Source organism: Zophobas morio, unplaced genomic scaffold, assembly GCF_036711695.1.
Source record: "Zophobas morio isolate AGI-343-1 ecotype UQ-CSIRO unplaced genomic scaffold, CSIRO_AGI_Zmor_V1 ptg000006l, whole genome shotgun sequence".
In the NCBI taxonomy this organism is placed as follows: domain Eukaryota; kingdom Metazoa; phylum Arthropoda; class Insecta; order Coleoptera; family Tenebrionidae; genus Zophobas; species Zophobas morio.
Window position 1 is genome coordinate 6011789 of NW_026972111.1, and position 122199 is coordinate 6133987.

A 122199-nucleotide genomic window follows, 5' to 3' on the forward strand; every position below is an offset into this window, starting at 1 on the left:
TAATTCACAAATGTAAAAAAAAGAAATTATCGTTTGGCATATATAATTTACCAAATCACTCGCAATTCTTCGTTTGGTAGGCTCTGAAATGTGAATATATGCTTGTGTTGTCTAAACTTTTATGTTCATTTGCATATTTTTCACATTCACTACAACTATGTACTAATAAACATTTCCGAATTAGGTACCCACAGATATATCTAATTGCGTTTTGTTCAGCTGTGTGAAAGTGATAATCACAATCTTTTAAGGTGGTCTTCTGCATCGTGGTGACTGATTCTTCTTCATCAAAACGACGACTTACATTTAACTTTAAAATTTCTTCCATATCAGGCTCGCAGTTTTGATTACCTGTGTTCGTTTCATCAAAATAATCTTGTATGATTGATTTTCTAAAAGCCATTTGAAATTGATTAGATGTGGGGTTAATAGAATTTCCATATTGTTTCCTACTCCATCAAAAACAGTTTTCTAGTGCGTCTTGGAAAATGCGTGTTGTTAATATATAGTCAAACCCATTTTACCTAACAACTTAACCCGTAAGCGTAATATCATATAAAGTAAAATTTTTATTTAAAAAAAATTATTCCAAAAAAAAATGCATATTTGTCGGTTCACATAAAGTGCAGGTAATTGGTATGGGTCGACGCAGGTAAGAATAATTAAGGAATTCATGAAACCGGAAGTCCATAGGGATTAAGCGAAAAAGGATATTTGACAAAATGTACGGCTTGGGTCATTTTTACCTAGGCGTGACTGCTTATGGGTTAAGCAACGTCTCAAAATAAAACTCAAGATTGTGTAGGTCAAAAAAAAATATATATATACATGATGAATAAAAAAAAAATGTTTATTGAGAGAAGGTCTGCTTATATAATTTTTTGTTACGTGTAGTTTGTTTCTTATTATTTTTATACACAACAACGGACTCATATATAATAAATTTTTATTATTTATTTCATAACCACCGTTGTTGTCCATTTGCGATGACTTTTTAAACAAAAAGTGTGTTATGTTTACTATCTTTTCCAAGAATTCCAAACACGATGGAGAGAATAAGGCGCACAATAGGGATCCTGTATGAAAATTCATGGGATAAAGATTTTACCTTTTATAGTGAAAATTACATTTTTATACTATTTGTACAATTTTACCGGAAAAGCAGTCTTAAACAAGCAAAACCGGCAAAAATATTGTAACAAAACTGCCAAATTTCAAATATTTTAGACGTCAGTTGGGCGCCCTCATTCGGTTATAATGCGAACTACCACCCACGAAAACGGGTCACGAAAAACGGCGAGCTGTCTCTACTGATTGATATCTATACTGTGGCACTGTCACAGGCACTGTAAAGTTTGAAAAGAAAAAGCTGTAAGTTTTGTGATCTCGAATCGCGTGTTTAGACTTGGAACCACGTATTTGACTTTACTTACAACATATATGCAGTTGATCTTATTATTCAACAGTTTGTGTAGGAAGGATCAGAGGCGGATCTAGACTGTTAGGGGCCTGATGGTATTATTTAATTGGGGCCCCATTTATGAATAGAAGTTTGTCAGAACCATTTAATTTACACATTTTCAATACTTTAATACAAAAAAACAATAACAAAAAATACAAAAATAAAATATAATAAACAAACAGAAACAAATTATATAACAATTTTCTTTCTGCACTTGATGTCAGCATACGTTCGTATGGCGTTGTCATACGTAATTGACCGTGTGATGTCATTCTCAATTGCAAGAATCGACAAAGAACTTAGTCTTCCGTTTTTCATTGTCGATCTATATTTATTTTTAATAAAATTCAATTTAGAAAAAGCTCTTTCAGCTTCACAACTGGTCACTGGCAGTGTTAACTACTGTGTACAGATTCGGGAAACTGTCAATGAGGTTTTTTTTTTACATGCAGTCGAGTATATCTGAACATGTTACAATACGTTTCTGAGCTAAGTCAGCAGAAATTTTTAGATATTTCTAATTCGATGTCCTCATTGTAACACTGTAAAACACAGTCAACGCTGTCTTCGTCAATATGTGCTACATGTTTGTTTGTAAGGTCCGTTAAGAATTTGAATTTTTTCCCTAATTCATTATATACATGTTTTCTTCTGGTGAGTTCGGTGATTAAAGTGTCCAACAATCGATTAAGAACTTCCACGAGAAATTTCTCACGACCTTGTAGTGGACTAGTCCCTGCTGTGCCGTCCGAATATTTATAAATTTTAATCCTATTCTTCGCATTACTATAATTTTCTTCCACTTTACTGCTAAACCCCTTCGCTCGCAATTCATAGTTAATTAATTCCTCATTAGATTTTTCTCTAAGAGATTTGATAAATATTTCTAAATATGTTATTAGCGCAAGGCCTTCGCACAAATCTAACCCAGGTTCTTGTAACTTTTTACTGACTTTGTTAATTCTTTCAAGAAGTTTTTCCCAGACGATAGTCAATATAGCGATTTCGAGTTTGTATAGCTTACCTAATATTTTTTTCGCTTCCATCTTGCAGTCATTTTTTTCTAAATTATCATTAATAATAATAGTTTCTAATATGGTCACAATTAAGCTATAACTTGTTTTTAACGCGTGAACAGCGTCGTTTCGACTAGACCATCTAGTTTGACTCAAACCTTTAAGTGAAAGTGGCAGTTTTGCATGTTGATTTAACAAATTCCACCGGTGAGGTGAAGCCGAAAAAAACACGTACAGTTGTTGTACAACCCCAAAGTAGCTGATTACATCGGGTACGACACTTGCAGCTTCGACTCCTTCCAAATTTAAAGAGTGAGCTGCACATGGTACATAATCCGTGAACTTGTTAATTTCCTTAACACGTCCATTATATTTTCCACTCATATTCGCAGCATTGTCATAAGACTGCCTTCGACAATTTTTCATTGAAAGACCATTTTCTTCTAAAAATAAATGTATTGTATTAAATAAATTCTTTCCTGTGTGACTGTCAATTGGTATAAATGATAAAAATGTTTCAAGAATTTTCCTGGGAAGTGTATCTCAAAATAATTGCCAGTTGGTCCGTATGTGACAAATCTGGAGTACAATCCACAATAATTGAATAATATTTTGTATCTGCATCGTTTATGTCCTCAATATTTTTTTTTTTTTTACTTGAGTTGCCACGAGGGGTAAACCGCAGAGGAAATCAATTGTACACGCTAGAGGAAATCAAAGGAAATCACAGGAAATCAAAAAGGGAATCAGAGGAAATCACAGGAAATCAAAGGAAATCAAAGGAAATCAAAAGGAAATAAAGAGGAAATCAACGAGAAATCAAGAGGAAATCAATGAGAAATTAACGAGAAACGAGAAATCAACAAGAAAACGCGACTTCTCAAAGCGATGCGTTTAAATTCTCGCCTACCTATTTCATCCGACGAAAATCATTTGAATAATTGGGAATGGTACCAAATGGGTTTCAGTGACAGCGATCTGACATCGTATGTCCAAGACACTGTACATATTATCAGATCACCATATGCTAACAATAACGGATTTAAAAGCAGAAGACAAAATGAACTATGTAGCGGCAGAAAAAATGTGTAGCCCGGAAGTAAGAAAAATGATAGCCGATAACATTGACAATAGTGCAGGAACAACAGCTTATTTGAAACTAATGTATCTTATACCGGCAGCATTCCTGGACAAAACGTTATCTATTGTAGAAAGGATATATAACACTTGGTATTGCATATTTTTCCTACGAATATGGAAAAAATGGATTAAGGACCAAAGACAGTATACAGTAAAAGATAACTTTTTATCTTCCAATTGCTACACATGCGTTGAACTCAATGGACACGCATTAATAAAAATACTTAAAATTTTTCAAAAAAGTAATCTTACTGATGATATGTTCTTGCCTTGGAAGTTTAGCTCTCAAACTTGTGAGAGTATGTTTAGAAGCCTTAGACCAATGACCCCAACTTTTAGCACAATTGTTAATTTTAGTATAAGAGATATGTTGCATCGAAGTGACAGACTGCAAACTATAAACAACATTAAAAACGATTTGGATAAAAAATTCGTTTTTCCTAGAGAAAGCAGGAAAAAAAGTTCAATCATGAAGAGAGATTTTGTGAAAAATGATGACTTAGGAAACATTTCAGATAAAGATATACAAAGCACCGTAGAATCAGCTTTACGGGATTGTCTGCGTGACACTGAAGATTTAGGAATGAACGTGATAGATTTCAACTATGTATTTTTGCCTCCGTGTAAAGAAAATGAATGCAATGACGAAGTTGGAGATGAAATGTTTAGTGAAGAACAGTGCGATCACATTGAAAATTACAACAATTCTGAAATATCCATGAAACGCAACTGATTTCAAAGTTTGGAAAACGATCCAGTTGTCCAAGATGAAGATTTACTGAATGATCTTTGCATAATTTCGTACTAATCTAAGAAATTTGACAGAGACATACACCTTAGAAGTTTTGATAGTGACGATAATTTTGTTTAGAAAGGTGATCTAGTCAGAATAGGCTTAGATAGTACAACAAAAGTTATAAAAAAGTCTTCACTTTGCTGGCTGTTAGACAACGAAAAGGATCGCGTCAGTGTGGATCGTCTCAAAAGATTTATTCAAAATAAGAAATGTAATAGTAGTAGAGTTAACTCAGAAACAGATACCTGCCTTCAACATAAAGATGCATCTCAAATTCAAAAACCAACCCAAATTGGAAAACAAAAAAGACGCTATAATATATCAAGTGACTCATTTGATTTAGACAACCCAAGTAGTATCGAATATGATGACATCACGGACACCGAAAGTTTGAATTCTTCCAATTATTCTGATGGTTTGAATCCTCGTTTGAATCTCAAGGCTGAAAATAGTAAGACTGATCGTTCTAAACCAGACTTAAATATAGACGATTATACAGGGTGTCTCAGAAATAAGTACATTAATTTTAACCAGTAACAGAACTTGCGAAACGGAACAACTTTTTTATCTAGCATTTTTTCGAAAACTCAAGTCGAATTTCGAATTTTCCCAGCCATATATTCACGAGCCGTCTATGTTCACCTTAAATAATAACTTAAATAACAGCAACACTACAACAATGAAGAAGGTACCGTAGCAACCGTTTTGACACTGACAATCATTTTTATGTCAATGTTTTTATTAAACGTTGTCTCTTTAAAGTTTGTTTGGCACAGATTTCTAATTTATAGACGAAATGTGTTGAAATGGCTTTGTTTTCAAATCTGGAATGCACCGATATCGTTTTAACTAACGTATGGTGAAGCTCGGGGAAACGGCACTCGCGCCCAACGAATTTTTTCAGAAAACCTCCCAAATCGTCTGCCAAATGTGCGCAGTTTTAAGAACGTTGCAGCATTTTCGAGAGTACGGATCTTTTAAACCTGCACCTCAGGATCGGGGTAAGGTACGTAGTAATAGAATTGCTAATATTGAAGAGGCTGTTTTGAAGAGTGTCGAAGCTCGACCGGGCACTAGCACGCATCACTGTCTAGTGTGATGTATCAGAGAGTAGTATTTGGAGGATACTCAGAGAACAAATGTACCCCTTTCAGGACCAGAAAGTTCAGTTATTGAAACTAACACACTTACCACGTAGGCAAAACTTTTGTGAGAGGGTTAATAGAAAAATAAACGAACAAGCAAATTTTGAATCTCTTATACCATCAACTGATGAGGTCGGTTACACGAGGGAAGGTGTTCAACACCCACATTTGGGCCGATGAAATTCCGTACGCCATTAGGGAGCAGGAGTTTCAATTTCTCTCTAAATGTTTGTCACATTGACAAGATTAGGAAAATACGTATCCTAGTAACTGTTTTTGACCATAATAGTATATTATTAGCCAAGGTTGCAGAGCCAAGCATTCTAGACCGAGCGCAAATTAGAACCCGAGACGCGCAGCGTCGAGGGCTCTAAGTGCGAGGTCTAGAAGTGGCTTTGCAACCGTGGTTAATATACTATTTTTTTCACTAGTAGAAACCATAAGACAATAAACTGAAAAATAAACGTTCAATTTTTTGACGCAACGTGATTTTGTTTTGATTTCTAATCAAACTTGGTCTAAATCTTCAACACAAAGAAAACCGTTTATACTTGTCGCTGAGTTAATCATTTTATCTTCTACCGTCTACCAACTACCATGCGTATACTCAAGTAATGTTTGTAGCACACATTTGTTCATTTTTTAAGAAATAATCACATCAAACATTGCGTACATAACCTCAATTTTTCTTTTTGAACCCGTGGTAGCAAAAGTTGAATTTGCTACCACTAAATGAGTCGACATTTGCATGCGTCCAGGCTGCTAGTGAAAAAATTATTAATTACAATAATTATTAGTGTCCATGGGTGACTGAGGATCCATGGGCGGGTAACCTTAATTCGGGTATAACTTCAACAATTTTTAACTTGATAATTAAAAAGTTCTTGACAAAACTCTACTAAAAAAAGTTATTGAGTTCAATGAGCTCTATAACTGATTAAAATTAATGTACTTATTTCTGAGACACCCTGTATTATAGTACAATTAACAATTCAAAAACAAAACAAAAAATGTTACATTGGTAAAGTGTTATCACTTAACCCTATTTTTTGTGATTTTTTGAAAAGGAATCCAAAAATTCCGGATGCTTTTATGTTTCCGGACATTAAAGATCAGGGGGAGATCCAAGAAAATGAATATATGTACAGAGTCATCAAAATTGATTGAGAGAGTTGGTAAACCTGAACTTGAATAATTTGGTTTATTAAGTTGTATAAAAATATTAGCTGTCAGATTTGAAGTTTCAAGTTTCAAATTTCAAAACTCAGTGGCGTCTTTTTTCGATTTTTTTTTTGGTAAAAACATTAGTTGTCAGATTTGAAGTTTCTAATTTTTGTCACGCCACTGAATTCATTGCCATATAACCTTAAACAAATCTGTCATAAGGTTGACAAACTTCACGACAAAAACAGGGGGTACCAACTCTCTCAATCAATTTTGATGACCCTGTATAATGAAACTACCTCCACCTCAGGTACTCAGAAGAGGCAGTATAGTTTTTGAAAAAAAATTATTGAAACAATATTTGATTAATTCTAGTTTTTTTTTAAGTAATGTGATTAAAATTTGTGATAATGTAACCTCAACCTGGGTCGAGATTTGTACAAGTATATATCGTAGAGAATACTAAAATGAGAAACTGTGCAAAATACCTCTGAAAATTTATCCACTCCTTTATTGTGCAAAAAAAAAATTCTTACGTGTTAAATTTTGCATTTCAAAAGTTTTTTTCTAATATGCTTCATTTGAAAGTTGTGAACAAAAAATTAAAAGTGTTATCATCTGTAGCTATGGGTAGCTAGGATTTAGCACAGTTTTTTACTTTAACATCATCTACAATATATACACAAATCTCGATCCAGGTTATGGGGTAAGTATTTTTTAAGAAGTTGTTTTATTTTGTGATATTTTGTTATCATCCAACAGAAATGCTTTACTTTTATGTTTAGAGTTACCGTTTTTTTTAACATTTAATAAAATAAATGAAACTACTTGTTTTTTCTGTTTATGCTACCATAATAAATGAATAAACCCAACTTTTAAAAAGTAATGACTTAAGTTATTATTATAAATTTGATTTAATAGGTCAAACTTTAACATGATCTTGTATGCACAACACAGAGATGAACCTAATAGAATGATTTTGGACTATTTGGTATTCATTAATTAGGTACCTCTGTGAACGTATGAGCCAGTCGTTGTTGCCTTATGAGTCACTGATAAGTAAAAACTGCTGACGTAACTAAAAATATCCTTGGCCTTATGTACTTTTAATTTCGTAAAGTCAAAAGCAAAATTTCATAATATAATTTATTAAAAAATTAGTAATAGGTAATGATATATAATATAATTTATTAAATCTTTGAGTGATTTAAACGAACTAATTTGTACACACCAGACATTTTTAATTTCAAAATTAAAATAGACCATAAGGTTTTCTGACTGAATGTGCAAAAAATTTAGAATATTGCATATGTCCACTTTTAGAACAAACATTTCACCCAAGATAGTGTAAAATTCGAACGTATACTTACTCTATTGATTTAGACATCTGAAACCTCGATTTTAGAGTAGCGTTCTTTTTGTAAGTAAAATCAGATTTTTTTTCATAAACATTTCAGTTTGTTGCTTAGCAGCACAATACATTTTATATTTATTTATTTTTTTCGTCTAAAGGGAAAGCACTTCAGCTTACCTAGTCACCGTACGTTAGTAAACACTTGGTAAAAAAAGATTTAAATTCAACATCATTATCGGCAGAACAAAAAAGTCAAGTTAAAAAAAAGTTAACAATCGCCCTGTAGTACATTATGTAAACAAATTTTGAGAAAATCAAAAAGAAATCATAGGTAATCAAGAGGAAATCACAGGAAATCATAGGAAATCAAGAGGAAATCACAGGAAATCAAAGGAAATCAGAGGAAATCAAAAGAAATCGGGGGAAATCAACAGGAAATCATTGTCAAAAGGAAATCAATTGTACACTTGATGGTCGGCGGTTTACCCCTCGGATAAAGCGATACTTGCTGTCAGCAGGTTAAAACAGATCGATTCTATTTTGCTAATAATTATGTTAGTTCATTAGTGGCACTTAATGTTATAATAAGTGATAATTTCTGCACTACATTCCGTTTGATCTGATAAATATAAATTTCCAGTTAATACATTAATTTAGACTTGAACGTTTTACATGTTGTGGTTTTTAAACAGGTACATTCGAAAAGTTTGGCGTTTTGGATAGGCAGGGTCGAGTTATCACCCGAATATCTGAAGAGCAAAAAAGTTAGGGTCGAACTGTTTTCCGGTACCCTTAGTTCGGCTTATAAAATTAATTCTGAAACAACATTTTTCTTACCAAAATTTCGACAATAAAATTTTTATAATTTTCTATTGTGTAAATTAATGTAAGCCATTTCTTTTTACCAATTTACGTCAAATGTAAATTAAAAATATATCTTAACATGGAAAAGAACGTGCATCATTTTAATACCATAAGTAAGTTAAAAATAGATAAAATTTAAAACAATTTCGTTTAACATCTAGAACAACAATTTACTTCACTTTAGATTTGCTATTCTGAAAAACTTCACTAAGTAGACGTTTTACTTATTTGTAACATTTATTTTGCACGTAAGTAGTTATAAAATTTGGATGTACGTAATCCCCTCTACTTCCACCAGCCAGAAGCGTTAAACGAGGACTGCACCAATATATTTCCAGCGTTAAAGTGCATTTTAAGAAATCTACCTGCTTGACATTAACTTTGTTTTGATAGTCATGCGTAATAAATTGCGGACCTACCTGAGGAGGCACAAAGTGGGTAAGAGCGCATTTCAATAGTTTGCTATCCCTTCTCAAAACATCCACCTTTCTGGATTCAGCGTGTCATTCTGTCAGTGTTCTAATACGATAACCACTACTGATAGCGCTCTGTGTTAACCATACTTTCATGTTCGTATCTGATATCTTAATTTAAACTCCGTGAAAGTCGAAATTGCACGAAAATGAAATTTATTTTGCTGTATATTTTGTTAACAACTGTGTATGGACGGAATTCTAGAAATGTCGAATTTAATGAGTTGCCCGAGGAAAAGTTATTGGACGCAGTTTGCCAAAGTTTTCACAAGGTGAGTACCTAGTTGTTATCATTTTACCTAGTTCTAGTTTTTTAACAGCAAAAGGTTAATTTTGTTGGGCTTGAAATCATTGTTTTCTGCTCTTGAAGTGGCATTTTGAGTTACACACGTGTTGTCCCAAAAGTAAGAGCAATAACAATAAATTTAAATCAACATAATTTTAACATATTTTCTGGTTATTTCTTATTATGTGTTATATAAGTATAATTTATTTCATGTTTTAAAATACAAGTGTCAACAGACAAATGTCATGCATCAATGGCAATGAGACGAATTAAGAAAAAGTTCTTGTAAAAACAATAAAGAAACTACGCTTCAGTAAAAGTTTAATCAAATAGTAATTTATTTTTGATTGTATTATTGTCAGGGCTGTGGAATAAATCTTTTCTTTTAGTTTATGATGTCATTTTGTTTTTTATGTAGCATTTTCCATAACGTTATTTAATGTTCGTAAAATTTGAAATAAACTGTGTGAAAATTCAACCATAGCAAGAAAAGAACAACACAATTTTTTTCCACGTTTTCATTTTATTTCCAAATATATACAGCTAGATTAAGTGTACAAAAAAATTAGAGAGGACCGTACACAAATTTAATGTTTTTCCTCAAAATAGCTTCATTTTAATATTTATTTTATTCAAGAGTTATAAAGCTTCGAATTTTGTTATCAAAATATATCTATGGGTAAGAAATTAATTTTTTTGTGGTCTACATATACCGTAACTAGTATTTTAATTTGGTCGTAATTACAGACCGAATTTATAAGCAGGAACTTTTGGTGAACCATGCACATAATATTTATGTATGAATAAAAATTAGTCTAAAGAGTTTACACAGTGCTTCCCTCGCTGTCGGAAACGTGACGTGGCATTTTTTCTCATTACATTTTTATAGCGGTTATGAGTGCAAACAATTTATTTACAGCACATTATCAACGGGAATACGTTACATCGGAAGAATGTCACGTAGACATTTGTTTGATTTGAATGAGTTTATCGCCCCAAAACAGATGACCAAAATTATTCATAAGCCTCCATTGAACAAAATACTCTGAATGTTATTATTATAATTCTTACCTTATCATTATTTTATTGTTATAAATACGAGCGTAATGTCACATTTTCCAGAAAATGGGGTGGCTCGTTCTTAATTTGATCAATAATAAATTGACTGATTCATTAATTTTTTTGTCACCTGTTTAAGCAAATCTAAAAAATATGATTACTGCTGGCCTTTGGCGGCATTTAAAAATCCCACTCTCTTCTATTTTCTGAATAAGCAAATTTCAAGAAGCCTATCATAATAAAAGCGGTAGGTGAAGGTAGGATTATTTAAGGAAAATCCCATCCTTAGGGTTGTAAACCACTCAGGTAAAACTTTACAATTCAGTTGAAGTATAAATCTTTCACAACCTTCATTTTGAAATCATAAAATTCTCAGTCTAGAAAATAAATACCTACCAAAATTGGAATAGACTAGACCCGAACAGGTAATAAACGCTCAACAAGGTGTTTAGTTTGTTTCCTGCTTGCCGTAGCCCTAAATGGGTCTTTTAATCCTTTTCGCATATCTTTTACCTGCGAAGACACCCATAAATTGAGGACCGACTTATGATCACCTGACCATATTTCAATCGCTACTCGGAAATCATTTGCGTTTGTAATTGTACTTAAATAAATTTTTTAGATTTTTTTTTTCACTCTTCTTAAATACAAATTATGAGGTACAACGTGACAACGTCGTAAAAGTACAATGTGGTGAGTCCACCCAATATTTTGGAACCAATCAGAACTAGGGGCATGTAGGTATCTAATAATTTTTAAAATACACAAATAGCGCTACCATTGTCCACTATTTTTTACCTATGTTTGTTCCTGAGAAGATTGTATGTGAATTTCCATTTTTAAGAATTTTTTAGTTTTACCCACGCCAATTTTAATCATCCGGTCAACGTAATAACATTTTAGAATTTTACCGAGTAAATTTTATTTAATTTATATTATATATATTTAGGTTTTTAAGATTATCGTAAGCTTGGTAAATCGTTAATCAAAATTTTTCGTTTAAGGCCTTTCGAAAAAATTATGACGTCATCTTAGAATTCTGCCGAACGAATAAATGTTCTTTAAATTTTATAAAATAACATAGTTCCGCATGTGTGATTTATGCATCCGTGTTGATTTTTTACCCTTAGCATCCAGATTGTTGGGAAAAAATCAACATTGCATAACAATTTGATGACGTTCATCTCAAACTTTTACAAAGCAAATATTACTTAATTTTTATAAAATAGTATACTTCTTTAGGTGTGGTTTATGAATCCCCTTTGGTGATCTAGATAACTTTAGACCGTTTTTTAACGAGGGGAATAAATGACAATTTTTTTTATTGTAAACTTGAGAAAAAAAATCATAATAATTCAGAACCCAAAATCTGTTAAAATTTTACTTGAACTAGTTACAGATTCACCGATTATAAAGTTGTGGGTTCTCGAATACAAAATCTCTTGAATATATTCAGTCACGTCTGGGTTTCTGCGCGTTTGAATTTTCAATTGTTTACGATTATACTATAGACATAAATTAATTATTATTCAGACGGCACCTAAATGATTTGTAAATTTAAACCCTTAATGCATAAACGTTGAATAATTTTGTTTACATTTGAAATTATTGTCTACTGGGCTAATTCCTGTACCTGTCACTTTTTAAGATTAAAATCGAAATATGGTAAACAACTAAGTACTGAATTTCTGATCTGAATAAAAATTCGTTTTAATTCAAATTAAATTTAGATGTTTACAAAAGTGGCAAGTGTTAAGTGCAATGATTATAGTTTAGAGTTCATTTACTTTAATAAAATGAGGTTGGTAATTTTGAAATTCATAGTACAACAATAAACACTTAATTTTGGCATTTGGTTCATGCATGGTTTGGCATTTTGCAATAATCTTTGATTATGTACTGCCAGTGGTATTTCGTTTTTCTAGAATTTTCATTATGGCTTCGTATTGATAGGATGATGTAATATTCTTGACATCGTAGCCGGAATTAAAAGCAGCCAGGAAGTTGACAAGTTCAAAGGTCACTTTATTTTGACCGCAGAATTCAGATCGACGTATAAAGCACAAGTTTTTAGCATTTTAAAAAAATCGGCAGCTAAACAATCCAAGTTTTGAAGATTATTAATATGAAGCAAAAACAAAAGTTACGATAACAATATAAATAAAAAAAAATTAAGTCACATTAAGTTAATTTTATTTCCGGACTAAAACTGAACGTATGGTAAATTATAATTACAATGTACACAGTACTGTGGCATTATTGAAATTTCAAGATGTTGGCACAATATAACTGTCTAAAAATGTACCTTAGAGATACTCATGTTTCTTTTTTGCAGAAGATTGGAACTAACGAAACTGTTTGCCGCACTTCTCCTCCCTGTGACTGGAGTAACGAGACCCTGACTGGTAAGTATTAATCAAATGTTTGTACCCATAGTATTACATTTTTATAAAAAATTTAACAAATATGTGATTTTTCGATTTTTGTTTTTCCCATTTTGTGGTTTTTCGTTTTTTCTGTTTGTTTTAGTTTTTATGGTTCTGCAATTTTTTATTGTTTCATTTTTCGATTATTTTATTTTCCGATATTTTGATTTTTGAATTTTCGGTTTTTCCATTTTTCGTTTTGGGGTTTTTCAATTTTTCGGTTTTTTAATAAAGTTAAAAGTTTAGGTCCTAAAGCTCTGCAATATCTAGAGATCAACGAATACAACACTTTTAAAATTTCGTTGCATTTAAATTATTGTTAGCGTTTGGAAAATTCCAGTGTTTACTAAAATTGTGGCTGTAATTTGTTTCTACGGCTTAACTACAATTAACACTGATTAACTATTTATTTTTATTGGGGTTAACAATATCACTTGGATTTTCGATTTTTTAATTTTTCGTTTTTTTGATTTTTTGGTGTTTCGATTTTTTGATTTTCCATTCTTCCAATTTTCGATTTTTCGTCTTTCCATTTTTAGATTTTCTGATTTTTTTGTTCGTCAGTTTTTAGATTTTGCAGTTTTTTTGCATTTTTCGATTATATTTTACTTTCCGATTTTTTTGATTTCTGAATTTTCGATTTTCCGTTTTTAATTCTTCGATTTCCGATTTTTCAATTTTCCGGTTTTTTAATTTTTCTATTCTCGATTTTTCGATTTTTCAATTTTAGATTTTTCGATTTTCCATTTTCTGATTTTTCGATTTTCGATTTTTCGATTTTCGATTTTTCGATTTTCGATTTTTCGATTTTCTTTTTCCGATTTTGTAGTTTTTCGATTTTTCTGTTTGTTTCAGTTGTTAGGGTTCTGCAATTTTTTTATTTTTCCATTTTTCGATTATTTTACTTTCCGAAATTTTGATTTTTGAATTTTCGGTTTTTTAATTTTTCGATTCTTGATATTTCGATTTTCGTTTCAGATTTGTGGATTTCCGTTTTTTCGTTTTTTCGATTTTCATTTCTACAATTTTTAATTTTGCTCTTTTCGATTGTTGCTTTTTAGAATTTTTCCCTTGTTCAGCTTTCAGGTTTCAATTTTGTTACTTTCCGATTTTTCACTTTTCGATTTTCTGATTTTCAGAATTTTCAAGTTTCAATTTTCAGATTTTCGATTTTTCTATTTTTCAGTTTTCGATTTTAAACTTTTCGATTTTTCGATTTTCATTTTTCCGATTTTTTGAATTTTCAATTTTTAAGCTTTGCAATTTTTTTACTTTTCGCTTTTTCGATTTTTGATTTCCAATTTTCGATTATTTTAATTTCGGATTATTCGATTTTTGAATTTTCGTTTTTTTTTCATTTTTCGATTTCGGATTTTTTAATTTTTCGATTTTTCGGTTTTTTAATTTTTCGATTCTCGATATTTCGATTTTCGATTTTTCGGTTTTCCAATCTTCGATTTTTCAATTTCCGATTTTCGATTTTCCACTTTTTGATTTTACGATTTCTCGATTTTTCTGTTTGTCAGTTTTTAGAGTTTGCAATTCTTTTATTTCTCCATTTTTCGATTATTTTACTTTCCGCTATTTTGATTTTTGAATTTTCGATTATTTGGTTTTTCCATTTTTCGATTTGCGATTTTTCAATTTTTAATTTTGCGATTTTCGATTTTTCGATTGTTGATTTTTGGAATTCTAGATTTTTCTATTTTTCATTCTTCAGCTTTTATACTTCATTTTTATTGCTTTCCGACTTTTCAGAGAATTTTCAAGTTTCAGATGTAACGTAATATAATAATAATAACAATAATAATGTAATTTCGATTTTTCTATTTCAGTTTTTCGATTTTAGATATTCGGATTTTCGAGTTTTGGGTTTTTTTCGATTTTTCGATTATCGTTTTTTCTATTTTCCATTTTTCGATTTTACTTTCCAATTTTTTGATTTTTGAATTGTCGACTTTTAGAGTTTTCAATATTATGAATTTTCGGTTTTCCCATTTTTCGATTTTTCAATTTTTCGGTTTTTTGATTTTTCGATTCTCGGTTTTTCAGTCTTGCGAATTTTCCACCTATTTGATTCATTGAATTTTCGATTTTCTGTTTTTCCGTTTTTAGATTTTCGATTTTTCAGTTTTGTATTTTCAGATTTTGTTTTTCGCATATCTGATTCATCAAATTTTCGAATTTTCGGCTTTACAAATTTTTCGATACTTGATTTTCGAATTTTCGATTGTTCAGTTTTTCCATTCTTCAGCTTTTAGGCTTCAATTTTTTTACTTTTCGATTTTTCGAATTTTCTAGTTTCAATTTTTAGATTTTTGATTTTTCGATTTTCCATTTTAAATCTTTCAATTTTTCGGTTTTGATTTTTAATTTTTCCATTCTACGGTTTTTAGACTTCAATTTTCTTTCTTTTAAATTTTTCGATATTCTATTTCCGCTTTTCAGAATTTTCGATTTTCAGTTTTCAGTCTTTCGATCATTAGAATTTTGGATTTTTCAGTTTTATGATTTTTGGATTTTTAGAAAATTTGAGTAGTCGAATTTTCGATTTTTCAATTCATCGATTTTTCTATGTTCAATTTTTCAATTTTAATTTTGCGATTTTCAGTATGTTCATTGTCGATTTTTAGAATTTTCGGTTTTATAATTTTTTCATTCTTCAACTTTTAGACTTCAATTTTGTTACTTTCCGATTTTTTGCGTTTCGATTTTCCAATTTACAGAATTTTCAAGTTTATTATTCAGATTTTCGATTTTCCAGTTTTTGGATTTTCGTTTTTTCGATTTTTGCTTTTTGGATTTTTTTGTCCGTTTCAGTTTTTAGGCTTTGCAATTGTTTTACTTTTCGTTTTTCGATTATTTTAATTTCCGATTTTTTTGTTTTTGTTTTTTATTTTTTTCGTATGTTTCGTCCTTTTCGTCCTTTTTCGTCCTCTTTCGTCCTATTCGTCGTTTTGGAATTTTTGGTCCTTTTCGTCCTTTTTCGTCCTTTTCGTCCTATTTCCTCCTTTTCGTCCTTTTCGTTCTTTTTCGTCCTTTTCGTCCTTTTTCGTCCTTTCCCTCTTTTTACGTCCTTTTTCGTCCTATTCGTCATTTTTGTATTTTTCGTCCTTTTCGTCCTCTTTCGTCCTTCTCGTTTTTCGCATCCTTTTACGTCCGTTTTCGTCCTTTCTCATGATTTTCGTCCTTTTCATCCTTTATCATCCTTTTTCGTCCTTTTGGTCCTTCATCATCCTTTTTTCGTCCTTACTCATCCTTTTTAGTCATATTTCGTCCTATTTCATCCTATTTCGTCCTTTTCGTCCTTTTCGTTCTTTTTCGTCCTACTTCGTCCTTTTTCATCCTACTTCGTCCTTTTTCGTCCTACTTCGTCCTTTTTCGTCCTATTTCGTCCTATTCGTCATTTTCGCCATTTTCGCATTTTTCGTCCTTTTCGTCCTTTTTCGTCCTCTTTCGCCCTTCTCGTCCTTTCTCATCCTTTTTCGTCCTTACTCATCCTTTTTCGTCCTATTTCGTCCTATTTCGTCCTTTTAACGTCCTTTTTCGTTCTTAATCGTCCTTTTTCGTCTTTTCTCGTCCTTCCTCGTCCTCTTTCGTTCTTTTTCGTTTTTTTCGTCCTTTGTCCTTGTTCGTTCTTATTTCTTACTTACTTACTTACTTACTTACTTACTTACTTACTTACTTACTTACTTACTTACTTACTTACTTACTTACTTACTTACTTACTTACTTACTTACTTACTTACTTACTTACTTACTTACTTACTTACTTACTTACTTACTTACTTACTTACTTACTTACTTACTTACTTACTTACTTACTTACTTACTTACTTACTTACTTACTTACTTACTGTTCTCTTTCGCTTTTTTCACCCTTTGCCGTCCCTTTTCGTCTTTTCTCGTCCTGTTTCGTCCTTTTTCGTCCGTTTGCCGTTCTTTTTCGTCCTTTCTGTCCTTTTCCTCCTTTTTCGTGCTTTTTCGTCCTTCTCTTCCTTTTTTCGTCCGTCTTCGTTCTTTTTCGTCTTTCTTTGTCCTGTTTCGTCCTTTTCGTCTTTTTTCGTCCTTCTTTGACCTATTTCGTCCTTTTCGTCCTTTTTAGTCCTTCTTTGTCTTTTTTCGTTCTTTTCGTCCTTTTTCGTCCTTTTTCGTCCTCTTTCGTCCTTTTTCGTCCTTCTTCGCCCTTCATTGTCCTTTTTCGTCCTTTTCGTCCTTTTTTGTCTTTTTGTCCTTCATTTTTTCAAATTTCTGCCTTTTTGAATTTTCGATTTTTCAATTTTTCAGTTATTTGATTTTTCGATTCTCGATATTTCGAATTTTTGATTTTTCGATTTTTCAGGTTTGTGAATTTCCACTTTTTCGATCGCCCTAGGTATTTGATTAATTGAATTTTCGATTTTTTGGTTATCCATTTTTAGATTTTCGATTTTTACGATTTGTGTTTTTCGATTTTCGATTTTGCGCATATTTGATTAATCAAATTTTCGTTTTGTCGGCTTTCCCATTTTCTGATATTTGATTTTAGAATTTTGATCTTTTTTTCCATTTTTCAGCTTTAAGACTTCAATTTTGTTACTTTTCAATAGTCCGAATTTTCGAGTTTCAATTTTCAGATGTTTGATTTTTCGATTTTCCATTTTAGATTTTCCAATTATTCGATTGTGGATTTTTCGAATTTTTGAATTTTAATTTTTTCATTCTTCGGTTTTTAGACTTTAATTTTCTTTCTTTCTCTCCGATTCTTCGATATTCGACTTTCCGCTTTACAGAATTTTTCAGTATTGCGATTTTTTGATTTTCGATGTCTCAATTCATCTGTTTTCGATGTTCAATTTTTCAATTCAAGAGTTTTCGATTTTTCGGTTTTCCATTTTCAATTTTTCAGATTTGTGAATTTTCAATTTTTCGGTCGACCTAGCTATTTGATTCTTTGAATTTTTGATTTTCCGGTTTTTCTATTTTTAGGTTTTTGTAATTTTCTGTTTTTTCATTCTTCAGCGTTTAGACTTCAATTTTGTTACTTTTCGATTTTCTGAATTTTCGAGTTTTAATTTCAATTTTCAGATTTTTATTTTTCGAATTTTTGATTTTTAATTTTTCCCTTCTTCGGTTTTTAGACTTCAATTTTCGTTCTCTTCGATTTTTCGATTCTTCAATTTTTAAAATTTCGAAATTTCGATTTTTCGATGTTATTTTTCAATGCAAGAATTTTCGATTTTTCAATTTTCAATATTTTGATTTTTGGATTTTTCCATTTTCGTTTGTTCAATGTTTGATTTTAGGTATTAACAATGTTACTTATTTCTTGCAGGTTTTCAAATTAAGGCGAATTTAACCGTACCAAAACTGATATGTAAAGAAAATGACTTAATTCACGTTGCATGGAAAAGGAAAGATGATTTCGTATATTTTTTAGAAACCACCGGAGAAGAATTTACGAATTTCACTAATGCGGTAAGTATTTTAAAATGTGTGTTTATATCAGTAATATCTAGGACATCCAACAATGACCTTTTCCGAGTCAAAAATTAAAAAAACACCACCTGTTGAAGTAAGTTGGTACCAAACAAAACTCCTCTAGGGCTTATTTTACACTAGCAAGTTGGTAGTATAAGAGACTTCAAATTTGAAATTTCTTGACAAATAAAAACCATGATCATCCTAACCTCTTTTTTTTTGACAGAACGCCTTGGCACCAAAAATCTCCCTAGACAATGTTGTCAGTTGAGTTTTCGTACTATGTTGCCGGTTGAGCGGTATTTTAATTTTGACCAGATATTAGATAGTTATTGTTATTATTATATTTAGGAAAAATATTGTTTCTGATATACGATCTTCTTGTTTTAGACAACATGTGATCGGTACACGCTAACCGATCTCAATCAAGCTACTAACTACACAATTCGTTTGTGGGCTGCATCATTTTCCAAGAAACAAATTATGTATAGTGGTACTGTGAACATTAAAACGTCTGACAAAGATTTAATCCCGTCACCAGTGACGCGTTTTTCCGTTCAAAATATAACTTGCGAAGATCTTTCGTGTTTTGCTGTTGCTGAGTGGAGTCCAAATTTGGGTAAGTTTTTTTCGAAAAAATTGTCAAAATTGAAGCATTTACGAGTAGTTCCAACCTAATATTATCTGTACATTTATTTTTATTTTTTATTTTCAAGATTATTCGTGCCAATATGATCTTGTTTGGCACGAAAAAGATACGCTCGATCAGGACAGGATTAATGTTGTAAGTTTTTGAAATATTTATTACGTTGATCTACGTGTAGAACAGTCGGAGCTGATTCTTTGGTTATGCAATTGTACATATTTCTACGTTCACTGATACGAATTATAATGTAAACTGTCATTTAGGTAAACATGACATCTCATAATGTTCAGTTTGTTCTAATTTTTATATTTTCTACTTCACTCCGCTTACAATTTTTCATACTTTTAACTGCTAGGTATCATATATGCTACATAACGCAATGGGAAACTTTAGTAATTTTTGCTGTATAAACTAATATTCGTATGTAATAACAGATTTCAGGTGGTCACCGGTTAGTCTTAAAAGATTTAAAAGTTGACGCAGATTATCATGCCTTTATCGTCGCTAGAAATGGAGATTCATCAAATGAGAGTCCCAAGCAAACGATTGATTTCCGTACACCAACATGTTTGGAAACACACCGTAGTCTAGAAAAATGTCGTAAGTATTCCAGCATTTTTTACACTTGCAAAGTAGCCTCGATTGTAGGTAAACAATGAATTTGTAAATTAACTCAGTGTAATGACGAGAACAATTGATGTAAATTGGTTTGAGTTTCTGTGGACTTCAGTTTATGGGTTTCCTATTTATACGACAGATCGATAATTTGTCCCTACTTGCACATGATATCACTGCTTTTTAAAGCATTTCTTACGAAATGGGAGCAAGAATCTGAAAAGTCGTATATGTATCTGTCGAAATTATGTTCATTTGTTTATATATAACGTAATTATAGTAATTATCAATGTTTTATTACGATTTATGTTACTAACAAGTATCTAGTCATAGTTATTCCCGAAATGTACTTGAAATTCTTTTGTTTAGGTCCTGAAGCTCCGCAAGATCTAGTCATCAACGAAACTCCGGTCGAGTCGTCTGAGAAAATCTTAATATATGATGTTCACCTTAAGTGGCAAAAACCTCACTTAATACCTCAGTATTATATCGCCAATTTCAGCAATTTCGTGAATGAAAACAGAACTAATTTAGTGATTGAAAACGGAACTGAAACCTTAACTATTACTGGGGTGAGTATATTATTTTATTTTATTTTAGAATCATCTTGTTTATATGCATCAAATGCGGGCATAAATTGGCCTTTATGGCCCAGACCATTAAAAAATAAAATAAATAAACATGGGGTTTAATTTTTGGCTTGTTTTTTTCTTAATATACATATTTTTTGTATTCTTTTGAATAACACGGTACTCACAAACATGTTTTTTTATTTCTTGTAGAGAAATACGGTGTTTGCAATTAAGCTTCGCCCGTTTGACTCACGATGAATAAAAAAATCATCAGAATTGAGACAGGGCGGGTGGGCGGGGTTTTTATTTTGCCTTTTTTTTTCTTAATATACTTAGCCATCTTTTCACAACAAGAAACTTAGAACATAGTAAAAATGATTTTTTAAAATTGATATTTCCTTATACAAATTTATCATTTTAAACATGTTTTAAGTTTCATGCTGTGAAATGCATTCTACACATATTAAAACAAAAAGGCAAAACGTAATTACTTTACAAGAAATTAAAAACACGTTTTTGAGTATCGTGTTGTTCAAAGAATACTATGTATATCAAGAAAAAAAGACAAAATATAATTGAGATAGGGTGGGTGGGCCGGGCTACATTTTGCCTTTATTTCGTAATATGTGTAGAGTTATTTCGACAACAAGAAAGTTAAAACATGGTTAAAATGGTAAATTTTTTTAAGGAAATGTGAAAATCGTTATTTCTTTATACAAATTTAACAGTTTAAACATGTTTTAAGTTACATGTTGTGGAAAAAAGTCTGCACATATTAAAACAAAGAGGCAAAATATAAGCCCGCCCACCCACCCTATCTCAATTGTAAGGACATTTTTTATTCGGCGTGAACCAAGGGGGCAGAGCATAACTGCAAAATACTTATTTCTTTACAAGAAATTAAAAACATGCTTTGAGTATCGTGTTGTTCAAAGAATACTATGTATATTAAAAAAAAAGACAAAATATAAACCCCGCCCACCCACCCCATCTCAATTGTGATGATTTTTTTTTCCTATACTTAAACTTGAAACACGTTTAAAATGGTAAATTCCTGTAACGAAATATGGATTTTGCAATTAGGCTCCCCCCTAGGTCTGCCAACGAATGAAAACTTCATTGCTATTTAGATCAGGGCAAATATTGATAGCGTTTAATCTTTGGCTTTAATTTTTTATTAATATACATAGTCGTCTTTGAACAACACGAAACTCAGAAACATGTTTTTAATTTCTCGTAGAGAAACAAGGATTTTGCAGTTAAGCTCCTCCTTCTTGGCTCACGACGAATACAAAAAATCATCACAATTGAGATAGGGTGGGTGGGCGGGGCTACATTTTGCCTTTTTTTATCTTAACATGTGTAGATTTATTTCGACAACAAGAAACTTAAAACATAGTTAAAATGGTACATTTGTGCAAGGAAATACGGTTTTTGCAATTACGGGGCGCAGCCTAATTGCAAAATGGATATTTCTTAATACAAATTTAACATTTTAATCATGTTTTAAGTTACATGTTATGAAAATGTCTACAAATATTAAAACAAAAAGGTAAAATGCAGCCCCGCCCACCCGCCCTATCTCAATTGTAATGATTGTTTTTATTCGCCGTGAACCAAGGGGGCAGAGCTTAACTGCAAAATACTTATTTCTTTACGCGAAATTAAAAACATGTTTTTGGGTATCGTGTTGTTCAAAGAATATTATGTATATTAAAAAAAAAGAGACAAAATATAAACCCTGCCCACTCACCCCATCTCAATTGTGATGATTATTTTTATTCTTAGAAACTCGAAACACCTTAGAATGGTAAATTTTTGCAAGAAAATATAGATTTTGCAATTAGGCCCCGCCCCTATAGGTCTGCCAACGAATGAAAACTTTGCTATTAAGATCAAGGCAAATATGGATGGCGCTTAATCTTTCGCTTTAATTTTTTATTAATATACATATTATTCTTTTAACAATATGATACTCAAAAGCATGTTTTTAATTTCTCGTAGAGAAAGGATTTTGCAGTTAGCTTCGCCTTCTAGGCTCACGACGAATAAAAAAAAAATCATCACAATTGAGATAGGGCGGGTGGGCGGGGCTCCAATTTGCCTTTTTTTTTAACATATGTGTAGACTTATTTCGACAACAAGAAAGTTAAAACATGGTTAAAATGGTAAATTTTTGTAAGGAAATATGAAAATCGGTATTTCCTTATACAAATTTAACATTTTAAATATGTTTTAAGTTACATGTTGTGAAAAAATGTCTACACATAAATTAAACAAAAGGGTAAAATGTAGCCCCACCCACCCGCCCTATCTCAATTGTAATGATTTTTTTTATTCACTGTGAACCAAAGGGGCAGAGCTTAACTGCAAAATACTTATTTTTTTAGAAGAAATTAAAAACATGTTTTTGAGTATCGTGTTGATCAAAGAATACTATGCATATTAAGAAAAAAAGACAAAATATAGACCCCGCCCACCCTCCTCATCTCAACTGTGATGATTTTTTGTATTCTTAGAAATTTAAAACACATGGTAAAGTTTTGCAAGAAAATATGGATTTTCCGCCCCTAGGTGTGCCAAAGAATGAAAACTTCATTGCCATTTAGATGAGGGCAAATATGAGTGGCGCTTAATCTTTCGTTTTAATTTTTTCTTAATAGACATAGTATTCTTTTAACAACACGATACTCAAAAGCATGTTTTTAATTTCTCGTAGAGAAAGGATTTTGCAGTTAGCTTCGCCTTCTTGGCTCATGACGAATAAAAAAAAAATCATCACAATTGAGATAGGGTGGGTGGGCGGGGCTACATTTTGCCTTTATTTCTTAATATGTGTAGAGTTATTTCGACAACAAGAAAGTTAAAACATGGTTAAAATGGTAAATTTTTTTAAGGAAATGTGGAAATCGTTATTTCTTTATACAAATTTAACAGTTTAAACATGTTTTAAGTTACATGTTGTGGAAAAAAGTCTGCACATATTAAAACAAAAAGGCAAAATATAAGCCCGCCCACCCACCCTATCTCAATTGTAATGACATTTTTTATTCGGCGTGAACCAAGGGGGCAGAGCATAACTGCAAAATATTTACTTCTTTACAAGAATTTAAAAACATGCTTTGAGTATCGTGTTGTTCAAAGAATACTATGTATATTAAAAAAAAATTGGTCTAAAGAGTTTAGACAGTACTTCCCTCGCTGTCGGAAACTTGACGACTGCATGCCTATTGTGTTTTTTTTTCTCATTACATTTTTGTAGTGGGAATTTAAAAAAAAAATTGTGATGACGTCATCAACATTTTTGCAAGAACACGTATATCAGTTGGGATAGATGTAGTGTAATACTAAGAATAAAATTATTGTATTCCCAAATTTTCGGGAAAATGAATTGGGTCGTTTTGAATATTGATTTCTTATGATTAGAGCTGTGCGGTTGAAATTTATTTACCCCCACTATCGGCCCACAGTGCCGATCGCTACACAGCCTTGCCTTGCTCGCTTCTCGCTTTTCAGTTGTGGATTATTTTTGATAATTCACACAAATAGTTTTATTGTCAGCGAGACGGACACCTGAACATTATTAAAATTATGATTACTCTTATTTCGTGAATATGGATTTTAAAATCATCAACTGACATGCCGTTAGCATTATTTTTCGCCTAATTTTCTTCGCGATACATCACGTCGGTTGCAAGCCTATGGCCTGCCGGAGTGGGGGTCAATTCGCAGCGTTTAAATTTCAACCGCACAGCTCTACTTATAATCAATAAAATAACGAAACAATTTACTCACGTATACGGCGCCGGTGTGTAATATCTAGAGAGCGGATTTCTGTCGGGCTAGGTAAGGCCAAACTCGGTACGGCTCGTACGGGATGCGAATTCATTGCGGTTGCGGACTGCACTTCGTTTATTTAAGATTAGAATAACGCTGTTTCGTTGCACTCTGCTGTTAATTCCCGTTCTCATTTACTTAGCCGTTTGATTAATAAATCGTTAATTATATTTATGGAATTAGTACCGATTAAATTTAGTGATTATCTATCACCCGGCAATCCAGCACGTCCCCCCCTATAATCGTGACGTAGCCCGACACAAATCCGCTGTCTAGTAATATGAGGGGCAACTGAAAATCGTTTATGTATAAACATTCTTAATTTAAGATGACAAGCGTAACAGCATACGTGAGAGTCAAACAGAGAAACTGTAAACAAAACGACCATCGGTTTTATTGCTTCGACTTCCGCTTATTATATAAAACATTGCGTTTTATTTTAATTCTTGACGGTGAAATTCACAATTGGTTGATTATAAACATGTCTATTCTACATTCGCGGAACCAAGTGAGCGCATAAAACAAATGCAGGTCTGTAATGTTAAAATCGATGTAAATAAGCGTGCTACCCTTATGTTTCAACCGAGTTTTTCCTTTAACAAATTTTGTGTCTACCAAATTGGGTTGGTTGGGGTGTAATACTAATAATAAGTGTTGCCTTTAATTTAATCAATAAAATAAATTGACTTCATTAATTTTTTTGAACCACCTCTTAAGAAAATCTAAAAAATATGAATGGAATGATAAATCACAAGTACAAACTCATCATATTTTTTGCATTTTAGATAGGATTTATTCAGCAAAATTTAAGGGTGACGTCATCAATTTTTTTAGGAGGGATGAACAAATACATTTTGAACAAAAGTTTACCATGCTTATAATAACTTTAAAATATTCCCAAGATTTCAAAGCATTCGGTTTTGTAATTCCTGATTAAATCGATAAAATAAATTCACGCATTCATTAATTTTTTTGAGTCACCCTGTATATGCAAGTCCAAAAAATATGAATGGAGTAATAAATTACAAGTACAGACTCATCATATTTTTACAGTTTAGATAGGATTTATTCGGCAAACTTTCGAGCTGACGTCATCAATTTTTTGGAGGGGATAAGCAAATATATTTTGACTAAACATTTATTATGCTCTTTATAACCTTAAAACATCTGCAAGATTTCAAACCGAATGCTCTGAAATCTTGCAGATGTTTTAAGGTCATAAAGAGCATAATAAATGTTTAGTCAAAATATATTTGCTTATCCCCTCCAAAAACTTGATGACATCAGCTCGAAAGTTTGCCGAATAAATCATATCTAAAATGTACAAAATATGATGAGCCTGTACTTGTCATTTATCACTCCATTCATATTTTTTGGATTTGCATATACAGAGTGACTCAAAAAAATTAATGAATGCGTAAATATATTTTATTGATTTAATCAGAAACTACAAAACGGATTGCTCTGACATCTTGCACATGTTTTAAGGTTATAAAGAGCATAATAAATGTTTAGTCAAAATATATTTGCTTATCCCCTCCAAAAACTTGATGACGTCAGCTCGAAAATTTGCCGAATAAATCATATCTAAAATGTACAAAATATAATCAGTCTGTACTTGTGATCTATCACTCCATTCATATTTTTTGGATTTGCATGTACAGGATGATTCAAGAAAATAAATGAAAGCGTAAATTTATTTTACTGATTTACTCAGGAACTACAAAACCGAATGCTTCAAAATCTTGAAGATATTTTAAAATTATCATAAGCATGGTAAATTTTTGATCAAAACGTATTTGGTCGTCCCCCCTAAAAAATTTATGACGTCACCACAAAATTTTGCTGAATAAATCCTATCTAAAATGTACAAAATATGGTGAGTCTCTTCTTGTGATTTATCATTCCATTCAAATTTTTTCGATTTGCATATACAGGGTGACTCAAAAAAATTAATGAATGCGTAAATTTATTTTATTGATTTAATCAGGAACTACAAAACCGAATGCTTTGAAATCTTGCAGATGTTTTAAGGTCATAAAGAGCATAATAAATGTTTAGTCAAAATATATTTGCTTATCCCCTCCAAAAACTTGATGACGTCAGCTCGAAAGTTTGCCGAATAAATCATATCTAAAATGTACAAAATATGATGAGCCTGTACTTGTCATTTATCACTCCATTCATATTTTTTGGATTTGCATATACAGAGTGACTCAAAAAAATTAATGAATGCGTAAATATATTTTATTGATTTAATCAGGAACTACAAAACGGAATGCTCTGACATCTTGCACATGTTTTAAGGTTATAAAGAGCATAATAAATGTTTAGTCAAAATATATTTGCTTATCCCCTCCAAAAACTTGATGACGTCAGCTCGAAAATTTGCCGAATAAATCATATCTAAAATGTACAAAATATGATCAGTCTGTACTTGTGATCTATCACTCCATTCATATTTTTTGGATTTGCATATACAGAGTGACTCAAAAAAAAAATCGGTTGTCTGTAAAGTCGGTTTACTGACGATAGTTGAACGTGACAACGTCTTAAGAAAATACTGATGGAATGGTAGCATTTTTCAAAAGAAAATTTTAATTTCATTTGTTTAATAGATTTGTATGTATATAGAGAAGGAGGTAATTAGAAATCACAATGAAATTGATCAAGTTAGATTTATTTATACGCATAAATACAATTATGTCAATTTTTTTAGTTTAATGTGTCTTGAAAAAATTGACACTACATTCACTTTTCACTGCACTTGATACTCGACCAAAACATGTCAATGTACTATAATATAGCAGCTGTCCACGCAGACGCATCGCTCACTCAAGTAGGAGAGAGACGGATGGCGAACGCTGCCGAACGCGAAGGCCGATTGTGCCTCTTTGTCGCTCGTTCCGCGTTCTCGCTTGCACTTCAAGCCTTACACGGGACGCCTCAGAGCGAGGTAACGCCACATGAGTCATGCTTTTTCGTGCGTGCAGCCGGCTCCATCGATTTATAAGACGTTGTCACGTCAAAAATTAATGAATGCGTAAATTTATTTTATTGATTTAATCAGGAACTACAAAACCGAATGCTTTGAAATCTTGCAGATGTTTTAAGGTTATAAAGAGCATAATAAATTTTTAGTCAAAATATATTTGGTTATCTTCTACAAAAAACTGATAACGTCAGCTCAAAAGTTTGCCGAATAAATCGTATCTAAAATTTACAAAATATGATGAGTCTGTACTTGTGATTTATCATTCCATTCATATTTTTGGATTTGCATATGCAGGGTGACTCAAAAAAATTAATGAAGGCGTGAATTTATTTTATCCATTTAATCAGGAATTACAAAACCGAATGCTTTGAAATCTTGGGAATATTTTAAAGTTATTATAAGCATGGTAAACTTTTGTTCAAAATGTATTTGTTCATCCCTCCTAAAAAAAATGATGACGTCACCCTTAAATTTTGCTGAATAAATCCTATCTAAAATGCAAAAAATATGATGAGTTTGTACTTGTGATTTATCATTCCATTCATATTTTTTAGATTTTCTTAAGAGGTGGTTCAAAAAAATTAATGAAGTCAATTTATTTTATTGATTAAATTAAAGGCAACACTTATTATAAGTATTACACCCCAACCAACCCAATTTGGTAGACACAAAATTTGTTAAAGGAAAAACTCGGTTGAAACATAGGGTAGCACGCTTATTTACATCGACTTTAACATTACAGACCTGCATTTGTTTTATGCGCTCACTTGGTTCCGCGAATGTGAAATAGACATGTTTATAATCAACCAATTGTGAATTTCACCGTCAAGAATTAAAATAAAACCCAATGTTTTATATAATAAACGGAAGTTGAAGCAATAAAACCGATGGTCGTTTTGTTTACAGTTTCTCTGTTTGACTCTCACATATGCTGTTACGCCTGTCATCTTAAATTAAGAATGTTTATACATACACGATTTTCAGTTGCCTCTGATACGTATACGTGAGTAAATTGTTTCGTTATTTTATTGATTATTACAAATCAATATTCAAAACGACCCAATTCATTTTCCCGAAAATTTGAGAATATAATAATTTTATTCTTAGTATTACACTACATCTATCCCAACTGATATACGTGTCCTTGCAAAAATGTTGATGACGTCATCGCAATTTTTTTTTAAATTCCCACTACAAAAATGTAATGAGAAAAAAAACACAATAGGCATGCAGTTGTCAAGTTTCCGACAGCGAGGGAAGTACTGTCTAAACTCTTTAGACCAATTTTTTATTAATATACATAGTCGTCTTTGAACAACACGAAACTCAAAAACATGTTTTTAATTTCTCGTAAAGAAACAAGGATTATGCAGTTAAGCTCCTCCTTCTTGGCTCACGACGAATAAAAAAAATCGTTACAATGGAGATAGGGCGGGTGGGTGGGGCTACATTTTGCCTTTTTTTATCTTAACATGTGTAGATTTAATTCGACAACAAGAAACTTAAAACATGGTACATTTTTGCAAGGAAATGCGGTTTTTGCAATTATGGGGCGCAGCCTAATTGCAAAATCGATATTTCTTTATACAAATTTAACATTTTAATCATGTTTTAAGTTCATGTTATGAAAACATTTCTACAAATATTAAAACAAAAAGGTAAAATGTAGCCCCGCCCACCCGCCCTATCTCAATTGTAATGATTGTTTTTATTCGCCGTAAACCAAGGGGGCAGAGCTTAACTGCAAAATACTCATTTCTTTACGCGAAATTAAAAACGTGTTTTTGAGTATCGTGTTGTTCAAAGAATACTATGCATATTAAGAAAAAAAGACAAAATATGGACCCCGCCCACCCTCCTCATCTCAATTGTGATGATTTTTTGTATTCTTAGAAATTTGAAACACATGGTAAAGTTTTGCAAGAAAATATGGATTTTCCGCCCCTAGGTGTGCCAACTAATGAGAATTTCATTGCTATTTAGATGAGGGCAAATATGAGTGGCGCTTAATCTTTCGTTTCAATTTTTTTTTAATATACATAGTATTCTTTGAACAACACGATACTCAAAAACATGTTTTTAATTTCTTTTAGAGAAATTAGGATTTTGCAGTTAGCTCCGCCTTCTTGGCTTAGGACGAATAAAAAAAAAGCATCACAATTGAGATGGGGTGGGTGGGCGGGGCTCCATTTAGCCTTTTTTTTCTTAATATGTGTAGACTAATTTCGACAACAAGAAACTTAAAACATGTCTAAAATGGAAATTTTTTTGGTAATCAATTTAAATCCTCCACTTTTCTTCTACAACCGAGTTAAATTTATTTATTTACTTTACGAGATGCACCCTATAAACAAATAAAGTATTTATCTAATGAGTGTTAAGAAAGTATTACATTTAAATCTAAATCTAAATAAGAATTAATAAAAAAAATACATGAAAAGGGATTATTAAGAAAATTAAATAAAAATAAAAAAAATATAATATTACAACAGCTTAGAAGTCTTCAGTTGGCTTTTAAAACGATTTCTTGATGTCCCAAACAATTCCACTTCATCATTATGTGTATTTGCCAATCTTGACAATCTACCACTAGGCGAAAAAAAAACATAATTAGTTTGGTATTAGCGGAGTCTACCTTAATATTTAAAACAATATTTTCAACCCATCACTTGGTGTTAGCGCGGGCATAACATTCCACACCTCTGCCCGGTCGCTTCTTTAATAATAATAATAAAAACGTTATATGGACCGCGGGCATAATTAGGAGATTATGGCCCTCGGGAAATTAAACATTTGCTCGTCCTATAATCGTCTAATTATGCTCTTAATACATAAATAACTGTACTATTATCACTTTCACGCTTATTGCTACATTGTCATAAATTCTGTTTTCATTTTATATTCCAGAACGAAACCAAAGCCACTTTTCACAGCGTCCAACTGGGTGACTTCTATCAAATCTCACTAAGGGCATGCTCTCCGGCGGGCTGCAGCGATCAAGTCGTAGACGATCGCCACAAAATAATTTCAATTAATGTCTCGTCGCATAAGCAGTTGATGGTTGTGACTTTCGTTTTAGTTCCTCTTGTTAGTATCTTATTGGGAATAATAATAATTATGTACTACCGGAGCAGGCAAAAACAACAGGAAGAACGAGATAAATATTTTACGGTAAGACAGAAATAAAAATTTAAGGTTTTATCACAGGAGTTTGTTTTTAGGGACTAGATGAAGAGAAACTACCAGAATCCACTGATAACCTAGAAATAAATTTAATTAAACAAGACGTTCCTGATCAGTGGGAACTGGATCCGTGCAAATTGTGCTTTCAGAGTATCGTAGGGGAAGGAGCTTTTGGAATTGTACGGAAAGCTTACTTAGAGACCGAAAGTAATACAAAAATACAAGTTGCGATTAAGATGTTAAAAGGTTTCAATGCATATAAGTACCATAAAATTGTATAACTTACCTTAATTTTTTAGAATCTCCTACTGCGGATGAAATACGACAGTTTACACAAGAAATTAATATAATGAAGTCCGTTAGACAGCATCCGTATATCGTTTCTCTAATTGGGTGCATAACAGAAGGACGTCCTGAAGGGCCTTTACTTGTGGTGGAGTACTGTTCAAGAGGCGACTTACAAACTTATTTGAGAAAAGCCTGGGATAAATTCTGCAGCATGTTAGTATAAACGTCATCACACAAAAAATTGTATCTAAATGTGTAACAAATTGCAGACAACAAGAAATGATTAATCTTGAAGAAAACCTAAACAACCAAAAAAATTACTTTGAAAATAAAACATATGACATCAATTTGGGAGACAAATTTATAATTCAACCAAAACATTTATTATCAATTGCACGTCAGGTAGCACTGGGTATGGTAAGTACCGATTCTCCACTTCACTGTATAATTGGTGGTCTGTAAAAGTGAAGCAAATTGTTAATTTCAGGAACATCTAGCAAAAACGCGGGTAGTCCATAGAGATCTAGCTGCACGAAATGTTTTGGTTTGTGAAAATCATACCGTGAAAGTGTCCGATTTTGGTTTAAGTCGAGATGTGTACAGAGATAACGTCTACTGCAAAAGTGGGGGCGGTAAACTGCCGATCAGATGGATGGCCCTCGAATCCTTAACTCACCAGAGATACACAACGTATAGTGACGTATGGTCTTTTGGAATTTTGTTGTGGGAAATAGTTACATTAGGAGGTACCCCATATGTGGGGGTTCACTCTTCAGATTTATTGGAATTTCTTAAGAATGGAAATCGTTTGGGTCGTCCGTCTAATTGCAGCCAAGAATTGTAAGTATATTAATTTAATTTAATTTAACTTGATTTAATTGAAAACAATTTTAAGGTACGCAATAATGCAGAGTTGTTGGAAAGCCTCACCTAAGAACCGACCGACGTTTACAGATCTGCGTAAACTCTTAGAAGATTTATTGGAGAATGTTTCCCATTATCTACGAGTAGAAAACGCAGATTTGTTAGTGAGCTGTGGTGACAACACGAAATTGAATTCCAATAAATCAGACCAAAGATTATATTCTAGTGAAAGTTATATCCAACCTGTGAATACTTTGAGATGAAAAAATAGTTAGGAATTTTGTCTGTAGTGGACCATTAACAGTTCAGACGATTTTGTTTTGTTTTTAAACACTTGTGGTGCCTCATGTCGACTCATTTGTGCATATGTGTGGGATATTATGTGACAAATTATACATATATGAATAAGTTAACCAATTTAATAATGTACCTGTGACCAAAGTTCAACAATGTGTGATCAAATAACATAAACTAAATATGTATATGTAGTCTTACGTTAAAATTGAATTCTCATTGTGAAATGAAAGTTATGACTGATACAGCTGTGACTGTGGTAATGTTTTTATGCACAATATAATTATTTCTTGATATTATACGTTTTTTATTTATTTCTGCTTGAAAGGTGTCGACATATAAGGTAGGTACTGTATTAATAAAATTCAACTAATACAGATTTCCTGAAACCTTAGTGGTATAGATGGAGACTTAAGAACTGTTATGCATGTGCCGCTAATCACCAAAATGATTTGAACTCTTTTGAAATGTCAAAATACGCTAGAGCATTACGGGTTGCAGTGTTATCGAGCATCTGTGAACGCTACTACGGTACATTTGACATTCAAAAATTGTAAATTATCACAAAAGCGTTTAATTTTTAGTAAAGAGGCAAAAAAAAGGAAGAAAAGGAGGACAAATGGAACGAAACAAGGCAAAGGAAAAGAAATAAAGGATGCAGATAGGGAAATCGGAAAAAGGGAAGCTGGTACAAAATTAGGAGAACAAGGGGTGAAGGTACTGTTTTGGAATGTCCAAGGGTTGCGAAAAAAGGAAAAGGAATTTTGGGACTACGTGGGAAAATTTGATGCCCTAGGCCAGTGCCTAGTGTGCCTTATTATAAATCCAAAGCTGATGTGAAGAAATAGAGAGAATGAGAGAAATGAGAAGGAGTATGAAAGAAGAACTGAGTGTAAGAGATAAGGATATAGATAAGCAAGAACGCAGATCGAGAATATCGGAGTCTAGATATAATGTAGAGTATAGAAAAATAGTAAATGATGAAGTACCAAAAGTAAGCAGACAGAGAGAGTATAGAGGAGAAAAGAATGATGGGAGATTTACGTGTGGAAATGAAGAGAAAGAGAATAATTTTTGGATGGATGAAACTGACAGAAGCTGTAGGATATGTTGGAGAGAGGCAGAAACAATAGAGCATATGATGGTAGGATGTGAAAGATTGAGAGAATCGAAGGAAATTACGGAAGAAGTGCTAAACTAAAACTAAAAAAAGGAAAGATGGCGTCGGCGAGTCGCATACAGTGTTGTCTTCTAAAACAAATGATGATTGATAATTTTAAGCAATGCAGAAAATGTAAAAACAAAGTGTCTAATGCCTGGTCATGTGTTAAGTGTCATACGTACTTTCATAAAAGCTGTGCTTTAGTGGTACAAGAAAGGAATAACAATCTTATTTTTCTGTCGAATTGAGCTAGTATGTGATAAGTGCTGTGGTGATTCGAATGAATCTGTAAGTTCCAATAGTAGTGATGAATTTTCCAATCTGTTAAATAAAATGGTCGACAAGGCTGTCTCCTCTAATGATCGAAATTAAAAAAACTTAGAGATGAGGTTCAGATTCTAAAATCAAGTACCTATTATCGAGATGGCGAAGATGTCAACAAGAGAAACCCCGTATAGTTCTTTAAAACTGCCTTGTTGGGATGATGATCGTTTATCTGAAAAATCATCAGTTTTATCTAGTAATGAAATTGAAGGTAATGTCTTCACAATTAGTGGTAATAGTGACAAGAAAGGTCCTCAGAAAAACCTGGATAAAACATCGTTTAAAAGAAATGTAAACCTTCGCTCAGCTGTTGTGGAAGATAATTAAAACGTGTATGAACCCAATAAAAATGCTCCAGTTAAGTCCAATATTACCAATGCTACCAGTAAAACGAGGGTAATGAAGACCTTGATAATTGGTACTTCTCAAGTCAGCAATGAAAATGGAGATGCTCTTGAAGATCGTAGTAATGAGTTTGTTGCTGTCACTAGGCGACGAAAAAGGGACATTCATGTCACAAAAGTAAATCCTGGGGTTAATATTAGTAGGATTGAAGATTATATTAGGAATAAATTACAGTGTGTTTGTAGCGCAAATGACAATATGGACAATATTTAATCCTTTGAACTCAAACAATTACATTTTAAGTTCCCTGATAAATACAGTTCTTTTAAATTATCAATCGATTTCTCATTAATTGAAAAAGTTTTGGATCCATCTTTTTGGCCAATCGGTATTGCTGTTCGTAAATATTTTAGTCCTCGTAGTGTACGAAGACAATCAAATTTTCAAAAACGTCCAGATCATCAAACTCAGAGTTAACTATCTATTATCAGAATGTTAGAGGGTTGAGAACTAAAATCAGTGATTTATATTCTAGTGCATTGTGCGAAAACTATCCGATAATTTCATTAACAGAAACTTGGCTTAATGACACATTTTTTAATAGGGAAATTATAGATGATAGACATGTTGTTTACAGAAAGGATAGATCCTTTTTAGAGACGAATAAAGAACTTGGTGGTGGTGTAATGATAGCTGTTATAAAGAATATTCCTTCTATTTTACTGCAAATTGATACTCTTCAAAGAGAAGAAGTTTGGATACTAATCTCGTTTAATGGCATTCAAATTATAATTGGAACTGTGTATTTTCCTCGTAATTCACCCTTAGCTGTGTATTCTGACCATATATCTTTGGTTTGATTCTTTAATTGCTGATTATCCTGAAACTACAGTATGTATTGTTGGTGATTACAATTTGCCTGGATTGAGCTGGAAAAGTGATACAAATTGTAATTATTTAATACCTGTTAACGTTGTTTCAATGATTGAAGAATTAATTTGTGACAATTTCGCTGTGAGTGGTCTTTTTCAATACAACTTTATATTGAATGGAAATGATGTAATTTTGGATTTAAGCTTTAGTAATACTGCACTTATCATTGAAGAATGTTTATCCTTATTACCAAAAGATATAAATCATCCTGCCTTTATTATTAAAATTAGTGACATATCCTTGCCTCTTTACTAGATCGTACTATATACACATCTTATTTGGATTTTAAGAACTCGTCATTTGATGTAATTAATACCTACCTGGAACAAATTGATTGGTTTATAATGGATTTTTTTTTTATCTGATGATTGTATGTATTATTTTTATTCTCACATAAATTCTCTTATAACTCGTTTTGTTCCTATTCTTGTTAAAAAAACTCAGAACAATTTTCCTTATTGGGTTGATAACCATACAAGATCTCTTATTGTGAAAAAAAAAAGAAGTTCATAGGAATTTTAAGGTAACTGGATTATATTCAGATTACGTAAAGTTTTGTGATCTTAGACGTACATGTAAGTTGGCTATGAACTTGTGTAGGAAAAATCATATTCGAAGTGTTGAGCAGAATATTATTGTTAATAGTAATGGTTTTTGGTCATTTGTCAAGAAATCAAAATCTAATACAGTGGGGTTCCCCTGTTCTATGTTCTTAGGTGATATCATAGCTGATTCTTCTAAATCCATTGCAGATTTGTTTGCTACTTATTTTCAAACTGTATATACGGTAGCTGATACTGATGTTAATATGAGTTCATCAAATTGGAAAGACAATCTTGTTGATATTAATTCATTTGAAATATCCACCGGCCTTGTTTTGTCTAAATTACTTTCCTTAGATTCTTCTGTTAAAATAGGTCCAGATGGTATTCCATCACTATTTTTAAAACAATGTGCTCACAATTTACGTTTTCCCCTACAAATATTATATAAAAGATCTTTACAATTATCCAAAGTTCCTACGCTATGGAAAATTTCTTGTGTTACACCTATTTATAAGAAAGGTCATCGTAGTGATATTTCAAACTATAGACCTATTAGTATTGGTTCACCTATAGCCAAAATATTTGATTCAATTACATGTGACATTTTGTCTTTCCATGTAAAAATTATCATCCTAGATGAACAGCATGGTTTCTTTAAAGGGCGTTCGACAACTTCTAATTTAATGATATTTACTAATTATATAGTTAATAATATGGAAAATGGTTACGATACTGATTGTATTTACACTGATTTGGCAAAAGCTTTTGTTAGGGTGAATATTCGTATTCTACTATTAAAATTGGCTAAGATTGGAATTGGTGATCCTTTACTATCATGGATAGATTCATATCTAAGTAATCGAAGGCAATTTGTAATTATAAATGGGTTTAAATCAAAATGTATAATTCCATCTTCCGGTGTTCCGCAAGGTTCCCATTTAGGGCCCTTGCTTTTCTCTCTATTTATAAATGATATCAAAGATGTTATAAAATCTAGTCAGTTTTTACTATCTGCAGATGATTTAAAAATCTTTAAAAAAATTATTTGCCCCTCTGATTGTCATATGATACAATCTGATTTGAACTTTTTAGAATTTTGGTGTAAGAAAAATGGACTAGAATTTAAGATACCTAAGTGTAAGGTTTTAAGATTTAGTCGCAAATTATGTTCTGAACATTATAATTATACATTGTTTCTATTCTTCTTGAAAATGTGACCAGTTTTTGTGATTTAGGAATTACTATTGATAGTAAACTCTCTTTTACTTTTCACATAAATAATATTGTTTCTAAAGCAAATAAAATGTTAGGATTAGTAAAAAGAACCTGTAGTGAGTTCTCAAATCTTCAATCCTCGAATACGGTGTTACTATATGGTCTCCTTATTATAAGATGCACAGTCAAAGAATTGAAAAAATAAAAAAAAAAAATCGTCAAATTTCTGTGCTATAAGTTCAATATATTTTTCAATAACTATAATTATACTATGATAATAAGTTATTTTGGGCTTACGTTACTTTCTAAGACAAGAATAATGTTTGACTAGCTGACCCCGTGAACTCCGTTTCACCTACAACTTAATTTTGAATCTGCAAAATCGAATGCTTTGAAATCTTGCAGATGTTTTAAACATATGATAAGCATAATAAATTTTTATTCAAAATATATTTACTTATCCCCTCCAAAAAATTGATGACGTCAGCCCAAAATTTTGCCAAATGAATCCTATCTAAAATGTCCAAAATAGGATGAGACTATACTTGTGATTTATCATTCCATTCATATTTTTTAGTTTTGCTTATAGGGGGTGTCTCAAAAAAATTAATAACTGAGTCAATTTATTTTATTGATTGAATCAAGAATTGCAAAACTGAATTTTGAAATATTGAAGTTACTGTTTGACATGGTCGGTTTTCAATCAAAATATATCTGTTTATCAAGCCCAAAAACTTGAAGACGTCATCTCAAGATTTTGCAAAATAAATCCTATCTAAAATGTGGAAAATATCATCAGTATATTTTCCTAATTTATCACTGCATCCATATTTTTTAGATTTGCTTTTACAGTGACTCAAAAAAATATATGGATCAGTCAATTTATTTTAGTGAATAACTCAAGAGTTGCAAAAATGAATACTTTGAGATCTTGCAGACGTTTTAAAGTTATTGTAAGCATGGTAAATTGTTAAGAATATTTATTTATTCCCCCCAAAAAATTGATGGAATGGCTCACTCGATTTTCGCAGATAATTTTGGGAATACAATACAGTTATTTTTAGTATTACACTGCACCAATCCAAGGTGGTATATCTACGTGTTGATAGTAAATGTTGATTAGGTCATCACAAAATTGTGTGAAGAAAAGACTCAACTCGAAAATGCTGAATATGTTTCATTATACTTTTGGTGCGAAGGAAGTTCTGTCGAAACAACGTTCGATCAATTTTTTGACAATGGTTGATATAAATAAAACTCAGTAGATGCTCATACTCGAAATACGAAGTATCTACTCGAATATCAAATCAAAATATTTCTAGTTTTTCTAGATGATACTAATACTTCAGTAAGTAACAGTTGATGCTCAAGTAGCATCTCGATACAACAAAAAAAGACAACAGTGACAGTGTTCAACCATCAAGGCAAAAATCGAGTCACCAAAATATAAGTTAGTATGGGGTAGACACCTTGAGATGGGAATCTCTATGGCCAGTGTTAGAAAAAACGCACTGCACAATTTATGAATAAATAAAAGTTAATTACATGAAAAGTTTTCGATATTCCTGCTCCTAATGTGTTTTTCAAACTGAATGCACCTTTTGACGACGTTCCACATTCATGAAAGTCACCATGTTTAGTTAAAATTCACTCTTACAACAGCTCAGTTATTTGCCACGCCGATGCTCATTTCTAGATTAAATGCTCACAAAACGCGTAGATGTTCAGTTTGTGTTCGGGGAGATACAATGTTTCCCAGTAGGTACTCAGTACATAGAGTAGATGCTCAGGTATATAAGAGTAATAATGAAGTAGGTACTTCGTACTTCGAATATGAGTATCTACTCAGTTTTATTCATACCACTCAATGTCTCGCTTCAATGTTTGATTATGTTGATTATGAGCACAACGCTGATCAACTTCCATATCCGAATTACCCATGAAATAAATCATTGCGGTTTGCACCTGAGGTAGTTCGTCGCACATTTGATTGACTTCGTGGACCTATGTGAGGTTGTCGTCTTCTCGGCATTTTAATGAACTTCATAAAACGACACAGAATTATTTTCACAGTCAATCAAATCTGTAAATTTTGTCTTGAGAATTTTAAAATATTGAAAACTTCAAATTAAATCCTCGAATAACGGTATAGTTGAGGTTTTGTCGAAACCAACAAAGTGAATATAGGTAAATAGAATGGCAGATCAAAATTAATAACAAACTTTCGCAATGTGTAATTAAATTCACTTTAACCAAGACTTTTCTTAAAATAAACGACGTATTTTTTTACGAAAAACAAAGAACGATTTGAAATGCAATATACTTTTCACAATTGCACGGAAGAATTAGTTTTGTATGACACGTCAGTAAGACGACAGGTCCGTCAGAAACGCCAACTATTGAAATTAATTCGTGGCGATTCCCATACAAAATTTTTAGAATTTTTTTATTTTTTAACTGTTCTTTTAAGTTTTCCTTATTTTTTTTTATTTATAAACCATCTCCGTAATATAAAAAATTCTTCAAATCGGTCAAGCCGTTTTTGAGTCCTAGCGAGACTAACAGGAACAGCAATTGATTTTTATTATATAGACGATTAAAAAATGGGGGTTGGTGGTAGAAAGGTGAAAATTTCGGGTTACGTGTATTTTTTGATGCCAATTCTTAAAAAAATAAAAATAAAAAAATTTGTCCAAAAAATAGACAAAAATTTTTTAGGGTGGGCCACCCTTATCACTTAGGGGTTTAAAAAATAGTTTACAACCTATTGTCAGACCTACCGAATAGACACAAAAAATTTCATACAAATCGCTTTACCCATTTCGGAGAAGTTCGGTTACAAACATTGTGACGCCAGAATTTTATACATAATGCATTATTATTTTAGAACAAATTTCATTACCATAAAAAAGGTTATACTGACTCGACCTTAAAAGATAGACATATGCTGTCGCGGACTTTTCTTTAGAACTTTTAGAGGGGAACAATTTCGTCATACATGATTTTTACGTAACTTTAACCGTTTAAGCAGCGTAAGCAACGGAAGCTGTCAAAGGAGGAATAATTTTCCCGTTTTTCCGAATTTTTCATTGCTACTTCGCTCCTAATGATCGTAGCGTGATTTTATATAGCCTATATGTAGATATGATACATGGACTATCCAACACAAAAAGATTTTTTGAATTTGAACCAGTAGTTTCTGAGATTAGCGTGTTCAAATAAACAACAGCTTCAGCTTTATTATATAAGTATAGATATGTGTTTTGTTTATAAAATATTGTCTGGTATTGTTACTTGTTCAAATATTTTAATTTTATTTATGATATGATACATGTTCCATCTCGTCAAGTAAGAAATTCTCACTTACTTTTAATTCCATATCATCGTACTTTGTACGCGCTTCAATCGCCTGTCAGTCGTCTTGCTAGACTGACACTTATCTATAATGAAATTGAGTTTGTGGGAATTTCTTACACAAGGTTTAAATCATCGATCCACAGGAAGATTTTAATTTAGTGTTGTAACTTTTGTATGTTTTTATTATTGTAATCGGTTTTTTTTTCACCGTTAATAAACATCATCATCATCATAAACGAGGATGGAAGAGGACTGGACTGGATGAAAGATGTATGGAAGGCATTTTATTTATTTTTATTGATTTATTTGTATTATGTAGATAAAGTTAATTTGTACCCCTACTGGGAATCTTATTAATCCTGTAAGGTAAATAATAAATTAATAGTAGACTGCAATGGGGATTTTCGTTAACCATTTCTAGAATTGCCACTCCATTTTCAACACCGGTAGCTGTTCGTCTTCGGGGTTTTTTCGTAGATAGCCAGTTCTCCCTCAAGAAACTTCCTAGGCTTTCAAATATGGTATCTGTAGAGGCTCTTCTTTCAGGAAAACGTTGTGAATAAAGGCGGGCTGCCAAAGACACGTTCCAAAATTATTCAGGCTCTTTATTACTCATGGACCAGCCTGTATATAGACAAAATCAAATTTAAGCACAAAATATCTGTATCTAGATAAAAAATTAATACCACAGGTACAGATACATTTTTTTTATTTAACGTTTTTTTTAGTAGCTGGTGGTTTGGTGATTGTAATAGTAATTTTGGCATTTTATGTTGGTGATGGTGGTTCCATACACAAAAGTACAGGCATTTGATAAGAGTGTTTTGTGACTAATACTAAGCCATTTTTAATCATATGTTCACCGAAGCTGTCATATTTTAAATAGGTACCATCATTTTCTATATTGTAGTCTTCAGTATAGGTACTATCCATCTTTAAAGATAATCCTAATGGGTAATAAATCTGAGGTCCATTAATACTAAACAATGGTAAGATGGTATTTTAAATACCATAAACCATTATTATTACATTTCAAAAAAATTGAAAACAATCTATATCTGGATAACTTTATCCCTAATAATAATTAACTTGTTCAGTTATGTATTGCATTATAATTAACGACAGACTGAGTTTTCCTTATTACGAGGACAGTAGTAATTGCAGCTACTGGAACTATAGTTCAGCTTAAATCGACTGTGTTTACCTCATTATTTACACACTCTTATATTTTAATAATAATAGCAAAGTTGAACTGCAATTTGGCATAAACCTGTTGTTCAACTCCCAGTCCGTCACATAACACTAGGGTAGTGTGAATAAATAAATTTCGTCCGCCCAGTTCTGACATTCACATTATTAACTTATCAGTAGGAAACTTTTCCGTTTTTGGGGTTCTTGGAAGGTATTCGAAATCTTGGAAGGACCAAAATTATTATGAAGGGTGAACAAAAGACAGTTTTATGACATGCAGGTGGCGGAAGATAAAGGTTCATGCAGTGGTTATGAGTAAACAAATGAGAAATACATTTTTAACACAAAATAATGAAATACAGACTACATACAGTATGTAATTTTTTCAGTTTTAATTCAAAATACAGTTGCCTAAAATAAATTCATTCAAACGACTAGAAATTCTTCCAAACTCGGAAACACTATGCACTCCGGCTTACCATCAAAACCAGGTAAAGTTATGGCTCTAAGAAGAGATTAAATGCATTCGAAAACCTTTACTCAGAAAAACGGGAAAGTATGCAAATGAGGTGGCGGTCAAACAAAATGTTTACCTGAAGGATTTGAAGATGGTTTGGAATCGTAAAACTATGGTCACTGTCCGTGAAACGTTGAAATCAAATTTTAGACTAACAAGTAAATACAAAGTTTGGATTCTTTACGAAACTGCCTATCTTACTTCAACAGCTATAATAATTAATTACTGCTGATCCCAGAGAAGAGTAAGTTAGACATGTTGAAAAATTATAACCAATCGTAAAAAATAAACACCCGTTTTCACGTGGGATGAAACAAGACAAACTATTTCTCAACGTCATTATCGTGTTCTTGTGAATAAAAAATTGGTCGAAGTTTATTCTCTAAAAACTGTGGGTTTAATGTTGTATAAATCTCTCTGACGCGTTGTTTCAAGAGATTTTTGTTTCTCATTTTATCAAAGTAAACATTATCTTTTATGAAGCGTCAAAAGAAATAATCAGTCTTCACTTTTTTCCATATTCGTGAACAAATAAAACGCTAGGGTCGTTTTTTGCACGGATTTAATCTGATGAGACGAGGACATTTTTATTTGTTGAGTCTAAATAAACTGTTCATGACAAAATGTTAATATTATCAGATGCAGTGCGATTTGGTAGTGTCGTATTTACGTTACTTTGTATAGTAACATCCACAGTACATTTTTACGTACTATTCTAGTTCTGCATATGAAAATGACACTTTGACATTTCGATTTCGGTGGTAGAAGTGATTTCGAAATATCTTGGTTCGCGAGGTTTTCATAGGAGGGGCCTAATTAGGGTGGGAGACTAAAGACAAAGATCGTTTGCTTATTATATCTTTCCTCCACGGTCCAACCAGTTCGAAATGAGTTTTTATTGGTGGTCGGAGTTTTTCAAGCAATTTTTGCGTTCTGCGCAACTCAGTTCTTCTACCCTAATAGCAGTTCGTTCCTCACTCTATGCTCACTCTCATCCAGGCCATCTGATCTAGTACTGCGACTGCAGAGACATCAAGTAAGTTTTTTTTTTTTATTTCGATCCAACAGAATTTCATAAATTGGATTTCAAGAATATGGAGGAGGTGGAATACGAGATGGTACCTAAGGCTGTTGGCTGTGTCATTGTGTGCAAACTGGAGAACTTGGATACTTTGGAGGAAGAAAGTCGTCGCTGAGCAAATCCCTGATTCTAGTGAGTCAAAAAAAAAAAAGCAAGCGTCATCATCGGCGTACAGACCAGAAAGTTCTCGACGGCCCATCGGCGTCGTACCGAGGCGGCGTATGGGTTTATTTCGTAAAAAAATACATAAAACAATGGATAGAGCTCACAGAAGGTATTTACCATCTGAAGTATGGAGTGATTGTTGCACTAGTAGGGAAACACACGGTGTGGGAAGACTCGTATACTTCAATTACTAAAACGTTGCAGCATGCTGCAAACAAAATTATGTATAAAGAGAACATCAAGTTCATATGTTAACAGAAAACCCAGCAGCTTACCGTTATCCCTGCCATCAGGTTTGTCAATGCTTTTTTCTAGTGCATATTAAATAAATCAAGGGATGTTTTATGTTTTTTGCAGAGGGCGGAGTCGAAGCTATTCGCCCCACCATAGATCTAGATGCAGTAGATCCAGAAGAAGTAGATCGAGAAGAAGTTGGTCTCCACGTAATCGTTATGGGGAAGACAGGTCTAAAAGGCTGGAGGAGTACGAAACTCCGAGGATACCAAATTCACATTTTGAGGTAACACTTTTCATGCCTGATCGTGCTGGATTGGAGAAGACGATTAGGATACAGAGGTCGCTTAGTGTTAAAGCAGCTAATGTTATGGAAATTACAACCCAGCTAATTTTCAAGACCATGTGATCGAGGAGATTATATATGTGAATCCCCTAGTATTTTTATATTTACCAGAAATATTGCCTACTGCAAATTACAGTTTAATATTCTAATAATAAAGCTTACTACAATCAGAATTTCTTTAATTTCAGTTGCATGAGTTCAGAGTTGCGCAAATACAGTCCATCGGGCTAATTGTCAGTTAGACAAACTCGTTCAAATCAAACAACATAAACACTCGATGTTAAGCATGGTATTATTGCTGCGAGGACATTTTTTCCCGTTGGTTATCTGCTTTTACAGGCATTTTTTAAACCAGTTTTTCTTAACAACGCGGCATCGAGGGCATAAACGGACAAATTTTGATTAACGATTTACCTTATAATAACCTTAATGTGTTTGTAAGATTTCACAACATTTGGTAACGTTAAATAGAAACTACAGTTTCGTAGTTTTAAGTACTTTATTGGAGATTAGATTAAAAAAAATCAGTTAAAAATGTTTTCTTAGCTTTTACAGCTAACCATAATTTGCATAAGAACGAAAAAATCTGTTGTCGATAGTTTTTTATCAATATTGTAGATATATTTATAATGATATAAATGATGCAGAAATATTTGAATTGCATATTTGGCGGAAACGGCGTCCCAAGGTTACTGTCATACCGCAAATATTCCCAACGTTTTGATACTGATATGTGGTACAGCTGGTCTTTACTGTGATATTATATTCATTCGTTTCTAGAAGAGCAGAAGACGCGTCAAGTGTGTTTTCGTACTGTTCTGGTTGTTAAAATATCAACTGCAAATTTTTGGACTATTTGTGAGTAATACGTTTTATAATATATAATTATGCTGTGATAAAAGGGGTAGAATAATATGGTACTTCAATAAGAGTTAATTAATTTCGTGTTATGTATTTATTGTTGTTAATTACTGAACTTGATATTTGTTGTGGGACTGGTCAATAATCATAATCATGCTATTAATAGGATGCTTCAGCTTGACGCCAACTCCTTCATTTACAAAGACATCTATTTTAACTCTATAACAGTTATGCAACACATTATACCTTATAATTATAACACTATCTTATTTTGTGTTTATTTTTATCTTTGACGACGGTGTTGCACAGTTGCGTTTTGCTTACACGGTATGTATGCGATAAAAGTGTGTGTTCATTTAAAACCCTAATAATACTATTGGTCGAGGGATGTCGATAGTTGAAGTGGGAACGACAGGCGTTTCTAATTTGCAGACCACAGTTTATCTTGCAGACTGGGGGTTAAAAATGCTTCAATCAAGTTAAAACTCAATATTTGTTCATTTCTCAATACCAAGATTGTTGATTCAAAATTTCAATCCGTTCGGAAAAACCGTTAAAAACTACCCCCAGAACAAACTTGCAGACTGGAGCCTAAAAATACTCGAATCAAGTCAAAATTTGACATTCGCTAGTTTTTCAATACAGGGATTATTGATGCAAAATTTCCGCCTATTCGGAGAATAGGGGTTAAAAATACTCCAGTCAAGTCAAAACTGTAGGTACATTTGCTTATTTATCAAAACGAGGATTGTTGAAATAAAATTTTGATACATTCGGAGAAATCTTAAAAAAAAACAGGCTAGGGATTAAAACATCGTCGGACTGGCTCGTCCGGCTACCCGGCGATCGCCCTAAAAGCTCAGGGTCCCTAACGAATCACTTCAAAAAATTATTTTATTATTTTAATTTAATTTAGTTTTTTTTTAATTTATTTTTGTATTATTTTATTGTTAATTATTAATTAATTTATTAATATTTAAATTTAAAAAATATATAAATTACGAATATAGGAATATTTGTTATAGATACGTAAATCGCGATAATTTGAGTTCATGTTTATCATTGTTAGATAATAATCAGTTGGTACTATGTAAGAATGCGTAAGTTCGGCATTTTTTCGTTCAGTCTCTCATTTTAGGGTATGTTTTTACACGTCATTTTTGCTGTCAGCTTGGTTCATTCAGTACATACTATATGCAGGTTTTGAGTTGTTTTAGGTATAATTAAACTTTCATTATCAGTCAAAAAATACAAAGTGGTGTCCAGAAGAGAAAATTTAAAATTCATAGGAAACAAAATCTTAAAGATATTTTAAAGAAAATTAGAGACATTTTTAATTTCTGAGAAACCTAACGTAAAAAAAAAACTCAAACTTAATTTTATTTGAATTTCAAACAGAACCTAGTAAAGTGCTAATTTCTTAATTAATTATTAGTAATGGGAAAACAGATAAAGATCCGTTATATTCAATACGATGCAAAATTGTCTTCATATGTAGGTCTTACAGCCCTTGGATGGTCCATTTCTCTAATTTTCTGGTAATTTGTTCTTCTAATAAATTGGCTTATCAGCCGTTGTTGTAAACCTTTCTACTTAGTATTGCCCAAATTTCGTTTTCGATTGTTCGCACTGGGGGCACTATGGAGGGATTATCTTAGGTACAAAATTTATATTATTTCTTTCTAACCAATCCCTGGACATTGTTGTATAATGGCATCTTGCTAAATCTGACCAAAATATTACATCGTTGTTATTATGGTGTTCCCATATATTGTTATGTGTTGACCGCGTCACTTCTAATACGGCCAATGAATGGTGCTGAACCGCCAGCCGAAGATATAGCCCATCATACCAAAATTTTATCTTCAAACTTTGCCTTCGACTTAATTTTATTTGTAATTTGTTCTATATTGTTTGTATAAAATCCATCCTTCCATCTCTGAATAGGCAAACGTAAAATATTTTTCATCACCCAGTACAACCACACGATTGTCCAAAAAATGATGAATTCTCAATAGCCGGCAATATCTGAGAATTCTCTCTAACTGCGAAGCTGTATGTTTTGAACATTTAGCTCTTTTGCTGTCTCTCAAATTGTCGCCCTGTTTCTGTTATTTTGTTAAATTAAATTTAATTCTGTGTTTATTTATTTTCTTTTTTTGCTAATTTATATATCATGTGTCAATAGTGAATAGTTTTTTAATGAAATAACGATCACTAGTTAAATTAATAATTTTTAAAGTTTGATTTTGTGAAATTTTTCAGGGTGGCCGGTTTTTTGCCGGTCACTGTATATGCATTAAAATAAAGTTATAAAAGGTAACAAAACAATATTTTTCGTAATTAATAATGCATATTAAGATCATTAGGTGATGCCGCAGTTATAGGAATTAGCTCGGTTTTCGCGAAGGTGGAGATAACACGACGACCGTAGCAACGAATCTTAACCAATTAAAAACTCAAGTAAATTTGCTGCTGCTGCTTTTATATGCTTTCTTATGAAATTATTTTTGTTTTGTGTCTAGTATCCTACAAACGCTTTCGCGCACGCCACTGGAACAACCAGTTTCTCGGAGGACCTGGAAGAACCATTTATGACCCTAGTAGAAAGCGGGGTACCAGGCATTTTTTCAAATTATCTTCCCTCTTCAATTCAAATCATTCTTCCTCTATGGTGCGCACCTACTTTAGGAATATATACTGTCTCTTTATATGTGTCTAAAATTTTTCTATTAGGGGAAAGGTGCCTAAAATGATCCCCCTAAGGGAGAAATTCTTTAAAAAATACAAATTATTATTATTCATGTAAAACTGTAGCATTATTTGTAAGAACATTGATTTATCTAGGTAACAGTATAAGCCAATTGGTGATTCGATAATTATAAAAAAAGTTATTAACGTTTTTCCAGGACCTTACAAAAGGATCATTTTAGGCATCCCCATAGGTAAAATGATCCCTCGGCATGGGCATAATGATCCCTTTGAATTTTGACCATAAGGGGACAGCATCAACAAGAAAAATCAAATCATGACATAACTGATAAATATTTTATTTCAAAAATTAACAAAAAAATAAACAAAAAAAGTTTGAAAAGCACCGAAAATACGGGGTGTATAATTTCTGGAAGAGTTTGAGACAATACTTTAGTCATCAGTACGTGCTAAGATAAGGCTAATTTTGCCAAATGGGATACCCTTCAAGAAAAGAGAGGGCGGGTGGGCGGGCCTACTACCTGCTAAGATAAAACTGAATTTGGCAAATGATATACCCTCTAAGAAAAGAGAGGGTGGGTGGGTGGGGCAAGTAACTGCTAGGATAAGACTGAATTTGCCAAATGATATACCCTCTAAGCAAAGAGAGGGTGGGTGGGTGGTACTAGTAACTGCTAAGATAAAACTGATTTTGGCAAATGAGATACCCTTTAAGAAAAGTGATGGCGGGTGACTGGGATTAGTACCTCTTAAGACTGAGAATTTCCCAAAAATAGAACACGAAAATCCCTAAAATTCTTTTAAATTATTTAAATTTCCCCGTCTTAAGAGGTACTAGCTCCACCCACCCTCCCTCTCCTCTCTTAGAGGGTATTTCATTTGCGAAAATCAGTTTTGTTTTAGCAGGTAGTAGGTGGGTGGGGCTAGTAACTGTTAAGATAAAACTGGTATTGGCAAATGGTATTCCCTCGAAGAAACTAAAGGGTGGGTGGGCGGGGTTAGAGGATATGTCATCTGCAAAAATCAGTCTTATCTTAGCAGGTAGTAGCCCCGCCCACCCACCCTCTCTTTTCTTGGAGGATATGTCATTTGCGAAAATCAGTCTTATCTTATTAGGTACTAGCCCTCTAACAAGATAAAGGGCGGATGGGCCGAGCTAGTGCTTGGCAAGATAAGGCTGATATTGGCAAATAACATACATTCTAAGAAAATAACGGGCGGGCGGGTGGGGTTAGTACTTGCTAAGATAAAACTGATATTGGCAAATGGTATTCCTCAAAGAAAATAAAGAGTAGGTGGGCGGGGTTAGAGGATATGTTATCTGCAAAAATCAGTCTTATCTTAGCAGGTACTAGCCCCGCCCACCAACCCTCTCTTTTCTTAGAGGGTATATGATTTGCAAAAATCAGTCTTATCTTAGCAGGTACTAGCCCCGCCCAATGATCCGGGATCATTTTGCCTCAAGAAAAAGGGATCATTTCGCCTTAGGTAGCATATCCGCATTCAAAAATTGTACACTAACCTTCAATTTTTACATGCGGTAAAAAGATCATAACTAACCTACGACTGAAATGTATCTAATTCTGTCAAAACAACTACCACCGCTATAAGACCTTTCAAATGGAAGTAATGGACTTTTAAAATATATCTTACCTTAGATCAGAGATGCTTATTTTACATATTTTGGCACAAAACTGTGCAGAATACACAGAACGCCATAAAACTTTCAGAAGGTACTAATTACAGAGCGCTTAATCAAATGACTGTTATGTTTGGTAGATGGAGCCACAAATTTTCTTACAATTGATGGGGATCATTTGACCTGAGGGGATCATTTTAGGCACTTTTCCCCTACTTGTACTTTAAATGAATGTGAACTATCAATCATTTTTATAAGTTGCTTCAAGGTGACTAAAATTTAACATGATAATTTTTTGCGTAAAGAACTCAGCAAGTGGTAACTTTCGACTCAATTGGAGTATTTTTAAGCTCCATATGAAAGACTGCTTTGGGGTACTTGTTAAGAGCAGCTTAAAAAAGGCTGTTTTTTTTTTGCATTATCACTTCTCGTATAGATAAAAACGAAACACAAAGTTTCGATTTGGTAATAATATTTTTAAGGTCCAGTCTACAAGGTTGTTTTGGGGGTAGTTTTTGGGTTTTTTTTCAAATAGGCTGAAATTTTGTATCGATAATCCCCGTATTGAGAGACTAGCGAATGTCAAATTTTTACTTGGTTAGAGTATTTTTAAGCCCCAATCTGCAAGCTTGTTTTGGGGGTAGTTTTTAACGATTTCTCCGAACGGATTGAAATTTTGTATCAACAATCTTCGTATTGAGAAATTAGGAAATATCGAGTTTTGACTTGACTGAAGCATTTTTAACCCCCAGTCTGCAAGGTTGTTTTGGGGGTGATTTTTGAGGGTTTCTTCGAATAGGCTGAAATTTTGTATCGATAATCCTCGTATTGAGAAACTAGCGAATTTCAAATTTTGACTTGATTGGAGTATTTTTAAGCCCCAGTCTGCAAGCTTGTTTTGGGGGTAGTTTTTAACGATTTCTCCGAACGGGTTGAAATTTTGTATCAACAATCTTCGTATTGAAAAATTAAGGAATATCGAGTTTTGACTTCATTGGAGCATTTTTAACCCCCAGTCTGCAAGATAAACTGTGGCCTGCAAATTAGACAGGCCCGGGAACGACCGTTTTCATGCAGCTCAACAAATTATTATATTTACTTCACAGACTTTTTTTTATTTTTTATTTTTTTATTATGTTAGGCGATCGGGCAATGAGTAAGTGAGAAGTATCCAATATTTCTATTGCGAGCTGTAAGCGTCATATTTAATTTTGAAAGCCATTGTTGATTGTGAACTGACTATTTCTTCGGGCAAGGAATTCCATTGCTGAAAAACCCTATTACTCAGGAAGTGTCCTCTTTTTCTTTTAATCAATTTTAGAATGGAAGGCTTTTTGGAAGAACGTTTGATGAAAGAGGTGGTTGTGTGTTGTTCTACCTCAACAAGTTATTCCAGTCGACCTTAGTTAAACACCTGCATATAGCTTTATAATCTGTAATTGACCTCTTAAATGTGTCAATCCTCTTTTTAGAGGGTATAAAGCATATTTGCAAATCCACCTTTAATGTCACGTGGTCTGAGATGCCAATAGGAGGGAGATAATCTAAACTGGCTAGTGACGTGTTATCAGAAAATAAAATGAGGTCTAGCGTGGATGGACTTTGACCACTTCTGCATCTTGTAGGTTTGGTTATAAGCTGCCTCATTAAGTAAGTTTACAAGAAGTTGGGCAGAATCGCGGAATGAGAGACATTTTTGAGGCGGGAGTAAATCCAAATGTTTTAATTTGATTTTCAAAAACAGTGTGAGGAATGGATGGGCAAAGATTAGAGAGGATAATAGGACGTGCCGCTGACGAATTGGTCACACACGATTTTTTGACATCTTAGAAGCAAACAAGACATTTTTCGCTGTCACTATATTACCTATAGCAGCAACGTAATCGACTAATGTTAAGCAATCAGTAGCGTTAAGAACTACCGCTTGCTCTTTAGAGGGAAACTCAAACTAGCCATAATGACCAAATTTAATGTATAGCGGTATTAAACCCAAAAATGCTCGGCGAGCCGCAGTCACTCGCCTTGACTCTGCTTATAAGAACTTATCAGTGCTTGGATATAAGAAAACTTATTGTGATAAAAGGAACATCCGAATTAACAATATTGCTCCACTAATTGTCGACTGCATAAATTACCTGTTGCCGCTATTATGTCACATATTTAATTTAATTCTACAATCATGTGCATGTCCGAGTGCATGGAAAATCTCTCGTGTAGTTCCTATATTCAAGTCAGGTGATAAAGAAAATGTAAAAAATTACAGACCTATTGTTCTTATTTCAAATATCGCAAAATTATTTGAATGTATACTGTCTGATATTCTTTATTCACATGTTGCACCTAACATTGCGCCTGAACAGCATGGCTTCATCAAGGGGCGATCAACAGTGACTAATTTGTTTGAATATACTCAATTTGTATCAGAAGCGTTAGACAATCGTTTGCAAGTGGATGCCATATACACTGACTTGAGTGCGGCATTTGACAAGGTGCATCATTGTATTTTATTAAAAAAACTGAAAAGTTTTGGTTTATGTGATAGTTTAAAATTTGTTATTAGATCTTTGTTAACAGGCAGACATCAATTTGTGAGTTATGGTGGATTTAAATCGAATAGGTATTGTGTTAACAGTGGTGTGGGACAAGGGTCAAACCTAGGACCACTCTTGTTTAATATATTTTATAATGATGTTGTGAAATATTTAAACTGTAAGACACTTATTTACGCAGATGATTTAAAAATGGCAAAGGTTATAACGAATGTTGAAGATTGCATTGAATTACAAAATAGTTTAGATCGTTTACTTAACTGGTGTGATGATAACTTGCTAACTGTTAATAAAACTAAGTGCAAAAAAATTACGTTGGCCAGAATACATAATCCAGTTAATTTTTATTATAACATTAGAGGATACGTTCTAGAAAACTGTAAAGAAGTACTAGACTTAGGTGTCATTATAGATAGTACGCTCTCTTTTCATTCACATGTTATACATATCGCAAAACATGCTATGAAACTATTAGGTTTTATTTATAGAAATACGAAAGACTTCTCTAATACTCGATGCATTAAATTATTATTTTATACATTGGTTAGAGCAAAATTAGAATATTGCTGTACAGTATGGAAACTTTACCATGTAACATATATAGATCTATTAGAGAATGTACTGAGAAAGTTTGCGAAGTATGTATATTTTAAGATGTTTGGTAGATATCCTGTCAGACACTGTGATCAAAGTAGTTTACTTGACATTGTTAGTGAAAATTCTCTACTTAGTAGGAGGAATATGTCATGTTTGATATTTTTACAAAAAATTGTAACGGGACAAATTTATAGTCAAACTCTTCTCAATGAAATTAAATTTAATGTACCCAGATTAGGCAGCCGCATCCAGATAAGTTTTTCATATAACATTCCAAACACACTTCACCACTTCAATAGTCCTCTAATAGCTTGTATTCGTTTGTATAATTATATTATTAGCAGAGATCAAAATATTGACATTTTCTTTAATAATTTTTGTAACGTTGGGATTAGGAATAAGATATTGAAAATTGTAGTTGCTGTGTTGTAATGTCGTTGTATCCACTAGAGACATAATTGTCTGCTGGAAATAAATTTACTTATTATTACTTATTATTATTATTACTAAGGAGAACTATATATAGTTCAGCAATTTAAAGGAAGCTATGTACAGTTTGGGACACGGAATTTCAAACGACCTGTCAATCATAATGACAATAAGGTATAAGACTACAATGTTTTTAAATGTCAGAAAGTTGGTTGTCGTTTGAAATTCCGTGTCCCTAACCGTACTAAGATCATTAACAGACTGCCGCAACCAAAAACAAGTAAATTCAGAAAGATCTCACCAAATATTGTCCAAACTGGCAGCGGCAAACGACAAGAAACTTCACCTTCCACTTCCACTTTTTTCTTCAAGAAATATAAGGTGTGGTTATGAACAGGCGAAATATTTTTAAACATCCGGCGATTTGAATATTCGGTCATAGTGACGCTTTTTAAAATTTAATTAAATTCGCCTAGAAGAACAATCGTATCCAATAGACACTGAGAATTAAAATTTTTTTAATGAAATATCTAACAATGATGAAACAAGACGAGCGTTACATTATTAATTATAAAGTACTAATCCAGAACACCTTCTTGAATCCTTTTAAATTTGCAATATTTTGTTTAACAAATTCAATGTAGCTACCTGTGTACTATATACTATATGACATGATTCTAAATTTTGTCTCGCTAAATTACAGTACTTGCAACGATTGCCATCTCACAGCTACATTTTTTCCAAGGTTAAAGAATACAAGCACTAAATTAATAACAAAACAATTTTACACTTCTTCTTACATTTTTGTTATTATTATTGTTTTTTTTTAGTTAAACTTCTCTGTTCACCCCTGACCCCACCTTTAAAAATGGAGAAAATAGAGGTGAGTGCCTCTCCACATAACATAATATTAATCTAAGCATCACTATAGAGGTTATTACGAATATAAATTCGCAAAATCAATTTTTGTTGAAATAACTATCGAAAAATTTTTTAGATAGACAAACAGAACGTTATTAATAGGCTTAATAATATTCCCAGTAGGGGTACAAATTCACTTAATCTACATAATACAGATAAATCAATAAAAATAAATAAAATAAAATAAATATTCACCTTTTATATAATAAATGTTCTATTCTTTCTGCTTGCCCCCTCCTTGCCATAGTTCCCTTATCTTCCGTACTCCTTTCATCCAGTCCCGTCCTCTTCCATCCTCGTGTAGCACTTCTTCCCTACTTTCCTCCGATTCTCTCAATCCTTCACATTCTTCCACCATATGGTCTATTGTTTCACCCTCTCTGCAACAATATCCTACACCTTCTGTCAGTTTCATCCATCCAAAAATTATTCTCTTTCTCTTCATTTCCACACCTAAATCTCGCCATCATTCTTTTCTCCTTTATACTCTCTCTCTGTGTGTACTTTGGTACTTCATTCTTTACAATTTTTCTATACTCTGCATTATATCTAGACTCCGATATTGTCGATCTGCGTTCTTGCTTATCTATATCCTTATTTCTTACACTCAGTTCTTCTTTCATACTCCTTCCCATTTCTCTCATTCTCTCGATTTCTTCACATGCATATCCCTTTCCTTCATAATACTTGTCTCTTTCGTTCCAAACATGTTTTCCCTCTTCCTTTCTTATTTCTTTCCAACATTCTTGCAATATTTTACAATCACCTCTCTTACTAAACTTCTCTTCAAATCCAACCGCCCTTTTACCCGCTTCCACTCTCATTTTCTCCCTTTTTGTTTCTTCTCTCACTATATACCCCGGCGTATACTTTTCCAGTCCCAGTGTCCATTTCAAGTATTGTTTTTGCACTCTCTCTATTTCTTCATATTCCCTCCAGCCCCAAATCTCAGCTCCATACATAAATACACTTTTGATCAAACTATCAAACACCATGCTTCTCTTATAATCATGTCCAAATTTTCTCTCTCCTATTCCCCATACTATTGCTATCACTTTATTCGCTTTTCGGACCATTTCTTGAATATCTGAGTTATTGCATTTTAATGTATATCCTAAGTACTGGAATTCTTTCACCTGGTCAATGTTCTTCTCTCTCCATGCCCACTCTTCCTTCTCCTTTCTTACTTTCTTCCTAAACACCATCATTTTTGTTTTTTCCACATTCACTACCAATTCCTTTTTTTGCACGTACTTCTCGAAAGTTTTAATCATTGTTTTCATTTATTCTCTTTTCTTTGCCACAATCACCAAATCATCTGCCAACGACCACATTTTCTCTTTGGCCACTACCACCTCTCCTGTCTTTCCTTTTCTGAACATTTCATCTATATTTCCTAGATAAGCTGCAAACAATGCGGGCCTGAGTGGGCATCCCTGTCTCACTCCTCTATTTGTATAAAAACTCTCGCTCTCTATTCCATTCACTCTCACCTTATTTACTGTTTCTTCATATATTTCTTCCATTTTCGTTACCAGGTACGCATCTACTCCCTTTCTCCTCAAATACTCCCACATTTTCTCTCTATTCACGCTATCAAACGCTGCTTTGAAATCTATGAACAATGCGTACATTCGTCCATCCTCTTTCCTTATTTCTCTTCCCACTAAATGCCGCAGGATGTACACACTGTTCATAGTACATCTACCTTTCCTAAACCCAGCCTGACCGTCTGGTAACATACCCCTTGCTTCCATCTCCTTTCCTAACATTTCATCTAGTATCATTGCGTATATTTTGTACGTCGTATTGAGCAAGGTGATCCCTCGGTAGTTGTTCACATCACTTTTTTGGCCCTTTTTAAATAATGGGATTATTATACCTTCTCTCCACTGCCAGAAAACCCTTTTCCCTTCCAAACTCCATCTACCACTTCCCATATCCTTTTTTCACCCCTTCTGTCTCGAACATCCACGCTTCGTTCTGGATTCCATCCCCCCCTGGTGCCTTTCTTCTTTTCACCTTTCAATCTGTCTTCCTATTTCATCTTCTGTTATTCCCGAACCTCTCCACATTTCTTCCTTTATTTATTTTTCAGCATTTTTCTTCACAACCTCCCAATAATTCCATAAAGTGTCTTTTCCATTCATGTATTTTGATTTTCCTAATGACTTCAGTCTTCCTTCTCCGTTCCTTGTTTATATATCTCCATACTTCTTCTTCTGTTTTCAGGGACTTTATTGTCTTCTCTTCTTCTTCTTCTTCTCGTTTTTCTCTTTTTCTTTCTTCACATTTTCTCCTATAATTCTCTTTTGCTTTTAAGTACTCTTCTTTCCTTCCCCTGTTATTCTTCAATTTTCTTAATTTTTCCCTTGCTTTTTTCTTCAACTCACTACATTCTCCGTTCCATCCATTATTCCTCCCTTGCGATATGTATATCTTTCTTTTTTCCCAAGCTTCTACAATTAAGTTGATCAGTTCTGCTATCATAGCTTCTATATCTTCTTTTACTTCGAACTTCTTTTTTCTCGTCTACTTCTGTTTCTTTATTCCCTCTTCATCCCATATTCTTTTTTCTATTTCTTTTCTTTCGTTTCTTCTCTCTTGTTTTTTGTACTCTTGTTCTTTTCCTTTGATTTTTATTTCTAGTGGCATGTGGTCTGATTCTACCCGTTCCCCCACTTTGAAACTTTTTTTCTTCCCACGCCTATTTGTTGACAATCCCATAGTCTATAATTGATTCTCCCCTAGCCCCTACGTACGTCAATTCTCCTTCTTCATCTCCTTCCTTGTTTCCATTCAAAATTTCCCATCCCATTTCTTCTGTTATCTACCACAATATTTTCCCTTCTTTGTTATTTGCTTTATCTTTTGATCCTCTTTGCTCTCCCTTTTCTTTATCTATTATTCTTGTCCCCTTATCGCCCAATCTTGCGTTAAAATCCCCTCCTATAAGTATTTTTTCATCTCCTTTTTCTTTTCTTTCCTTCTTTATGTTTATCTTAGTTTCCTCCATTTTGTTGCTATACACGGTTATTATTTTCCATCGATTGTTATCCAGCTGTATTACTTTCTTCATCAGTCCGTTTTTATTATTACTTCCCTTTTCCAATTCTTGCATTTCTTTTCGAATTTCCATTACTATTCCTCGGCTTGCTCTCTCCTTTTTCTTTTCCTTTGTCGCCCCTTGACACTCCCACACATATTCTTGTGGTAGTCTTTCTTTAAATTTCTCCCAGTTTTCTGTTTGTGCCCAAATCTCTACTAGCCACACCACATCAAATTTTCCCACGTAGTCCCAGAATTCCTTTTCCTTTTCCTTTGCCTTGTTTCCTTCCATTTTCTTCATTTTCTTTTGTCTCTTTACTAAAAATTTTCTCTCTTCTTGAGTCTGCCCTCTTCTTCATTCCATTCGAAATTTCAATTTTCTTTTGTTGCCTCTCCTTTTATCTATCTAACAGAACGTTATTATTACTATTAATTACTTCTTATCCCATGATTCTTTTTCAAAGCAGTTAATTGATTTCGTTCCAGAGATTTAAAAAGAGGTCCGGCACTACTGATAAAGGCAAAGAATACGAGGATGTGGCCGTCGCCAGTGTTATACTAAATTTACTAAAAGACCAGAAAGTAACGAACTTCCATATTTCATCAAATGATGCAGATTTTGGTGCGTTTGATGACTTAGTTTTGAAACTAGAATCGGATGAGGGAAACGAAGTGCACGTAAAAGCTGTCCAATTGAAGCACACCGCGACGAGAACACTGTCCACAAACAATCTAGGTTCAAAAAAAGGAGAATTTAGCATAAATAAATATTATAAAAGTTTTGGAGAAATTAACGAAGACGCGGATCAATTTATATTGTTTACCAACCGATCGTTTAAGTGTAAGGACAATGCAAAATTTGAATTGGAAGAAGAAGGGTTTTTTGTTAAAACCGTTAAAGCAAAACCGTCCTCAGAACTTACAGAGAAATTAAATTGTACGTATCAATTTGAAATAGTAGAAGAAAATTGGAATGTAGAAATGCTTCTCAAAATTCGAGAATATCAAAAGTTCTTTGCTAAATTCTATCTTTACGCCGATCAAGAAAATGTTGAAAATATGAAAAAAACGGCAGCTGAAAAATTCATCAAAACATATTCTTCGAATGAGGAAATTTTCGACAAATTCCTCAGAACAATATCTGAGTGGAATATCCAAGATGGAAATAAAGAAAAGCTTAATAAAAGGTGGACGCAGCGTGTACTTACGCTGCAGCTTCTGTTTTCCCAAATTGAGTCTTTATCATTTGGTGCAGTTAATGACAACATGAAGATATTTCGGGAGGCGATTTCCTCGTTCACTATTACACTTGTTGAAAAAAAATCTTACGAAACGGTTAAACAACTGTGGGGTGATGTTGGAAAAGAAAAAAACATTGACCTTAAAGAACTAAATATGGTGAGGAAGAGGTATCTGCCTAATATCAGGCACATCACTGATAGTAATATCGGTAACATAGATCCAAAGACATTTGCGCAGCTGCTATGGTTGATGGATAGATGTCCATTAGTATTAAGTCAGTGTGAAAACGTAGAAAAGGCCATTCAGCTCTGTCCCGACACGAAGTTCATCTTGGTTGGCTCAGGTAAACATGAGGACTGGATGAAAACGTATTCAGTGTTCCAACATCTATCAAATTTAAATAAGGAACAAGATGTGCGCGAAAAAATAATGCAAAATTTTACTGTATCAATTCAAGGAAAGGAGGAACTTGATCTTGTGACACTTTTTGGAAGTGATGAAGAATTTTTAAAAAACGTTACAACAGACGATTTGGTGGCAATGCTAAACGGTCCATGTCGTATAGGCGGAGAACAAGAAACACTGCCGGAACCTTATATTCAACGCTATCTTTCGCGAAATATTGTACAGATCACATATTTAGAAACAGTCCAAGAAAACACAATTATTGTTTTAAATTGTGATAATAACTTTGATAAAGTAAAAGACATACTAGGCAAATGTATATTAATTGATATTGATAAGTTTTTAGAGAAAAAAAATGAATCTGTTGAAAATCTAACAAATAATGAACTCTCTATGTTTAGCTCTAGTTCACATCTATGCACAGATAACTTTGACTTTAATAAATCGAATTTGGCTAATGTGGATTTGTTTGACAATAAATTTAATCTTGATAAGTCAAACTTTACTCGAACTATCTACGTAGGTAACCGACATTATAACGATTCTGAACTTCAACAAATTTACAACGAAAACAAAGATACAAAACAGTTTCACTATTTTCAACTTTTAAGTGACGGGAATTTAGAATGGATTCAAAGCAGAGGTGATTTTGGCGACATAGAGGCTTATAAGTTGTCTAACAAGTATTCTATGGAAGAAAACACGCTGTGGTCTTCTCGGTTAGATAATAGCATCAATCTAATAACTGCCGATCCGGGAATGGGTAAATCCGAGCTAATGAAAAGCTTCAAAAATAAATGTCCACCGAAATACTGGACGATTATAATTGATCCTAAAAACGTTAATTCATTCTTTCACAAAGCGAATTTCCCTAAAACCGCAAATTATGCAGATTTATTTGAAAAATTTATCGCGGAGGAAAAATCTCGGTCGCTCAGTAAATTGGATCGAGATTTTTTCGAAATGTGTGTTAAGAAAAACGACGTTATTTATTTGTGGGATGCGCTCGACGAAATTTTAAGCAAAAATTTTGATATCGTGTTAAATATAATCCTTGATCTCTCAAGAAAATATTCCCGACAGTGGGTTACTAGCAGACGACATTTGAAAACATCTCTAGAAAAAAAATTCAGTTTGCCGTCGCTTGGTATAAATCAGTTTAGCGAACAAGAACAAGAACAATACATTAGAAAACGACTGGAATCTTTTATTTCTGAAGACAGAATGAACATTACGCTCGAAAAAATCAAATCGTCGTTTGCCCTTGTCGAACATGTAGACATACTTGGTATCCCGCTTCAAATATTCATGCTCACTGAACTGTTCCGTGAAAATAGCGACAAATATTTGAAACTGATGGAAAACACATTCCTTTTGACTGATTTATACGATCACTTTATTGATGAAAAATGTAATAACTTTTACAAAGACAAAATCGGATTTGATTTTGACAATCCCCAAATAGAAAATATAGTTCGTGGAGAGAAACGAAGGGCTTTAGATTTGTACGAAAATGTGGCTTTTAAAGTAATATTTCCCGAAGAAATTTTGCACCGATTAAAGATTGACTACGAAAAATGCATAGAACAAATTTTAGAAAGCTATGCAGGTCTGGGTCTTGTAAATGAATTCCAAAATAATGTTCCGCATTTTCTTCACAGTTCTTTCGCAGAATTTTTAGTCGCTATATATTTTTCAAAAAAAATTAAAAACGTGAAAGACCTAATTGCGGATATACTGTTCGACGCGAAGTATAATAATGTCCGTTTCTTTTTTGATATGCTTTTGGCAAAAAATTCAAGAGTTCACATTGCCGTGTTGTACAAAGATTATATATTACTCCAAACGTACGACCACGAAATTTTAACTCGCAAAGATGACGGTGGCCGAAGTGCTTTACATTTGCTTTCTTCATGGGGGAAAAGGCATCCAGTTGTAAAAGTGACGGGTGTCAATGGGGAATATATTGTCCACGTAGATATCAATTTCGATAAAAAGGGGGAAAATAAAGTATATTTTGAAACGATAACATATTTGCAAAGGAAGAATGATGTTAGCGAACGTGACATATTGTTAGATGCGACGCCGTTGTCTTACGCTAGAAAAACTGAGAGCTTAGGGGCGGAAATTAAACTACTTCAAACAAACAAAAATGAATTGGAAGAATCATGCGTTCACGAGGAAATAATAAACATTCTGTATTATTCTTCTTTGCTTGGTTACGACGACGTGTGCAAACTATTCACAGTGGAAGAACTAAATAGTCTTTGGTGCGAACTGAATTTTGTTACTACAGACTATGCCACAACACCACTGCTGTTGGCCTGCGAAAATGGTAATTTAAAAATTGTTGAATATTTTGTAAAATCCGGTGTCGACGTCAACCGTGTTAATGAAAACGGTGGAACACCACTTTATATAGCTTCCCTACGTGGTCACCAAGAAGTTGTGGAGTACTTGTGTACAGTTGGCGCCGAAATCAATCGTGCTGACAATCAGGGTGGGACACCACTTTACGCAGCTTCTTTCAATGGCCACGAAAATGTTGTCGAATACTTGGTGACAGTCGGTGCCGAAATCAATCGTTCTGATGATTACGGTGCGACTCCACTTATACTGGCTTGTGTCAAAGGCCACGACAAAGTTGTCGAATACTTGACGAAAACAGGCGCTGAAGTCAATCGTGCTAATAATGACGGTGTCTCACCCCTTTTCGCAGCTTCCTTTAACGGGCATGGAAAAGTTGTTGAATATTTAACGACAGTCGGCGCCGAAATCAATTCTGCTACTAACAACGGAAGGACACCATTTTTCGCAGCTTCCACCAGTGGTTATGAACAAGTTGTCGAATATTTGGCGACAGTCGGCGCCGAAATTAATGCTGCTACCAATGAAGGTTGGACGCCACTTTACGCAGCCTCATATAAAGGCCACGAAAAAGTTGTTGCTTATTTAGCGACGTTCAGCGCCGAAGTCAACCGTGCTGGCAATGATGGTACGACACCACTTATCGTGGCTGCTTCCAAAGGCCACGAAAAAGTTGTCGCATGCTTGGCGGAAGCGGGCGCCGAAATTAATCGTGCCACTAATGACGGTGCCACACCACTTATCGCAGCGTCCCTCAGTGGCCACGAACAAGTTGTCGAATACTTGACGACAGTCGGCGCCGAAATCAATAGTGCTGATAATGACGGTAGGACACCACTTTATCTAGCTTCCATCAACGGCCACGACACAGTTGTTGAATACTTAGCGACGGTCGGTGCCGAAATCAATCGTGCCGATAAGGAAGCTAGGACACCACTTTACGTAGCATCCATGAACGGCAACAAAAAAGTTGTCGAATACTTGGCGACAGTCGGCGCCGAAATCAATCACGCTAACAAGGATGGTGCCACACCGCTATACGTAGCTTCGCGAAACGGCCACGAAGAAGTAGTCGAATACTTAGCGACAGTCGGCGCAGAAGTCAATTTTGTAGCTAATGACGGTGGGACACCACTGTACGCAGCTGCCGTCAACGGCCACGAAAAAATTGTCGAATACTTAGCGACACACGGCGCCAAAGTAAATCATGTTCATAGTGACGGTACGACACCACTTGTCATGGCTTCTTTCAAAGGCAACGAAAAAGTTGTCGAAAGTTTGGTTAAAGTGGGCGCCGAAATCAATTTAGCTGCAAATGAATATACTACACCAATAATCGCCGCTTCCATCAACGGCCACAAACAAGTTGTCCAATACTTGAAGACAGTCGGCGCCGAAATTAATCGTGCTGATAGTGGTGATAGGACACCACTTCACTTGGCTTCCTACAACGGCCACGATAAAGTTGTTGAATACTTGGCGACGGTCGGTGCCGAAATCAATCGTGTTGATAATAAAGGATGGACACCACTTCACGCAGCTTGCCTCCACGGCCACAAAAAAGTTGTCGAATTCTTGACAACAGTCGGCGCCGAAATCAATCGTGCTGAAAAGAACGGTCTGACACCACTTTACATTGCTTCGCGAAACGGCCACGAGAATGTTGTCGAATACTTGGCGACAGTCGGCGCCGAAATCAATTCTGCTACCAATGACGGTATGACACCACTTTACGCAGCATCCATGAACGGCCATCAAAAAGTTGTCAAATACTTGGCGACAGTTGGCGCCGAAATCAATACTGTTACTAATGAAGGTTGGACGCCACTTTATGCAGCTTCCATCAACGGCCACGAGAAGGTTGTCGAACACTTGGCGACAGTCGGCGCCGAAATCAATTCTGCTGCTAATGACGGTATGACACCACTTTACGCAGCTTCCATCAACGGCAACGAGAAGGTTGTCGAACACTTGGCGACAGTCGGCGCCGAAATCAATTTTGCTGCTAATGACGGTATGACACCACTTTACGCAGCATCCATGAACGGCCACGAGAATGTCGTCAAATACTTGGCGACAGTCGGCGCCGAAATCAATTCTGTTACTAATGAAGGTTGGACGCCACTTTACGCAGGTTGCATCAACGGCCACGAGAAGGTTGTCGAATACTTGGCGACAGTTGGTGCCGAAATCAATTCTGCTAATAAGTACGGTAGGACACCACTTTACGTAGCGTCATTCAGTGGTCACCAAAAAATTGTGGAATACTTAACAACAGTCGGCGCCGAAGTCGATCGTGCTGACAATTCTGGTTTGACACCACTTCACGTAGCTTCCATCAACGGCCACGAAATGGTTGCCGAAACTTTGGTGACAGCCGGGGCCAAAATCAATTCTGCTACTAATAACGGTATTACACCACTTTACGTAGCTGCCATCAGCGGTCAGGAAAAAGTAGTCAAATACTTGACGACAGTCGGCGCCGAAATCGATTCTGCTACTAACGACGGTACCACACCACTTTACGCGGCTTCAATGAAGGGCCACCAAAAAGTTGTAGAATACTTGGCGACAGTCGGCGCCGAAATCAACCGCGCTAAAGCAAATGGTGCGACACCACTTTTCATAGCTTCTCACAACGGCCACAACAAAGTTGTCGAATACTTAGTGACAGTCGGCGCCGAAGTTAATTCTGCTGCTAATGACGGTATGACACCACTGTACGCAGCTTCCATCAACGGCCACCAAAAAGTTGTCGAATGCTTGGTGACAGCCGGCGCCGAAATCAACCGCCCTAAAGCAAATGGTGCGACGCCACTTTTCATAGCTTCTCTCAACGGCCACAACAAAGTTGTCGAATATTTAGTGACAGTCGGCGGCGAAGTCAATTCTGCTACCATTGACGGCATAACACCATTGTACGCCGCGTCCATCAACGGCCACCAAAAAGTTGTCGAATGCTTGGTGACAGCCGGCGCCGAAATCAATTCCACTACGACTGAGGGTCGGACACCACTGTACGCAGCTTCGATCAACGCCCACGAGAAAGTTGTCGAATATTTGGTAACAGTTGGTGCCGACATCAATTCTTCTACTAATGACGGTAAGACACCACTTTATGTGGCTTCCCAAAACGGCCATGGAAAAGTTGTCGAATACTTGGTGACAGTCGGCGCCGAAATCAATTCTGCCACTAGTGATGGTTGGACACCACTTCACGCAGCTTCCTTCAGTGGCCATCAAAAAGTTGTCGAATGCTTGGTGACAGTTGGTGCCGAAATCAATCGTGTTGATAATTTGGGTAGGACACCGCTTTATATAGCTTCTTTCAATGGACACGAAAATGTCGTCGAATATTTGGAGGCGGTCGGTGCCGAAATCAATCATTAGCAAAATAAATTTAATCAAAGTATTTATATTTAGAAATAAAGTTATAAAATTTCGCTTGTGAGAGATGCTTAACTTATTCTTTTCGTACACTGTTTTAGTTTTGTTTTATTGGTGTGTCTAAATTTCACTACAATTTCAGATACCTCAAAAAGATTCTTCTTCTTGTCCATTTGGATACATAGGGTAGTTGGGATATAGCTGGTCCAAGTACTTGCTGAGATAAAACTGGTATTGGCAAATGGTATACCTTCGAAAAAAATAAAGGGTGAGTGGGCGGGGCCAATACTTGCCAAGATAAGACTGATTTTGCCAAATGATATACCCTCTACCCTTCATTTTCCTAGAGGGTATGTCATTTGCGAAAATCAGTTTTATCTTAGCAAGTACTAACCCCGCCCACCCGCCCTCTAATTTCTTAGAGGCGTTTCATTTGCCAAAAACAGTCTTTCTCATTTCGAAGAAATGAGACCGAAAATTATTTCTGAATATCAAAATCTACAAGAAAATGTCTAGCTAATTTTCGAAAATAATTGAAAAATAGGCGAAAATGTAGAATGTGTCAAAATCAGTCATATCTTACAAAAAGTTAGCCCCGCCCACCCGCCATTATTTTCTTGGAACATATGTCATTTGCCAAAATCAGCTTTTGTTTGGTTATGTTATATTCAATAATCATATCTGGTTTGTTTTTGTTTTCACTAGTCTTCTGGTCTTGATGCAATAAAATAAATAATGAAAAGAACTGTGATAACAACCAAGACTGTTACATTTCCTGTGATTATTTTAACTCTTATCTAACAAATGTTGCTTCCAGACTATTAAATAATACATATACCAAAAAAAATGTGATAACTTTGATACCCTTTACATTTAATGTCAAATTATAATTAACATTTGTATTTGTCTTTTGATCTAGTCAAATTGTTGTGTTCTGTTAGTAAAGTAAGAGAACTTATCTTTGGATTTAAATGAATTTTAATTGTTATTAGAACAAAAAACAGAATTGTGTTTTCTCTGTTATTAAATAAATAATCAATCAGAACGTAAGCCATGGTACAGTTTACTATTGTCTAGAGATTTGATGAATCGGGTTGTAACTGACAAGAAAATGACAACAACGCAACTATCAAGAACAAAAAATATTTTAGGTAAATAAATTTTCTGTCCTAAAAACAAAATTTAAAAGTTATATTGCAGAATCGATTTTTTTAAAACACATCGTAAATCACTGGGTGACCAAGACCGCGCTACTACAGTCCACTTGGTTTTACGAAATGTAACAACAATGAAGCGAAATAAAGAAGGTAAGGAAAAATCCCCAATATTTTCACTAGTTTTAGTTACAGCACATTATGAACGGGAATACATTACATCGGAAGAATGTCACGTAGACATTTGTTTGATTTGAATGAGTTTATCGCCCCAAAACAGATGACTAAAATTATTCATAAGCCTCCATTGAACAAAATATTCTGAATGTTATTTTTATAAAGACGAGCGTATTCTCACATTTTCCAGAAAATGGGGTAGCTCGTTCTTAATTTGATCAATAATAAATTGACTGATTCATTAATTTTTTTGAGTCACCTATTTAAGCAAACATAAAAAATATGAATGCAGTGATTAAAAGTCATATTTTGCACATTCGCGAAAGAATTTATTCGGCAAAATTTTGAGATGCCGTAATCAATTTTTTGGGGTTGATAAACAGATCCACTTTCATTAAAAAGTTACCATGCTTACAATAACTTCAAAACGTCAAGACTTCAAAGTATTCAGTTTTGCAATTTAATCCCCGTATAAGCAAATCTAAAAAATATTTATGCAGTGATAAATCACAATTACAGACTCATCATACTTTGCACAATACACATTCAAGATAGCATTTTTTCGGAAAAATTTTTGGGTGCCGTGATCTATTTTTTAGGGGGGGATGAGCAAATATATTTTGATCAAAAATTTATCATGCCTGTGATAACTTTAAAACATCTCCAAGATTTCAAAGCATTCGGTTTTGCAAATTCCAAATTAAATGTCAAAATGTTGTTTCCTAATTTGGATTTTTTTCCAAAAATCTGGACGTTTTGAGTAAAATCTCAATTCGGAGTCATACACTACATGTGTAAGACTATGTTATTTGATACAATTTCAAACATCCCATTAGTGGTGGGGATGATTAGACAAATTTTGGTTAGCGTTTTACCATCTACATGATATACCTAGTATAAATACAAAATTTGACAACAATCAGCCCAGTACTTTCGGAAATTGTCTCTCTAATAAAAATCTGGGACGGCAGACGGACGGACAGACAGACTCAGGAAGTAAAAACCAGAGACTCTTTTGTTTTGTCGTCTAATGAGTTGCACAACTTATTTTGGTAGAAATAATTAAGTATGGTTATAACAAGGGTAAACTTGAACCACACACCCTTAAATTTATCTAGTACCGAATCCACAAGTGTTGCAAATACATAGGTCTTTAAAACTGTTTCTTTTTAGGGAAACTGTACATCATATTTATTACAAAGATGTGTATGAGTGGTTTAACCGTTTACAACGTGGACTTGGCAGGGTTGGTTAAATTCTAATAGAAACTTAAGGGAACTCACTAGTAAAGTAAGTCTTAAACATTTTTGAAAATATCCTAATTAAAATGCAGTTTTAGAAAGCAGCGGAAGTTCAATCAGTTTGACTTACACAATTTTTTAAAATCCGTCTAATTTTTATTAATACGAATAGATAATCTACACCCTAATCAGGTAAAACTATGTTTTTTATTTAAACTAAGTATTGTAAAGTTTACTTTCTAGGATGCTTATCCACTGACGAGTGAAGTGATGGAATTTTCTGCAACAACTTCCTTCTAGGCCCGATTAACTCAGGCAATGAAGACAATCATATTTGGGGATCAAGATCATTAAAATAATAAAAGTCTAAAAGGTTGTATTTATTACTTTGTATTTCAATAAATATAATAATTTTTTAAAAGTTAGTTTAATATCACTGCCAAGTAAGTAAAAGGTAGCAAACAGTATATACTAGCAGCTACTATTAGATTGATTATGGTAATTAACTGTCGGATCCTCTACCAATTTCAAATCAGCATTTAATTTTATTAAACATGTGCTGTGAGGTCTAAATATTTCTATTTCATGTAGAACAAAACTGTCATTACCGTTTTGATTTGTCACAGCTAGTTCACTTTGAGTAGACGTAAAATTAAACGACTGTTCGTCTCCAGTTATCAACATTCCTTTGGCTTCACAATTTTCATTATCACATAAGGCTATCTTCAGTCTCACTTGTTTGACATTCTGGAATAAATGCGTAAATAAAGAGAAGCACATTTTTTAGTCAGTGTACTCACTTCATCTGTGTTTAGAATTATCGGAATTATGCTACCCTCACGCACAAATCCTATCCAATCAGTCTCCGAAACAGTCAAACTAATCCATCCATCTTTACCTAAATTGTAATCATAGCTGTCACCGCCCCAGAACTCGAACCATTTATCACCAGGAGGCAAATAGATGGTGACTTGCGTCTGATCCGGGAGTGTAGGATGAACAACTAAAAGATCACTCCCCACCATATACTGATCAACTAACGCAAAAGTATTGTTATCATCGGGAAAATCGTAAAACATTGGTCTCATCAAAGGTTCATTGTTACCCAGAACAGTATTGAAATAATACATCAAGCTGTATCTAAAATCAATCGCCGATTTTGCTTGACTGGCTGCATATTTTGAAGTTAAACTAGCCAAAGAAGTTGGATCACGTCTTGGTTCATCGGACGATATTCTAAAAATGGGTGCTGTGGACGCCATTAGGTACCACCTGATACATAAAGACTCGTGCGAACTAGTAAAAGTACTAGTTGAGCCACAGACTGGAATGCTCGTTAAAGGGTGACCGAAGAGGCTATTGGAAAGAATTGTAACGATAGTGTTGTGAAAATTAGTCCATGAAATATCGACGTTCTGATTGATGATGGGTTGAAAGTTATCGAAGGTGTGAGAGGCTGTCATGATAAAAGCACCGTCGCCTAATGCTGGTCCTATTTTCTCGACATGAAAATAACCATAATTGTTGTGCTCTAAGAACTGAAGCTCGTCATCACTTGAAGCGTTCCATGGTAATGTGGAAGACATAGCTTCTGTTAATTCCTGAAAAATATCGTTAACAGAATGGAGACAATAGTAAGGAGTTTTACCTTTGACAAGTACTTAAATTTGTCGATTTCCTTCATTACAAATGATTGGTCGGAAGGCCAGTTTCTGCTCAGAACAAAATCTGTAGGTAAGTGCGGATCAAACCTTTGTTTTGCTGCTTCTAACAATTTTTGGATGAATGTATCAACTGACGCGTGGTTGAAGTAAGGGTACACCACATCGTTTTTAAAGTACTGACCCTTGTAGTCAGTTTGGTTCAATTTGAAATAGATATTCAAGTCTGCAGTATTCGTATATAAGTCACTATCGTAGGGAACCTAAAATATCGTTATTATAAACATAACAAAATTGATGCGATTTACCTGAGGAAGGATAGAAAGAGAAAATCGATGACTAGACTTTATGATTTTATCTCCAATTAAATCTCTCATTTCACTGGTAACACTACTATCACTTTTCTCATTAATTGCAGCCAAAAATAAATTTTCGTGAAGGCAGTCGGATGTATACCGAAAGTCTAAATTTTGTTCCTTTTTAAAATCTTCTAATATGTCCTTTAATATCAGTGAGCTTCCCTCTCTAAAAGTCAGTTTTAGTAAAAAATCAACACAATCGTCTTCCCTTACTACCTGCAAACATGAACTCCGAATATGTCTGGCGTGACAATCAAATTCGCTGCTTTATTATCGTTGAACTGATTGATCACTTCTTGGATAGTCGGACCAACACTAAGTTCCAAAGTAATTTTTTTCCCCGACAAGCTTTTCAAGCTTACCAGTTTTGATGCAAATACGGTAATTTCTAAAGGGCCACTGTGTCGTACAATCAAACCATGGTACTTCCCGTTTTTGTAAGCCAAAAAGTTTGGTAATGTGTTGTGATCCTTATCATTTCCATAAATAACTTTAGTTAGAGTGGATTTTCCGCTCAAATCGATCAACGTTTGACCTAAACCAAACAGATACTCATCTGTTAGTTGAAATGACCACTCCCAATAATGATCTGAAATGATCATAGGACCTTTTGCAGTGGTTAAAAGAAGTTCTCTTGAATTAGGCCGATAAAATTCAACAAAGAGTGGATTACTATTTATAGTACAGTTGTATTCGGTGGTGTTAGTACAGGTGATCGTTCCAGTAGTACTATTATCATGTAACATAATTTGAACACTCTTGTCTGAAGTAGGGTTAATTGACAAATATACAGTTTTCAACTGGGCTTCAAAAAATGGTGACTGAACTAACGAACTTCCATAGTCCTGATTTTCACTATCACTGAAGTAGTAATATTTGGATGGCAAGTAGTGAAAGCACCGTTTAGTCGTATTGTCAAAACAGCAGTGGATTTTGTTGCACTTGTCGATCGTTGTGTTTTCCGGCTTTCCACACGGTACTCTATAAGTTTCGTCTACCGCACATGTATCGTATAGTTCGTCGCTCGTAGTAACGTTGTCGATTAAAAAATAATACACCAACACTGGCACAACTATCGAAAAGCAAAACAGGAAAAGAATACCCCTTGTCGATCTGCTTCTCCAAACGTTTACTATCGGTGATGTTCGCTTCCTTATTTTGTAGTCATCACGAAGATCATTTTGTTCTTGGATGAATTCTCTCTGTGCAGACATTGTAACACTTTTAAACTAAAATCACATCGCCAAATTTTTACTAACTGCGTCAGATTCTTTGAAAAATTAACTGTAAGTAATCAACAGTCAATCGCTTATCGCCTAGATAAGATAAAATACTTTGATTATGCATCTGCATAGATACGATGAAAAAGGATATGTGTCAACTGCTTACGTATTTTATCACCGCGACAATCGGATCTTTGTATTTTACTTTATAGCCCCCCCCCCCATAAATTGATGACGTCATCCCAGTTTTGCCAAAAAAATCCCCTCTGAAATATGTAAAATATTGTGACTTTACAGTTGTTGTTTATGAATGTATTCATAATCTTTAAAAATACTTACTTTACACTTTACCCAAAATAGCGTGAGATAGCGATAACGGATGTGGTAAAAAGCGTGCGATAAAAATATCAATCAGTTTCACGCGAAACGAAAAATTTGAAAAGTGCTCTAAAATTATTTAAACGGAAATGTATTTGAAGAGAAATACCGTTATTTATGTGTGGGATGCACTCGAAGAAATTCCAAGCAAAAATTTTGATATCGTTTTAAATATAATCCTGGATCTTTCAACAAAATATTTGCGTCAATGGATAACTAGCAGACGACATTTACAACCAACATCATCCTGCTCAAGGGGTGATTACGAGCTAAATTTGTGGCGAACGAACTCATTCTAAAAATTTGCTTGCTTCTGGTGTTTCTAATTTCTGAGGATAGTTTCTCCAGAATGGCGCTATTATCAATGGAACTATTGATGACGCCATGAAGAGATGTTAAGTCACTAGTTAGTCTACGTATATGTAAAGTTTGCATGTTGAGGAAATTAAGAATACTTGAGTATTCTCCCTTCTGATGTTGCTGTCCAACTAGTGGAAGAAGAGTAATCTTGACGACAAATATTATAACCACTCACTACTAATTCTTCACTAAAAAACGTCAGTCAACAGCTAAGTTACAAGAAAGAATTTTTATTTTGTTCGCAGTCCACTGACATTTTGATAGTAAATTGAAAATTTGCCACTATGATTCCTTTTAGGTGGATTATCAAAATTGGCATTTTGATCATCCCCAGCAATATTGTAAAATATAATTAGTTTATCATACATGTTGTCCTCTATATTTGCACGTTCAGAGTGGATAACTTAATTGCATTTTTCACATTTACTTATTAAGTTATTAACCACCGTTGGATGTTTATTCCAGTGGTATTATATCATACTTTCACCAAAGGAAGTCAGATAGCGATAACGGATGTGGTAAAAAGCGTTTAATAAAAATATTAACTGACTTTGAATTTGTGTTTTTGCTTCATACTTTCAATTTAATTTTTTCTTATACCGATACAGGTTTGGTTTTTCTATAGTTCAAAATAAATTATCCGACATAACTTACTGTAACGAAAGAATTCTTTCACTTCTATCCAGTTTAAAAAGAATTCGAAATGAAGATAATTATTTTTCATAGATATATTCTGATGTTAAAAAGATTGCTGATATAGCTCCTCCATCTGTGAAACGGCGTAAAACTGATTTAACGAATGACAATAACATTTCATTAACTAAAAAACGTCTCTTTTTTGAAATTTTGGATTTACTTATCAATCAAACAGAAATTCGATTTAGAGATATTTCATCGCTTGCTTTTTTAGAATTAGTTAACCACACCAAATTTACTGAATATAATACTAAATTTCCTGAACAGCAATTTAATTCTTTAATTAATAATTACAAAGAAATTTTCAACAACGACAAATTAAAAAGAGAACTGCAAAATTTTATACTCCGATAAATCAATTTTTGGAAATTCGTTAACAGTAAAAGACATGACAGAATTTATTTTTAAAAATGATATTATTAATGATGTTTCAGAATTATATAAACTTTTTTGTTTAATTTTGTCTCTCCCACCAACATCGGCATCGGTAGAGAGAAGTTTTTCGGCATTAAAACAAATTAAGTCATATACTAGAAATACCATGTCGCAACCGCGTTTAAACAGTTTATCGATTTTGGCAATTGAGCGAAGCTTAGTAAAAGAATTAATGAAAAACGAAACTTTTTATAACGAAATTATAGATGACTTTGCTGCAACAAAAGTGCGTAGAATCGATTTAATTTATAAAAATGAATAATTTTAAATGTGTCCCCACATCAGGTACCACAATTATCTACCCACGTGTAATGTGCTAATGTCCTATTAGCATTTATTCTTCTCTTTTGTTGTTGAAAACTTTATGATGAGTTTTTATTTAATTTTTTATTAATTTTAGTTATTTTAGATCATAGGTTGTTATTCACAGAGAATATAATTCATGAATCACATGTCCCCATTTCTTCCAATAGAATTTGTCCATGCCCTTAGTTACATGTCTATCACAGCGATAATAATTTTATTGCCTTATTGTGGTCTGTTGCTACCTAAATTTAAAAACTGTCAAATTGACAAATTTTAAAATTTCGTAAATTTTTTTGTCTTTTATGGCTTGCCAACGTTGGGGGCACGCTCAAAACGACGAAATCAATTCTATTATCAAAAAATGTGTTCATTTATTATATTCTCATGTTGAATATAACTCGTGATATGATTAATAATCGAAGATATGGCTCGTGAAACCGAAGCAGCACATTCAACTCGTGCTTCGCACTCGTTGAATCTGCAGCTCGGTTTCACTCGAAATATTATCGATAATAATCATATCACTTGTTATATTATAACTGAAAATATGTTATGTTTAATTATGTTGAATTAATTTTTATTTTGGGTTTTGTTTTTACTTTTGAGAATTTATATTAGTTTTGCTTCTATTCCCCTTTTATTTTTTAGAAATCTATTTTTTTTGTCCTTCCTACAAAATGTTTTTTGCAGAAACCTTTTTTTTTTTTATACATTTATCTTTCTTTATTATTTTACCATGTCCTTTTGTTTTCTTAATCCACGTGTCACCCAATATCCTATATCCTTTCCGTTCCTTTCCCGGCAAGAAAGCTCTAAACCTTCTCGTGGTTCTTGCTGAACGATTTCATTTTTTGTTTTTTTTTTATTGGTTGGATATATTTTCCTCTATTTGATATCTAAAAGTGAATATTTGTAATTGATAACATTGTGTTCTATTGGGATAGAAACAAAAAATAAATCGACTAATTAGAGTTATCCTCATGTTTGGCCGACCCACGTTTTTTTGGCACGAGCCGTCACTGTTCCATAGGTTGTGCTATGTCAGCAATCGGAGATTGCCAAAATGCGACGAAGAAAAGGAATTGTGTCGGCCACTATTTTTAATTAAAATAATACATATTGTTTTCTTTTGATTCTGAAAGAGGTGAAATAGTTTTTCCAATTGAAAAAAAAGTTCTCAAAAGATGACAATTTCTGAAAGAAGAAATATCTAAAACATCTGTTATCACTGAATCTTAAAAAGGACTAATTTTAAGTTGTAAATTTCTTTAATAAAACAGTTTAAATTTTCTTCAAATGATTTGCTTCAGTCAGATCTGTTGCTTCGTAGCGTGAAATAGGTTTAATAATTGTAGTTAAAATTGTAAAAGTACAAAGTGGAGAATAAATTAAAAACACTAAATACAGGTTTTATTATTAGGCTTAATAAACTATTTCATTGTTCACAGGTCCTTGTCAACGATGCCGAGTTTCAGCTTGAAGTAGCCTGCCTCCAATCTTACAATTTGAAGAAGAAGAAAAAAGATAGAGAGCCTTTCCCAACCGCATTTCTTGCAACAGCAGCAACTACAATAAAAGAGGGTCAGGGGGAGGATTCTTGTTCCGAGCTTTATTTATGAGTAATGATAATCGAGTGTCTTTGTATACTTTAAATTAGACACCCTAGATATAGTGCGAGTGTCCATAGTTTATACGACTACGATTAGGTGTGACAGAGGGCTGTTCTAACGCCAAGTTCTCAATGTCATATCTAAAAAGCTGATTTCTCACATTATGCCTAACTATTTGTAATAATTTTTACTGGATCGATGTAAAATTATCCCTGTATTTTCTGATCATTTAATAAACATTTTTTACAGTCTATGTGAATTTCATTTTTTAACGAAGGTTGGAAATGTAGGTGTGGTTGCATTATAAATTTAAAATGAAAAATTTAGGACAACGTGACATCATTAACCCCCCAAGCACTTTAGTAGGTATAGGTGGTGAAGTTTGTACAATAGCAGTACTAAGAAAGAACTCGATCGCTTGTGCTAATACCAAAAGATGTTGGAAAGTCTTTTTCATTCTGGAAGGAATGTCTGCTTGCACCTTTAGTTTTTTATATCCAGTCTTTTAGTTGCCGATTACTGTTTATTGAACTCGTTTTGCATATTCAGAGTGGATAATTTAGTTGCATTTTTTGCAAGAAACGTAATTTTCGGAATAACTGAGAAAACATCTGCATTTTTAACATTTGTTTACCATCATAGGAAGTTTATTACAATGTTGCTAAATCAGACTTTCCTTAAGCGTAGTCAGATAGCGATAACGGATGTGGTAAAGAGCGTGTGATAAAAGTAACAATCAGTTTCACGCGAAAGGAAAAATTAAAAACTGGACCAGGGTTATTTCGACTGAATTTTCCTCGTCTCTGAAGTACTGTCGAACAAAGACACTTGTTCGAAAAATATTGCAAAACGTAAAGGTTCTTACCACGGATTAAAAAAGCTAAAACTTGCAAAACCTGGAAATGAAATTAACTAACTATATTATTGAATGAAATGATTTTATTAGACTCTGATTCTCTCACCGACTCTGGGGAACCGCTTCCAGGCTTTTCTTATTTCGAACGCCGCCGTCACCGATGATGAATCACTGGTCATCGTAGAACAATATTATTGCTGCAATAAATTTAAATCAGTTTGTTATTTTGATTAAATACCTAAAGGATATAAAATTGTTTTTTTTTTAGTTTAAAACAAAATTAAAATCTATCAAAAATTAACGAGTTAAATTTCATTGAAAGTATTTGGCACCATTGGTAGATTCCTGGATGGAACATGCGTTAACAAACTAAAGTTAGTAGGTAAGTATTGGAGTCGGAAGTTGGTTTTTTGCGTCATGTGGCATTTTGTGGTCGGAATCATGGAGGAAGATTACTATATTATAATGTGGTCGGAATGTACAAGAGCAGAGGACGTACCGTTGTGAGCAAGTGTGTTATCGCTGTACTCCTGGTTATTAAATTATCGACTGGAAATTATTGGACCCACTGTGAGTAATAAGTTTTATGTAATAGCGATTAATATCCATACTAAAATTATCCGTCAGTTTCCTCAAACAAGGTAGATAAAGGATGTCTAATTAATAATCACAGTCATTGGGACTGTCCACTTGTGGAATTTCTTGTAAAGTGATACGAAATAAAAAAGAATGAGTGGTTATCGCTGAAAAGTTTTCCAGTGTTTCATATCCTAGTATGGTAGAGGAAGATGTGCTGTATTGCTTTCCAGGCGTTGATGTCGTCTCATCTAAATATAAGCAACAGTCTTTTTCATAGTCTTTAAAATCATTAACTTTTAATAATTTTTTAATTTAAATTTAAATAATAAAAAATTTCTTGTCATATACCTGGGTAGAATTTGATATGTTCTATTTTCCGACGTAATGTACGCAAAGATGGCAATAAATAATTTAATTTTAATAAAAATTCATAGCCTGAAGAACCACAAAAAAATTTAATGGACAGTCCTTTTTCTACAGTCTCGAGACTCCACCTCCTCAATTTTTTTTATTTAAGTGCATTTGTAATTACTTCTTTGTTCACTCGAGATTTACCTGCAATCACCAGTTTGTCATTAATTTTTAATTTCTTAAAATTCAAACTGTTAATTTTTTCTTTTCAACAACAAATTTCGTCTTCTTTCTGCTGCAACAAATTTTGATTGCACTTTCCTTAACCCTCGATTTGCGCAAATGATTCTTTTTCAGTGGCTATTAAATTTTGAATTTTATATTTTGTTCATTAATTGTTTGTTACGGATTAACAATTTTAAATGGTGCTTTATCTTTATAATCTTGAACATGAAAATATTTAGATAAAACGTTTTCTTCTAACTTTAACTCGTAGACGAAATCTCTTTGATTAAAGTGCACCTTAAAATATAATTTTAAAAATACAGAGGAAAGGATTTTACAAAACTAAAAAGTTTTTACTTCAAGAAATGTCATTTTGTGTCCATACTTTTAAAAACCACATATTCTGTCAAGGCACTCTTGTACCCCCTAGATAAATATTCTATTCTTTTTTTAGGTCAAGATCTAGCGTTTTCTTGACTGCACCTTTAAAAATGGAGAAAATCCAGGTGAGTGTTTCTCCACATATAATTTAGACAAAAAAAATAATTGGTCAAAAAATTTTTGAAAATTGTTTGAAACAGTTAGTTTGTAATCAAATTTAATTAGTTGGTTTCTAAATGTTCTAGAATCTCTAGAAATATCTAAATATATAACTGAAGATAGACAGAAGAGGGTTTCCCCATAATTAATAACTAAGCAATTATTTCGTTCCAGAGATTTAAAAAGAGGTCAGGCACAACCGATAAAGGCAAAGAATACGAAGACGTGGTTCTCGCCAATCTTGTACTAAATTTAGTAAGAGACCAAAAAGTAACCAACTTCCACATCTCATCAAATGATGCAGAGTTTGGTGCTTTTGACGATATTGTCATAAAACTTGAACCAGAGAAGGGACACGAACGACACGTCAAAGCAGTGCAGTTGAAGCACACCGATACGAAAACACTCTGCACAAAAAATTTAGGTTCAAAAAAAGGAGACTTTAGCATTAAACGATATTTTCAAAGTTTTCAAGAAATTGAGAAAGACGCAGATGAATTCATCTTATTTACCAACCGATCATTTAAATACAACGACAACGCAAAATTTGAACTGGAAGAAGAAGGATTTTTTGTTAAACCCGTTAAAGTAAAAGCGTCCGCGGAACTTTCAGAGAAATTAAATTGTGCTTATCAGTTTGAAGTAGTAGAAGAAAATTGGAATATAGAAATGCTGCTCAAAATTCAAGAATATCAACGGTTTTTTGCTAAATTCTATCTTTACGTTGATCAAGAAAATGTTGAAAAGATGAAAAAGACAGCAGCTGAAAAATTCACCAGAACATATTCTTCGAGTGTGGAAATCTTCGAGAGGTTCCTCAAAATAGTATCTGAATGGAACATGCAAGATGGAAATAAAGAAATGCTCAACAAAGTGTGGATGCAACGTGTACTTGCGCTGCAGCTGTTGTTTCCCAAAATTGAGCCTTTATCTTTTGGTACTGTTAATGACAATATGAAGGTATTTCGAAAGGCGATTTCTTCGTTCGCTATCACACTTTTTAAAAACAAATCATGCGAAATTGTTAAACAACTGTGGGGTGATGTCGCAAAGGAAGAAAATATTGACTTTAAAGAATTAAACATAGTCAGGAAGAGATATCTATCTAATATCCGACACATTACTGCTAGTAATATCGACAACATTGATCCAAATGCATTCACGCAATTGCTATGGTTGATGGATATGTGTCCATTAATATTAAGGGAATGTGAAAACGTGGAAAAAGCAATCCAGCTATGTCCCAACAAAAAGTTCATCTTGGTTGGCGAAGGTAAATTTGAGGAGTGGATGAAAAAATATTCAGTGTTCCAACAACTATCAAACTTGAATAAAGACTCCGAACTGCGCGAACAAATAATGCAGAATTTCACTATATCAGTCCAAGGAAAGGAAGCACTTGATCTTGTGACGGCTACTGGAAGTGATGAAAAATTTTTAGATAATCTTACAACTGACAATTTAGTGGAAATGCTAAACGGTCCATGTCGTATAGGCGGAGAAAAAGAAACACTACCTGAACCTTATATTGAACGCTATCTCTCGCGAAATGTTGTAAATATCACATATTTAGAAAAAGTCCACGAAAACACAGTTGTTGTTTTAAATTGTGCTAACAACTTTGATAAAGCAAAAGACATACTTGACAAATGTACATTAGTTGACATTGATAAGTTTTTGCAGACTGTTGAAAATCTAACAAATAGTGAGGATTCTATGTTGAAGTCTAATCCATATACGTACTCAGGTAACTTTAACGTTAATAAATCTATCTATGCTAACGCAGACTTCGTTGGTAACAGGAAAAAGAATCAATCTAGTGAGTTCAATGAAAGCAAACTTAATCCTGACAAATCAAAATTTACTAAAGCAATCTATGTAGGTAATCGGAATTATGATGATGTTGAACTTCAACAAATTTTCAACGAAAATAAGCAGTTTCATTATTTTCAACTTTTAAGTGATGGGAATTTAGAATGGATTAAAAGCAGAGGTGATGTTAGCGATCTAGAGGGTTATAAGCTGACTAATCAGTCTATGGAAGAAAACACGCTGTGGTCTTGTCGGTTAGATAATCACCTTAATCTAATAACTGGCGATCCGGGAATGGGTAAATCCGAGCTAATGAAAAGCTTCAAAAACAAATGTCCACCGAAATACTGGACAGTTATAATCAGTCCTAAAGACGTTAATTTATTTTTTCACAATACCAGTTATCCTAAAACCGCAAATTATACAGATTTATTTGAAAAATTTATAGCGAAAGAAAAATGTCGGTCGCTCAGTAAACTCGATCGCGATTTTTTCGAAATGTGCGTCAAAAAAAACGACGTTATTTACGTGTGGGATGCGCTCGACGAAATTTTAAGCAAACATTTTGATTTCGTTTTAAATATAATCCTCGACCTCTCAAAAAAATATTCCCGTCAGTGGGTTACTAGCAGACGGCATTTAAAAACACACCTAGAAAAAAAATTCAATTTGGCGTCACTTAGTATAAATCAGTTTAGCGAACAAGAGCAACAACAATACATTAGAAAACGTCTAAAATCTTTTATTTTTGAAGACGAAATTGACATGGCGCTCGAAAAAATCAAATCGTCTTTTGAGGTTGTTGAACACGTGGACATACTGGGTATCCCACTCCAAGTATTCATGCTCACCGAACTGTTCCGTGAAAATAGCGAAAAATATTTGAAACTAATGGACAACACATTCCTGTTGACCGATTTGTACGATTATTTTATTGACGAAAAATTTAATAACTTTTACAAAGACAAAATCGAATTTGATTTTCAAAATCCTCAAGTGGAAAGAATAGTTCGTGGAGAAAAACAAAGGGCTTTAGATTTATATGAAAATGTTGCCTTCAAAGTAATATTTCCAGAGGAAATTTTGCACCGACTGAATATTGACTACGAAAAATGCGTGGAACAAATTTTAGTAAGTTATGCTGGTCCGGGTCTTGTAAATGAATTCCAAAATAATGTCCCGCATTTTATTCACAATTCTTTCGCGGAGTATTTAGTCGCTATATATTTTTCAAAAAATATTAACAATGTTAAAGATTTAGTTGCGGACATACTCTTTGACGCAAAGTATAATAACGTCCGCTTCTTTTTTGACATGCTGTTGGCCAAAAATTCAGAAGCTCACATTGCCGTCTTGTACAAAGATTATATAACACTCAAATCGTACGACGACGAAATTTTAACACGCAAAGACGAATGTGGCAGAAGTGCTTTACATTTGATTTCGTCATGGGGGCAAAGACATCCACCTGTAAAAATAACCTGTGTAAATGGGGAATATATTGTCCACGAAGATGGCAATTTGGGTAATAAGCCAGAAAACAAAGAATATTTTGAAACCATAACGTATTTGCAACGGATGAACGATGCTGGCGAACGTGATATGTTACTACTAGGGACACCTTTGTCTTATGCTAGAAAAAGTGAGAGCTTAGGGGCGGAAATAAAATTACTTCAAACCAACAAAAATGAATTGCAAGAATCATGCGCTGACGTGGAAATAATAAACATTTTATATTATTCTGCTTTGCTTGGTTACGACGACGTGTGCAAACTATTCACAGTTGAAGAGTTAAATCATTTTTGGTGCGGAATGAAATTTGTTACTGCGCAGTATGCGGAAACACCCTTGTTATTGGCCTGTGAAATTGGAAATTTAAAAATCGTTCATTGTTTTATACAATCCGGGGTCGAAGTCAATCGCGCTAATAAAAACGGTGCGACACCACTTTACGTAGCTTGCTTCCACGGTCACGACAAAGTAGTCAAATACTTGGTGACAGTCGGCGCCGAAATCAATCGCACAGATAACAATGGTTTGACACCGCTTTATATAGCATCTGAAATGGGCTACGAAGAAGTTGTCAAATACTTGATGACAGTCGGTGCCGATATCAATCACGCGACTAACGAGGGTTGGACACCACTTCACGTAGCTTCCTTCGACGGTCACCAAAAGATTGTCAAATACTTGGTGACAGTCGGGGCTGATATCAATCGCGCTAATAATAGCGGTTTGACACCACTTTACGTAGCTTCCGAAAACGGTAACGAAAGGGTTGTGGAATACTTGGTGACAGTCGGTGCCGAAATCAATCGCGGTAACAATAACGGTTTGACACCACTTTACGTTGCTTCTGAGAACGGTCACCAAAAAGTTGTCGAAGACTTGGCGACAATTGGTGCCGAAATCAATCGCGCCACTAAAGACGGTTGGACACCACTCCATGTAGCTTCTGGAAACGGCCAAGAAAATGTTGTCAAATACCTGGTGACCATCGACGCCGAAATCAATCGTGGTAATAATGACGGTTTAACACCACTTCACGCAGCTTCCTTCCACGGCCACATAAAAGTTGTCGAATATTTAGTGACAGTCGGAGCTGAAATTAATCGTGCTAACGACTACGGTTTGACACCTCTTTACGTGGCTTCTGAAAACGGTCATGAAGAAATTGTCAAATATTTGGTGACAATCGGCGCTGACATCAATCGCGCGAATACTAATGGTTGGACACCACTTCACGTAGCTTGTTTCGACGGCCACGAAAAAGTTATCAAATACTTGACGACCGTCGGTGCCCAAGTCAATCGCCCTAATAATAAAGGTTTAACACCACTTTTTATAGCTTCCGAAAACGGCCACGATCAAGTTGTCGAATACTTAGCGACAGTCGGCGCCGACATCAATCGCGGCAGTAATAAAGGTTACACACCACTTTTCATAGCTTCACAAAACAGCCACGAAAGAGTCGTCGAGCACTTGGTGACAATCGGCGCCGAAATCAATCGTCCCACTAACAACGGTTTTACACCACTTTACATAGCTTGCGAAATGGGCCACGAAAAAATTGTCAAATACTTAGCGATAGTCGGCGCCGAAATCAATCACGCCACTAACGACGGTTGGACACCACTTCACGTAGCTTGCTTCGACGGCCACAGAAAAATTGTCAAACACTTGGCGGTAGCAGGCGCCGAAATCAATCGCGCTAATAATAACGGTTTGACACCACTTTATGTAGCTTCCGAAAACGGTCACGCAGAAGTTGTCGAATACTTGACGACAATCGGCGCCGAAATCAATCGCGCTCAGAATGACGGTTGGACACCACTCCATGTAGCTTCGCAAAACGGCCACGAATATGTCGTCAAATACTTGACAACGTTCGGTGCCGAAATTAATCGCTCTAGTAATGACGGGTGGACACCACTTCACGTGGCTTGCTTCGACGGCCACGGAAAGGTTGTTGAGTTTTTGGCGACAGTCGGGGCCGAAATCAATAGTGCGAATAGTGGGGGGTGGACACCACTTTGCGTAGCTTCCCAAAATGGACACAAATATGTTGTCGAATACTTGACTACAATGGGGGCCAAAATTAATCGTGGTAGTGTAGATTGTCGGAGCAAGCAGGAAAATATAGAATACTTGACAACAGCCGGTGCCCAAAGAGAACGTCCGTCTTATCAGATAAAATATAAAAAGAAGAAGATATTTTGTTGCAGTGTAATGTAGTTTCACATTGCATTAACAAATTACATTACAGTTTTAAGTACACTAACAGATTTTTGGTTCATGTTGACATTATCTGTACCATCTCTTGGTATTTGGATTTTATAGCTAAGCAGACTCTAATGAAATCCTAAACTTTGACTATTCCGTGAACTTTTCCAAAAATTAACATTATTATTAAATAGTGCTAAATTAAAATTATATGTATACAAAACTCACTTGACATGCACCTAGTAAAACTTTTATAATTATGACTTAAGTCATAAAAGTTTTACAAGTGAGTTTTGTATATGAAATTTTTGTAACTTTTGTAATTTCTTTAACTATAATTTTAACTTACTGACTGATTTGTGACTATAGAGAATGTAATGAAGTCGCACCTTTATAGCAAATAATATAATTAGTTGTTACATATAAAAAAAACAGAACTGTGATTTCTCTATTATTAAATAACCAGAACCCGATGCATGGTACCGTTTAGTATTGTCTAGAGATTTGCTGCATCGATTTATAAGAAACCTGAGAAAAAGAAAAAGATAACATAATATAATAATAAAATAAGGTATTTATTTAGCTAAAGCTACAATTTGTACATAGGAGCTTAATACTATTTAAGTAACTATACTATATATAAAATGAACACAAGAAGGCAATAATAAGGCATGAATGTATCCTAAATATAAAATAAAGAAACAAAATTATATTGTAAATTATTACTAAAAATATGAATTAATTTAAACAAAGTTAACAACTATTAATTTCTTCGAAAGATTTGTTGTATAGTAATTCCCTTACCTGACGCTTGAAATTTTTTAAAGTTGGTTGGCTTTTTATACTCTCTGGTAACGTGTTATATAGTCTGATGACCTTGCAAAACAATGAATTTATTGAAGACTGTTTGGTTTTTGACGTTAGATACAAATTTCCTTTTTGTCTCGTATTATAACTACGTTTTGCCTTCATATTTTGAATGCTTTTGTTCAAATACTCAGGTCCTATATTGTTAATTAATTTATGTACTAAAATTAAGGTCTGCAGCTTTATGATATCAGATACATCCAGCCACTCCAAGACTCTCCTCATATCAGATATTCTTGTATATCTACTGCACTGCAAGATAATTCGCATTCCTCTATTTTGCATTTTTTTGCAAGCTTCCCATGTCCGTTTGGCATAGGAGATACAAAATGGGCGGGCAATACATAAAATGTGGTGTGATGTCCTCTGTAATAGTCTCGACGGTGGTTGGTTAATAACACCACTACATATTTATTATTCATTTATTTACCCATATTACCACTACAAACCCAGACTTAACACTTCTTTGTTTTAGCTATCACTTACACTTTTATACACTATTGATGACCTAGTTCCTTGCAATGGACAAGCATTTGCTGACTAACGAATTCAAACTTACTCATTCCATTACACCTCCCCCGGTCGGGAGAAAAATTTTTTTTCCGTGTTCTCACGTCTCAAAAAAAAATTTTTCCTTACATTATTCATGATACTTCTTAACTCTATTCTTATGCACTTCTATTAACTTATTACCTATATTAATTACAATATTTGGTGCTTTGTCTACAACTACAGTATATGGTCCTTTATACACTGGTTCACTCTTATTTCCTACATTATTTCGTAACATAATTTTCGAACCAGTTGGATATCTTACAATTTTTGAAATTTGACTATCGTACAATTTTTTCCTTTTTACTTCCCGAGCGTAAGCAAAGGAAGTATTGTAATCGAGTCCGTCGGCCGACTCTCTACTTTTACGTTTTCTCGATCTTTCATGACTTTCATTTCCGTCTGTCTGTCCGTCTGTCCGTCTGTCCGTCTGTCCGTCCGTCTGTCCGTCCGTCTGTCCGTCTGTCCGTCTGTTGTCCCGGATTTTTATTAGGCAGATAATCTCCGAAAGTACTCGACCGATTGTTGTGAAATTTTGTACTTATATTAAGAATATCATGTAGATGGTAAAACGCTAACCAAAATTTGTCTAATCATCCCCACCACTAATGCGATGACGTCACTTCAAAATTGTACATAGTAAATGGGTTTTCAATTGTATAAAATAACATAGTCCTACACATGTAGTTTACAACTCTGAATCGACTTTTCACCCGAAACGTCCAGATTTTTGGAAAAAAAATCAAAATTATAAAACAACATTTTGAAATTTAATTTTTAATCTGCTAACCAGAATACTTTGAAATGTTGCAGATGTTTTAAGGCTATAAAGAGCATCATAAATCTTTAGTCAAAAAATATTTGCTTATCCCCTCCAAAAACTTGATGACGTCAGCTCAAAAGTTTGTGGAATAAATTATATCTAAAATGTACAAAATATGATGAGTCTGTACTTGTGATCTATCACTCCATTCATATTTTTTGGATTTGCATATACAGGGTGACTCAAAAAAATTAATGAATGCGTAAATATATTTTATTGATTTAATCAGGAACTACAAAACCGAATGCTCTGAAATCTTGCAGATGTTTTAAGGTCATAAAGAGCATAATAAATGTTTAGTCAAAATATATTTGCTTATCCCCTCCAAAAACTTGATGACGTCAGCTCGAAAGTTTGCCGAATAAATCATATCTAAAATGTACAAAATATGATGAGCCTGTACTTGTCATTTATCACTCCATTCATATTTTTTGGATTTGCATATACAGGGTGATTCAAGAAAATAAATGAAAGCGTAAATTTATTTTACTGATTTACTCAGGAACTACAAAACCGAATGCTTCGAAATCTTGCAGATGTTTTAAGGTTATAAAGAGCATAATAAATATTTAGTCAAAATATATTTGCTTATCCCCTCCAAAAACTTGATGACGTCAGCTCGAAAATTTGCCGAATAAATCATATCTAAAATGTACAAAATATGATCAGTCTGTACTTGTGATCTATCACTCCATTCATATTTTTTGGATTTGCATATACAGGGTGATTCAAGAAAATAAATGAAAGCGTAAATTTATTTTACTGATTTACTCAGGAACTACAAAACCGAATGCTTCGAAATATTGAAGATATTTTAAAATTATCATAAGCATGGTAAATTTTTGATCAAAACGTATTTGGTCGTCCCCCCTAAAAAATTTATGATGTCAACACAAAATTTTGCTGAAAAAATCCTATCTAAAATGTACAAAATATGGTGAGTCTCTTCTTGTGATTTATCATTCCATTCATATTTTTTGGATTTGCATATACAGGGTGACTCAAAAAACTTAATGAAAGCGTAAATTTATTTTACTGATTTACTCAGAAACTACAAAACCGAATGCTTTGAAATCTTGCAGATGTTTTAAGGTTATAAAGAGCATAATAAATGTTTAGTCAAAATATATTTGCATATCCCCTCCAAAAAATTGATGACGTCACCTCGAAAGTTTGCCGAATAAATCCTATCTAAACTGTAAAAATATGATGAGTCTGTACTTGTAATTTATCACTCCATTCATATTTTTTGGATTTGTATATACAGGGTGACTCAAAAAAATTAATTAATGCGTAAATATATTTTAATGATTTAATCAGGAACTACAAAACCGAATGCTCTGAAATCTTGCAGATGTTTTAAGGTCATAAAGAGCATAATAAATGTTTAGTCAAAATATATTTGCTTATCCCCTCCAAAAACTTGATGACGTCAGCTCGAAAGTTTGCCGAATAAATCATATCTAAAATGTACAAAATATTATGAGTCTGTACTTGTCATTTATCACTCCATTAATATTTTTTGGATTTGCATATACAGAGTGACTCAAAAAAATTAATGAATGCGTAAATATATTTTATTGATTTAATCAGGAACTACAAAACGGAATGCTCTGACATCTTGCAGATGTTTTAAGGTTATAAAGAGCATAATAAATGTTTAGTCAAAATATATTTGCTTATCCCCTCCAAAAACTTGATGACGTCAGCTCGAAAATTTGCCGAATAAATCATATCTAAAATGTACAAAATATGATCAGTCTGTACATGTGATCTATCACTCCATTCACATTTTTTGGATTTGCATATACAGGGTGATTCAAAAAAATAAATGAAAGCGTAAATTTATTTTACTGATTTACTCAGGAACTACAAAACCGAATGCTTCGAAATCTTGAAGATATTTTAAAATTATCATAAGCATGGTAAATTTTTGATCAAAATGTATTTGGTCGTCCCCCCTAAAAAATTTATGACGTCACCACAAAAATTTGCTGAATAAATCCTATCTAAAATGTACAAAATATGGTGAGTCTCTTCTTGTGATTTATCATTCCATTCAAATTTTTTCGATTTGCATATACAGGGTGACTCAAAAAAATTAATGAATGCGTAAATTTATTTTATTGATTTAATCAGGAACTACAAAAGCGAATGCTTTGAAATCTTGCAGATGTTTTAAGGTTATAAAGAGCATAATAAATTTTTAGTCAAAATATATTTGGTTATCTTCTACAAAAAACTGATGACGTCAGCTCAAAAGTTTGCCGAATAAATCGTATCTAAAATGTACAAAATATGATGAGTCTGTACCTGTGATTTATCATTCCATTCATATTTTTGGATTTGCATATGCAGGGTGACTCAAAAAAATTAACGAATGCGTGAATTTATTTTATCGATTTAATCAGGAATTACAAAACCGAATGCTTTGAAATCTTGGGAATATTTTAAAGTTATTATAAGCATGGTAAACTTTTGTTCAAAATGTATTTGTTCATCCCTCCTAAAAAATTGATGACGTCACCCTTAAATTTTGCTGAATAAATCCTATCTAAAATGCAAAAAATATGATGAGTTTGTACTTGTGATTTATCATTCCATTCATATTTTATAGATTTTCTTAAGAGGTGGTTCAAAAAAATTAATGAAGTTCATTTATTTTATTGATTAAATTAAAGGCAACACTTATTATTAGTATTACACCCCAACCAACCCAATTTGGTAGACACAAAATTTGTTAAAGGAAAAACTCGGTTGAAACATAAGGGTAGCACGCTTATTTACATCGACTTTAACATTACAGACCTGCATTTGTTTTATGCGCTCACTTGGTTCCGCGAATGTGGAATAGACATGTTTATAATCAACCAATTGTGAATTTCACCGTCAAGAATTAAAATAAAACCCAATGTTTTATATAATAAGCGGAAGTCGAAGCAATAAAACCGATGGTCGTTTTGTTTACAGTTTCTCTGTTTGACTCTCACGTATGCTGTTACGCTTGTCATCTTAAATTAAGAATGTTTATACATAAACGATTTTCAGTTGCCCCTCATATTACTAGACACCGGATTTCTGTCGGGCTACGTCACGATTATAGGGGGGGACGTGCTGGATCGCCGGGTTATAGATAATCACTGAATTTAATCGGTACTAATTCCATAAATATAATTAACGATTTATTAATCAAACGGTTAAGTAAATGAGAACGGGAATTAACAGCAGAGTGCAACGAAACAGCGTTATTCTAATCTCAAATAAACGAAGTGCAGTCCGCAACCGCAATGAATTCGCATCCCGTACGAGCCGTACCGAGTTTGGCCTTGCCTAGCCCGACAGAAATCCGCTCTCTAGATATTACACACCGGCGCCGTATACGTGAGTAAATTGTTTCGTTATTTTATTGATTATAAGAAATCAATATTCAAAACGACCCAATTCATTTTCCCGAAAATTTGGGAATACAATAATTTTATACTTAGTATTACACTACATCTATCCCAACTGATATACGTGTCCTTGCAAAAATGTTGATGACGTCATCACAATTTTTTTGAAATTCCCACTACAAAAATGTAATGAGAAAAAAAACACAATAGGCATGCAGTCGTCAAGTTTCCGACAGCGAGGGAAGTACTGTCTAAACTCTTTAGACCAATTTTTTTCTCTTTCTTCCGATTGGCAGGGTCGTCATGTGATGTCCTCTCTAATAGTCTCGACGGTGGTTGGTTAATAACACCACTACATATTTATTATCCATTTATTTACCCATATTACCACTACAAACCCAGACTTAACACTTCCTTGTTTTAGCTATCACTTACACTTTTATACACTATTGATGACCTAGTTCCTTGCAATGGACAAGCATTTGCTGACTAACGAATTCAAATTTACTCATTCCATTACAGTGGTAATGCAATTGTTTTGTAAACTAAACATCGACAGTTCATTCCTGATTCGTCTTAAAAAACCCATTTTTTTTGACAATTTTGTAATAACGTACCTGGCATGCTCTCTGAATTTCAACTCATCGTCCATTTGTATTCCTAAATATTTAATTAGCTTAACAAGATTTATATTTTGGTTTCCAATTTTTACATGTCGCGGATAATCTGTATAATTTTTGTTGCTTATGCTCATATATTTTGTTTTATCGATATTTAACTTGAGTCTATTATAATTCAACCAATCCGTTAACACTAACATTTCCTCATCTAATGAATCTAATATTTGATTTAAATATTCCCCTGACAGGAGAACTAAGATAGATATCATCTGCAAATAGATGGATCGTGCATTTGTCTACAGCGTTTATTATGTCATTAATCTATATGAATAATATTGGACCTAAAACGCTTCCTTGGGGAACCCCATATTTTACATCTACTGAATCAGAAAGAATATTATCACATTTTACTCTTTGTGTTCTGTTTATCAAATAATTTTCTATCCATTTTTCTGCATTTCCGTCTATTCCTAACTTTTTTAACTTTTGCAATAAAATTTTTCTGTCTATTTTTGTCGAAAGCTCTACTGAAATCTAAGAAAACTGCAACTGTGGTTCTGGTGTTTTCTTTTGTTCTTTCATATCTGCTATTACATTTTGTAGTGCTGTTTCGCAGTTGTGTTTTTTTCAAAAGCCAGGTTGATTTGCAACTAGGATTTTGTTGTACTCGATAAATTCTAGTAACTGATTGTACACTGCCATCTCAATTATTTTTTCAATTGTTGGTAACATATTTATAGGTCTAAACTCATTTTTATGTTTGATTGTTCCTTGTACTTTTCTTATGGGTACAATTGTTGATAATTTCGGTTTTTTTGCTATCACACATTCCAATAAAGAATTCGAAAACAATTTAAAGCAAACGAAAACTGAAAATATTTGGCTGACTGAAATAATTTGTCATAATTTAGGTTCTATCTATGCGTAAAATAAAAATTAATCAAAGCTGTTTACGAAACGTAAAATGGGTTGCCTATGCAGAAATATTCAGGCGTGAACAAATAAAATGAGCAACCTGTATGTCTTAATTTGTACAATCGCTACCGACAAGTGATAAATTCAACTCGTCCTTGATTCGAATCATCTGGCAACGTTGGTGGACTAACTATACATTCTAATAATAAACTAGGAATGGCAATTTGCTGTTTTGCATGCTTGTGGTCGCAAGTCAAAGTGAGAACGTGGCGGACTGAGTGTTTTCTCTCTAGTTGACTGCCATTTATTGAACCCGATGTGAGTGATACGTCTATATTAAAATCCCTCAACTCCAGTTACTAATCCCATCCGATTGGGAAAATATCGTATTGTACTTGTACATAGTGCGGCACTACAGTCAACTCAATTTGGCTTAAGAAGTGAATTGAAAATCATTTAAAGAATTTAAAGAATATTAGTATTTATTTAGTTCCAAAATTTTACAGACTGTGCAGTACCAAAAGCAGCAAGTTGTTATTAAATTATAACACAATTTTGTTACATTTATTTTATATCATATTTTACAAAATCGTATCTCCAAATGCGGTTTTCTTGCACATATTGCACAATATGTTGTTGTGTTGTTGACCTTATACCAGAATTGATAATAATCGCACAGCGGTTAACGCCTTATCTCATTTTGTGTTTATTCTTATTTATAACGACGGTGTAGTACAATTGCTGGGTGCCTATACGAGTACCGTCAAATCCAGTATAGAGATCATTACCTCTATTCTATAGAATATATATTTTAAAAACAATGAATCCTTTAATTAAAATCTGAACTACTGGTTATCTATCTCACCGGTGATAGTATATTAGAGTTAAGGCTGTATGTCCCCAGTATCAAGCCCTATACCAAATACATGCAAACTTTAATGACTTCTCATTCGAACAATGTTGAACTTGAAGCGATGCTGATTTTTTTTTTAGAATAGCCAGTGTATAACTGTATAGCAAAATAATTTTATTATAACAATTAATGTATCAGGTTATTAGAAAAAAAAATATCGAAATTTTGATTACCTTTTTGGGCGTTATAACATATTTTTTTCTAGGGAATTTTATGTCCAATCGATAAATAAATAAAAACACTACTGGAATATAACTTTATAACGAAATCAAAGAATTTTAGAAGATAGGCAATCAACAATACATCCAACCGGCCACAAATAGTATATTATTAACTAAGGTTGTGAAGACAGACATTCTAGACCGAGCGCAAATTAGAACCTGAGACGCGCAGCGTCGAGGGCTCTAAAGCGCGAGGTCTAGAATTGGCTTCACAAACGTGGTTAATATACTATTTTTTCCACTAGTAGCCCATTTGAGGTTTGCGAATTTTCAAAATGTTTTTTCTGAAGTGCATCAATAAAAACGTGTACTCACGTCATTTTAGTAAGCTTTGGAATTTTATTATTTTTTGACAATCCAGAAATGGTCCAGAACTTTTGTTTTAATTTCCTCCATATTTCCCGTTTTTAATAAATTTTTGTGTGAAAAATGTTGTAAAGTGAACCATCATGTACCCCTCCTCATTCCGTCGTACTTACGCGACCGCGACAAATTTGGCTGAAAAAGGTATGGAACTTTTATCGTTAAAGCGACACGGGGAATGGAAATCCTCCAGCATAGCAGAAGGATACAACGACGGCTCGATCTTCAATAAAAAAAAATCGCCGAAATCGTCCAAAGCCTATGGTCCAAAGCTCATCTACGGCAAATCAAGTCAAACCAAATCGGAACCATGATTCAGTTTCAGTCCCGTAAACTTCATTTTCACTCCCATCAACTTCATCAACTTAGTTTCACCAATTTATCCTCAATTTATAATCAATTCAGGGTTTGGAAATCATTCCAGGGCATAATTTAAAAGCAAATTTTCCAAAATGATCGTTTTCAGGTTATGTCTCAGTTTTTCTGACAGTTGTGGACAGTTGTCACATTAGGTGGCCAACTTCACGTTTACATTATTGACCAAGGTTCACAATTTTCCAAATTACAGACCTCTAGACAAGTCGACAATTAGCCATTGTAATGCTACTAGTGGAAAAAAGTGATTTATTACCCTAGAAAGTGTAGTGCGGCTAGAATCGCCCGACAGTGAAATTTTTGTTTCAAGAAATTGAAAATATGAAAGGCTTTGGCTTTAAACACCATTTTTGAATTTATTTAATTTTAGGTAACTTTTTTTTAATATATTTACTTCCTACCGGCAGATAGCGACCACATCCGGAATCAAGGATTTCGGGTAACACTGCATATAAGTAAAACTGTTCTAAGTGAGATACCATTTTTTCATGCCAATCAATTATTCAGTATTGTAGATCACATTCTGTTTCCACAATAAAATATATCTATCTATAGCTACTTTTATATTTTCTTTTCTGGCATTAAAAGGGCATTTCATCTTTATTATAGTCTTCTCCAATTAAACCATTTGGAGACGCCCCCAAATTATTTTTTCTGTCAACAAAAAAACCACATGATTTTACAATCAACCCTATAGATTGTATACATTTTTCTCTTGCCACTTCTTCGTTGTCAGTACCCCATTGGAGTGAATTCAAAACTATTCAAAAAATTGGAATATTCTATTGGATTTTCAGTTTGTCCAAATTTTGGACACAATAAAATTATGTGGTGCAACTAGAGTGATCACCAAAAATGATGACCGTTTAAAATATCTGCTTTAAATTTTCTACTTTTTTTTTTATAATAATTATACACTCTGTGCTAAATTTTTCTACCAAACCACAAATCTTACACTTGTAGATAAAAATGCTTTTGAAACCAAAACGTGTTTCATTAGTTATGTCAACATCAGCAAAAGTGCATGAACAAGTTTTATCCAGAATATTCTTTCAACTGTTCAACAAATGACCTATGTCAACAATTGGACGACAATTCGAACAACTTCGTTATTTGAAAAGCTTTTTTTCTGAAATTTGCTTTAGATATATAGTTAAACATGGCGACTTGATTACAACATTGTTTCTTTTTTTATCGCTCTCGGTTTGACAGATAGGGCCGCCTACTTTTTTTTTAATAGAACACCCTGATTTTTTTGACATTTTCTAAAACAGAATAAAAAACTGCTTTCAGAAATTATCAGCATGTTTATACACTGATACAAAAAATAGAAAAAAAAATCACAAAAAAACATCTTATTATTGTAAAATCACACATAATTTATTGAGACATTTTGTTGATCGATTACAGCACTGCCAAATTGTTTTTTGTGAATTTTTTTCTATTTTTTGTATCGGTAGAAATAAGCATGTTGATAATTTCTGAAATTAGTTTTTTATTCTGCGTTAGAAAATGTCAAAAAAATCTGGGTGTTCCATTAAAAAAAAAGTTGTTGGCCTTGTGTGTCAAACTGAAAGCGATAAAAAAAAGAAAAAATATTGTAATCAGGTTTAATTTTATACCCACACGAAATTTCCAAAACGAAGCTTTTCAAATAGTAGAACTAATAGGACTACCCATTCTTGAAATATTAAATAACGAAGTACAGAAACTACTTACCCAGACTTCACAAACAAAATCCAAAAAGAAAATTTTTGATCAAATCGAGATCTAAACTAGAGCAAAAAATTGGTCGAAACTTGTTTCGACAGAACTTCCCTAGCTCCTGAAGTACTGCAATGAAACATATCCAGCATTTTCGTGTTAGTCTTTTCTTACACAATTTTGTGATGACGTCATCATCATTTTTGCAAGGACATAATTGCTAAAATAGGACTGATTTTGGCAGATCCCGCACATTCGAAGAAAATAAAGGGTGGGTGGGCGGGGCCAATACTTGCCAAGATAAGACTGATTTTGCCAAAAGATATACGTTCTACCCTTCATTTTCTTGGAGAGTAGGTCATTTGCCAATATCAGTCTTATCTTAGCAGGGACTAGCCCCGCCCACCCACCCGCACTTTTCTTAGAGGTTATGTAATTTGCCAATATTAGTCTTATGAGTGGCCCCGCCCACCCACCCTTACTTTTCCTAGAGGATGTCATTTGCGAAAATCAGTTTTATCTTAGCAGATACTAATCCCGCCCACCCGCCCTCTACTTTCTTAGAAGGATCTCATTAGCCAAAATCAGTCTTATCTTAGCAGGTATTAGCTCTCTAAGAAAATAAAAGGCGGGTGGGTGGAGCTAGTACTAGCCAAGATAAGACTGATTTTGGCAGATGACATACCTTTTAAGAAAATAGAGGGCGGGCGGGTGGGGCTAATAATTGCTAAAATAAGACTGATTTTGGCAGAGGCCATACATTCGAAGACAATAAAGGGTGGGTGGGCGGGGCCAAAACTAGTACAGTCTAATACTAAAAATAATGGTATTGTATTCCAAAATTCTGGGAAAATGGAGTTTGCCGTTTCTGATTTAATTAATAAAATAAATTGATTCATTCATTAATTTTTTTGAGCCACCTGTATAACCCAATGTAAAAAATATGAATGCAGTGATAAATCACAAGTAAAAACTCATATTTTGCACATTCAAGGTAGAATTGATTTTTTGGGGGAATGAAGAGATATATTTTGATTAACAATTTACTATGCTTACAATAACTTTAAAACGTCTGCAACATTTTAGAGCATTCAGTTTTGCAATTCTTGATTTACTTAATAAAATAAATTGAGTGATTCAGCAATTTTTACTTCCCGATCGTAAGCAAAGGAAGTATTGTAATCGAGTCCGTCGGCCGACTCTCTACTTTTACGTTTTCTCGATCTTTCATGACCCCTAGAAGACGAAGAAATGGGTCTCCCATTTCCGTCTGTCTGTCCGTCTGTCCGTCTGTCTGCCGTCCCGGATTTTTATTAGACAGATAATCTCCGAAAGTACTGGACCGATTGTTGTGAAATTTTGTACTTATATTAGCAATATCATGTAGTTGGTAAAACGCTAACCAAAATTTGTCTAATCATCCCCACCACTAATGCGATGACGTCACTTCAAAATTGTACATAGTAAATGAGTCTTAAATTGTATAAAATAACATAGTCCTACACATGTAGTTTACGACTCCGAATTCAGTTTTTACCCGAAACGTCCAGATTTTTGGAAAAAAATCAAAATTATAAAACAACATTTTGCAATTTAATTTTGAATCTGCTAACCCGAATGTTTTGAAATGTTGCAGATGTTTTAAGGCTATAAAGAGCATCATAAATCTTTAGTCAAAATATATTTGGTTATCCCCTCCAAAAACTTGATGACGTCAGCTCAAAAGTTTGCCGAATAAATCCTATCTAAAATGTACAAAATATGATGCGTCTGTACTTGTGATATATCACTCCATTCATATTTTTTGGATTTGCATATACAGGGTGACTCAAAAAAATTAATGAATGCTCAAATTTTATTTTACTGATTTACTCAGGAACTACAAAACCGAATGCTTTGAAATCTTGAAAATGTGTTAAAATTATCATAAGCATGGTATATTTTTGATCAAAATGTATTTGGTCGTCCCTCCTAAAAAATTTATGACGTCACCACAAAATTTTGCTGAATAAATCCTATCTAAAATGTACAAAATATGGTGAGTCTCTTCTTGTGATTTATCATTCCATTCAAATTTTTTCGATTTGCATATACAGGGTGACTGAAAAAAATTAATGAATGCGTCAATTTATTTTATTGATTTAATCAGGAATTACAGAATCGAATGCTTTGAAATCTTGGAGATGTTTTAAAGTTACCATAAGCATGGTAAATTTTTTATCAAAATTTATTTGCTCATCCCCCCCTAAAAAAATTGATGACGTCACCCTAAAATTTGGTGAATAAATCCTATCTAAAATGTGAAAAATATGATGAGTCTGCACTTGTGATTTATCATTCCATTCATATTTTTTCGATTTGCATATATAGGGTGACTGAAAAAAATTAATGAATGCGTCAATTTATTTTATTGATTTAATCAGGAATTACAGAACCGAATCCTCTGAAATCTTGGAGATGTTTTAAAGTTATCATGAGCATGGTAATTTTTTTATCAAAATGTATTTGCTCTTCCCCCCTAAAAAATTGATAACGTCACTCCAAAATTTTGCTGAATAAATCCTATCTAAAATGCAAAAAATATGATGAGTTTGTACTTGTGATTTATCATTCCATTCATATTTTTTAGATTTTCTTAAGAGGTGGCTCAAAAAAATTAATGAAGTCAATTTATTTTATTGATTAAATTAAAGGCAACACTTATTATTAGTATTACACCCCAACCAACCCAATTTGGTAGACACAAAATTTGTTAAAGGAAAAACTCGGTTGAAACATAAGGGTAGCACGCTTATTTACATCGACTTTCACATTACAGACCTGCATTTGTTTTATGCGCTCACTTGGTTCCGCGAATGTGGAATAGACATGTTTATAATCAACCAATTGTGAATTTCACCGTCAAGAATTAAAATAAAACCCAATGTTTTATATAATAAGGGGAAGTCGAAGCAATAAAACCGATGGTCGTTTTGTTTACAGTTTCTCTGTTTGACTCTCACGTATGCTGTTACGCTTGTCATCTTAAATTAAGAATGCTTATACATACACGATTTTCAGTTCCCTCTCATATTACACGCCGGCGCCGTATACGTGAGTAAATTGTTTCGTTATTTTATTGATTATAACAAATCAATATTCAAAACGACCCAATTCGTTTTCCCGAAAATTTGGGAATACAATAATTTTATTCTTAGTATTACACTACATCTATCCCAACTGATATACGTGTCCTTGCAAAAATGTTGATGACGTCATCGCAATTTTTTTTTAAATTCCCACTACAAAAATGTAATGAGAAAAAAAACACAATAGGCATGCAGTCGTCAAGTTTCCGACAGCGAGGGAAGTACTGTCTAAACTCTTTAGACCAATTTTTTTCATTTATTACGACAGTAAATTAGCTTAAACCACATATCAAAAATTTCTCTTTCAAGGGACTATCACTTTATGCTAAAAAAAAATAGGAGGTGCTATTTAAAAAAAATATGGATGACGCCATACATCTGTCAAATATAGCTCAAAAATGTTGAAATTAATGTTACAAAATGGCAATTTTTATATACCCAGCGTAAGCTGAGAAATACTGTTTTCTTTCGTAGTAGATAAAATATTTTAGTTCAGTACTCTGCTCTACCTGCACGCCGAGAAATACCCTTTCTCAGCTGACAATAGGAGTAATAAAACTATTGCGAACGAAGCGAACAATTTTAACCCTTAGAGATGAGTGGCAGCTGTCATAACGTGGTAGCATGGGTTGTTTTACAAGTTGCATATTTCCCAGAGATGAAATTTACTCGGGTGCCGTACAGCCTTAATTGCCAAGCTGTTATTTACTACTAAATATCTTCCAAGGTTAAAACACATAACAGTAAATTTCTGTCAAAGTTAATTTTTGAAGTTTTTCTATGCTAAATTTTTAAAAACGGATAGACAAATCGAGGTTGACTAACTTCTTCAATAATTATTATATTATTAACAAACACATCTGCATCTTGTGCCAAATTTTGTTCTGTTTTGTTTTCAAGGGTTTTGTTCTTATTTTTTTTAGTTAAACATTTAGCCTTCACTAGTGGCTGCATCTTCATAAATGGAACAAATCGAGGTTAGTATTTTTTCACATATAACTATCTAATGAATTAGGGACTATCTTTTAAGTGTTTAAAATTTTTTGAAATAGTTATTTTAACTTAGTTAGCTTCTAATTGTTCTAAACAGATAGAAAATGGTTAGACGATATATAACTTAGTAGTTACTTTACTGCGATTGTTTTTCAAAGCAGGTGTTCGTTGATTTGGTTCCAGAGATTTAAAAAGAGGTCCGGCACAACTGACAAAGGCAAAGAATACGAAGATGTGGTTGTCGCCAGTGTTGTACTAAATTTAGTAAACGACCAAAAACTAACAAACTTTCACATTTCATCAAATGATGCAGATTTCGGTGCTTTTGATGATATAGTGATAAAACTTGAACCGGATGAGGGAAACGAAGTACACGTAAAAGCGGTGCAGTTGAAGCACACCGCGACGAAAACTTTATCCACAAAAAATCTAGGTTCAAAAAATGGAGACTTTAGCATAAATAGATATTACAAAAGTTTTGAAGAAATTAAGAAACACGCAGATCAATTTATATTGTTTACCAACCGATCGTTTAAGTGTACGCACAATGCAAAATTTGAATTGGAAGAAGAAGGGTTTTTTGTTAAACCCGTTAAAGCAAAACCGTCCTCAGAACTTTCAGAGAAATTAAATTGTACGTATCAATTTGAAATAGTAGAAGAAAATTGGAATGTAGAAATGCTGCCCAAAATTCGAGAATATCAAAGGTTCTTTGCTAAATTCTACCTTTACGCCGACCAAGACGATGTTGAAAATATGAAAAAAACGACAGCTGAGAAATTCACCAAAACATATTCTTCGAGGGAGGAAATCTTCGACAGATTCCTCAAAACAATATCTGAGTGGAACATCCAAGATGGAAATAAAGAAAAGCTTAGTAAATGGTGGACGCAACGTGTGCTTACGCTACAGCTTCTGTTTTCTCAAATTGAGCCTTTATCCTTTGGTGCAGTTAATGACAACATGAAGATATTTCGAGAGGCGACTGCCTCGTTCGCTATCACACTTTTGGAAAAAAAATCATGCGAAATTGTTAAACAACTGTGGGGTGATGTTGGAAAAGAAAAAAACATTGACCTCAAAGAACTGAACATAGTGAGGAAGAGGTATCTGCCTAATATCAGACACATTACTGATAGTAATATCGGCAGTATAGATCCAAAGGTTTTCACGCAACTGCTATGGTTGATGGATATGTGTCCATTAATATTAAGGGAATGTGAAAACGTGGAAAAAGCAATCCAGTTATGTCCCAACAAAAAGTTCATCTTGGTTGGCGAAGGTAAATTTGAGGAGTGGATGAAAAAGTACTCAGTGTTCCAACATCTATCAAACTTGAATAAAGACTACAAACTGCGCGACAAAATATTGCAGAATTTCACTGTATCAGTCCAAGGAAAGGAAGCACTTGATCTTGTGACGGCTATTGGAAGTGATGAAAATTTTTTAGATAATCTTACAACTGACAATTTAGTGGAAATGCTAAACGGTCCATGTCGTATAGGCGGAGAAAAAGAATCACTACCTGAACCTTATATCGAACGCTACCTCTCGCGAAATGTTGTAAATATCACATATTTAGAAAAAGTCCACGAAAACACAATTGTTGTTTTAAATTGTGCTAATAACTTTGATAAAGTAAAAGACATTCTGGATAAATGTAAATTAATTGAGATTAATAACTTTCTACAGGAAGAAAATCAAAATGTTGAATATCTAACAAATAATGAAGTTCCTATATTTAAATCTAGTGTGTATAGATATACAGGTGAATTATTTAACGTTAGTAAATCGAGCTTCGTTGGTAACAACGAAAACATGTTTAAACTTGATGAATCAAAATTTACTAAAACTGTATTCGTAGGTAACCGTCATTATAGTGACTCTGAACTTCAACAAATTTGCAACGAAAACAAAGAAATAAAACAGTTTCACTATTTTCAAGTTTTGAATGATGGAAATTTAGAGTGGATCAAAGGCAAGGGTGATGTTAGTGATGTCGAAGCTTATAAATTGTCGGAGAAATATTCTATGGAAGAAAACGCGTTGTGGTCTTCTCGGTTAGATGATAACATCAATCTCATCACTGGCGATCCGGGAATGGGTAAATCTGAGCTAATGAAGAGTCTTAAAAATAAATGTCCCCCGAAATATTGGACAGTCATAATTAGTCCCAAAGATGTTAATTTATTTTTTCACAACACCAGTTTTCCAAAAACCGCAAATTATACAGATTTATTTGAAAAGTTTATCGCGAACGAAAAATATCGATCGCTCAGTAAACTCGATCGCGATTTTTTCGAAATGTGCGTCAAAAAAAACGACGTTATTTACGTGTGGGATGCGCTCGACGAAATTTTAAGCAAAAATTTTGATATCGTTTTGAATATAATCCTCGATCTCTCAAAAAAAAAATTGCGTCAGTGGGTTACCAGCAGACGACATTTAAAATCATTTTTAGAAAAAAAATTCAGTTTGCCACCACTTAGTCTAAACCAATTTGGCGAACAAGAGCAACAAGAATACATTAGAAAACGTCTAAAATCTTTTATTTCTGCAGACGAAATTGAAATCACGCTCGAAAAAATCAAATCGTCTTTTGCGATTGTTGAACACATAGACATTCTGGGTATCCCACTCCAAATATTCATGCTCACCGAACTGTTCCGTGAAAATAGCGACAAATATTTGACACTTATGGACAACACATTCCTGTTGACCGATCTGTACGATTATTTTATTGACGCCAAATTTAATAACTTTTACAAAGACAAAATCGGATTTGATTTTGAAAATCCCCAAGTGGAAAATATAATTCGTGGAGAAAAACGAAAAGCTTTAGATTTATATGAAATTGTGTCCTTTAAAGTAATATTTCCTGAAGAAATTTTGCACCGATTAAATATTGACTGCGAAAAATGTATAGAACAAATTTTAGAAAGTTATGCAGGTCTCGGTCTTGTAAATGAATTCCAAAATAATGTTCCGCATTTTCTTCACAGCTCATTCGCCGAATTTCTCGTCGCTATATATTTTTCAAAAAAAACTAAAAACGTTAAAGACCTAATTGCCGACATACTGTTCGAGGCAAAGTATAATAACGTCCGTTTCTTTTTTGACATGCTGTTGGCCAAAAATTCCAAAGCTCACATTGCCGTTTTATACAAAAATTATGAACTACTTAAAACGTACGACGACGAAATTTTGTCACGCAAAGACGAAGGTGGCAGAAGCGTGTTACATTTGATTTCGTCATGGGGGAAAAGACATCCGCGTGTAAAAGTAATGTATGCAGAAGGGGAATACAACGTGTACGAAGATGGCAATTTCGATAAAAAAGCGGAAAGCAAAATATATTTAGAAGCGATGACGTATTTGCAAGGGAAGAACGACGTTAGCGCACGTGACATATTGTTAGATGCGACGCCTTTGTTTTATGCTAGAAAAAGTGAGAGGTTAGGGGCGGAAATACAACTACTTCAAACAAAAAAAGTTGAATTGAAACAAACATGCGCCCACGAAGAAATAATGAACATTATTTATTATTCTGCTTTGCTCGGTTACGACAACGTGTGCAAACTCTTCACAGTTGAAGAATTAAATAAGTTTTGGTGCGAAATGAAATTTGTTACTGCAGAATATGCTAAAACACCTCTGTTGTTGGCCTGTGAACTTGGTAATTTAAAAATCGTTGAATATTTTGTAAAATCTGGCATCGAGGTCAATCGTGCTAATAAAAACGGGGCGACACCACTTTACGTAGCTTCCAAAAACGGCTACGAAAATGTTGTCGAATACTTGACGACAGTCGGCGCTGAAATTAATCTAGCTCTTACTGACGGCTGGACACCAGTTCACGGAGCTTGCAAAAACGGCCACAAGAAAGTTGTTGAGTATTTGGCGAAAGCCGGCGCCGAAATCAATAGCTCTAATAAAAACGGCGCGACACCACTTTTCATAGCTTCCCAAAACGGTCATGAAAAAGTTGTCGAATACTTAACGACACTCGATGCCGAAATCAATCGTGCCACTGATAACTGTTGGACACCAATTCACGTCGCTTCCCTCCACGGCCACGAAAAGGTTGTCGAATACTTGGCGAAAGCCGGCGCCGAGGTCAATCGCCCTCTTTCTGAAGGCTGGACATCACTTTATTTGGCTGCCCAAAATGGCCACAAAAAAGTTGTCAACTATTTGACGACAGTCGGCGCCGAAGTCAATCGTGGTAGTAATAAGGGTACGACACCACTTTATATAGCTTCCCAAAAGGGTCACGAAAAGGTTGTCGAATACTTGGCAACAGCCGGCGCCGAAATCAACCGTGCCACTAATAACGGTTGGACACCTCTTCACATAGCTTCCCAAAACGGCCACGAAAAGGTTGTTGAGTATTTGACAACAATCGGAGCAGAAGTCAATCGTGCTACTAATAGCGGTTTGACACCACTCTATCTAGCGTCCCACAACGGCCATCACAAAATTGTTGAATATTTGGTGACAATCGGCGCCGAAGTTAATCGTGCCATTAATAACGGCACGACACCACTTTACATAGCTTCTCAAAAGGGCCACAAGAAGGTTGTCGAATACTTGGCAACAACCGGCGCCGAAATCAATCACGCTAATAAAAACGGTGCGACACCACTTTACATAGCTTCCGAAAACGGTCATGAAGACATTGTCAGATACTTGACAACAGTCGACGCCAAAATCAATCATGCTACTAACGACGGTGCCACACCACTATTCATAGCGTCCCAACATGGCCACGACAAAATTGTCGAATATTTGGCGGCAGTCGGCACCGAAGTCAATCGTGGCATTAATGACGGCACTACACCACTTTACATAGCTTCCCATATCGGCCACGAAAAAATCGTCAAATCCTTGATTGCCTTCGGTGCCGAAGTCAACCGTCCTAACAAGAACGATACGACACCTCTTTACATAGCTTCCCAAAATGGCCACGAACATATTGTCAAATACTTAACGACACTCGGCGCCGAAATCAATCGCTCTGATAATGAAGGTTTCACACCACTTCACATAGCTGCCGAACATGGCCACAACAAAGTTGTCGAATACTTAGTAACAGTCGGCGCCGAAGTCAATCGCGCTACTAATGACGGTTGGACACCACTTCACATTGCGTCCCAAAACGGACACAAAAAAGTCGTCCAATACTTGGCGAGCGTCGGCGCCGAGGTCAATCGTGCCGCCAAGAACGGTACGACGCCACTTTACATGGCGTCGCAAAACGGCCACGAAGACGTTGTCCAATACTTGGTGACAGTCGGCGCCGAAATTAATCGCTGTGTTAGTGGCGGTTGGACACCACTTCACATAGCTTCCGCGGATGGCCACGAAAAAATTGTCGAATACTTGGCGACAGTTGGCGCCGATGTCAATAGTGCTACCGATGACGGTTGGACACCACTTAACGTAGCTTCCCAAGACGGGCACATAAAAGTTGTCGAATACTTGGTGACAGTCGGGGCCGACATCCATCGCAATCAGAATGACGGGTGGACACCACTTCACATAGCCTGTCAAAACGGCCACGATAAAGTTGTCGAATACTTGGTAACAGTCGGGGCCGAAATCAATCGTGCCACTAAGGACGGTACGACACCACTTATAGCGGCTTCCCGACACAACCACGATAATATTGTGGCTTTCTTGACATGTGCGCAAACAACTCTATAGGAGTAAAATGTAAGGTTATAACATTTACCCGTAAATCTAACTTTATTGTATTTCCATATACTTTGAATAATGTTACTCTCGAACGCGTTTCTGAAATCAACGACTTGGGTGTAATCTTACGGTTTGCTAGTCATTTTGATTTTGTTCTGAATAAGTCATTTCGAACTTGTGGCTTTATCAAACGTCAGTCTATTGATTTTTGGAATATTAGTGTACACAAATTGTTTGTAACTTTAGTTAGACCGATTTATTCTTGAATATTGTTTTGTTATTTGGTTCCCATTTTATAAAACCTACGTTGATCGTCTTGAAAGAGTACCACGTAAGTTTGTCAATTATCTACTTTTTAAAATGAGAAAATAAGGATAACTACAGCTATGACCAAAGGCTTGTACTTGTAAACCTGAAACTACTGGAGAGTAGAAAACAAAAGGCTGAAATTCGTTTGAGTTATAAGTTGTTCCAGAATTGCATTGACTGCCTTGGCATAGTTACGTTGTTTGATATTAGAGTACCTGGATTAGGTTCTCGTTGCTCTGAAACTTTTATACCTAGATTTCATCGTACCAATTGTACGTTTCATCCACATATGGATAATATAGTTAGATCTATAAACAAAATTTCAAATAATCTGGATTTTTTTTATGTAACTTTATCTTCTTAAGCAGCTACCTGAAAAATCTTTAAGTTGTATGGATTAGTTCGTTTTAGTTTTTATGTACTTCTTTTTTGTAATTACTTTGCACAGTTTAGTTCTATTTTCGATGTCATCTTATGGATCTTGTATCTTTTTCGACATTTATATTAAAAGTACAAATACTACAACTCTGGAAATTAATCATTCCTATATTAGTAACAATAGTGCTAGATATATTAGTAACGTTGTCTGTGACAATCCACTGATTGAACAGTACTTGTCGTCAGGGGCGGACTGGCACTTTGAAAGTGGCCCGGGCAAAAGATTTAACCGGCCCTGGAGGCGACCCTCATTTACTACTTATAGTAAATTTTGTCTGTGATATTTTGTAAAATCAACAATTTTACATTTATGTATTAATTAATAAGGTTAAAATAACTAATTTTATTTAGAAATACGCTCAGGAAGTAAAAAGTTGTAGCAATTTTATTATTTATATTCATTATACCTATATTATACAGATTATTTTAATAATTTGGCCATAACGGCACTTTGACCCGACAGTGTATCTATAACAATATTACAGTCAATGACATCTAACATGATACTTTCAACAAACATCATTGTAAATGCTTCCAAATGATCATCCGTCAAACTATGTCGTAATCTGTTTTTGACAATTTTAAGCTTCGAAAAACTCCTTTCACAACCAGCAGACGAAATAGATAGAGTTAACAAAAATTTATACACAAGAAAAAGATTTTCATAAGCACTTGAATAAAGATTGTGTTTCATTAAAAATGTATAACAATACAAAGCACACTGTTTGCAGGATTTGCAGGATTTTTGGTTACCACAATCGTCACTAAAAGTTGACTCTTCGGATACTGTTTGTTTTAATTGATCCCATTTTGCAGCAAAATCTAAAAGTTCTTCTCGTATTTGAGACGGAGTAATTTCGGTATTAAATTTTATTAAAATATTGCATAGTGGAACAAATAAATCTGAATTTAAAGTTTCAGAACTTATATTGTTGAATTGTCGGGGATTAAATACAGCAAGCATAGTATAAATTTTTTCGTTTTTAGTAAATCTTGTACTAAAACTTTGCGCAATAACGTCCATAACTACATTGTATACATCAATTTTATATTTTTCATAGGGGTTATCAATACAATAGTCTGAAGTTTTTCCACCCGACAACATTTTTTTTTACGAATTCGCAGAATATCTAACTGCGAATTGATTATTACCGTAGACGCGTCGTTTTCTTTTCCCAATTCATTATTTGCCCATTCTACAAATTTATCTGTTGTTGACTTTAAATGATCAAAATCTCTGGATATTGCAGTTAAAGAATTTTTTGTTCCAGTAATCATTGTTTGCGCTGTAATTAGGTCTAGTCCAGATGTTTGTAAATATTTTGATGTAGGTGAAGTATCCTGAAAAATTCTCAAATACATATTGGCGGTTAAAATGGTTTCATATTTTGAAAGTGAATTTAAGTAGGAAGTTGCTTTATATCGTGTGTCAGAATTTAAAATTTCTGATTTTGATATACCTTCAAGAACCTCTATAATTGTAACAAAAAGGGCATTACTTGTGTAACCATAACTTCCAAAAATTTTTAACACTGCAATAAATTTAGAATTCCATCTTGTTTCTTCTATTGTACTTAAAACTTTTCGAGAAGACTCTTTCCAAATGTCCATTCTAGTGTGAGATTCTTTAAAGAAAACAGCAATACCATTTAACAAACCAAATAAAGATGTACACTGATGTGGTTTTTGTGTAATATCTGTTATTACTAAGTTTAAAATATGAGCATAGCACCAGAAATGTATGTGTTCAGGATTAGAAGTAGCCATCCAAGAACTAAAAGCATTATATTGCCCTTGCATATTTGCAGCACCATCGGTGCTACTACCTACACAATATTTTAAATTGATATTATTGTCGGCCAACACTTTTGCTATTAACTCATAAAGAGCTTGGCCTTTTGTAGAACTTGTACTTTTTAATGCAAGCAATGTTTCATGCACAGATTCATCATCTACATATCTAATAATAATAGAAGTTTGATTTGTAACTGTACTGTCTTGTGTTGTATCAATTTGAATTGAATACATTCCGATATTGGTAATTTTTTCTGAAATCTTACGCGTTATTAAATTTTTGATAATATTTACAATGGAATTTATAGTTGTTTTGGACAAAAAAGACACAATATTACCCCTACCTTTCTTGCCACGTGTATATTGCTTTTGCTTTTCTAAAATAACACGATTAATATGTGAATTTAATAAGGGGTCAAATTTTTTTAGCAGTAAAATAAGTTCCAAAAAGTTACCATGATTAATTTTTGAATTGGCCAAAGAAAGAATATCCTGATTTCTGTGACCTCTGTAGGCAATACCACATTTACCAATTACTTTTATTACTTCTATAATTCGCATTAAAATATCTCTTCTCTTCTGAACTTGACTTAAACGAATATTTTCTTGTTTTGGTACGTAAGACAGTATATTTAATTTTTTCAATAGCATCAAATATGCTTCAGCAGAATTTTTGTCACTTTGACTTTTTTCATGCTCATCCACTCTACTGTAAATATGTTTAGGATGAATACTTTTTACACCACTTTTAAATATACTAGATTCTTTGCTGTAAACCATACAAACTGTACAAAATAAAGTTTTTGAGTGTTCATTATAAGTTAACCAAGTACGCCGCACCCCACTTTTCCTGCGAAAGAGTGTAATCGGATTGAATGGTAAATCTTTTACATCACATGGTTGAATTGGATGAAATTTAAAAAAGCTATCAATGTCACTTGTTGCTGGGATAGAAAAAAATTTATTGCTTTCGACGGGTGGCAGAAACTCTTGTTCTGATACTTTTTGTTGTGAAGAAACATCTTCCAGAATCGTTGAAGTGGTAGGTTGCTTCAATCCAAGTTGCACCGCTTCAACAGGTTCAATAGGAGTAGTGCTTGTAGATTGTGCAGGTTGACTGTCACTTTCAACATTTTCTTTACGCAATTTAATAAATGAAGACAAGGGCTTGTAAAACTTGGCTTGTTCATCCAAAGCTTTTTTTTTCTTTTCGCGTAATTTTTCCGCACCGCCTTTGACCACTTTTCTTTTAACACCCTTCCCACTTGTGCTTGGTTTGTCCATTTCGACAAACTAAATAGTTTTGAAAAAGCCATAATGCAAATACTATTTTTACAGATAAAAAAAAAGTAATTTACCTTACAGTGATGATTATAAATTGTCACTTAATGGAAACCTCACGATCTACGTACACCCGCAATGGTTAAGCAGAGACATAAGACTGATTCTTAGAGAAAGATAAGTTTTCGATTAGGCCGATTGTATATTTTGTTAAGCATTAATTAAAAGAGTGTGAAAATAGTACGTGCTTAATTACCTAAACGTGCTTTTTGCATTTCATGCTTTGTTAATGTTATTTAAACTCGATACATATCACGGTGTATCATATTTCGTCGGCGGTGCCGCCAACATTGTTAAACAAAATTTAAAAGTTTGACTTTGAGAAATTATTATTATTGTCTATTCAGCGTAACCGGCCTACCGGCCCATCAGTTCGACGGCCCATCGAGCGAATGCCCGGTAGCCCGCCTGGCCAGTCAGCCCCTGCTTGTCGTTGTATGTATTTATTCGTTTCTAAAAATAACTATATCAATATAGACCATAATTTTTACAAGGAATAATAATATAAGCGACAGACAAAAAGAGAAGAGTTATTAATAACAATACATTTACAATAACAGACAAAATCAAGTTTTATAAAAAACTACTTGTGTTTTCTCTATTATTACTTAAATACGCAGAACACGAACATGGTACCGTTTAGTATTGAGTACATATTTACTGATCCGATTATTAAAAAAACTGAGAAGAAGAAAATTCCAAAAACACACAACAACCAAGTAAAGGAAAACTTGTTCAAGGTAAATAAATTTTTTATATTAAAAAATAATAATAAGTATATTGCAGAATCAGTGATGGTACTACAAACTACTGACTTTTACGAAATGCAACACAAATAAGTAAAAAACGTTCGTACAGAGTATTAAATACTCCAATATCAAGGATTATTTTCAATGTTCGTTTGTTGTTGTAGTGATGCCTTCCTGAGACATGTAAGTAAACTCCTAAAACCTGAACAAGTAGTTAGCACCCTCAAAAATTTTTAAGCAATCAGCCATGTTTCTCATTTTTCTTCTGAAGAAATCGACTTGTTCCGATGAATTGTGGAAGAATATTACAATATTAACAGAAAGTGGACGTTTGGTTATGTGTTTAGGATGGGCTTGGAAAACTTATTGACGAAGAGTTTGGAAACATCGGCAAGATGATAAACAGAGATTTCTAGAAGACAGATTTAATGTTTTTCCCTGACGACTTTCCAACGTAGTTGTCTTCGTGGAGCATGAAAAAATGACAAATTTTTGTAAAAATTGACACAGGTATATTTTTTTATATTCAAAAGCAGTAAGTCTATGTCTAAAAATCGATCAACAATTACGATTTTATTCTGAATTAAGTATAATTTGTATAACCACAGTACTTTGTAAATATTAAACATCAATGTATTAATAAATTTCTGTTTGCAGGACTCGAAGACACACCAAAAGTCAAAACGCTTCATCAATCCATTCCCCAAATCAAATATGTAAATAGATGGATTCAATAAACATGTCAAATATACAGTGTGTTTTTGAAATACATGTACAAACAAATCTAAGCTGTGTAGTGAGCCCAAGAGATCTGAAACGTTTCCTTCTATAATTGATCATTGGCGGTGTTTGTATTCCACGTAACCCGGCAGTGGAGATTTAAAAAAGTCACTTCGTGGATGTTGAAAGTGTTTACAACATAATCCCTGATTCTAACGTCATAATTGCAGGCGACTTTAATTTACTCATGTATCAAGCCAATAAGGTCCCCAACAGCAGAGGTATATTTTTAGATATAATATTTTCCAATTTTTGTGACCTGGAAGTCAACACTGTGATTGATTTACACTATACTCCTTACTCATGGTTGATTACTGGCTCAATTGGAGATACTTTAAGTATAGAAGTTTTTGATCTTGCTAAGGGCAGTTATATTCTCATTAACAAGTTTTTTGCATCTGTTTCTTGGGATATTTATTTCCGTGATTTGAACCTTGATGACAGGATAAATTTATTTTATGAGATTCTTGACTGTGTCATTGACCAATTTATACCAAAGATGATCATTAGATCAAACTCCTCAAGATTTCCTATATTGTTTAATAAAGATCTTAAATCTTTAACATTTAAAAAGAAAACAGACCATCAATTTAAGCAAACTGGAAACCTATATAATTACGACTATTTTAGCTCACTAACAGCTCAGTGTAAAGAACTGAGTAGTAAACTTTATAATTCTTATATTATAAAAAATTAATACTAATATTTATAATAATCCTAAATTTGTTTCGAAATTTATTAAGGATAGAAAACGCTGCAATGAAGTAAGTGTTTTTTTTTACCGTACGGGCTTAAAAGATTATTGATTTACAACACTACATTTTTTTTCCTAATTAACCAAAACCAAATAACTCCTTTCCTTTATCCCATCCCCCCTTGCCCCAGCCTTACTCTTGTCCTCTCCACTTCTTTCATCCATTCCACCCCTCTTCCGTCTTCATTCAATATCTTTGTCACACTCTCCTCTCTTTTTACTTCCCGAGCGTAAGCAAAGGAAGTATTGTAATCGAGTCCGTCGGCCGACTCTCTACTTTTACGTTTTCTCGATCTTTCATGACCCCTAGAAGACGAAGAAATAGGTCTCCCATTTCCGTCTGTCTGTCCGTCTGTCCGTCCGTCTGTCCGTCCGTCTGTCCGTCCGTCTGTCCGTCTGTCCGTCCGTCTGTCCGTCTGTCCGTCCGTCTGTCCGTCTGTCCGTCTGCCGTCCCGGATTTTTATTAGACAGATAATCTCCGAAAGTACTCGACCGATTGTTGTGAAATTTTGTACTTATATTAAGAATATCATGTAGATGGTAAAACGCTAACCAAAATTTGTCTAATCATCCCCACCACTAATGCGATGACGTCACTTCAAAATTGTACATAGTAAATGGGTTTTCAATTGTATAAAATAACATAGTTCTACACATGTAGTTTACAACTCTGAATCGACTTTTCACCCGAAACGTCCAGATTTTTGGAAAAAAATCAAAATTATAAAACAACATTTTGAAATTTAATTTTTAATCTGCTAACCAGAATGCTTTGAAATGTTGCAGATGTTTTAAGGCTATAAAGAGCATCATAAATCTTTAGTCAAAAAATATTTGCTTATCCCCTCCAAAAACTTGATGACGTCAGCTCGAAAGTTTGCCGAATAAATCATATCTAAAATGTACAAAATATGATGAGCCTCTACTTGTCATTTATCACTCCATTCATATTTTTTGGATTTGCATATACAGGGTGATTCAAGAAAATAAATGAAAGCGTAAATTTATTTTACTGATTTACTCAGGAACTACAAAACCGAATGCTTCGAAATCTTGAAGACATTTTAAAATTATCATAAGCATGGTAAATTTTTGATCAAAACGTATTTGGTCGTCCCCCCTAAAAAATTTACGATGTCACCACAAAATTTTGCTGAAAAAATCCTATCTAAAATGTACAAAATATGGTGAGTCTCTTCTTGTGATTTATCATTCCATTCAAATTTTTTCGATTTGCATATACAGGGTGGCTCAAAAAAATTAATGAATGCGTAAATTTATTTTATTGATTTAATCAGGAATTACAAAACCGAATGCTTTGAAATCTTGGGAATATTTTAAAGTTATTATAAGCATGGTAAACTTTTGTTCAAAATGTATTTGTTCATCCCTCCTAAAAAAATTGATGACGTCACCCTTAAATTTTGCTGACTAAATCCTATCTAAAATGCAAAAAATATGATGAGTCTGTACTTGTGATTTATCATTCCATTCATATTTTTTAGATTTTCTTAAGAGGTGGTTCAAAAAAATTAATGAAGTCAATTTATTTTATTGATTAAATTAAAGGCAACACTTATTATTAGTATTACACCCCAACCAACCCAATTTGGTAGACACAAAATTTGTTAAAGGAAAAACTCGGTTGAAACATAAGGGTAGCACGCTTATTTACATCGACTTTAACATTACAGACCTGCATTTGTTTTATGCGCTCACTTGGTTCCGCGAATGTGGAATAGACATGTTTATAATCAACCAATTGTGAATTTCACCGTCAAGAATTAAAATAAAACCCAATGTTTTATATAATAAGCGGAAGTCGAAGCAATAAAACCGATGGTCGTTTTGTTTACAGTTTCTCTGTTTGACTCTCACGTATGCTGTTACGCTTGTCATCTTAAATTAAGAATGTTTATACATAAACGATTTTCAGTTGCCCCTCATATTACTAGACAGCGGATTTCTGTCGGGCTACGTCACGATTATAGGGAGGGGCGTGCTGGATCGCCGGGTGATAGATAATCACCGAATTTAATCGGTACTAATTCCATAAATATAATTAACGATTTATTAATCAAACGGCTAAGTAAATGAGAACGGGAATTAACAGCAGAGTGCAACGAAACAGCGTTATTCTAATCTCAAATAAACGAAGTGCAGTCCGCAACCGCAATGAATTCGCATCCCGTACGAGCCGTACCGAGTTTGGCCTTGCCTAGCCCGACAGAAATCCGCTCTCTAGATATTACACACCGGCGCCGTATACGTGAGTAAATTGTTTCGTTATTTTATTGATTATAAGAAATCAATATTCAAAACGACCCAATTCATTTTCCCGAAAATTTGGGAATACAATAATTTTATTCTTAGTATTACACTACATCTATCCCAACTGATATACGTGTCCTTGCAAAAATGTTGATGACGTCATCACAATTTTTTTTCAAATTCCCACTACAAAAATGTAATGAGAAAGAAAAACACAATAGGCATGCAGTCGTCAAGTTTCCGACAGCGAGGGAAGTACTGTCTAAACTCTTTAGACCAATTTTTTAGTTACAGTCAGTTTTCTTTCAATCGTGCCTTCCATTTCTATCGCCCCCTCTTCTATTTCTTTTATATCTTTCTTTACTCCCGTTATGATTCCACCTTTTGCTCTACCCTTGCGTTTTTCTTTTTTTGCCCCTTGGAATTTCCACTGAAATTCCTTTGGGAACACGTCTTTCAGTTTGTTCCAGTCTCTCTCTAGTATTCATGTTTCTTTTAGTCCCACAAAATCAAAATTTTTCACGTAGTCCCAAAATAAATCATCTTTCTTTTTCAGACCCGCAATATTCCAAAAGAGTAATTTTAAACCACATTTATCTTTCCCATTCTTCTTTCCTATTCCCCTATTATGTACAAAATCTATATTCTTAAACCCAAAGTCTTTATTTGTCCTATCATTACTACACCTACACTACACCCTTGTTGTGTATCCTTTTTTTCTTTGTTCTTTAGCTGCCTCCCTAATTTCTTTTTGAATTTTTTGCTCTTGTACTGTCCAATCATTATCAATATTTCCTTTCAGTTTATTTTTATTCTTCATCACCTCTTGTTTTTCCTCCCAAAGCGTTTTAATCAGGATTTTCTTGCTTTCCTCTTTCCCTATAATTATTGTTTCCAACACTTTTACTTCTACTTCAATTTCTTTTTTCAAAAATTCCTCTACTTCTTTTGCATCTGTTTTTTCCCTTATTTCCATACCCGTAATTATAAAATTGTTTCTTCTTTCTTGCCTATCTTTTTTTTCCAACTTCTTCTCTAAATTATTGATTCTTTCTTCGAAGCTTCTCTCCTGCAATGATATTCCAACAGAAATGATGTTGAACCATAAAGTTGCTAAATATGGCCATGACATCGCGAAACTATTTGCTGAATATTTTTCATCTGTCTATTCCCATGATAACCTTAGGGATTATGATTGTTCTTCATTTATTAGCAACAGTATTAACGACCCTCTGTTACATGTCTTTATTACTCATGTCTTTGACAGTATTTTGAATCCGAAAGTATCATGCGATCCTGGTCCAGATGGTATTCCAAGCCTGTTTATATTTAGGTTGTCTCCTCTCATGTGTAACTTATTTAAGTTGTCACTGATTTGAAATTTCCAGATGCATGGAAAATTAGTTATATTGTCCCTATACCTAATCAAGTTGATAATTATCGTGGGGTGTGTAATCAAATGACGTTACCGAGTTAGTCTCGTCCTTGATTCGAAGCATCTGGCAACACTGGCTGAGCCATCCACTGATAAACCAAAGTGCAGGAATCGGAAGTCAGTATTTGCCTAGTTTTGTAGTCGAAGTCGAAGTGAGAACGCGGTATGGTCAGGAAGTGTGAATTCCTGGTTATTAAATTCAGTGCCAATTCTTGGCCCCTCTGTAAGTAATATGTAATACGTTTTATATAATACTGGCGTACCCTTATAGAGAACGTACCATAATTAGTATAATAGCTTTTATTTAATTTTTTATATAAAAGTAGGTAAGCAACGGTTAACGCGTTATCTTAATTTGTGTTTACTCTTACGTGTGACAACGATATTGTACAAATACCAGCTGCCCACACGATTATCCACTAAAAGTGCCGTTTTTTAAAAAACAATAAACGCCTTTATTAAAATCTGAATTACTGGATATCTACTCTACAGGCGCTATTGCAGTTAATTAACATAAAGTTTTTTTTTCAGATGAACATTTCCCCTTCAGCGGTGTTTGCACCTTTATAAATGGAAGAAATAGAGGTGAGTGTTTCTGAACCTAAAATGCAATAATTTTATTAATTAAGATCTTGTTTTCAAAATCTAACCATTACAATTTAATCAATTGGTTTTTAAAAATTCTATACATATACACATTTAACAATAAAGATAAATATAAAGGTGTTCGACCACACAACTAAGTTCTAAACTTTTAAACGCCTTCTTCTTTTTCAAACCAGTTCGTTAATTTCGTTCCAGAGATTTAACAAAAGATCCGGAACGACCGATAAGGGTAAAGAATACGAGGATGTGGTTCTCGCCATTGTTGTACTAAATTTAGTAAATGACGACACATTAAAAAAATTCCATATATCAGCAAGCGACGAGGACTTCGGCGCATTCGACGATATAGTTATGAAACTTGAATTGAATGCCCCAAAAACTAAAGTTCGAACACGCCGAGACGAAAATACCGTCCACAAGAAATTTTGGTTCAAAAATGGAGATTTCAACCTTAACAAATATCTCCTGAATTTTCGACAAATAAAGGAAGACGCTGATGAATATGTCCTATTTACAAATCGACCATTTAAGTGTAAGGACAATTTCTAGTTAAATAAAAAGTGGACCAAGTGGGTGCAACTTTTGGGTCATGAAAAGATGAAAATCTTTCGAAAAGCTTTTTCTCTGTTCGAGATCGCTCTATTTGAAAGAAAATCGTGCGAAATGATTAAAGCTCTATGGGGTGAGGAAGAGGCAACATTAGACATGATAATGATAATAATAATATAAGCAACATAGATCCAAAGGCATTTATGCAACAGCTATGGATAATGGATAGATGCCCATTAATAATACCTGAATGTGAAAACGTGGAAAAGGCCATCCAGCTTTGTCGCGACAAAAGTTCATTTTAGTTGGGGAAGGTAAAAATGAGGAAATCTAAGGAAAGAACGATTGATCTTGTGACAGCTCTGAATCTTATATTGAACGGTACCTTTCGCGAAATGTAAATATCACATATTAGAAGAAGCTTACGAAAACACAATTGTTGTAAATAGTGCTGACAACTTTGATAAAATAAAAGACACACTCGACAAATGTAAATTAATTGACATTGACAACTTTTTGCAGAAAAAATCAAACCTTAATGCTAATTATGTAGGTAACAAAAAAAATCTGTTCATGAAAAAAAAACAATTTCATTATTTTCACCTTTTGAGTGGTGGAAATTTAGAGTGGATCAATAGTAGAGGTGATGTTAGTGATCTAGAAGGTTATCAATTAACTAATAAATATTCTAGGGACGAAAACTCACTGTAGACAATAACATCGATCTAATAACAGGCGGTCCGGGAATCGGTAAGTCTGAGTTAATGAAGAATTTCAAAAATAAATGTCCACCGAAATATTGGACACCAAATAACGCAGACTTGCCGGTCGTTCATAAAACTAGATCGATTGTGTTTCGAAATGTGTTTAAAAAAAACACCGTTGTTTGCGTGTTGGACGCACTTGACGAAATGTTAAAAGAAAATTTAGACGTCGTTTTGAGTATGATTCTCCATTTCTCAGCAAAAGGTTTCTTTTAGTGGGTTACTTGTAAACGATAACTGAAAACTCGTGTTCAGTTTGCTTTCATTAAACATAAATGAACTAAACGAACACGAACAAAAAGATTACATTAGAAAATGTTTACATACCTATAATTCGGACAAAATTGACTGTAGAACATGGAGACATACTGCGACGTCTGGGTCAAATATTCAGGTTTCGTCAAAATAACTAAAAAATATGCTTATTTTATTGAAGAAAAATTTAATCGTTTTTACAGAGACAAAATCGGATTTGATTTTGAAAATCTGTAAGTCTACTATATGGTCCGTTGAAAAACCAAAAAGTTTTATATAAGAACGAAAACATCTCTAAATCGCAGTGTTAAAACTGTAATAAGTAGTGTTTGCTTAAGTAAAGTCAGATGAGAATGAATCCGAAATTTTCTACATCACTACATCACATTTACTCTGTATTCGGCTTTTTAACTTGTAATTTAATATAAAAAACAGAACTGTGCTATTAAATAAAAGCTATTATTAATAATGCATGGTATCGTTCAGTATTATCTAAAGATTTGCTGAATCAATTTATAACAAAACTAAGAAAAAGAAAAAAATCTACATAGGTAAAAGGTAAACAATGAGTTTAAGCGACTTCGGCAATTTTTGACGAAACTTAAACTTTTCAGTAACAGCGATTTATTTTTGAAACACTTGGTATGGATTAGGCATTACCTCGATACATTATCTACCAAAAGAATTGAATGGTTTGCGAACTGATGTCACTCATGGGAATATCTAGACAACAAATTTATGTTTATTCCCTAAAGATTAACAGCGAGTTTATCTTCGTGAAGCATGAAGTTTAGGATTTTTGTAGAAATTGTCACAGGTATTTATATTTTTAATGTTCAAAATGTAGAGTTCAAAAATGACGGTTTTAGTCTTGATTACTTGTTATTTGTAGAAATTATCCTTTGTGAAAATTAAGGTTCTAATAATAAATGTATGTTTGCAGGAATCGAAGGAAAACCAAGGAACAAAGTGCTGCCTCAGACCATTCCAGTACCAAATGAAATATGTTGTTAGGAGGGTTCCTTGAACATGTAAAATACATAAATTTTTTTTAACTTGTGACTTATTCATACTTATTAAAAAATTAAAAATGTTAAAACTGTAATGATTAATTTTTTTCTTATAACATTTGTTCTAAATACATTTCTAGAATTCATTATTAACTTCTTCCCAGGATAAAAATCCTGTTTTAATTTGCAATACCTTCTAAAAAAGTTGCTCTTTTTGGGGATGATACGACCGTATGTACTGCAAATTCTAGTTCAAATCAATTGAAATTATATTCCACTGAAATAAAGTGTAGTATTTATACCTGATACTAGAAGTAAGAAATGACCCTATCAAGTTACTCGGAATCTTTCTTGATACAAAACTGACTTGGGAAAAAAATATGTATCATAAGACAATTATACTATGAAATTATATACTATTAAATTCCTCTTGAAGCCTATTTTGCTTTTGTTCAAAGCCACATGCCATGTTGGTGTGGGGCCATTCTCCTCACATACAAAAAATCTTTAAACAACAAAGGAAATATATAGTGTAACATTTTAACAGCTCCAATATTTTACAATGTTTATTACAGTGGCGTAACTACCGGTGTTCCATGTGTTCGCCGAAACACGGGCCCACTGCATCAAGGGGCCCGGTCCGGTCACACGAACATTTTTTTTATTAGATTTTTTATATTATTCGAAAATGTGCGGTAATCCCAGGATCGATGGTTCATTGCTATTTACGAATTTTTTGCTGCAAAGGGCTGGACTTTTGGCGGCATCTCAATATCATAGACTCAATAAACTCGGGTTTTAGCGACCGGCACCAGCGGTCGAAAATGCATCAGCATCTGTTTCTAATAAACCTGCCGCAGTGTCGCAATCCCATTGGTGCAAATCTAACACCCCATGTAGTAAATTACCAATCTTTATCCGACAAAAGTATGGCTAATTTATGATGCAAGACAACAAAATACTTAAATTTTGTCCTCAGATCTACAGTAAAACTTCATGCTGTAATAAGACGTGAAAAAAAATTCAGTTTCAGTTGTGTTTTATGAACACTTTCGTATTTTCAAAACTATTTTAATTTTGTACTTGTGGTGCTCTTTTGGAATTATAAAATATATCTGATGTATGTTACAACTAATTTTTTAAGTAGAAAAGAAACTGGACTGGGTAATTATTACAGAATGACCTACCCGCACTAGTTTCACTGAAATTATCACAGCATGTTTCACTTTTCTTACAATACCTCTTTCGGTGGCTTCACCGGAAAGATCTTTTTGGAAATTAAAAATGACTAAAAATTTTTTAAGAAACACAATGGTCCTATGTAGATTATCTTCACTGAATCTCTCAATTGGAAATCAAATTGGTAGAAGCTTAGATGTGTCAAATTTTGTATCAACTTGTGCCCATTGGAAAGCAAGAAGAAAACAATTTTGAGATTAAAAAAAAATGGGCATTTTTATCTATACTATTATACTTACTTATATTATAAAGTTGAACAGTTTGTTTGGTTGAACGCGTTGAATCTCAGAAACTACTGATTCGAATTAAAAAAATATTTTTGTGTTGGATAGTCCATTTGCCGAGGAAGGTTATAGGCTATATAACATTAATAGAAGCGGAGCAGCAATGAAAAATATCGGAAAAACAGGAAAATTATTCCTCCTTTGACAGCTTCCGTTGCTTACGCTGCTTAAACGGTTAAAGTTACATAAAAATCCTGTATGATGGAATTGTTCCCTGCTAAAAGTTCTAAAAAAAAGTCCGCGACAGCATATGTCTACCTTTTAAGGTCGACTCAGTATAACCTTTTATATGGGAATGAAATTTGTTATACCCCTAAGTGTTAAGGGTGGCCCACCAAGTTTTTTTTTTATATTTTTGACAACAATTTTTATTTTAATTTTTTAAGATTTGGCATTAAAAATACATATAACTCTAAATTTTGACCCTTCTACCACCAACCCCCATTTTTTAATAACGATATGAGTATCTTTGCTTTCATACACAGATGCGCAATAGGGTTGCAAGATGGCTATTGAATATAATCATTGTCGTACGATAAATTTTTATAATTTAATCTTTATATATAAAAGGCAATGTCCCGACTGACATATCAACGCCCAGCCCAAACCGCTAATGATAGAAAGTTGAAATTTGAAGAGAATGTTCATTTTATACTGGAGGCATCGTTTAAGAAGGGATTTCTCGAAATTCATCCCCTAAGGGGATTAAAAATGGGTGATAATATTTGTATAGGACCAATATATCTACTGTAAATTTAGATCGTTACGTGAAACCTGGTACATTTTAATTCTCTTCAATACAAATAAGGAAATACGTATTTAAGCATTTTCGGAGATTCGAACCCTAAGGGGGTGAAAAGTGGTGTCTAAGTTTGGGCGGATAAGTTTGTATAGGAACAATATTTCTAATATAAATTGAAATTTTTACGTGAAACTTCGTATTAATGTTCTTCAACACAAATAATGAAACCCGTCTTTAAGTATTTTCTCAAATTCAACCCCTAAGAGGGTGAAATATGGTGGCTAGATTTGTGTGGGAATATTTCTATTGTAAATTTAAATTTTTACGTGAAACTTGGCACTAATTGTCTCCAACACAAATAATGAAACACGTATTTAAGCATTTTCCGGGATTCAACCCCTAAGGGGGTGAAAAGTACTGGCTAACTTTGTGCGGAAAAAAATATTTCCATTGTAAAATTAAATTTTCACGTGAAACTTGGTATTAGTGCTTTTAAACACAAATAATGAAACACTATTTAAGCATTTTCCGAGATTCAACCCCTAAGGGGGTCAAAAGTGGTGGCTAATTTTGTATCCGAAAAATATTTCTATTGTAAATTTTGAGGTGATGTTTATTTAAAACGGGGTATTAATGCTCTTCAACACAAATAACGAAACACGTATTTAAGCATTTTCGGAAATTCGAGCCCAAAGAGGGTGAAAAGTGGTGTCCAAGTTTGGGCGCCTAAGTTTGTATAGGAACAATATTTCTACTATAAATTGAAATTTTTACGTGAAGCTTGGTATTAATGTTCTTCAACACAAATAATGAAACCGGTGTTTAAGCATTTTCTAAAATTCAACCCCTAAGGGGGTGAAATGTGAAGGCCAAATCTGAATGGGAAAATATTTCTATTGTACGTATATTTATATTTTTACGTGAAACTTGGTAATAATGCTCTTCAACACAAGTAATGAAACACGTATTTGAACATTTTCCGAAATTCAACCCCTAAGAGGGTGAAAAGTACTGGTTAAGTTTGTATAGGAAAAGTATTTCTACTGTAAATTTAAATTTTTGGATGAAACTTGATATTAAATTAATGCTCTTCAACACAAATAATGAAACACATATTTAAACATTTTCTGAGATTCAACCCCTAAGGGGGTAAAAAAGGGTGTGGCTAAGTTTGTATGAGAAAAATATTTTTATGGCGATGTTTACTTAAAACTTGGTATGAATGCTCTTCAGCACTAATAATAAAACACGTATTTAAGCATTTTTCCAGATTCAACCCCTAAGGGGGTGAAATATGATGGCTAGATTTGTGTGGGAATATTTCTATTGTAAATTTAAATTTTTACGTGAAATTTGGCATTAATTGTCTCCAACACAAATAATGAAACACGTATTTAAGCATTTTGCGAAATTCAACCCTCAAGGGGGTGAAAAGTGGTGGCTAAGATTGTATGGGAAAAATATTTGTAAATTTAAATTTCTACGTGAAACTTGGTATGAATGGTCTTCAATACAAATAATGAAGCACGTATTTAATTATTTTCCGAGATTCAACCTCTAAGGGGGTGAAAAGTGGTGGCGAAGTTTGTATGGAAAAAATATTTCTACTGTAAATTTAAATTTTTACAGGGGACTAGGTATTAATACTCTTCAACACAAATAATGAAACACGTATTTCAGATTGTTTCGAGATTTCCCCCTTAGAAGAAAATTCTTATTGAAAATGCTTTTCATTTCATTTATTCATTATATTCTAAATAAACATTTTCTTTCCTTCTTTATGTATACACATATTTTCCTTAAATTAGTTGTATTATGATAATTTCATTTTTAGTTATAAGTATTTTATGCAATTCCATTTTCTTTTTCCTTCTTTACAAATATATTCATTTGATACTGACTTATGTAGATCTGTATAGATTTTAATATTAATATTAAATATATATTATTATTATCAATATTGCCCAAGACTTTTTAAAAAGTTGACATGAAAAAATCCTACGTAACTCAACTTGTATGGAGTAGAATTCACCAAAAAAATAAAGTTCAACTACTTTTAAAACATTTCGTACGTCAAAAATAAGCTTATTTTTGCTCAAATTTTCTGTTAAAAACGTTAAATGAGTTTATTTTAGAGGAAATTTTGTCAGTAAAAGCACAAAAATGATAAATAAATAATTAAATAAACAGTATTAAAATAAATAGAATGTCCGCTCCCAGTGTTTGGATAGGCTGATAACCCTAAAACGAAACGGCTATAAAGTTATTTGCTAAACGTTTGCAAACTAAAATTCCCACTAAATATTTGATAACATCCGAAGTTTCCTAAAAAAAGGTTCACTTAATAAATATGTATCTGTATGAGAAAAAACATTGGCGTGGCTCGGGTCACGTTTTGAAGGGCAAAGCAAATACTATCATACGCTTCGAATCAATTTTTCACTGTAAAAGGCGTTGCCAACACCTAAAATCAAACATAAAAATTTCGCTAAATATTAGATATAGATTTTGTTTACCGTTTCCAATCAACCATCAAATATTTGAACAAGGTAGATACTATTGCGTTATTAGTAGGTACACCATTTTGTAAACAAAATTGAGATTGAGGTTACAGCATGCTATAATTTCGGAGGCTTCCACGGTCGGAATCAATACATGATAATTTTCCGGGTTGGAACCGTGAACCTGAAGATGCCACCTACGAAAGTGTGCGAAACGTTGAGCCCTAAACTTAATTAACACGGTTCCAACCCGGAAAACGATCATGTACCTACAACATGATATGTACTAACTCAAGATTATTTTTTGTCCGTTATCAACAGTTAATTTTGTGTAAATACTTATAGATTTCCCAAGAAAAAACACTAATAAAAAATTAAGTACATTTACCTCATAAAAATTACGAAAACATGTGAAATTATTTCAAGAGTTTAAAAAATATTTAATAATAGATATTCCAAAAACATTGTGTCCTTAACATTTTATACAAAAGGGCAGACATGCATAGAATGATTCTGGATTTGTTGTGCATTACACAAATTGCAACATTCCACAGAATCAAGTTTATATTTGTATAGAAATTAGACATATTATGTCATGGGAAACGAAAGCCAACCATGTCTTGTTTGGGAAAATTTACGTTGGTCACTGTTTAAACAGCCTCTGCATCATTATACGTGGGTTCAAAAACGTTCAGAGTACGAACATCTTACTCATCAAAGTCCCTTAAATAGTAAAAACAATATTTGCAGAAAAATAATTTTCAGAACATACACTGCCGAGCATTGAAATCGGGCCACTACTCACATCTGACTTTGAATCAAATTTTCCACCGAACTATATTACACTTACAGAAACTAAAAAAGCCATTAGAAAGACCAGATATGTGTCTTTATAACAGAGTAACGAAAAACTTCATGAAATTGTTTTGCAATATTCTTTTTTGGGCAAAAAAGAAAATTGTTCAATAACAAATTTTTTTATGTTAGCAAAATCAGCAATTTAAAGAAGAAAATGATGTTAATATTCGGTGTTGCCACCCCTACCTCTAATAACCGGTCGCATTCGTCAATTCATGGATTCAATTAAGGTGACGACAACTTCTTGTGGGATATTAGCCCATTCTTCTTCACTGGTTATTCTGAGCTCTTGGAGTGACCCAGGAACCGGGATCCTATCTCTAATTCTTCGTTTAAGTTCATCCCATAGATGTTCTATAGGATTCATATCCGGGCTACGTGCTGGCCAGCCCAAACACGCTAGACGCTATATTTGAAGTGGCCGAATTTTAATGCTCGTAAGTTTATTTTCAAAAGTCTGCTTAATTTTCATGATCTGGAACGCTGACAAAAGGGCCGGTCAAGTAAGTTCACCAAAATTTTTTGCATATTTTTAAATTTTAATGAAGCTGTGGAGGTGGAGATTTTTGTATTGTATTCAGTGTTGAGTCCGTATGCCAATTTTCACAGTCTAAAACATACACTGAGGAGTCGTTCAGCAACAGTTATCAAAATTTTTCTCATATTTAAACATTTAGACGAAGTTATAGGGGTAGAAATTTCTTTTAGGAATTAAAGAAAATGTTCGAAGAGAGAATTCATGTCTAAAAACAACGTCAATTACCTTATTAATTTTTGTTTTTATGAACAACACTTTATAAAAATTAAGTTTTAAAATGTGTAATACCTACACGTTGGAGTAGTTTTTTTTTCTAGGTTTGTGATCTTATTTTCAAATTTTCGTGATATTTTCGTCACGTATCTGTAAAAATCAAGATCTGAATTATTTATGGAAATTTCGGAACGTGGTTTTCACCACTGTTTTCGGCTACAAACCCAATTCGTACCAAAATTATTGTCGAGTTTCTTTAGGAAATGATATACACTAAAAGGTGGTTGTGACAAAACAGCTTCTTTTTATTTTCGACATTTCCGACAAAACAAGAGTTGGAATACTGTTTACTTAAAAGTTTACTAATTCTGGGCATGGCATCTGAAGTATCAGATATAAAAAATTGGTCGAAAGTTGTTTCAACAGAACTTCCCTCGCTCCTCAAATACAATGATAATTTTTTTGAGTCACCCTGTATATGCAAATCCAAAGAATATGAATGGGATGATAAATCGCAAGTACAGACTCATCACATTTTGTAGATTTTAGATAGGATTTATTCGGCAAACTTTTGAACTGACGTCATCAATTTTTTGGAGGGTATAAGTAAATATATTTTGTTTAAAACTTTATCATGCTTGTCATAACTGTAAACCATCTGAAAGATTTCAAAGCATTCGGTTTTGCAGATTCAAAATTAAATTGCAAAATCTTGTTTCATAATTTTGATTTTTTTTCCCAAAAATCTGGACGTTTCGGGTAAAAACTCAATTCGAAGTCATAAACTACATGTGTAGGACTATGTCATTTTATACAATTTAAAACCAATTTACTATGTACAATTTTGAACTGACGTCATCGCATTAGTGATGGGGATGATTAGACAAATTTTGGTTACCGTTTTACCATCTACATGATATTCCTAATATAAATACAAAATTTCGCAACAATCGGTCCAGTACTTTCGGAGATTATCTGTCTAATAAAAATCCGGGACGGCAGACAGACG

At 33.7% G+C, this 122199-nt stretch overlaps 5 protein-coding genes and 2 long non-coding RNA genes across 9 annotated transcripts; 5 read left to right on the forward strand and 2 right to left on the reverse strand.

The window, feature by feature from the left end:
* The first annotated feature begins 9158 nt into the window (after nt 1-9158).
* LOC135123426 (tyrosine-protein kinase receptor torso) lies at nt 9159-32236 on the forward strand. 3 transcript variants are annotated; one of them, XM_064048064.1, is made up of 14 exons: nt 9159-9189; nt 9240-9686; nt 13098-13164; nt 18500-18642; nt 19036-19264; nt 19362-19429; nt 19726-19891; nt 20276-20478; nt 30218-30481; nt 30532-30739; nt 30793-30994; nt 31051-31198; nt 31269-31621; nt 31677-32236. In XM_064048064.1, the coding sequence occupies exons 2-14, from the start codon at nt 9564-9566 to the stop codon at nt 31906-31908; spliced, it is 2406 nt and encodes an 801-aa protein (XP_063904134.1). In that variant the 5' UTR covers nt 9159-9189; nt 9240-9563; the 3' UTR covers nt 31909-32236. The 3 variants fall into 3 exon arrangements, with proteins under 3 accessions (XP_063904134.1, XP_063904133.1, XP_063904132.1); XM_064048063.1 differs by lacking the exon at nt 9159-9189 and having other exon boundaries at nt 9240-9379; nt 9441-9686; nt 13095-13164; XM_064048062.1 differs by lacking the exon at nt 9159-9189 and having other exon boundaries at nt 13095-13164.
* Nucleotides 32237-44124: 11888 nt separating this feature from the next.
* On the forward strand, nt 44125-66473 carry LOC135123427 (uncharacterized). The gene is made up of 7 exons (XM_064048065.1): nt 44125-44212; nt 52972-53024; nt 56597-64662; nt 64712-64818; nt 66016-66132; nt 66176-66275; nt 66327-66473. Exons 2-3 carry the CDS (start codon nt 53010-53012, stop codon nt 63512-63514), a joined length of 6933 nt encoding a protein of 2310 aa, XP_063904135.1. The 5' UTR covers nt 44125-44212; nt 52972-53009; the 3' UTR covers nt 63515-64662; nt 64712-64818; nt 66016-66132; nt 66176-66275; nt 66327-66473.
* On the reverse strand, nt 66458-69408 carry LOC135123428 (lysosomal alpha-glucosidase-like). The gene is made up of 5 exons (XM_064048066.1): nt 68320-69408; nt 68053-68269; nt 67732-68007; nt 66884-67684; nt 66458-66830 (listed from the first exon to the last, which is right to left on the reverse strand). The coding sequence occupies exons 1-5, from the start codon at nt 69315-69317 to the stop codon at nt 66555-66557; spliced, it is 2568 nt and encodes an 855-aa protein (XP_063904136.1). The 5' UTR covers nt 69318-69408; the 3' UTR covers nt 66458-66554.
* A 5024-nt stretch (nt 69409-74432) lies between these two features.
* Nucleotides 74433-81827, forward strand: LOC135123429 (uncharacterized). The gene is made up of 3 exons (XM_064048067.1): nt 74433-74537; nt 75577-75628; nt 75837-81827. The coding sequence occupies exons 2-3, from the start codon at nt 75614-75616 to the stop codon at nt 81207-81209; spliced, it is 5388 nt and encodes a 1795-aa protein (XP_063904137.1). The 5' UTR covers nt 74433-74537; nt 75577-75613; the 3' UTR covers nt 81210-81827.
* A 6774-nt stretch (nt 81828-88601) lies between these two features.
* On the forward strand, nt 88602-107142 carry LOC135123433 (uncharacterized). The gene is made up of 6 exons (XM_064048070.1): nt 88602-88684; nt 95994-96047; nt 96247-106382; nt 106429-106574; nt 106630-106901; nt 107049-107142. Exons 2-3 carry the CDS (start codon nt 96033-96035, stop codon nt 101767-101769), a joined length of 5538 nt encoding a protein of 1845 aa, XP_063904140.1. The 5' UTR covers nt 88602-88684; nt 95994-96032; the 3' UTR covers nt 101770-106382; nt 106429-106574; nt 106630-106901; nt 107049-107142.
* A 4418-nt stretch (nt 107143-111560) lies between these two features.
* LOC135123431 (uncharacterized) lies at nt 111561-114910 on the forward strand. Its single transcript, XR_010279609.1, has 5 exons — nt 111561-111854; nt 112163-112216; nt 112433-114363; nt 114420-114622; nt 114749-114910. It is a non-coding gene; the product is annotated as an uncharacterized LOC135123431 (long non-coding RNA).
* Nucleotides 114911-119222: 4312 nt separating this feature from the next.
* On the reverse strand, nt 119223-119845 carry LOC135123025 (uncharacterized). Its single transcript, XR_010279520.1, has 3 exons — nt 119597-119845; nt 119379-119544; nt 119223-119321 (listed from the first exon to the last, which is right to left on the reverse strand). It is a non-coding gene; the product is annotated as an uncharacterized LOC135123025 (long non-coding RNA).
* Between the last annotated feature and the right edge of the window lie 2354 nt (nt 119846-122199).

Excerpts from the sequence above, each read along its gene's own strand:
- LOC135123426 (XM_064048062.1), top strand. The coding sequence starts at position 9,564 with ATGAAATTTATTTTGCTGTATATTTTGTTAACAACTGTGTATGGACGG. Across the intron at positions 19,430-19,725 it reads ATCAGGACAGGATTAATGTT|ATTTCAGGTGGTCACCGGTT; the intron begins GTAAGTTTTTGA and ends ATGTAATAACAG. Across the intron at positions 20,479-30,217 it reads AAACCTTAACTATTACTGGG|AACGAAACCAAAGCCACTTT; the intron begins GTGAGTATATTA and ends TTTATATTCCAG.
- LOC135123428 (XM_064048066.1), bottom strand. The coding sequence starts at position 69,317 with ATGTCTGCACAGAGAGAATTCATCCAAGAACAAAATGATCTTCGTGAT. Across the intron at positions 68,008-68,052 it reads CTCTTTCTATCCTTCCTCAG|GTTCCCTACGATAGTGACTT; the intron begins GTAAATCGCATC and ends ACGATATTTTAG. Across the intron at positions 67,685-67,731 it reads AATTTAAGTACTTGTCAAAG|GAATTAACAGAAGCTATGTC; the intron begins GTAAAACTCCTT and ends GATATTTTTCAG.